Source organism: Heloderma suspectum, chromosome 4, assembly GCF_057233095.1.
Source record: "Heloderma suspectum isolate Gila_16-S chromosome 4, 16-S_ref, whole genome shotgun sequence".
Classification (NCBI taxonomy): domain Eukaryota; kingdom Metazoa; phylum Chordata; class Lepidosauria; order Squamata; family Helodermatidae; genus Heloderma; species Heloderma suspectum.
Window position 1 is genome coordinate 67750797 of NC_139461.1, and position 140385 is coordinate 67891181.

The following is a 140385-nucleotide window of genomic DNA, read 5'->3' on the forward strand; positions in this document are numbered from 1 at the left end:
GATTTGTCTGCTAACACCAGAAATCATTGCTGCCAGTCAAAATTAGCTTCTACACATTCCAAATTTTAATTCTCTTTATGTTGCAAAGAAAAGAAAAAAAAAAGGATGCTACCCAAATGATTTTGTTGATTCTTATGTTGTGTGGGATGGGAGGACTATACTAGAAAAAGGTTACCCATAGGAGAATATAGATGAAAGGCTGGGCAGGACGGGCTTTTTCAGTCTTCCTGTAAACACCAGGGAAATAGTCTTTATATTTGGGACTGTTACAGAGTAAAGCAAAAGAAAAAAGTTTTTAAAAATGCTAAGTAAATTGTATATTCCATATTATAATCTTAAAATACATAACTTATTTAGGAGTCTTTGGTGAGGGGGTTAGAATGCTGGACTAGGATTAAGGAGATACAAGTCCAAATCCCCATTTAGCCATGAAAATTACTGGGTGACTGTGGCCTTGTCACACTCTCTCAGCCTAATCTACCTCACAAGATGGTTGTGCAGATCAAATGGGCACAAGGAAAGGAAAAATCACATACCCCCACACACCTCTTCCTCACTTATTCTTCCTGAGTGTAACATGTCCATGTGGAGTTCAGGGACAGAAGCTCTGCTAACTACAAATCCCTAAACTAGGTATTCCCTGCAAATCTTGAGTTTTGTATCACCACCCACAAGTGAGTAACTGACATATCCACTTGTGGTCCCTAGTTAATGTCTCAAAACACAACATTGTCATTTTCACTCCAAGCATATGCCAAAGTTTGAAGTAGTGTTGTAAAATTTTGCACCACTGCCCACAATTGTGTAATTGACATAACCTACTGAGCACCCCAAACCAAAATTATCTTTTTCACTCAAAACCTATGCCAAAGTTTTGAAGTCATTTTGTAGTGTTTTGCACTGCAAACCCTGAGTTTTGCATGACCACCAAATGTGTAACTGACATACTTTTGCCAGCATGGTAGAGGAAATAAAGCAGACTTTCACCATGAAAGGTGTTGATAGAACCGGGGGCAGCCAGCAAATGCTTCCAAACCTTGTAGATGACATTATTCAAGTCTCACCTTTGTTTCCTCTGTGGATAGCTGTGATGGTACCACCCTATGGGTATGGTGGCAATACAGCTAGCAGCTCTCCCAGCTGACAATAAGGAGAAGGTGAGCTGAGGAGGCCTGAGTATCGACGATGTACCACACAGTCCAAACTGCAACACTTCATATACAGCCAAAAACGGTCATGGGACAATCCCAGCAGAAGATGGATTGCACAACAGAGATGAAGGAAAATGAGAATGGAGGGGAGAGCTTAAGGAAGAGAGGAAGATGTAAAAATGTGTTCCCTACCTATGAGCTCAGCCAGAGTTGCTGCGCATGAACCTCACCCAAGCCAAACCTGCACTGTCTATCGGTCTCCTGAAAAATCAAACCAGCTCTAATGAACAAGACATTAACCACAGCTGACAACACATGCACTTTTGATTTATTTGTACAAATAATCTGTGTAGGATACTGTGACAGTAAAAAGTACAAACGGTTTGTTGACTAAACTGATGGATTTATGCTAGGCAAGTTAGCAGCAGACATCAGAAGGAAGGGAGTGTCAGCTCATAAATATAAAGAAGGGTAAATGTTTTTGTTGAATATGTTCCAATGCAAAACACTCCCAGGTGGTATTGTTAAGGTCAGCTGTGAAACTCCAGTGTGCAGCTTACTGCCAATAGTATGGCAAGATTTCAGAAGTGTGAAAAGAAACAGCAAGCGTTCGGAAGCTGATTGTTCTGAGCAACAAAGGGCAGAGTACAACTGAGCCGTGCTCACTGTGCATCTGCCAGGCCATGAACTGGCAGGACTGGAGATACTGCTGGTAAAGGTCACAAGGGAAAAACATAGCCCCTGCTATCATCAGAGGTCTGCTGGAAGGAAGTCCTACATTGTGATGATATCAGAACCAGGACTACAACCATGAGTGGAACCCATCTGTGTGTAGAGGCTGTCTAACCAAACAGAGTCTGCTTCAGTGTGTTGTGTAGATTGGAAAGATACCAACCCAGTGGTGAGGTAGCTTACATTCTTAGAAATTGAGTTCTTGCGGGACAAATCTATCAGCATGAATGCCGTGGGACATTATGTGGCACATTGCCAGAGACATGATGACACATGGGAGGAATACAATAACCTAAGCCACAAGAAATCGTTATCCAATGAAAGCAAATAAATCATTTGCTACCTGCCAATGTACAGTGCATACAAAACATGCAAGTTTGGCATTAAGGTTCCTCTAACCATTCTGAGGGTGAAACATTGAAATATTTAGTCTACCCATCCAACAAATATTTTCATTGGTTCTCCTAGTCAATATTATATTCTTGGTAAGCATGGCATCTTCCTGGAACTGAGGTGTACTATACATTGTAAAGTCTTAATGTCATCTTGATTTTCTTACTTATAAAATATGGTATTTGTGGACATAAAACTCTTGTCTTCCATCTTCTAACTTAACATGACTAGCAGCACTATATTAACGCACTCTTCACATGTTGGACTCTCCAGTTCTTAGTGATGACAAGTTTACCTGCTAACAATAAGTTGGTAATAATTGATCAGTGTCTATATATAAGAATGTTCATATCTATATTTATATGGATGTACGTATCAATGTTTATTTTCATTATCAATTTCTAGAAGCATTCTTTTTGGGTTCCAGTAAGAATTCATAATGGTGCAATTATCAGCCATATTCTGTGGGAAAATATAACCTCCCTTCCTCCCTTGCCTATGCATATGAGTAGTCCTGGTTTCTTACAGAGATATGTGTGTACCTGATTTTAACACCATGTAAAGTAGTTACTAGAGAGCAAATTTAAGTATTTATGCTGATTTATATAAAAATAACAATGGCTGCACCTGTTTTAATCATATTATTTGGCCTACATTATAAAGAAACAGCAAAGCTAATACATGCAAAAAAACAAACAAAAACCAGCATACAGCATAGGTTTACAGGTCATGCTTTAATGTGTCAAGGGAATTTTAAATGGCAACAAAATAGAAACAAGAAGAAACAGCTAATTATCCAAGATGATCACCAGGGTGCCCTATAACTATATAACTTTTGGCTATTAATTAAGTCCAAAACAAAACAAACATATATTAAAATATTTATTATACTTAGTTACATCCTGCTCTTATACAGGCTCCCAGAGGTCTAACAACCCAGGGAATACACACACACATACACACAAACATACGTATACACATATACACATACATACATACACACACATCATAGATAGAATCATAGAATTGTAGAATCATAGAATAGTAGGGTTGGAAGGGGCCTACAAGACCTTCAAGTCCAACCCCCTGTTCAATGCAGGAATCCAAGTCAAAGCATCTCTGACCAGGGGCTGTCCAGCCTCATCTTGAATGCTTGAATGCAAGATGAGAGCCCACCACCTCTCTAGGTAATTGGTTCCATTGTCATATTGCTCTTACAGTCAGGAAGTTTTTCCTGATGTTCAGCCGGAATCTGGCTTCCTGTAACTTGAGCCCATTATTCCGTGTGCTGCATTCTGGGATGATCAAGAAGAGATCCTGGCCTTCCTCTCTGGGACAACCTTTCAAGTACTTGAACAGTGCTATCGTATCTCCCCTCAGTCTTCTCTTCTCAAGGCTAAACATGCCCAGTTCTTTCAGTCTCTCCTCATAGGGCTTTGTTTCCAGTCCCCTGATCATCTTTGTTGCCCTCCTCTGAACCCTCTCCAGCTTGTCTGCATCCTTCTTAAAGTATGGTGCTCAGAACTGGACAAAATACTCCAGATGAGGCTTTACCAGTGCTGAGTAGAGGGGAACTAGTACTTCACGGGATTTGGAAGCTATACTTCTATGAATGCAGCCCAAAATAGCATTTGCCTGTTTTGTAGCCCCATCACATTGTTGGCTCATATTCAGCTTGTGATCTACAAGAATTCCAAGATCCTTCTTGCTTGTAGTATTGTTGAGCCAAGTATTCCCCATCTTGTAACTGTGCATTTGGTTTCTTTTTCCTAGGTGCAGAACTTGGCATTTATCCCTATTAATTTCATTCTATTGTTTTCAGCCCAGAGCTCCAGCCTATCAAGATCACTTTGAAATTTGTTTCTGTCTTCCAGGGCATTAGCTATCCCACCCAATTTTGTGTCATCTGCAAATTTGATCAGCATCCCCCACCTCCTCATCTAAGTCATTAATAAAAATGTTGAAGAGCATTGGGCCCAAGACTGAGCCCTGCAGGACCCCACTCGTTACCTCTCCCCAGTTTCAGAAGATCCCATTGATAAGCACTCTTTGAGTCTGATTCTGTAGCCAATTGGGGATCCACTGGATCGTTGTTTCATCTAGCCCACTTTGAGCTAGTTTGCTCATCAGGAGATCATGGGGCACTTTGTCGAAAGCTTTGCTGAAGTCGAGGTATATTATGTCCACAGCATTCCCACGGTCCACAAGGGAGGTGACCTGATCAGAAAATGAGATCAGATGTGTCTGGCAGGATTTGTTCTTGACAAATCCATGTTGGCTTTGAGTAATCACTGCATTGTTTTCAAGGTGCTTACAGGTTGATTGCTTTATAATCTGCTCCAGATACACATGCGCGTGCGCACACACACACGCACACACTCACACACACAGGCAATTACTACATGTATTCCTTATATCCTATAGGGCAAGGATAGCAACATGCCATCTGTGGGCCATACCCTTGGCCTTAAGTGTGGCCCCTGCCGCCCCCACTGTCTCTAAATGTGCTGCTACAACAGCAGCAGTGACCAAACAATCAGTGGTTTGCTGTCAAAATTTGGCAGCAAACCATGACAGTAGCCTAATAAAGCCAAATTTAGCTTTAAAACAAGGTGTGCCCTTTGTTTTAAAGCTAAACTTGGCCTTTTCAGGCCCCTGTCGTGGTTTACTGCCAGATTTCAGTGACATAATACAGATCATTTTATCACTGCCAAAATGCGGCAGTATTTTGGCAGTGGTACAGTCCTCGGGGGCTTGGGGTGTGTGTGTGAAATTGGCCCCTGAGTTTGTTCACCTCTGCTATAGAGTGTCTCTCAGTCATCACTTTACATTCTTGGGAGCGTGTTTTGCTGGCATACAGCTGCAAGGAACTTCAGTCATTGCATGTGTCGCCACTGAAAGGGTTCTAAATATAAACACACAATTTCCATACATGCTGAAATCAGGATGATTGCTCATGTGTATAAACATATCCTATGGTTAGTTGACATTGGAAAATGGCCTCCATGTGATTCCTCCATGCCACTGCAGTCATGGAGCTCTTGGCAGAAGTGTACCTCTGAGGGATCAGTTCATATAATATATATCTTAATAAATTCCTGAACTTGGAGACAATATGGAGGGCTAGCATGGAGACTGCTTGCCAATGAGAACTGGCCTTCAAAGTCTTTTAAATTTGTGTCAAATAAGGGCAGTAGCCAACATAAAACTACAGTTAATGTAAATTACATTGTGCTAGCATAACTTGGCATTTATCCAAGTTATAACTAGCGTAACTTGGCATTTATCCAACTTGGCATTGTTACCTCTAGGACAACATCAATAGCATTTGCTGGCACAATGGATTTTCCTTGGAACCCCATCATGCCAGCAAATGCTATTGGTATTGTGCCAATAGCAAATAATTGGTCATTAATTCTAGCACAACATAATTTATGTTTGTGGTAGTGTCACACTGGATACTGCCCTTAATTTTCTACACTATCTTCTAAAGTAAATGAGCCTAACTATAGAATGGTGGCACTGGGGTAGAGTGAATTTGATAACAAACTAAGGCTACAAGCATATATGTAATTACCTGGGAATGAACACCACTCAACTCAATGGGGCTTAGGGCAGAATCCAACAGGGCCCTTACACCCTCGACGATTCCTTTCCACCCTGCTGATTCCCTTCCACAAGTGGTGGGTCCCACCAATTCCATTGTGTAAACTATGAGTTCTGCTTGTGCAAGGGAGATTTAGCACTTCCTAGGGGAAGCCCCAAATCAAGCAGAAAAGCTTGTTTCTGGAACAAGGCAGGTCAGCAGACCTTCCTTATGTGAGGTGACTAGGGCATCAGGCTGGGGAAGGCTACTCTAAGAAAAGAGAGAAGTAGGTGGTCCCTCACTGTTTGTCACAAGTTTTCCACAACCCCACAGTTTACCTCCACATATCATATTCTCCATCCTGTCCACATGTCTATCTGCTGTGGGAGAATGAAAATTTCACTTGCACTTTCTGCCTCCTTAGGGAGGATGTGGTGTTAAGGCTTATACGCTTTGCTCACAATTTCCCTGTGTTTCAGTGCTTGGTTGAAAGCTATATAGCCTTACCATTTTATGTCTTTATTTATTTTGGGGTAAACTGTAGAGCTTTTGTTTATTGAATTTCATGGCTTTGTGCCATGGATGAATTGATATTATACGGTTGACAACCAAGCCGGTGGCAGCCAGGATGTTACACCGCATTAGTATCTAGTATAAAATCAAATGAGTTCAAACCCATTTTTAAACTAATAAATGAAACCCAGAAGTTATGGTCTCTCTGACTTGCAAGTTGATTACATGCATCTGAATGTCTGATGGGCTGTTTTTTCAAGTTCTGTTTGGTGGGGGCAGGTGAAACCAATACTGCCTTCTAGCACTGGTAAAATTTCAGCACTAGTCAAGCTGTTCCAATTAGATGAAGGTTAGAATGACCCCCCCCCCCATCACCTCTTGTAAGGATAGAACACTCATTTTATCGACCACTTCAACTATGTGTCACAAATCCCTTGGGCCCCTCTTACCTTAAGCACTCATGCACACTCACAAATAGAGAGGCTTCGGTCTCACGCCTTTAATTCATTAAAGGTTCATTACAGATGCAAATCCTCGAAGACTCTCTGGCTGCAAAGGAATGCCTCTGGGGGAATCAAATGTGATCACCAAAAGTTGCCCGGGGTTTGAAAGGGAGGCTATCTGGCTAGGCTAAATTAGGGAGGGAGGTCCTGCCCCTCACATGATGCTTCCCTGCATCTCACGCATCACTAACCAGTCCAGCCATCTGAGCTCTGCCGCTGACGTTTTCCTCTTAGCTCTGCGCCGCTGCCTCATGTCCCTTAGGTCAGTCCTCAAGCCCCTCCTCCTCCTGCTCGCTGCTTCTCACAGAGGCGGCAAGGAGGAAGTTTCATGCCCAGCCATCTGGGAATTGGTAAACTGAGAAGCATGTCTACCCCTATCTGAACTGGCCTGTGAAAAAATCTCCCCCACTTCTGGCTGCTTCTCTTCTGAATCTGAGCGGCTAACTATCTCCCTGCACTCAGAATCAATCCTGACACTATAGCTGACACAACAGTGGTGGCAATAATCTAACCACTGTACATTGCTTCCTTCAGTAGAACTCAAGGAATCCTCTCAGTTTTTATCAAGCTGTGTTTGGTGGGGGGTGGTCAAATCTGCTGGGAAGTCAGAGTGTGAGGAGTGTCCTCCTCATATGCTAGTATCTGAACAGAATTGGGGCTCCCCTCCCCACCACCCCACCTTTCTCAGCAGATCCAGCCACCTCACCAGCCTGCCAAACAGCATCATATTCCCCACTCTCAATATTCTAAATCACCTGTGGTGCGTATGTGTGTGCGTGTGTGTGTGTGTGTGAGAAAGTACTACCGAGCATGCCTGTGCTTATAGTTAGTCCCACTATCTTTACATGTAAAAGAGCTTATTTTAAATTAAATGGAACTTCCAAAAAATAGTTTCCCATTTACTCTAATACAGGAAGAATATAAAGCCTTCATTGTTTCTGGTTAAAACTTTCTGGTCAATTCAGGCATTGTTACTACAAAATGGTCACAAGTGCTTTGAACTGTTTTTTCAAAGTCATTTTTGACAAAGGAAGGCGTATGTGTTTTGTTTTTACTTTTTGTCTTTAAACTGTTCTTTCTCCCTCAAAATTTCACGAATCATCCTGAAATTTTCACAGTATATACAGCCACAAATTTCTGGCACCAGAGAATCTCAGAAAGATTGGTTGAATAGTTTTGAGTTTATAAAGGTCAAAACAACCCACCCTGATAATCATTTAACAGTGTGGGATGCTCAATTTACTGATGGGCCTTAATATAACTGCTGTGATGGTAGTAATGTATATTGATAGTTATTCCCATAAATATTTCAGTGAATGGATTTATAGGCAGGAATGTTTTATTTCGAAGCCAACATTTTCATAAGAATATAAGAACATATGTGTCAGCTTCAGATCAGAGCAAAACATGTATGTGGCTGCCTACATTTATGGAAATCTTGTCAAGCTGCAAAACTCAGGAAAGAGAGAAATATTACCATCAGATTCCTTGTAGTTAAAAAACACTAAGAACAGCTTAAAGGTGCAGACAGAGGCCAGCACATCTATCTCATCAGGCAGAAAAGAATTCCAAATGGTAGCTGGGTTAGGCTCATATAGCAAAAGTGAAGAGTCCTATGAGATTTATCGAGATTTAACTTTCATTGACAACATGCAAAGGCAGAAATGGTAACAACTCCAGATTGTGCTGGAATGAGTGCAGAGGATGAAGATAAACTTGCTATTATGAGCAAATCAATTGGATATGATTCACCATGTCCTTTGCTGTCCATTCACATTTAATCAGCACATCCCATTGTAGGTTTTTCTGGTCTGGTGGAGAAGATCACTACAGATGTATCCCAGCTCTTCAGTGTTCCCCCCCCCCCCACACACACACTTTGGTTTTGTTCAGTTTCCATTTCCTATTGCAGGAGCAAGCAAATGCCAAGACAAGTTAATTTTTGTAAGAGCCAATGTAGGATAATGGTGAGCGTATTGGACTAGGCCTGGGGAGACCTTAATTGAAATCCACACTCAGCCACAAAGCTTCCTAAGTAACTTTGGGCCAGTCATATTCTTTCTCAGCTTGATCTACTTCATAATGATGTTGTGAGGAGGAGGAGGAGGAGGAGGAGGAGGAGGAGGAGGAGGAGGAGGAGGAGGAGAAGAGAAGAGATGTACACTGTCCTGAGGTCCTTCAAAGAAGACCAGGATTTAAATGTAATAATCAAATAATAGATAATTTCAACCCAAAGCTATACATTTAGATGTGTGTATGGACTTGATTATGAGAATAAAGAAAGTATGTCTTTTTGTGGATAGTTCAGCAGACAGATTCAAATTTCTATAGGAAATTGGTTTGTGTATAATGATCAACATATAAAATAAACAAAACAAAGGTTTTAAAAAATCCAGGTAGGGCACATTGGATCTCTTCTAAGTGACGAAAACATGGATATTTGGGGGTGTTCAAAACTGCCCAGCCATTTAATGTAATGATGGATGGATTGCTCCAGTTTATCACTTATGTCATCTGCTCTGGGGCTTTGGGCTAGATTCGTTGTGGTAAAATTTGGAAGAACAATCCAGATAATTTCAAAACCTTGTATTAGCTGGTAATTTATGTCTAACATGAAGAACTAGCAGTGACCAGATTTCATAACAGCAATAAAAATATATATTCTGTGATTCACTTGCTTCCTGGAAGTCTTTGACTAATTGTTAAAGTATGTGCTTTCCAGTTGCTTTCTATCTGTTCAGTCTTCACATCTAACATTCCTTATATGCTCATGGTACATACCTAATAGTTGCATGGTGATTTGTGAGTCTCTTTTTACAGTGTACTTGTTAAAATGTATCTTCTTTTCTATCCTCTCACTTGGGCTCCACTGCTTCCGCAGGCTTTTCTCTTCCTGAATTGGACAAACTGCTTTCACTGACCCTGGGCTGCTCCAACAGATCCTTTTTATACTTTCTCAGTCAGGACCCTCTGACCAATAACATTCTACCACATTGTTAGCTGTCAGCCCATTGACCTATATTTATTAGTTGACAACAGTAAATTCAGTTTACAAAAAGCTTTTCGGTTTCACATGTTGTGATATGATTTTTCCAAACACCAAAATGGTGGGAAATCACAGCTCTTAAGGGCCACACCCTTAACAGATGTATTATTTAGGCAATATGGATATGGTGTGGTATCCTATGTTGTGGCTAGTTCCAGTTTCACCACTATCTTGGAGTTGGATGGCTATCAGTGGCAGAGTGGTGGATCTAAGTCCCAGATTTGTCTGTTCACTGGAGCAGACACATGAGTTTATGCCACAGACTATCAAGCAACTGAAGCTACTATTTCACATTACAGGTACCCAACTAGTAACCAATACCAAATAGAATTATAGAGTTGGAAGGGGCTGAACTCATTAGCCCCTTCCCTTTATGATATTGATATCTAAGGCTGGAGGGTTGGTAAAAGCCAAATAGCAGCACTGAGGCCTAGCAGTTTTGAGGTAAAAATGAAGCTAAATGAAGGAGGCTACTTCCAGATAGAAGCTGTGCCCCTATAATACACATGCACACATAGCACAGAGAAAAGGAACTGTGATGATAGTCACTAGCTTAGATATTAGTTGTTGTTGTTGTTGTTGTTTAAACCTGTTAAATTCAAAGTACAATTAATGCTGCAGGTCCTATTTTTCCCCAACCCCAAACCTCATCATTCTCTCCTGAAACCTTAACTGACCTAATAACTCTGTCCTCTCCTGCTCTCTTTCTATTCCATGTTACTGCTACCTTTCATAGGATAAAATGGGTAGAAAATGGCATTTAAAAAAAAATTTTTTTACAAATGCTGTGCTACTGCTAGGGTATAGCACATATTAGAAATTCTCCATGAATGAACCAATGGTTTCCTGAAAAATGCTGTACAAGTGAAGAAATCAGCCCAGAAAACTAATACCTATCAAACTGCTGGAGGTCACTTGTCAAATTTTAAACCTCTATAAATAAACAATTTCTTCCCGTTTCTATCTCAAAATTGGCATGAAGCATCTTCAGATTGACCTCTCTTACACTGACAGATCAGATCGATCTGTTCAGCCATTGTCTGAATATAAAATGTAGAACGTACTCCCCCATCCTAATTTCTGGTTATAACGGCAGAATACAATTTGTCTGACTTGCCCTTAAGAGAGGGCCACAACTATGGTTTAGTGGTTAGAGTGTTGGACTGGGACTCAGGAGATCTGAGCTCTAATCCCCATTTGGCCATGAAGCTCAGTGGGTGTCTTTGGGCCAGTCACTTGCTCAGTCTAACCTACCTCACAGGGTTGTTGTGAGAATCAAATGGAGAGAAGAAGAAGGCGAAACATGTAAGTTGCCTTGAGTTCTGTGCAAGAGGAAAAAGGTGGAATATAAATGTAAAAAGGAAATATAAATGTAATAATTTTAAAAACAACAACTGTGGCCTTATAACAGAATGTCTGGCTTATCAAAACCTGCCCTTTTTATTCTCTTGTTGAGTATATAAACACTTGGACCAACTATAAACCTATTATGGTTATAACCTGTTTTTTCACGCGATAGGCTACGCAAATATTTGCGCAGACTATCGCGTGGAAAAAAAGCCAGAACGCAAATGGCATCCACTATGTCATTTGTGGCTGTAAAGGTCTCAGTTTAAGCTAAATGCAGCCATTTACGTAGGGATGTCAGAGAATTCATCCACGGACTCCAGTGAGGCCAGATTCCTTAGAATCCGGCCCCCTGGAATCCGTGGCAGAAGGGCCTCCCCCCACCCCATGGAATCCCCCCGGGACGGACCCTACCTGGTGGTGGATGTGGCGGCTCTGGCGGCGGCGGTTCTGGCAGTGGTGGATGCAGCGGCAGCTCCGGCTGGTCTCCTGGCTGTTGCCGGGCTGCTGCGGCTGCAAATGGCAGCCGTCGTAGTGGCCACCATTTGTGTCCCTGCATTTTGCCATGATAGGCTATATAAATACTATCCCGGCTTACTATGTAAATACTATCCCGGCTTACTGCAAGGATGCAAGTGGCAGCCGCTACGACAGCCGCCATTTGTGGGCGGCTGCAGCAGCTCGGCAGTGGCTGGAACTCTGGCTGCGGCTGGCCCTGGCCGGTGGCTCCACGGAGCCACTGCAGAGCGGAGCTGGCCAGGGAGGATTCCGGGGGGAGGGACGGAGCGCCTCCCCCCACCGCAGATGCCCCTCAATGGAACCAGGTAGGGGTTTTGTACATCCCTACATTTATGGCTGCATTTCCCTTAAACTAAGACCTTTACGGCTGCAAATGGTGTACTGGATGCCATTTGCATCTGCAGTTAATCCCCCTCAGCCAGTGATATGGCATGGCGGCCGTATCGTTGGCGCTCTGGAGCCAGAGAATCCGGCCAAAGAGGATTCCGTAGGGAGGCGGAGGTAAGTGCTCGCCATGGACTCGGGGGGGGGGGATCCTTTAGAATCCGGCCTCATTGGGGTCCGTGGCAGAATTCTCCTCCATCCCTATTCCTTGGTAGCAACAGATTCACTTTAATGGCAGTTGGCAGGGTGCCAACAACAGGCCTCAAATACAATGTAACTGTTTTGTTAGAGGAAAACTGCCAACCTTTTACCCACATTCCATAGAGACTTCAGTTACTTTTTTTTTTTAATAACGTAACAATATTCTTCTTTATAAATTTATATAACATTTATATAACATTTACCTCATATTTCACTGTTCCTGCATAGACCTCTAGAATGTCACCCAGGCACCTTTGCCAAGTCCAGTGCTAACATAGTCTCAAGACAGATGGAACAGACAGCCCCTTTGCTCATTTGCTTGAACTATGTATTTTTTCTCTGTTCACAGCAGAAGAACATAAGAAGCTGCCTTGTAGACATAGTGATGAATAAGGAGATGAGATGCAAGTATTGGAATGAAACAGGACCATAACTTTATTTAATACTTAATCAGACCTGCAACAAGCAGCAACTTTTCCTAACTAGTAGAACAGTGTGAGCTATCCCATTAAGGGATCACAATTTATTGGGCAAGCTGAGATGGACCCTGGCTCTGACCAGGAAGCAGTTAATTCACTGCTCCCATGTCATCCTCACTTTATGGTGTGTTGGGGAGGCTCTGTCTGAGTCAGAGCCTCCCCAACACCTTTTGCTGATGAACTCTGTATGTGTGAGTCAGGCATGCCCCACGGGTGCTCCTGTTCCCCTCTCCTGGTCCTGTTACCTCTGAGGAACCCCATTCACCTAAACTGGATGCGTAAGTATGCACACCAACCTCTCCCATTCTGCACTGTCCCAGGCTGTTATGACCAAACACAGTGCATAAGACTTACTACCTAACTAAACTCTCCTGACTGTGTCAGTGCAGAGGAGGCAAAAATCCCACCCACCCACCACCCACTCACAAGGCCAATGCAAGTTGTAGGAGGACAGGAGAATCCTACTTGGTCCTCTTGTGACTGGCTAATACTGATGGAGATGAGTAAAACCCAATGAAAATTCTCACTATATCTTCAGAGAAAGGGTTTTTTTAAGGCCATACCAGCTTTATTTACTTACTTATTTTGATATATACCTCACATTTTAGGACAATGTCCTCCCAAGGCAGCTTACAAAGATAAGCATTAAAAGTCACAACACCCCCCCCCCCCAGCTAAAACATACTAAGAATAATATTATTCAGAAAAGGCTTTATAATTTTTTTAAATGGAGGATCCTGCAGAGAGTTGGTGTAATGATGGGACCAGTATGCATCTTATGTATGAGTTTGGGCTGCTGTCGATAACAAACTTTAATCTTAGCAAAGGTTTGCAAAGATCACTGGACCCTGCAGCAAATGTCAAGTATCTGATTGCATGATTCCCAGTCTGAACAAATATTTAATCTGCTTGAGAACATTACTTTCCTTCCCAGATCAAGTGTGGAAAGAGCCATAATATTTCAAATAGTCCTGTTTAGAACATAAAGGGATGGAGAAAACTTTGGAATGTCTATTGATAAGGCATGAGGCTTTTTATGCAATGGCAAAGTCTTTCCTAACCAATCCTAGGAGGTTTCCAGTGACCTACTGAAGCACTGGAAGAGGGGGTGGCAGAGGGCAAGGCTGACATATGTGGCCTGCAGATCCTACACATTCTTTCAAATTGTGGAGGGGGGTCATCTGAACCTCCTCTTGCTGAGAACACTTTTTCCCATGTTCTCATTCAACTGCCACTGCTGCCCTCCATGAGTTTTGGAAATGAAAATAGCATCTTAAATTTAACTGAGAAATTAGTAAGTAGATTGAGAAGAAGTATAATTTGATGTTTTCTTGGTGCATCATCTTGCACAACTGACAGCTGTGCTTGTAACGTCACAGATTTATATTTTTAAAAATAAAAAATAAACAATGAGATCATATATTTGCAATACTGACATTGATGATATTTCTTTTGTTTTCTCTCTTAATAAGTTTATGTTATTTGAATCTATATATAACTCTGACATGGTAGACGCATGTTGCTGACAGCAGCAAATGATTTTGCATGTGACGGAATAATTAAAATGAGTCACCCACAGTTAAGTCCTGTCCATGGGCAATACAATGGTATTTGAAATAACCAAGTTAATCCCTCCTGCCTGTCATCTTTGAGTGTTCCATTACAACTCAGGTTGCAGTCTGCATGATCATTTCGAGTGCTGCTGGATGAGTATTCATCTATAACTCGACTCGATGCACTTCATACATACTAGTGGAAAATTTGTGAGCAATGAAATGAGATCACTGTATCAAGGGCTCAAAATTTGACAAATATATTATATCCTACCTAGCATCTTTAAGCAGCCTTATTCTCTAAAGCCACTGATTCAGTGGTTTTTCATTTCATTTATTATTTTTTCTATACCGCCCCATAGCTGAAGCTTTCTGGGCAGTTCACACAAAAAACAAAACCCCATTAAAATACGTTATATAAAGTATAAAACCATTCACATACGGACATAAAACAGCACAAACAACAACAACATGTATCTAAAACAATTTAAAAACAACCAGTCAGAGACTATCCAGGACCTGATCAAAAGACTCCTTATATGCTGCCAAATGCCTGAGAGAAGAGAGAAGTTTTAATCTGGCTCCAAAAAGATGATAATGTTGGCACCAGGCGGGCCTTGTCAGGGAGATAAATGGGGGCCCTCTCCTTTGTTGCCACCCTCCAAGGCTCCCTGAGATGAGGCTCTCAGAGGAGGGCCTTGAAAGCAGAGCTAGTTCATGGCAGGAGAGGTGTTCCATCAGGTTCTGTGGTCCCGAGCCATGTAAGGCTTTATAGGTCAAAGCCAGCACCTTGGATTGGGCTTGGACCCAATTTGGATCTGCACTGGTACAGGCAGCCAGTGCAAGCAGGCCAGAATTGGTGTTAGATGGTTGGACTGTCTTGTCCCTGTTATCAGTCTGGCCACTGCATTTTGCACAAGCTGCAGCTTTAGAACAGTCTTCAAAGGCAGCCCCATGTAGAGCGCATTGCAGTAATCTAACTTGGAAGTTACCAGAGCATAGACAACTGAAGTCAGGTTGTCCCTGTCCAGATAGGGGCGTAGCTGGGCCAGCAGCTAAAGTTGGTAGAAGGCACTCTGTGCCACTGAGGCTACTTGAGTCTATGGTTCTTTTTAATATACAGGTATATAGGGGAAAGGATTCAATAACATTCTGAACCTCTGGAGAAAACTTACGTCTGAGATAAATAGTACATTTATTATTGTCCTATGGGACCTTTGGGTTTGTTTGGGCTTTTTTTCTTTTTCTTTTCCTAGCAACAACATGGAAAAGATGTTAGATCTGGATACATACAGCATGATATAGATAACCATACAGTGTGTTCCTGAGTAGGGATGCTTGAAGAATTCATTCTTTGAGAATTCTGATATGAACTGATCTGCTCTGCATCTCTTGGCCTAATGTGCAGATCCAAATTCAATTCTTGGTTAAAATAATGCACCAAAATGTGTATAAAATGCATATTTTTGGATAAAATCCATTTAGAAATGCATACTTTGGGATAAAATATGTTTAGAAATGTGTAGTTATGCGGACATATGTTAAACTGGTTTTTTTTTTTAATACATGTAAAGATGAATTTTCATGCAGTTCTTAAAAATAGCAGATTAATACAGAAATGGGATGGAATGAATGCATGAGAAACTGACATGGACTGGAAAGAGACTGATCCATCCCTGAATGTCAGGAAAATGTTGACTCCCCCAGCCGGGCCAGCCCTCAAGCAAAAGCTTCCAAAGCTGTTTGCACTGTAGTCTAGGAAAGTTACCGGGGGGGGGGGGGGGGGATGAACATGGGCAATTTTTAAGAGAAGTTGGAAAGTGTTTTCCACTCAGAAATTTTAGCTGATTAACATATCCAAAATCTGCTAGAATCGAAAAATAGGAATGCCCTCACATTCGCATTTCAAAGTGGTGGCTGTATGTTAATTTACAGGTAAGTGTAATTTCTCCTTAAATGTTGATTTTTCAGTTTTGTAATGTCCCAGTGACTGGTAATTAATTGTAAAGGTCTAATAAATATTCAGGCCCAGGAACATGGTATTAGATTTCTTATACATGACCAAGCTACAGAGGAGCTATTATAGCTTGAGGCTGCATAGACTACCATGTTCCTTGTTGTTGTTGTTGTTCAGTCGTTCAGTCGTGTCCGACTCTTCGTGACCCCAACCATGTTCCTGGGGCTGCATATTTCTCAGACATTTACAATTAATTGCTGGTCACTGGGACATTACAAAATTGAAACATAAAAGTTTAAGGAGTAATTACACTTACCAGCAGATTAGCACATGGCCACCATTCTGAAATGTAAATTTGAGGGTGTTCCTATGCTTCAATTTTGGCAGGTTTTGGATATGTTAATCAGAAATCATTTCTGTGTGGAAAACACTTTGAAACCCTTCTATTAAATTTTGCCCACATCAAACTGCATTTTTCCTAGACTAATGGAGAACAGAGTGTTGCTTTTTGAGAAGGAAAAAGTCATTGCTGTCCCAAAGATAAATATTCTCATAAAATAGCACACTCCAAGGAAAATAGCAGATCAAGGGCAGTGGTGAGTTTTGATGTGAAAATGTGGGGGTAGGGGTAAAATTCACCTCCCCATGCCATGGTTCTAATCCTGATTGCCCTACCCCTGTGGCTTTTTTTCCCCACTAAAGAAAGACATTTGCCACTGTTAATGTAACATGTAGTTTGACTGTGAGTGTGAGGTCTAAGTGTCCCACCATATGACTCATTTATAAATGCAGCATGTCATTTTGGAGGAATTCTTTGAACCCAGGAAAAAGGATTAGTGGTTGCCTTCTGAAGCACATCTTCAAAATGACTGAGAGCATTCTGTGAGCTTTCCCATGCTAGTGTCCCCAGATAGTACCAAAATAATAAAAAAAGAGTGAATTGGTTATTATTCTGAGGTGTATCCATAGCTGAAGGCCTTTTTCCAGTGCTGACCCTATTTGCCCTACCATGATGTTCAAGAGAACATTGACTGTGAAGAACTTGAATCTCCAGTCAAGAATAACTTCTGCAATTGTCCTATAGCGTTTCCAGTTTCCACATGTGGAATTCGGTGTTTTAAAAGACATTTGTACAGCTTATGTTGCAGAGATTGAAATAACCGCAGTGCACTGCACAAAGAACAAAAATTGGTTGAAAGTTCTGTCCTACTATATTACCTGACAACTGACTTGGTTCATGACCTAAACAGAACTCTGCTTTATGCAAACTCTGTCTCTCTTTCTCAGCAAGTGTCGGTTAGATGGGAGATAAAAGAAAGCAATACTGAAATCTAGGAGTGTCATGAAATGGGGTATGGCTACTCGCATAAATGAGCACCCCTGCTCTATTTCTGTGAGCAGAATTGGAGCAGGGAGCACATCACAGCTTGAGGCCATCCAATTCTGCTTGGATGTGATGTGCTCCCTGGGGTAGGGGTGGGGAAGGGACTACCTTTGATGGCAAGGCCCACATGATCCTTGCCTTCAAGGGCAGCCAGCCAGCCACCTCACCCCAAGTGCACATATCCTGTCCCAACAACAAGTGGGAGTCCATGGGGCAGACAGAGTCAGGCAGGGGCAGTTAGGGCCAATCTAGACTTGTAGCATCTTGAATAGCTCCAACCTGACAACTTGCTCCAACAAGATCTGGAGTTCAATTATGGCCTTTTATCCCTCCTGGACTAGATTAGCCCCACCCCAGACTCCTCCCCCTTCTTGAAGACAAGAAAGCCTCAATGGTGTAGTTCTCTGGTTAGGACCCTAGCACAGCATTAGCTTTCAGTCAGCCCCTGCTTTGTGGGTGGCATGCCCTAGTGAGAAGGCACTGGGGAGTGTAAGGCCCCAGTGTAAAGAAGATAGATTGTTCTGGGTAAGCTGTCTCATTCGGATGCTACTCAGGAGTCCCAGTCTGGAGGGCTCCTGGCTGACAGGCTCTGGCTTATACTTAGTGTCAGGGCCTTGGTTTTGGTTCAGTTCGTCTACTCCTTGAAGACACAAGAAGACCCATGCTGGATAAGACCAAGGATCTGTGTAGTCCCGCATTCTAAACACACAGTGGCCAACCAGCTGCCTGTGGGAAACCACATGTAGGGCAAGAGTACAATAGTACCCTCCCACTCATCCACTAATGGTCTTCCTGATCCAGCTGGTTCCTCCTCCTCTGCATCAGAGGCCTTGTTGCTTCTCAGGTCCTGCATCATGAGGTCATGCTACTTTTCCACACCCATTTTGCTCACCATCTGTATACAGAATGTCCAAACACATGCGTACAATCCAATGTGCATTGGTGAAGTTTGCATGGTTGACCTGCTACATTTAAAATAGTAATGTGTCTGCATCCTTCTTAAAGTGTGGTGCCCAGAACTGGACACAGTACTCAAGATGAGGCCTAATCAGTGCTGAGTAGAGGGGAACTAGTAGGTCACATGATTTGGAAGCTATACTTCTATTAATGCAGCCCAAAATAGCATTTGCCTTTTTTGCAACCACAGCACATTGTTGGTTAATATTTAGCTTGTGATCTATCACAATTCCAAGATCCTTCTCACTTGTAGTATTGTTGAGCCAAGTATCCCCCATCTTGTAACTGTGCATTTGGTTTCTTCTTCCTAGGTGCAGAACTTGGCATTTATCCCTATTAAATGTCATTCTGCTGTTTTCTGCCCACCCAGCGCTCCAGTCTGTCAAGATCACTTTGAATTCTGTTTCTGTCTTCCAAGGTATTAGCTATCCTACCCAATTTTGTGTCATCAGAAAATCTGATAAGCATTCCCTGTACCTCCTCATCTAAGTCATGAATAAAAATGAAGAGCACTGGGCCCAGGACTGAGCCCTGAAGTACCCTGCTCATTCCCTCTCCCCAGTTTGAGAAGATCCCATTGATAAGCACTCCTTGAGTCCGATTCTGTAGCCAACTAGGGATCCACTTGATTGTTGTTTTATCTAGCCCACTTTGAGCTAGTTTGCTAATCAGGATATCATGGGAGACTTTGTTGAAAGCTTTGCTGAAGTTGAGGTATATTATGTCCACAGCATTCCCATAGTGCACAAGGGAGGTTACCTGATCAAAAAAACAAGATCTGATTCGTCTGGCAGGATTTGTTCTTGACAAATCCATGTTGGCTTTGCATAATCACTGCATTGTTTTTATGGTGCTTGCAGACTGATTGCTTTATCATCTGCTCCAGAATTTTCCCAGGGATTGATGTCAGACTGACTGGTCTATAGTTCCCAGGTTCCTCCTTTTTGCCCTTTTTGAAGAGAGGGACAACATTAGCCCTCCTCCAGTCATCTGGCACTTCACCCATCCCCCATGATTTCTCAAAGATAATAGACAGTGGTTCTGAGAGCTCTTCTGCCAGTTCCTTTATTGCTCTAGGATGCAGTTCATCTGGCCCTGGAGATCTGAACTCATTCCAAGTAATTAGGTGTTCCTTGACTATATGTCTATCAATCTCAAGCTGCAATCCTGCCCCTTCAGCCTGTACTTAGCTTTTGCCAGGGGGGGTCATAGACCTTCTTTCAGGAGAAGACTGAGCCAAAGTAGGAATTGAACACTTCTGCCTTTTCTTTGTCATCTGTCATCATTTTGCCATTCTTACTTATTAGTTGAATCATCTTTTCTTTCCTCTGTTTTTTTACTACATACCTATATGAAGAATGCCTTTTTGTTGCTTTTAGCATGCCCCACTAACCTCAGCTCGTTCTCAGCTTTAGCCTTCCTGACGACATCCCTGCAATTCTGTGCTACCTGCCTGTACTCTTCCTTTGTAGCTTGGTGTTCCTTCCACTTCCTGTATCTGTCATTTTTTTGTTTTCAGCTCATCTCTAAGCTTTTTGTGAAGACACATTCACTTCTTCTGTTGTCTTTCACCCTTTTTTCTTGTTGGAATTGTTTGGAATTTCCTTTTTTAAAAGCTCCCACCCATCTTGGACTCCTTTTCCCATTAGAGCCACTTGCCATGAGACCTTACCTATCAGTGTCCTGAGTTTATTCAAAGTGGCTTTCCTAAAATCCAGGGTACATGTTTGGCTGCACTTGGCTTTCGCTTCCTTTAGAATCAAGAACTCAAGTATAACATGGCCACTTTTCCCCAGAGTTCCTGTAACTGCTACTTTATCCACTAGGTCATCTCTGTTGGTTAGGATCAAGTCAAAGATAGCCACTCCTCTAGTTCCTTCCTCCACTTTGTGTAGGAGGAAGTTATCTGCAACACAAGTCAGGAATTTATTGGAGGAGCCATGTTTTGCAGAAACATTGGCAATTTGCTTTTCAAAAGTTTCATCCTCGTCTTCTCCTTGATTGGGTGGCTGGTAGTAGACTCCGACCACCATGTTCCTTTTATTCTTTGCTCCATTTATTTAACCCAGATGCTCTCGATGGGGCTACCAAGCTCATCTTCCTGTATTTCTGTGCAGAGATATGTATTTTTAACATATAGTGCAACTCCACCTCCCCTTCTGTTCCTTCTGTTCTTTTTGAACAATGTATATCCTTCAGTTGCTGTATTCCAGTCATGGGAGTCATCCCACCAAGTTTCAGTTACACCTATCAAGTCATAATTTCCCTCCCATATTAAGAGTTCAAGTTTGTTCTGTTTGTTTCCCGTACTCAGGGCATTAGTATATAGACATTGAAGACCATCTGCTTTATAGTCTGGCGGCTTTTTTTTTTTAAAGACTATTATTGGGCACTATTAGAGCTGTTCTCTCCATTGTGTTGCATGAGCCTTCATCCATTGTTACCCCCAACTTTACATCTCTCTCCCCTGTAGGATTCAGTTTAAAGCCCTCCTGATTAAGTTCTTCAAGTTGTGACCAAACACACTCTTCCCAGCCCTCGTGAGGTGCCATCCATCTCTTGCCAACAGTCCATCTTCCAGGAAGTATAACCCATGGTCCAAGAATCCAAATCTCTCACATTGGCACCACCTTCATAGCCAGTCATTCACCTGGAGTATTTTCCTTTCCCTTTCTATCCTTCTTCTAACTACTGGAAGAATGGATGAGAAAACTATCTGGTCCCCAAAGTTCTTGAGTTTCCTTCCCAAAACTTCAAAGTCTGACATGATTTCTTTGTAGCTCTGCTGTTGGTATAATTTGTTCCCACATGGATGAGAAGAAAGAGGTACCTGTCAGTGGGCTTTATGAGTGCAGACTGATTTCCAGATATCTGACTAATCAACCATGCAGTTTATGCCTATGCCCATTTAATAGATTTGGAGGTTCCATGCCCGGATGTACAAATGGGGATGTCAGAAGCAGTTGTGATATACTGTGGGTGAGGAGAAGCTGTGCACACTCACTCTCCTCCATGTGTTGGGCCAGATCAGTAGAGAAGGGTTGCCAGGTCTGGGCCATATAAAATTCTACAAAAAAGAATTAACACCCAAACTGATCTAAGCCTATTCTTCCCTTTGTATCTTTGTGTTCCAGCTTATGCAAGAAATAGATATGCTGATGGAGTGAAACTCTAATGTTTGCTAATGCAAAGGCATGTTTAACATAGTGTGTGGCTTGGCCCTGAGCATTTTAAGGGATTAGTTGCTAATTGCCTGAGACTCAGAGGAAATACAAAGGAACAGCCTACCAGGGGTCTCTAAGGGTTAGGACGTCAGTTGGTCTCCGTTTGGAGAAAAGCGCAGCAACTCTCTGAACTTAAGGAGTAGGAGGGGAAATTCTCCCCCCTTCCCTTGGGTCTTGGGGCACAGCTGCTGACGTCGAGGCAAATGGGCTGAGCGCCTCAGCTTGGCTCCCGCAACCTCTCTCTTGTACCTGCGCCTGTGCCTCGCGTCTAAAAGCTCAAGTTGTCCCTCCCTTTCCATGCCTAGGTCAGTATCGCTCCCAGGAATGTGAGCAGGGGGGGCCTCCCCCTCCAGCTGTGCCTCTGAAACCTGAGAGGGTTCCTCTCCCATGGACTCTATCTCCTCCGCAGAATCAGAGCTACTTTGGGACTCTATGCGGCTCAGATCCAACCCTGACATTCCCTCATGAAAAGAGGAAATCCCACAATAAGAGGAGCTAGACCACAGTACTATCTATTCACTGTATAATGGAACACATAGAACAATGCAGATAAGGGGGAAAGGGGGGGAGTGCATGTAAAGGGAGCCCATCATGATCTTTCATTTAAAATAAAAGCAGAAAGCCCCAGTAAAGTTGCAGGATTTTAGCCTGCTGTAGAAATGTCCTATGAGTTGCAATATAAGTATGTTTCAAATTTCAGGACTAGTAATCCAATAGCAGATGTCTTCTTATAATCCAATGGTAGATGAGTTCTGATATTCACCAATCGGCAAGATCATCCAGAGTGTCTCTTCCTACTCTCCTGTTCTTTTAAAAACAAACAAACAAAGCAGTAGTACTTATCTCCTCAGCCCCAAAGAGTCAGCACTAAAAACAGCTTATTTTCCCTGCCCCCACCTCACCCCACTCCCCTGCCATTTGTCCATGAGAGCCATCTCTACCACTGGCATAGAGAGCCAATGACAGTTCCCCAAAATCTATTTCCGTGAGCGAGGAGTTACACAGACATATGCATTCAATATTTATTTTGTCGTGCCAAATCTCTAAGCAGGAATGAATTCCAAGCAAAAGAGAAGACACTTCCAAGCAGGGACATTACAACTTAGGAACTGTTCATATTTTTCAAGGAAAGAAGTTTTTTCCCCTCACTGTATTAGTAGTCTCTTTAAATAAAGAACAGCCCTCTTGCTAAATTATAAGATGTAGGGAGAACTACTCAATGCTAGGTATTTTATAAATAAAACAGGAGGGTGATTATCAGATTCCCTTTGTATTAAAATAGTATATCTAATTCTTCACTTGAGGGAATCCGGGTGACTCTTCTTTCCAGAGAGGCAAACAGTGATGGACAGATTTGAACAAACTTCTGGTTTTACAGATGTGTGTCTTGCTTAAATACTTAAGGAAGATGTGTATGCAGAACGTGACCTTTTAAACAGAAAAAAATCATTAGTAGTAGTACACGTACCTTACCTGTCTAGGACTTTCTGCCCAGTTGTGCTTTGGTTTTTTAAAAGCCAGCATATGGTATTTCCCATTTGTGGTACACAGTTAAGTTTTCAGAATAGTGTTTTTGGTATAAGTATAGAGAGATTTGCACAATATACTTTGGAAAATGTGATTCAGTATTTGGGTTGGATCCATACTTTGTCATACTTCAAGTAGACCCATTGAAATCAACATGACTTAATGATTTTAGTGGGTCTACTCTAAGTATGACTAATTTGGATCCACAAACCAAGTCAATAGAAGCCATAACAAATGGACAAAGTGAGTACTGTGATATTGGAAAAATTACAATACAACGTGTTACAATGATACATGAAAAACATGTAAAAATAGATACATATGCCGTAGTCAAAAATCACTATGGTAAACTGCACATAAACACAGCATCCCAAAGTGGGCTGGAACTGGGATGACAAGATCCCTGGATTATATCTTATTTCATTGCTTCATCAGAACCACTTAAGGAATCTTTCTCATGGAAGGCAGCTGAAAATAACACCGGGCACTTGAATATCTATTCCACAGACTCATTATCTGATATAAATAATCCAGAATGTCTTAATCAGGAGAACTCCCCTAAAGGGTTTTATTGTGCTATACAAATGTTGTAAATAAAATAAATTTAAATAAATCTATTATCTATTCCTGTGAAGAGAAAACTCCCTGGAAAAGACCCTGATGCTGGGAAAGACTGAAGGCAAAAGGAGAAGGGGACGGCAGAGGATGAGATGATAGCATCACCAATGCAATGAATATGGACTTGAGCACACTCCGGGAGAGAGCGCAGGACAGGAAGGCCTGGAATGCTATGGTCCATGGGGTCACAAAGAGTCGGACACGACTTAACGACCGAACAACAAATTATCTATGCCCCAATTATTGTTTCTGTTTAAAAGGCCATGCTCTGTGATTTCTCTTTCAAAATTAAGAATAAGAGTGAAACCATGGAGGTTAGAACAGTGAAAGACCTCCATGGCTTGTTTGTCTCTCACTGTAGCCCAGGAAGAAGTAGGAGATGCTAGGGGACACATTCAAGAAACTCATGGGCCACATGTGGCCCATGTGTGACAGGTTGCCCACCTCTGAGCTAACACACTGGAGAAGTGCATACGGTGCAGTGGTGAGGCATAAAAATTGGAAGCTGCCAAAATTTAACCTGGGGGCAGCAACTCATTTAGGAGATGGCATTAAGCTGGTCTCTCATATCTGAAAAAAGATGAAACTACGAATATGTGCAAAGACATAAAATCACAGGGAAGTACGCATGTGTGGTGCGGAGGTTAAGCATTTGGGCTGAAGATTTTTACATATACAGTAGACCACTTGAACATACTTGAGCTCTGTTGAGCTTGCAGCAAACTAGGGGATCATTGCCATCAGTTGGTAGGTAATAAACAGAATATTTCAGTACCTTCTCATCAATACAGTGTTGTAGAAACTGTGACATTTATCTAAGAAGTATCATGTGTCATCATAACAGTATTCCTGCCACACTTGTCCTAAGTGATCCTAAGCATTGTTACTTGGAAGTAAGTCCCATTTAAATAATGGGATTTGTATTTCCACGTGAACGTAGTTATGGTCAGGATGGAAGTACTCCTGACAATGTAGAAGACTACTACATGAAATAGTGGACTTAAAAAGAAGAAAAAGAATGACAAATAAATGAATGTGACGTTACCTGGATTACCTGGATATTACTTCTCTGAATCCACTGTATATGGAATCTTTCAGATCAAAATCCTTACATCTCACCATTTCAGGAGAGTCAGGCACTAACGTCATGCAAAGCTGTTAGGAAAAGACTGTGCACTCTTTGAATGGAAGTAAAATATCTTTTCATGGAGTAAAGTGGTTGCAGGAACAAGATGAAGTCTTCGCAACTCTTTTCATGTATTGCCTTGGGCTAGTTGTGTTTTTTATATGGGCCTGCTTTAGACTCCGATGTACGCTGTGGTGAACACTGGGCCTCCACGTGCAGGCTTCCTACATTCACATCATTGCAGAGGACAAGTCTGTGCCTACACCCCATTTCTCATGTAGGGCCATTCTCTCCTCCTAAACCAGAGGTACAAAAAGTGAGGCCTGCGGGCTGCATGGAAGCCTTTAATGGCGGCCCACCAGCCACCCTGCATCTACTGCCACAGTAAAAAATTGTGGCGGGACAGCCCAGGGTTTCCCTTGCTAGTGCTAGCGCTAGCAAGGGAAACTCTTTCCTTTCTTTTCATCTCCGACGAGGTAGCTCTAGCAAGAGAAACACCAGGCTTGTGCATGTGCATGCGAGCATGTGTATGTGCACACACATGCACATATGCCCCTGCCCCCCCCCCCGCACTGCATGTTGTGGTCCTTGGGGCAAGGTTGTGCACTGTGCACTAAACCATTTGGGGAAGCACCCACAAGCAATCCCTGGATCTGACAGTGTCTTGCTGTCAGGATCCTGCCTGACCCACACTCTTCAGAGGAAGAGGTTTGGGATTCTGCAGAAAACCTTGCTCCTATGGAAGACCTGGGAGCATCTGCAGCAGACCAAAGGCAACCTGAGGAGCTCAGTCAAAAGGATGCCTCACCAGGGCTTCCCAATCATAGGATCATAGAGTTGGAAGGGGCCTCAGAGATCCACTAATCCAACCCCCTGCTCAATGCAGCCTCTGCACTTCAGGGTGCAGCGACAGCATCCCTGACAGATGGCCATCCAGCCTCTGCTTAAATACTTCCAGTTAAGAAGAACCTACCACCTCCTGCGGCAATCTGTTCCACTGCTGAACAGCTCTCACTGTTTGGAAATTTCTCCTGATGTTAAGCCTTAAATCGGCTTCCCTGCAATTTCCACTCACTGGTTATAATTCCTTGTCTCTGTGTAATCTTCTCTTCTCCAAACACCTCTTTGAGACCTGTCTTGATCTCTTGATCATCCCCCCCAGGCCTCCAGAGCAAAGGTGGCAGCAATCCTGGTGACAAACTCAGAATCATTGGAAGAGCACCCATTTGGCTGGCAGAAGGCTCTATCATCAGGGGTCTACTTGGGAGGAGAGAGCTACTCAGCAGAAAGGGTCTACTGAGGAGGAGGAAAAAGACCAAGCTATGAGCAATGAGCTTCAGACGATCAGGAAGAGGAGGAACTGGCAGAGTGCATAAAAAGCCTTCAGCCTCCTCTTTGCTGGGTTAACAGCTCCCTTTGAGCCCATTAGTTCTGGCTTCCATAGGTCATGAACAGTCACCCATAAAAGGGCAAGGCTTGATGATGATATATCTTAAATGATGATGATCTTAGATCATGCCTATAATGTGTGGATCTTTTAGTGAGTTTTAATTCAGTTAAGCTGAAACTAGTTCTGCTGCACTCCTTACAGATGTAAAAAAGCAACAAGCACCACGAGTGAAGGAAAGGACAGCAGCCAACCCGTTCTTCCCCAGCGGCCATACAGGCTCACCCACCTTCAGCTCAGGGAAAAATCACAGAGAGTAGTTTGAGGAGATGAGGGAAGGGGGTGCTGCCCATCACTGCACTGCAGTGGCCCATGTTAAACATGCCAGAGCTTTCCCTACTCCTTGTGACAACTTTGGGGCAGCCTCCCATAAAGATCCACAACATCCCTCCCTGTTATCGCCATAAGTCCATTTCTCACTGAGGCAATATACCTGAGCCTGGGAAGTATCGCTTCAAGCTGCAGTTAAGGACTCATAGGGGTGAAATGTTCCTCCATAAAAATAATAATCCTTGCACATAGAAAGCTAGCATGTCAGGGAGGAAACTAGGCTAGAATCCTATTTCCTGACATCAAGCTTGTTTGTTTGTTGAATGGAACCTGTAGTCTGACATATAGCCTAGACACAAGTTTATCGGTATATTGCTAAGAGGCTTCCAAGAGTCCTAAGCAATCTCTCTTCCATTTCCCTTCAAAACTTCTCTACAGGGCTTTGTTAAAGAAGTGGAACTTCTTTAACAAAGAGTAGTAGACTAGAAAGAGTTGAACTCTTGACGTTTCCAGAATTCATCACAAAGTTATCAGCGTTGGCAATAGAAACTAAGGAACATGGAAAGTTATGAAACAGGGAGAATTGTGTGTCAAGAAGGATTTTCTGGAAGTTTAGCCTTTTACTCAGGCAAAAACAAAACCTGAAAAGAATCTGGAAAATGTGAACTGGATATAGTTGAGGTTACCATAAAAACTGAAATGCTGCATGTGAAACAGAACTGTAACCATAGCCAAAACAGTATGGAAGTTGCAATGTACCAAAAAAAAAACCCACCCCACATCAGTCATAATTATATTGATCAGCTTAATTATGCCCCAAGACTAGTAACGGTAAATGTATTTTGCACCACAGCTGTAATATTTGTTTCATCACTCCAGTCTAATGGATCCTGACATATTCAGGAGCTTTAACATGTACATGGAGATCTCCTGCAATCTTTGCATGTATAAAGGGATGTGTGCACAGACCTGTCCCATCGCTTGATGCATTTGTGGGCAGTGAAGCTTCAAGTGTGTATCAGAGCACACTGATGGTTCGGTTCAAGATCTGGGGCTTGGTTTCTAGCTGATTTCATATGCAGTGACTGCTAAAGTACACTGGTTCTGGAAAGAGGAAAAAATGCAGCACTAGCTTCTGACAGCCATGCTATGCAGTTTGTGGGCCCTTTGAAAGATACAACTGGACTATTCCAATGTATTCAGTAATATTTAAAGCTACTTTGGACATTATGAGCATTTCTGCACCAGGCAAAAATCCAGCAACTTTACTGCGGTTTTCTGCTTCTGTTTTAAATGCAGGATCACGACAGGGTCCCTTTACATGCACTTCCCTTCCCCCACTTCCCCCTGTATCTGCGTGTTCTATGTGTTTCATTATACAGATGGTGCTGTGGACTAGCTCCTCTTTTCGGGATTTCCTCTTTTCACGAGGAAAGTCAACGTGCTGTAATTTGATAGCTCATTGTCTCCGATCTTTAAAAAAATTAGATAAAGGTAATTTTGCGCAGGACAAGCCCTGGAGGTTGACGCCATCATGTAAAGGACCTGCAAACCTCTGTGAGTAACCAATCTCAATAGCATGATAAAAGCTCCATGTGGAGAAGCCCTATGACATGCACATAGGTGGGGAACCTGTTGCCCTCCAGAAGTTGCTGGACCTCAACTCCAATCAGCCCCAGTCAGCATGGCCAATGGTTAAGGAACGTGACTGTTGTAGTCCAACATCATCTGGAGAGCCACAGCTTCCTCCCCCTTTCAGAGAAGGAAGCCAACAAGAAAGCAAGAAGGAGACAGGTAGCAGTTTTATACTAATGCCAGGAATACTGGGGTGGGTAACTCCAGAAGCCCCACTGGTCCTACTCTTCTTCTGAGGAAAATGCCTCAGCAAGAGAGCAGCCAGCAAGGCTCTCCAGAGCAGCCACCCACCTTCTGTTTTGCTCTGATCAAAGCAGAGGATGGGCAGCTGCTCTCAGCCACCTGCCCTCTGTCACATGCTGAGAATCCTCTGTAGGGGTGGACGAAAGTCACTTACCTGTCGTCGAAGCTTGTTCGCGGTGGGGGGGAGGCGCTTCGCTGCTCCCCCTGCGAAGTTCAGGCCGGGGGGGGGAGGCTTCCCGCCTCGCCCGGCCGAAATTCAGGCCGGGGAGGAGGCTTCCCGCCTCGCCCGGCCGCGAACTCCAAAGTTTTTTTTTTTTTAAAAAAAACGCCCCCGTGATAGGCTACGTGACGATTAACGTAGCCTATCACGGCTAGATCTGCAAAGTCAGCCGTGATAGGCTACGTTAATCATCACGTAGCCTATCACGGGTGACTTTAAAAAAAAAAAAAGCACGTACGCTAATGGCAGCCCCCATAGGGAGCCGCCATTCGCGTTCCTTATTTGGTCGCTGTAGTCTATGTAAAGATTTACGTAGACTACGGTGAAAATAAGGGCAACGCAAATAGCATCTTGCAATGCAAATAGCATCAGGTACATCTTGTAATGCAGCAATTCTGCATGCACATCAAACAGCAAACCAGCCTCTGAATCAGGGCATTTTTATATCCTTTATCTCGTATTTTGACCACAGCTTGGATGATTATGTTTTATAATAAGAATTACTGGGTTGGATCCTGGGTAAGCTCAACAGAACTTAATTATGACAAGCTTAGTCTGGCTCCAACTCACTGAGTGTGCAGAACCGTAACGTTTTCCCATTAAAAGAAGGAAAACATTTGGCATCAATAGGAATATTCATTTTTTAAACTATATAATTTGTAGCTGGTACAAATATGACAGTGTACCACCAGTAAAATAAAACATAACAGTGGTCTTCACAGAATTCCCCCATCCCACACCGCTGACATCCATGTATTTGGTACAATATCTGAAAGGGGGAACCTGCACTTGTAGAGCTTTACACAAATAGGATCCCTTTTCAGACCTTCTGCCAAATTAGCAAAGGCTAGATGGTGTTGGGGGAGGGGCCTCCAATTCCCTTTCACATATTCATTGAACATGTGTGTGTGCGGCAGAGAGAGGGGGAGGCATCTATTAAGTTGCAATATTAAATTCAGTTTAGCATCATTTCCTATTTCAGAAGGGTTTTTTAGACAGGGGTGGACAACATTCAGGGGGATGCCATTTTTGAAAAATTAAAAATGGCAAACAAAATTGCACCCAGAGCTGCGCTAATTTTGACCTCTTTGGTGCTTCACCACCACTCTGGACTCCTATTTTCTTTTTAAATATTATTTTCGGTCCCATTTTCAGCACCTTCAGGATGGGGTATAGCCCACGGGACAGTATTTGGGGGACAGATATGGCCCCCAGACCTCCCAAAGTTCTCCACCTCTGATTTAGACTATCTTATACATACTTACCTGGGAGTAAGCTCCACTGAACTCAATGGGACCTACTTTTGAGTAGACATATATAGGATTGCACCTTTAATCTGGTAAATCACAAGAAAAAATGTTCTGGACATAACTTTAAAATTATTGAGCCACCTTCTCTTTGCTTCTTAATCTGGCTTCTGACTCATGGATTTACTAAAGATCTTAGGGTATCTTTTCACAATATAGAAAGCTGAATGTGCTACAAAGAACCAAGATGCCTAGACAAAGTTGAAAATGGGACATTTTATATACAGCGGCAGAAGCTGGGCAAACATGCACACAATAGCAGCCAGAACCCTAGTAGAAAAAAAAACCCAAATAATCTAAACCAGACAAGGATGGGTTTCCATGTGAGAGATGCACTTCACATGCTTGAACTAATCTTGGCTTGTAGGAGGGGGGTAGGAATTTGTAGTGGAAGCCAGAAATGTAGTTATGTTTTGGAATGGAGAGAGCTCCCACACCTTGGGTGGGAACACAGGAACGTAGGGAGCTGCCTTATCCTAAGTCAGACCATTGGTCCATCTAGCCTAGGGGTGGGCAACATGCAGCCCCCACCATGCTCCTGAATTTGGTGGCAGTGGCATACAAGGTGCCGCTGAACTGGCCATTTTGACACTACAGAGGTCAAATTTCAAATCAAGCATGAGAACAAGATAAATTCGACCCTGTCAATGCCCAGTCATGATTTACCACCAGTTTCAGCATCCTAAGTATTAGTATATTAGAGAGGATACTCTGAGGATATGGCTATGCATGAACTCATACTATGTCGGCAACATGGGGTTGGGGCCAGAGTTACCTTTCCATGAACAGAAGGGCTCCTTCCATCTGTGGAGGGAATGAGGATCCAGTGGAGGCTTCCCACCAAAGGAAGGGGGCCACAAGGTGATTTTTGCCAATTCCACTTCCCCCTGCAGCATTGCCCAGTACCACCTTCCAAGCTGTTCTGAGGTTACCCCAACCCTTCAAGTCAGCTTTATGGGGAGGGGAGGGGCTGCAGTGGAGAGGAGATATCAGCAAAAATGGCTGCCCCACCCCCTTCCTGCAGCAATACGCTGAATCTGAGCATAGCTCTGGATCCAACCCATGGCATCTTCTAATTCAATACACCTTCTCAAGCTCCCAGTCTAGTGATGTCAATGCACAACTGAGCACTATGGGAAAAGTGATGCTATTCGATAGGTACCTTTTCAGGCAAGGCAGTCCTATGCTAAAACAGGATGCTATTCGGGTGGACTGATGTGGTGCTGATGTGGCAGCTGGCTCTGCCAGCCATATAGATGGGCAGGTGACCACCATAGATTAAAGCCTTAGACTAGACAAAACATGTGATGGATTGGGTGTCTGGAACAGCAATGGCATATTTGATCTGCCAACCAAGTTATTTCGGATCTTTCCATAGAGGGCTGCTGTCATTCAATATAGAGACAGAATAACCTTTATATGCTGAAGCGAGCTCTCAAGCTTGTGTTGGATGACTTTTGTATACTGCCCTGGTGAAATGCTTGTTTCTTGAAAATGTAGGGATGTACAAATCCCTTACCTAGCTCCGTGCAGGGGCATCCGCGGTGGGGGGGAGGCGCTCCATCCCTTCCCCCGAAAACCTGCCTGGCCGGCTCCCCTCTGTGGCCAAGCTGCGGAGCTGCCCTCCGGCTCTGGCCACCCACAGCCAGACATCCGGCTGCTGGGCAGCTCTGCAGGGATGCAAATGGCGGCTGTCGTAGCCGCCGCCATTTGCGTCCCTGTAGTGAGCTGTGATAGGCTACGTAAATATTTACATAGCCTATCATGGCAGGGGGAAAAACCCCAGCATACGCAAATTTGCATTTGGACGCCATTTGCGTACGCTGGTTCCCCCCCCCCCCCTGCCGTGATAGGCTACGTAAATATTTAGGCTATGTAAATACGTGGTAAATACATGATAGGCTACGTAATACATGGTAAATATTTAGGCTACGTAAATACATGATAGGCTATGTAAATATGTGGTTTCCCGCAAATGGCGTCCTTGCGTTAGCCGTGATAGGCTACGTAAGTATTTACGTAGCCTATCATGGCTAGGAAGAGGAGGAAGTGAAGCAAAAGCAAAACAGCGTGGACGGGAGCAGGTAAGTGCTCCGTTTTGTGCACCTTTCGTGGGGTGGGGGTGGCGGGGACTTTGTCCTGCGCGCCTTTCGTGGGATGGGGGGGCTTCGTTCCACGATGGATTTCGGGGGGCCGAATGCACTGGCATTCGGCCTCACCGAGATCCGTCGCGGAATTCTCTGACATCCCTATGAAAATGTGGTATGTGCAAAAGTCAAAGATCTGCAAAAGTAGATGAGCTAGTGTGTGGCGCATGTACGGGGGAAAGCTCAGCATGACTTCCATTCCAGCTCAGCAGAGAAAACATGTGTAATTCCAGCAGGGCTTGTAGTGTATTCATGTTAGTAACTTTGGTGACTGATTGATTAATGGGGGAAACTGCACATGTTGTTCTGCTTTTCCTTTTAAAAATGTTGAACTAGTAGCACTTCTGCATCTAACATTATAGCTGCAGAGCCAACATTCAATGTGCCCCAACATTATCTGTAACTCATCTACCATAGCGGTATGGACAATTATTTACTTATTTCCTTTTTATTCTTCATTCTTTGCTCAATGTACGATTTGTGCATTGTTCTTTAATAAGAAAAATATACACTGTGTGTTTTTTTATTATACTGCGAGTCCTAGTATTAAGTTAGAGTATTAGGACTGCATTCCTAAACACACTGGTCCTGGTGCAGCTGAAGCATGCATGATCACAACTGTACCCTTATACAAATTTATTCAGAAGCAAGCCCCATCAGCTTCAATGGGGCTTACTCCCAGGTAAATGTGTAGGCTGCAATCCTACATACAACACTGTAATCCTATATACACTTACTAGGAGTAAACCCCATTGAACTCAATGGGGCTTATTTCTGAGTAGACAGGCATGGGATTGCACTGTAAATGTATTTAACAAAATAAAGAAAGGTTAAGAACTGGCAGATCTCACAGCGTCCTGCAGTGCACTTTTGACTCGTAGCTGTAAGGAGGTGGATTCTCAATAAAAGGCTTCCATCTGGTAAAGCAGAGATGGGCAGAAAGTAGATCTTTAGCTCCCAGTATTCTTGGCCACTGGCCATTCTGGTAGGGGCTTCTGAGAGTTAAAGTCCCAAATGTCTGGAGACCTACCTTCAGCCCACCCCTGTGGTAAAGGATGCTTAAGGCTTTACTTGATCCTCTGAGAGCCATGTTGGGATGGTTTGTTATTCCATAATTACTGCAAGCCACATCTTCAAATATCAAGATGAAACCACTGGAGAATTGAGGGATTCCTAGTGTTTAGCAAGTTTGGGTCAAGCCACTTTGAGCAAAAAGCATGGTATTTTTGAGTGAGATTTTTTCCCCACTGGATTTGCAAAAATATTCGGTAAAGATTCTGGCTGGTTTATTTGCTCTGTTGCTAGTGTCTTCAGTTCATCCCTTCCCAGCTCCCACCCAAAGTGTGCACAGTCTCACAGTGTCACTACATAAGGGAAAGGGTAATCATGGTATCAAAGCTCTTTAACATTTAGAATATGACCATTTATAGATACATATCACCTTCAAGGGCCTAAAGGGCCAATGACGTAAGACCTTTAAAACGGCTTTTTTTAGTTATGGTAGGATGATATACACAATGATATTCAAATAGGTTATCAGAACTCTTGAGTTATCATCAGTCAACTTAAGTTACAGTCCAAGTTTTGAAGCAGCAGGGTTGCCATGGGATAGTTTAATGTAACGTATAACTGGTAAAAAAAACCCCACCCCTCTTATTTTGAATAGAAATAGAAAGAAACGAACCCTCAGGTTCCACTAGGATATATGCTGCTCGTGATGAATAGTAGCATTAGAAGTAAAGTGGAATGCATGATGAATTTGAAATCATTTAGCTGGAGAATCGTTTGGTGTTCAAATTGCTGCTGTCCTATTAAAGCTTGACTATTGTCAATTTGTCAAATAGGCCCTTCTGTCTATAAAGTCCTTTGACTTCCTATGTGCAAATCAGGGGTGTTGCTAGGCACTTAAAAGATATGGGGCCCAACCCTATAGGAGACAGATCTGCGTAAAATCTACATATGCTACTTTATACCTATATATGCAAATTTAGAAATAATTACGTGGATTTATTTAAATTTCGCAGGAGGTAACACCACCAAATACTCTCAAATACAATAAGTTGCAACCTGCCCCAGATCATCTCAAACCAATTTAAAGGTTTTTTCCTAAGCTTAATTGCCATGCAAGGGAAAATTTTGTTGGGGGGTGTTGCAGCATGTGGGGAGGAGAATTAACTCTTTCCTCCCCAGCTGCAATTCCCCTTGGAAATTGCCCCACATGCTGCAACACTTTCTACTGTTCGTAATGGGCACACAGGGCTCTGTGGAGCAACACCCCTAATGCAGATGGTTGATAGTTTTCTTTATCAAAAGGATCAGTGAATGGTTTAGAAAGGGTAAGAAGAATGGAAAAATTGGGATGGGCAGGCTTTTGTGCCCCAAATTTTCATGCTCCATGCAAGCCTATGTAATCTCCACTGAACAAACTTGAGTAAACATGATTGCATGATAAGAGCAAGTTCTGTAAATGGATTGGGTTAGTGATAATGACCAAGTTATTAAGCAAAACCAATGACAGAAAAGGAATTGATAATTGTTGTTGTTTATTTGGTCAGTCGCTTCCGACTCTTCGTGACTTCATGGACCAGCCCACGCCAGAGCTTCCTGTCGGCCGTCGCCACCCCCAGCTCCCCCATGGTCGAACCCGTCACCTCCAGAATATCATCCATAATTGATAATAAAGGTTGACATTGTTGGCCTCATAATATTATGGGCACAAAATGCAGAGTTCAGATGATATGAAGTTAGTAAATTGGCTGCCTTAACTTCAAAGCATAAAAGAGCTTCAGCTATGAGGAGGTACCTAAATGCAGTAAGTCAGTCAGTAAATTTGCAATCTCCTTTCCATGGCAACCCCACCAGTCCCCCCCCAAATGCTATACAGAGAGCTAGGATGGGGTGAGCTGTGTGGGGCAGGATCCCAAAAATTGGGCAGAGGGACCTTCTGGAAGTGGAGCAGATTCTTGAGGAAGATTCTTGAAGAAGGCAGGTTCTGGATCCAATCCAATATTTTTATTTAACCTAGGCTTTCCTATATAGATAGATACTGATATAAATATAGATACACACACACACATGAAATTGTGTGCGGGGAAGCTCAGAGAAATATGTGTCAGGATAGTCTAGATAGAAAATTAAGTCTTGGAAGCACCAACGTTTTTTTTACAGAAGCAATTTTGCCAAAGTAAGTTAAATGTCTCCCATTCTTTATATCTAATTTAAGTTGCATCACTATGTCATTGAAGTTTACTTTTTAAAGTTGAGCAAATGATTTGGGAATACTAATGCTTAAATGTCACATTGTGATAAAAGTGAGATTTTGAATAGATACTTAAAATTTTAAAAATACAAATAATTTTACAAAAGATAATATTAATCTGAAACAACAGAAAAATATATAGAAAATATAAAAATTACTTAAAAGAATTTTCTGAGTATCATAGCTGTGAAATTTGATAAAGCTGAGAAATGTCATGCAGTTCTTCAACCACTAGCTTGCTCATGAACCATTTCTACATCTTTAATTAATATCAGTAGTAATTCCTTACAAACTCCACTTGCGTTTTCTTGGCTGCCATTTCCAAAATTAGAGAATCACATAGCATACCAAAAAGTTGATTTGAACAAGTCTGAAATATTATTGAAACTAAAATGCTCCTTGATCTCTTGTTGATATTTTAGTTGCAATAAATTGTTTTCCAAGTAAAATTTTACAAAATCTGCCATCTGAATTTTGGGAAGTATTCGAGGATTCAAAAACCATAATTTCAAAAGTGAATTCATACAAATGGGACTCCAAAAGTTGTGAAACCCAAGTTCAGGGTATGGGATGTAGAACATGAGTTTTCTGCATTTTTCTTTGTAATTTTTCAAAATGGTCATTTGATTAGGAATTCCGACAGGTTTTTCTATATGAATTCCAACTATATTAAGAACTATAAGAATATTATGTATTTTTTTTTCTATTGCTAGTCAGTAAATGGTATTTCTCCTTCATGGATCACTGCCTTGTTGTGGCGAAGGGGCTTGCATAACTCAGTGAAGCCATAAGCTATGCCGTGCAGGGCCACCCAAGACAGACAGGTCATGGCGGAGAGTTCTGACAAAATGTGGTCCACTGGAGAAGGAAATGGCAACTCACTCCAGTATACCTGCCAAGAAAACCCCATATCACAAGGCTAAAAGAGATGACGCCGGAAGCGGCTGGGCCAAAGCCAAAAGGACACTCAGCTGTGGATGTGTCTGGTGGTGAAAAGAAAATCTGATGCTGTAAAGAACAATATTGTTTAGGAACCTGGAATGTCAGATCAATGAATCAAGGTAAGCTGGAGGTGGTCAAACATGAGATGGCAACATTGAACATCGACACCTTGGGAATCAGTGAACTAAAATGGACAAGCATGGGCAAATTTAATTCAGGTGACCATCATATCTACTACTGTGGGCAAGAATCCCTTAGAAGAAATGGAGTAGCACTCATAGTCAACAAAAGGGTGGGAAAAGCAGTACTGGGGTACAATCTCAAAAACGATAGAATGATCTCAGTACGAATCCAAGGCAAACCATTCAACATCACATCATATTTTTACTGACTGTATAGAGCTTCTCCATCTTTGGCTGCAAAGGACATAATCAATCTGATTTCGATATTGACCATCTGGTGATGTCCATATGTAGAGTCGCCTCTGGTGCTGTTGGAAAAGAGTGTTTGCTATGATCAGCGTGTTCTCTTGGCAAAACTCTATTAGCCTTTGTCCTGCTTCATTTTGTACACCAAGGCCATGCTTGCCTGTTATCCCAGTGATTTCTTGACTTCCTACTTTAGCATTCCAATCCCCTATGATGAAGAGGACGTCTTTTTTTGGTGTTAGTTCTAGAAGGTGTTGTAGGTCTTCATAGAACCGATCAACCTCAGCTTCTTCGGCCTCAGTGGTTGGGGCATAGACTTGAATTACTGTGATGTTTCTGGGTTGTTGTTGTTTCTGGTTCTCTTCTAGAGTATCTCATTGATTTGCAACAGCTGATTTATGAAGACTGTGTCTATGTTCTTCACTTATTTCCTAACTACATCGTAGTGTCAGTTGGTGGGATTAAGCATCTGTCTCCACACTGCTCTTTCAGAGGTTTTTTTTTGCTGTGAAGTTCACCCTGGGATTCTTTTTGAGCAGATTAATAGGGGAGCCCTTTGCGGCTACTGCCAGATAGGGCCTGCAGCCTGGGCCTTAGGACAGGATTTCAACTCATCAAAAACTGTCTGGGATTAGGAAAACAGCCTCCTTCTCCCAAGTGCTGTCTGTGTGTCATTTTTTGAAATACATGCAGAAGACACATGGCTAAAAACTCTAAGCAGAGATAAGGCTTAGCACAATAACAGAAAATAAATCTCTAAAACCTCTTAGACTCTTGGACCCATTTTTTTAAAAAAATAGATAGGAAAAGGTATTTAAAGTGGCAGTTTAGGCTTTATACTTTTGTTAGCCAGTTCTTACTATATGATGGGCTGTGACTGCTACACTACCTAGCTTTTTTGGACCAGTCTTGAAGAGATGTTTCATCAAGTACTTAGTGCGCTGTTTTCATCCCATTGGCTTGACAGGGTATATGTAGCCAATATGAACAAGATTATGTAATTGCTGTCTAAATGGCAAGGGGAAAAAAGTCATTTTGAAGCCAATATGAACCAGGAAAAGGGGTGGGGGTAAATTAAGATTAAGATGAGATTAAGATTATCTTGTAAATTGCGTCACTATTTTCCTCAAGGAAAATCTGTGAACCCTGAATTCATTATATGGAGTGAATATTAGTTAAAGACAGTACATTATAAAGAAAATGGCATCCTTGAACAGTTGGTTTAGTTCACAGTGCACAAGACCCACAGAATCTAATACTTTACTCTGAAGAGTAAAGTATTAGATTGTTTCCCACCTCCTAGCTGAGCAGAGCAGAGCAGAGCAGAGCAGAGCAGAGGAAGCTGCTCCAGCTGGTCTAAGGACTATAGAAGCAAGCTAGCTCCCAGAGATCAAGTGATCAGAGTGAGCAAACAGGAGTTGGCCAGGGGAGTTGCAGTGGAAGATGAGACAAAGGAGACAAAGGCAAAGAGGTAAATGGGCTGGAGTAAGCCCAGGGGGCTGTTCTTTCCTTTCTGAGTGGCTGTGAGCTCACCAGGTGCTCCTGAGAGCTCCAATTGAATTGAAAGGGTATTGCCTGAGTACTCCCAGCAGCTGTGTAGGCAGGAAGTTTCAGTCTGTTTCCTGCCTCCTAGCAGAGCAGAGCAGAGGAAGCTGTTCTATAGAACTAGACTATAGAACTAGACTGGACTATAGAAGCAAGAAAGCTCCCAGAGAGCGAGTGATCAGAGCGAGCAAACAGGGACAGCAAACAGGAGTTGGCCAGGGAAGTTTGGCAGGGGAGGTCAAGGGGGAGGCCCGTGCGGAGGCCCCTAACATTTTTTAAAAAACATTTTTTATTTATTTTTCTTGTAGCACACACTTCCATACCAGTGGGACTCTGTTTTTAACCCCCGGTGAGTAGAGGACCAAGCACAGGCTACTCTAGAACAATCAGAAAGCTAGACACAAAAAGGGAAAAGAGACTATGGAAGGATAAGTGGTGCACTCCAGTGGTGGTGACCTGCATGGTGTGTGCAATGTTTGTTTTCTTGCCTGAGAACAATATGGCCTACACCTGCAACAAGTGCAAGTTGATCACACTGCTGGAAGAAAAAGTAAGAGGACTGGAGCAGCGACTGTTGACCTTCCAGGGAATAAAAGAACATGAAGAGTTCTTGGACAGAATGCCAGAACTACAGCCGCAAAGTGAAAAACAAAAGCTTGAAAAGCAACAGCAAGCTGAGGCAAGAAGAAACTGCTGAGGTGAGGAAAAATGCAGTAGAGGATACTCCTTGGAAAAGGGTGACAGGACCAGAAGAACTAGAAGCCACTCTGCACCAGTGGAAGCAGTGGAGCTGTGGAACTGTTTCCATGTTCTTGAGGATGAGACTGGAGGACAGCCTGCAGAGGAAGAATTACAGGGGAACCTGCATGAGGCTGAACATCAGTCAAGCAGAGGCGATGAAACCAAGGCCTACAACAAGAAGAGAAGAGTAGTAGTAGTGGGAGACTCCTTGCTACGTGGGATCGAAACCCAAGTATGTTGCGAAGACCCGTGGACTCGCCAAATCTGCTGTCTCCCGTGAGGATGGATTAGAGAGGTGACTGAAGGGTTGCCTGCACTCATAAAGCCCTCCTCCAGTCATCTGGCATTTCAGCCGTCCTCCATGATTTCTCAAAGAGAATCGACAACTCTGCAGAGCCACTGCCAATCAATGGTCTGACTCAATATAAGACAGCTTCCCATGTTCCTAAGAACATCAGAAGAGCCCTGCTGGATCAGAGCAGGGGTCCATCTAGTCCAGCATTCCGTTCGCACAGTGGCCAACCAGCTGTCGACCAGGAACCCACAAGCAGGTCACGAGTGCAACAGCACCCTCCCACCCATGTTCCCCAGCAATTGGTATACATAGGCTCACTACCTGTGGTATTGGAGGTAGCACATAGCCATCAGGAGTCAGGACTAGTAGCCTTTGATAGTCTTCTCCAATAACTTTTTTAGGTGTGGTGACCAGAACTAATGCACTCTACATGAGGGGACCACCTTTGAACACATTTCAGAAACTTCTGCTGGTTCAAAATGTAGCCAGTTTATGTATCTGGCATTATCCTGTATGAAGCCATCTTCACTCCAGGCTCAATTCAATTCTAGGATCAGGTTACCTCAAGAACTGTCATATGAACCTGCCTGAATGTTCAGATTGTTGGCAAAGCCTTGTCCTGTATTCTGCCACTTGCTGAAGGTGTGGTGGGAGCAGGAGAGAAGCAAAGTCTTACCTGTTACAACTCAAAGACTCTGGAATATCCTTTGAAAGGAGTTCCACCTGATCCCATCTTTACCCTGTCTTTAAGCATGGAGTGAAGATTTTATTTTAGCGATCTTTAGCTGATCTTATTTAAAGTGTCTTAACTGCTTGATGCATAGTTCTATTTTATTAGTACACAGGAAGCTGTCTTATCAGTATAAGGCAGTATCAGACGACTGGTCTATCAAGCTCACTATTGTCTACAGTAAAGGTGGCCAGATTCTGTATTCCCAGGGCTCACCCTGTTTTCCAGACAATCATCTAAAAACACATTTTTTCCACACAAAACTGACTTCCTCAAGGATGATTTGGCTCTAGGATAAGTGTGGTGCCACTCATATGTAAGAGCTCCACAGTTATGTTTATTTATTGATAACCATTTTTGCCCTGCTGCTCTTTGTAGAACACAATCAAAGCAAACTTGTATTTTTAATTCTTCATTTATGACATAACAACAAGTCAGGGGGCTGTAGCCCTGTGGTAAGGAACCTGCTTTCCATGCAGGTAGTCCCAGGTTCAATGCTGGGAGATGTAGGCCTTTTTCTGTTGAAACCTGCATATGATTGTGCCTTTAGTGCTTTTTAATTGACATTAGGATTACTCACACCCTTTCTTCTCCTTTCTAAAGTCTTTTGTTTAGATGTGGCAACTGTGGTAATCAATAGATGTGGCAACTATGGAGATTATTCTCAATATCTTCTTCAATAATCCTGTAGTCTGTCTGTCTTTCTGTCTGTCTGTCTCTCTCTGAATATGGGATATGGGTGGAACAGGTAAGAGGGCATTTGGGGGAATCTTAACAGTTTATGATGGGGCATGAAGGAGGAAGCATGCTGATGTTACATGTGGAGAATATGACAGTGTATTTTTTTACCAATCCTAACAATAAAATCCATGCAAATGCCTTCAATTTTCACTCTTCAAAGAGTGCAATCTAGTCCACACTTACTTGGGAATAGACCCTATCAGTCACTGTGGAAACTTACTCTCAAATAAATAAACATCTGTAGGATTAAGCTGTACAACGCTTTGATAAGCTTCAAATTGGTTTCTTATATTCCTCTTGACCGCAAGCCATACTGGAACAAGTACTTTTGCATCCTGAATAGAGAGCTGGGAAACTCATCTCCAATTACGGTTATATAGTAGGGATGTCAGAGGATTCTGCCACAGATCTCAGTGAGGCTGAATGCCAGTACATTCGGCCCCCCGAAATCCATGGCAGAACGAAGCCCCCCACCCCACCACCCCATGAAAGGCGCGCAAAACAGAGCACTTACCTGGTGCCATTCGTGCTGTTTTGCGAATGGCGGCCGCGTCTGCGGCCGCCATTCGCTTCAGCATTTTTGCATACTTACGTAGTACTTACGTACTTACGTAATACTTACGTAGCCTATCATGCCTAATGCAGGGATGCAAATGGCCATGATAGGCTACGTAAATATTTACATAGCCTAGAATGGCAAAAAAAGGGAACGCAGATGGCGGCAGGTACAGCGGCTGCCATTTGCGTTCCTGGTTTTTTTTGCCGTGATAGACTATGTAAATATTTATATAGCCTATCACGGCAAAAGGCAGGGGAGCAAATGGCGGCTGCTACGCCATTTGCACCCCTGTTTTTTTGCCGTGATAGGCTATGTAAATATTTACATAGCCTATCACGGCAAAAAAACAGGAACGCAAATGGCAGCCACTATAGCCACCACCATTTGCGTCCGCAGGCTCCGCATGCCTGTGAATGCACCCGGCCAGTGGCTCCATGGAGTTGCCGTGGAGCAGAGTCGGCCAGGTTAGGATTTCGGGGGGAGGTGCGGAGCGCCTCCCCCCCACTGTGAATCACCCCCTTCAAAAAGGTAAGTGACTTTCGCACATCCCTATTATCTGGGTCATCTTTCTTTACAATGGTGACGTCTTTCCCCACCCCAGGTTGTGTCTGCCTTTTTCATAACTCATGAAATATGAGTTCACCAAATTCATTTTTCATACCTTGCAGCATCATTCAATGCTTTTAGTATAATAATTGTATTTAGTAAATAAATATAATTATTTAATCCTCTCTGGCAGCTTTATTAGTCTTTATCTGCTCAATGACGTCTATGACTTTTGATGTTTCAATTAGGTTTGAGCCGGGGGGGGGGGGTCTTTTTGCATCTAGTTGCTTTAAAACACTGTCATCATCAGGGTCATCTCAAAACACAAGTTTTCTGTCCATGTTATGAATAGTTTTGTCACCTGCAATGGAAATTTCATACTATAGTTTATTTAAACATTTGTATTCCACCTTTATATCAAGATTTCAAAGTACCCTATAAATGAGAGCATTTAAAAACAACAATAAATTAGAGTGTTAGTCAATAGTCCTATAATATCCCACTTCTTTATTTGTAGCTACAACTTGAAGAGATCTTGAATAAACCCATACATTTCATTGTTTAGGGTGCAATCCTATGCATGTTTAGACAGGAAAAAAGTCCCACAACTCCCAGAATTCCCCAGCCATCATGGAGAAGGCATGGCTGGCTGGTGAATGCTGGGAGTTATAGGCCTTTTTCCTGTCTAAACATGCATAGGATTGCATCTTAGGGTGCAAGCCTATGGGGATAAGTGTCTGCCTCCAAACTCAGAGGCCACCACCTATCCAATGCAGGGCAAGAGAAGCACGGAGGGGATCATTCCCTCTGTGCTTCCCCTGCTCTGCATTTGCGGCTAGACAGCCGATTATGCTATCAAGATCTATTTGAATCACAACTATATTCTTTTTTTGTTTTGGAATCACATTAAGGCAGTGGAGGCTAGTGGTTCTGATATCAGTGGAGCACCTTGGATAGCTCCTTTAGAGTGCTGACTGGTTTTGACTGAAACCCAGAGCGGAATTAGAGCCCCACTGACATTGGAGCCACCAGCCTCCACTGCATTAAGGACTTTGCCCCATATTCTCTTGCAACAGTGGGCGTTTCCTGATGAAGGGCACCTAGCGCTGCCACTCAGAACCCACTGTGCACCTATTCCATCTTTCTCTCCTTAACAGATTTTCTGTGGTAAGGAAAAAGATGGAAGAAGCAGCAGGAAAATACAGGAAGGTTACAAGTGGAAGACAATGTCTCGTCCCCTGTGAAATCCCATAAATGAGGTAGGGTGATGGCATTACAAAGGCCTCATCTGGAACCACCCAGTGAGTACTTCTGAGTAGACATGCATAAGATTGTGCTAGAAGGATTTTTTTGGGGGGAGGATCATAACCATACTCCTTTGTGGAACCTCATTAGAGACTTTGGCTCCCAAGCTGTCTTGCAATAGTAAGGACAACAGTCTGAAAGCTATCCCCCCCCCCACGTGCACACACACACGCGCGCGCGCACACACACACACACTTCATTTTCAACATGGTGTGATGTCAGTTCATCCCATTCTGTACTTAAAAATATTTCAATTTCCTCTGGAAAACATGTCTAATTATATTTAAAGCCCTCTGAGTTTCAATGGGTTTAAAGTCCTCTTTATTCTCTGTTGAAGGGTGGCCATGTATGCCCCCCCCCCTTCTGTCTTTGTCCTACACCAAGCAAACTATCATGACTGTGGGAATAAATGATTATTGGTAGGATACAATACTGTTTTATTTGTCTTACCTGTGGAATCAGTTCCCACAGCCTTCCTCCAAACTTTTAACATGCTGTATCTTCTGTTTCACAGAGTTTAAGCCCCCCCCCCGCCCCCTTACGCCACCTCCCTCCCAAGATTAATTCCGTGGTGAGCAATTTAGACACAACCTGTTCTTTGAAGCGGAGGAGGTCTGTCTCCCTTCATTCGCTCCTAGGACCAGGAGAAAAACTAATTTTCTTGCGGTGCATCCCTCGCCCTCCCCCAGCCCCTCCACAAAGACATCAATACCAGGGAATCCCACTAACATAAGAAAGACAGAAAGAACGAAGAAAGAAAACCCGCAGATATACGAGCCTGGAACATCCCCCTAATCTGTGTGACAATCTAATTTCACAAGTAGCTGAGAGAGTCATCTCAATTGATGGCTCTGAATTGGCATCCTCGGGGGGACAAGTGGGGAGGAGGAAGTATGTCAGGGGGAGAAAGGGGGGGCGGGAAGACCCTCGTTGAGCCGCAGAAGAATGATTAAGAGAGGGCTTCGTCGCCTGCCACCCACCTAAGTCGATAACACTCCAACGGACGGGCGGAGGGGGGCTATATAAGCCAGGTGTATGGCTGCGGATTGCGCCGGCTGCTCCGCCTGCTCCGGGACCGGATTTTGACGGATTGCGGACCGATCTCCAGCGGAGAAGGCAGCACGAGACCTGCACGGAGAAGCAACTTTGGCTTGGCACGGTAAAACTAAAAAAAAATAATTAAAAAATCCTTTCCTCGCCATCCTCTGTTGGAAAGCGGACTATTATTGTTGTTGTTATTATTGCCTAGCCACTCTCTCGGTTCTATGAATGTCCGGCGGCTCTTTAAATGTTACAGCTGGGTAGGTGGGGGGGCGGCGGCGGGTTTTTGCTACTATTGCTTGTTTTGTTTTTATCTGTGTCATATTATTGCTTGGGATTAAGCAGGAAGCCCCCTTCGCGGAAATGAACGAACAGCCAGCTCTGATCCCAGTGTCTGCACGTGCCGAGGACAGAGATGGGTGTGGGGGAGTTTTAAATCTTTGGAGGCTCTGCAAGGCGCGTCGGTAGATCTTTCCCTACTAGATCCTCCTCCCACCGTTAACAACATCCACACAACTCTTTGGGCGAAAGGGCTTTGAAAGAGGTCCCGAAGTGGGTCTGCGAATAACCGCATTAATTTTCTTCCCCTCTCAATCCCAATTGTTCACAGTAGTTGGAGTAGTTTACTCAAGGGTATTATGTACCGAGTTTGGGAGCTCTTAGCCCATCGAGATTGGTTTTCAAACACCTTTTTTAAACGTGCGCTTCCCAATCTAAGCAGATGGGGGGGGGGGACATTAAAAAGAAAAAAAGAATTTCCCTGCTGGGCACCAAAAATGGGAAGAACGCAGAAGATTTTAGTGAGGTGTGTGGGGGGGTGTGACTTTGGCCTCAACACAATTCTGGAGAGAGGCTGTTATTTTATTTTATTTTTTTTAAAGATCTGAAAAGAGATTACAAAATAAAAAATAGAAGGGCAGGTCGCCTCCAGACCCTGGCACCAAATTTTAAATGACATCCTACAAAACAATCTAAAAAAATAAAATAAAAAATCCCCACCTGCTGGGCTTGAGGACTTAACCCGGCGGTGATGTAAACTTCGAAATCCTGTGCGTCCCGCAAACAAACTGTTCCAATTGGTTTTTATTATAACATATTGTGATAGGAAAGCCTTGCGTTTAAATGCACGAAACTCCGCTAGCGGGAAATGTCGCGGTGTGCGCGCAGCATGAACAACTGCACGCCCCCCCCCCCCCCCGGAAACTGAAGCAACGAGTAGAGATCCCGGTCTGGTCCTTTCCATACACACTTCTGAGCAGCATCCGGGTTGTGTAGTATATATCCTCCTGTCCTCCTTTGGGGGAGAGCGAGCGGGAGAGGGACACCCCCGCCTCGCCCCGCGAATTGATGTCCAGCTCGAAGTGAAAGGTTGTCCGTCGAGCGCCGTAAAGCCGGGAGCGCTTGGGAAAGAAAGCCAGGCGGATCCCCGCCCCCCGCCGCCGCCCCTGGATTGTAATGTGCGCTGCCCGCTTAATACCCTTCCCGGAAGACGCGCCCACAGACGCGCCCTCGAGGGGTCTGGGGTCCCGGGGCGAAGCTGCCGCGGCGGCCGGGGGGCGGGGTCGCCGCGCGCCCTCGCTCCCTCGCCCTTCACTCCCTCGCTCCGGGCACGGGCGGAAAGCGCCGCCTCGCCAGCCCCCGAGCTGCGGGCACGTTGGCACCACGCGCGCCTGCCGAAGGGGCCGCCGCAGCCGGCCAGGCGGAGCCGGGCGCGCCGCTGCCGACGGACGCGCGGCGCAGGCGGCGGCCCAGCGCCCCGCTTTCGTCCGGGCGGCGGCGGCGGCGGCAGCGGCACGTGCCTTCGCCGCCCGGCAGCGGCCAGTCCCGCGCGGGGCGCCGAGGTCCGCGAGCGGCCGAGCGGCGCCCCGTCTTCGGGCGCCGTCCGCCGCGTCGCCGCCCTCCTCGGCTCGGCGGCCCGGCTGCGGGGCGAGGCCCGGCCTCGGCATGAGGAGAGCGCCGCGGGCGGGCAGGGGCTGACCGCCGCCCCCTTCCTCTTCTCCCAGGAGGCCGAGAGATGCGAGGGGCCGAGAGATGCCGCCGCCGCCGCCGCGCGCTGCCCGCCCTCCTCTTCTTCCTGCTCTGCACTTCGGCGCGGCCCGCCCGGGCCGCCGGCGCCGCCGCCGGGAGCGCGGCCGGAGACCTCGAGATCTCGGCGGGGGACAGGAAGGCGCTGCTCGACCTCTTGCTCAGAGTCCTCGGGGACGGCGGCGGCAGCAGCCGCCGCCGCCAGGAGCCTCCCCGCCTCGTGGGGGCGGAACGGGTCGTCGCGCGGCGCTACACCCTCGGCGGCGCCCCGCACCCCTCGCCGGCTGTGGATCAAGAGGCCAGAATGGCCTCCTCTTCTTCCACGGAGCGAGTTGCTGGGCCCGGGCCCAGGGTCTTCACCTCTGCCAGGCACTCAGGTAAGGAGACAACAGCCTCCCCCTTTTCTATCCCTTTCCCCCCGTTTCCTCTCCCGCCCCGGTTGCAGCCAGATCTCTGAAAGGCAAAACCCAGCAGAGCCTCGAGTCCTCGTGGACCTCCTCAGATGCGTGGAGTGTTATGGCCACCTGCTGGGGTGGGAACCCTGTGGCCCTTGTTGGACTCCAACTCGCATCATCCCTCACCTTTGGGGCCGGTGCAGCTGGAGTCCAACAACATCTGGAGGACCAGAGGTCCCAGCCCTGCCCCAAAGTCTGGATTTCAGGCAGATTTGAGCCTCAGGAGGGCTCGAGTCAGTTCCCTGTCCGTCAGGATGCTCACCTCCTGGAAGCAACGGTGGCGGTTTCACTTGCCCTCCTGATCCCCCTTAGCTCTGCCTAAGGAGGAGGATTTACAATGCTGCCTCCGCCACCAACCCTTAAATCATCACGGCGATCCTCTTCGCCTTTTTCGTCAGAACTCCGGAGGAAGGTTTTACATGCCGCTTGACTTTGATATCGGAGGCATCTTGAGAAGTGGAGCGCTTCAAGCTGCGCCGTAGGCTAATGACTTGGATGCGAGTTCCACTGAAATCAATCATGTTTCCTAACTTACTTCCAAACGATTGTTTATTATAAGTAGGATCTGGATGTTAAAAAATGCTGCGCTTCCAAAGTGTTTGTCTACAAACTCAAGCAGCTGGCTTTTAAGCCCTTTAAAAGCAAGCTAACCTGTTGCTTTGACATTTGCTTGCTGTACCCTCTTGCTTAGGCGCATGCTGTTGCTGTGGTGTGGCTGCTCCTCGTTGCACAATCCAGGCAATGCGCTAGGGATGAAACTGACCAGCCTTACTTCTCTGGCTGCTCTCCACCTTCCAGGTTTCGTTGTGTCTAGAATCAGGCACGGTGTTGATCGTCAGCAGATCGTCTCCCTGCCTTTCCCTGCCTTGGTCATCGTGTTCTGGATAAACAAGCCTCATTCACTTTCAGGTCCTCCTGTCTCAGCCTTTAATTGCTACAGGTTTCCTGAGGGTAAGAGCCTCAAGCCACCCACATCCCAGGCATTATGTGTATGTAAAGCAAAGCAGTCTGAAGAGGTGGCAGTCAGACACTTTTAAAATCCTGTTGCAGTTGAAAGCAAAGGGGAAATCTTCACATTTTTTGTTCTCTACGGCTCTGTTTTACATGTCTTTTTGTGGAGGAGTCTAGATCTTATTTTAAGAGGAGAAAGGGAAGAAGTCTGGTAGTTAGTCTGCTATCTGATTTTGACACCCTCGTGACCCTCCCCCATTTTTGAAGGCTTGGCAAAATATTAACATATCACCCCCATTTTGCTTCTGGCAGCACATCAGTCGGGAAGAGACAATCTGTTGTCCAGAAAGGGGCTGCTCATACCAGACCACTCTGGTTGCTCATTTCTGTATATGTATAGTTATTTAGAAAGGGGGAAAGCCCTTTCTAAACAACTGTAGAAAATTAGTAACTGCTTTGAAGACCAGATGAAGGTTACACTAACCCACCAGTGTGCCATCATGATTAAAGGGAGTGCCCCTTTAGTTAAGGTGAGTCTCAGAAAGTCGCACCATTATAAGCCTCAAATTTCTACTGCTTATAAAAGTGACACCATTTAGCTAATAATATGAAACTTGACATCCATGATCTACCCAATGAGGTCTACAGTTGTGCAAAGTTTCAAAGTGATCTGATAAACCTGCCACAAGTGCTGCAATTTAAAAAGTGCTGAAAATTGACATGTGTACTTTTTACTCCAAACTGCAGCTTGGCATATCATGTATTTATTTCACTTTTTTGTAGAAACTACTGATGTATTTTATCCAGCTTTGTCAAAGAGATGTGCCTTTCATTGGTTTGATGAAGTTTTGAGCAGTGGTTCAAAAGTTACCAAGTTTTTTATGCCCCATAGCAACAACTGCTGGCAAAGTTATGTCGGGGATGCTCATTTTCACTCTGAAGCTAGAATGCTGCCAGTACTCCAGAGTTTTGAGAGGAACTTCAGTGTTCCTGTCAGCATTCTGATAGTGGGGGAGGAACTCAGCAGGAACTGAGACCAGAGTGAGGTAATTTTGAAGGCTAAGGTAATCATACTCACTGATTGATAGATCACTGGTGAAGAGGGAATAGGGAGGAAAAGGAAAAGGGTATGCTGGAATCCTTTGCAGGCTTACTCAGAAGTAAGCCTTTCTGAACATAGAGGGGCATATCCATTTACACACATGTGCCCAGCTAACGATGTGTGTGTATGTTTCAGAATCATTCCATATGTTGGAAATAGTGCAAGGCAATTGTATTAGTATTATGCCACTGCTAATAATTTTGATAAAGTGCAAGAAGGAGATGCTGGTGAATGAAGAGTTATATTCATAGGAGGGGCCATCTGCCTCTTAAAGGCAGTGTGGGAAGAAGAACCCTTTGTTGTTGCTCTCTGTTACTGTTAGGATGGCCGATTGAAGTCAAGAGACTCTAGGAATGAATTTAATCTCCACTGTTTCATACTCAAATAGGTAGCTTAAATTCATTCCTATCACACTGTGCCTATTCTGAGTGGAAGTCAAGTACCACTTCTGAATCTCTGTTTCATCAGGATCCTGAATTCTAAGAGTGACATGGGAGAGATGTCCAAACACGGAGGGATCATCTTGATTTTTTTAGCCTGGGTTCCATTTGACTTATCTATACTTCTCAAGGGAAGGGGTGCAAGGGATGGAATTCTGCCTGCTGAGCTTCTGCCTCATTATGTGGTGGTACATGCCACACAACCTGGCAACAAGGTTTATATTACACTTGCCTAATCAAAAAAATCTTTTGTGAGACAGAAGATCAGAAGATGTTTAGATAGTCAGACAGGTGGCAAGTGGCACCTGCTGACTGGCCTGGCAGACTAAACACTGGAGGGAGGAGAAGGGAAAGGAAACTAAAATCTTGATGTAGGCCATAGAATCATAGAATAGTAGGGTTGGAAGGGGCCTACAAGACCATCGAGTCCAACCCCCTGCTCAATGCAGGAATCTGACAGATGGCTGTCCAGCTTCATCTTGAATGCCTCCAGTGTGGGAGAGCCCCCCACCTCCCTAGGTAATTGGTTCCATTGTCATATTGCTCTAAAAGGGAGTTTTTCCTGATGTTCAGCCAGAATCTGGCTTCCTGTCACTTGAGCCCATTATTCTGTGTCCTGCACTCTGGGATGATCGAGAAGAGATGCTGGCCTTCCTCTCTGTGACAACCTTTCAAGTACTTGAAGAGCGCTATCATATCTCCCCTCAATCTTTCTTCTCAAGGCTAAACATGCCCTGTTGTTTCAGTCTCTCTTCACAGGGCTTTGTTTCCAGTTCCCTGATCATCTTCGTTGCCCTCCTCTGAACCCTCTCCAGTTTGTCTGCATCCTTCTTAAAATGGGCCATACTTGGAAGTCCTATGCCTCTGGAAATAGGGAGGGGAGGCTGGAACTACAGCTGCTATAAACTGTAGTCCTGTGCAGGTTACTCTGAAGTAAGCTTTATTGACAGGGCTGGACAAGTTCCCAGAGCTTCCTGGAGCCAACTCCCATCCCATATTTTCTTACTCTAATATAAGTTGGATTTCATTTAATGGGATAAATGAAATAGGATAAAAGTGAAGCCTCACCCTTGATTAGTGAAACAGTAAGGCTCAGATGAGTCATAAGGCAATATAGGAGTACGACAAGGTGGGACATCTTTGCTGGTCCCAGGCACTCCATTCTCCCCATCTGGATTTGGGCCTGAAAGACCAAGGAAAAGTGTGGGTGCATGGAGAGTAAGCTGTAAGCAAGCACAATTTGTGACATTGCATAACATTATCACTGATCATGAGGCACAACAGTTAAAGCATTAGCCTTAGCTTCCAATTTCCTGACTTTGTGGAACTTGAGCCAACATGAGATAGTCTTAACTCTGGTCTTAAACCAGCAGGTGTTTTTTTTAAAAAAATAATGAAATATATTTATCTCCTCTTTGTTTTCATGTAAATGTTGCTGGGAGTAGAGGGTGATGGCTAGCAAATAAAAGAGGCACAGTGTTCAGAAAGTTAGATGTATCTAACTTTCACCAGCAGAGAGGGAATGATTCTAACTCAAGAAGAAGGTAGGGCCCAGCCAGCTCAGTCCCCTAAAATGATATAAGGCAACCGTGCCCTATCAATCAGCCATACTTTAGATTAGTGCCAGAGGCACAAAATGTGCCACAGACATAAAACAAGAACTTGAAATACACACAGAACCAATAACTAAAGCACATAATGTCATCCACATGCAAGTAACCGCCTCCATACAATATGCATGTGCGTAGCATATTATTAGGGAATTAATTAAACCTTTGTTAAAGGGCTAATTTTTCTGTCCTGCAAAAATTATCCCTTTTACAAATGTAGTATGCTAGTGAGAATGAGATTAGATCCAAGGACAGTGAGTGAATAATTGACAGAGAATTGAGTAAAAAAAGATATAGAACAGAAGATCAGTCAAGAAAAGTAAACTAAGGAGCCACAAGCTACAGGTCACTTTCACACACAAGCATTTGATCAAGGAATTAAGCATGTAAATCTAGAGGCAGGATTCTTAGAGCCTAGTGAATCTGCCTGAACGTTTCATTTCATTACCTGAACATTTTAACAGAGGTCTCACCAACTAAATTTTGTCTCCTTCAACCCATGCAAAAACACTAGCACTCAACTACAATATTCCTGTAAAAATAATGAAGCCAGGAATGATTTAAAATGCAAACACATGCTTTATTACCAGTAATATTGAGGAAGATCCATAGAAACTAGGGAAGGGAAAGTTAATGTTTTTAAAACTGTCTAATGTGATCCTTAATTAATCTGCCCTGATACTGTCAGTTTATAGAGTGGCTGACGCATCCAAGCCACGTGATTTTACCAAAAAAAGGTAAACAAATGTCCTTCAATCCAGGCTTTTAAAGCTCTAACTCAGGGGTGGGCAACTTGTGACCCTCCAGGTGTTTTGGCCTACAACTACCAGCATACCTCCCATTGGCTACGCTGATTAGGGTGGATGGGAGTTGTAGGCCAAACCATCTGGAGGGCCACAAGTTGCCCACCCCTGCCTGGGGATTCCAAAAGAGCATCAGGCTATCCTAAGCCAGAACCTTCTTCCATTCAGGCCCTCAAACTTCCATTTGCTTCTCCGACCCCCCTACCCAGGACATCTGGGAAAGGGGAAGAATCCCAGCAGGGCAGGCTAATGGGAAATGGAGTCCCTGACTCACATTTCCATTAGAGCCTCCTTCTATCCTCTAGAAACAACAGTTATAATTAACAAAATGCGTACAAATTGATTTTTTTTTTCAAGAATGGCACCCCTCTCTAACAGAGAAAGTATGGAGTTAATTTTTCTAAATATTTTATTGTTTTTCTATTAACCTAACACAAGTAAAAGGTTAAATACTGAGACTCCTACAATAATAAAAAACAAAGTAGGCTTATCCTTCAAAATAATATCATTTTACACACAGTTATTGTGAATGGGAGCTGCGAAAAGGGCAGGGTGGAGGGAGCCTAGGTCACATTTAGAAGGACTCGCTGGAGACTCAGGGATGTGTGGAATGGAAGCAGAGAACCCACGAATGTCAGTTCAGCACTTAAAACCCTGAGGATCACCTTGTTAAGTGGGCAGTATTGTCCCCTTTTTCCGACCCGTCACTGTCAAATGGTTCACAAATTAGCCTATATGCAGTCTCATCTCATCAATGTCCTTGTATTGAGAGCTTCAGCTATTGGGAGGGATAGAAATGAAATCAACCAATCAGTAAAATTGGGAGGGATAGAAATGAAATCAATCAATCAATAAAATTGCATGTTTCATACTGCAGTTTGTGCCCCTTGACAGCTGAAACATACAAGGATATTGACAAGGCAAGGCTACACATATCTGACAGCAGCACATATGCACTCGTGCAATTGTGAAAAACTTGGGGGGAAATGAATACATTTGTGCACATTTCTGCCCCCCCCCCCAATAATTAAAAATATATATTACAGCCCCATTTGTGCAAATGTAAAGGGCTGTAAGATAAAAAAGGCATTGGCGAATGAGTGACAGCTCCTCCAGAGTGCTGTTTGGGCATTGGTGGAGGGGCTGTCACTGTTGAGGGAGGCTTGAGGGTGGGTGCAGTCAGGAAGAGTGGCTCTGAACCCGGTCACCACAACCCATTATGTCTTTGCCAGGATGGGATGACACGCCAACCCATTGTGGGTGAAATAATACCTAGAACAAGCCATCGTTGCCAGGGTGGCTTCTTGGGCAAAAGTGGTCCAGGTACTGATGACATGACAACCCACTGTGGCTTGTTACCCACAGTGGATTGGGGTGTCATGTGAACCCAGTCTTTGTGTTCTTTCTGTCTTTTTTCTGAGATAGGGCTGCATTTAGCGGGTTGTAGCAATATTAGTCTAAATTAAGTTCCATTCATTTCAGTGGGTTTACTCTAAGTGGGACCAACATTGGATGCAACATATAGCACCTCAGACAGTAACAAACTGTCTTTTTTTTTTTTAGCACATTCACTGAATGAGCATGGCATAAAGAAACACTGAATTTTGACTAGTATATGTGAGTTATTACAATTGAGATCAGAAGCAATTATTTTATAGCAATGTACTTATTTTGTATGTAGAGATTTCTGGCTGGATGCTGAACTATGATTTAGAGCAATTTGGTATGATGTTGACTAAGTCATTAAACCATTGGGCCTTTCAGAGTCTTTTGTCTATGAAAAACTGAGTATATTGTTGCAATCTGCATCCTTTTCCAAACAAACAAAAGACTTTGAAAATAGTTTATTTGTTATGGTAATAGCTCATAGTTATTGTGCTCTTCTCTGCTGACAGTGGAGCTTGGAACACATTAGAATGAATTTGGATTTGGAGCAGTCAATCCAAGTGGCATTTTCATATTATATTTATATGTTTTTTACATGATCCATGTGAGTCAAGGTTCAAGAAATGCTGTGAGTGCAGTCTATGTTCTAAGAACCAATAATATCTGTTAACCAAAAGAGAGAACTCTATGGCCCAGTATCAGTAGAAGAATATTGAATAGTGTACAGGACAATTAGGCCACTGGTACCACCTTTCAAGTAAATTCCATTATAAACAGTTTATCATGCTTTAAAGATGGTGGAAGGGCACAGTGGATTTTTCTTCAGGATTTCAAATTCCATTAATACGTTACTTTATTATGCTTTGTTATATATGTATTACACTAGATTTCTAATTTTATTGAATTTAACTTCAGGATTCTTCTGGGATTTTATTGATCTCATGCCTTCATTTTAAACATTAAAATCCACTGGACCCCTTTGCAATATAGTACAGATTAGAAGAGCCTATAGTAAAATATTATGAGTTCCATAAACCTCAAACTACTATTGGCTCTTGAATAGTCATCACAAGTTTATCTTGAAGTTTCAAGGTAAATTCTGTGATGATTATTCAAGAGTAGGGATGCTGGAGAAATCCTCATTCAAATGAGTTCAGATTTCTATTAATCCGACCTGCGAATTCCACGGCAGACCAGCTTTTCCCAAATCATGTGGATTCTGTGGACTTGCAGACTGTTGTTTACTTTTGGAGGGATTTGCACAAATTCACACTTGCACTAATGTGCACTTGCGCATGTGAAACAAAATTCTCATGCATCCCTTAAAAAAAAATCTGATTCTGTCAATAAGCAGATGACGGAATGAAAGTCACCCAACAATCCATGAAACACAGACGGAATGGATTTAACAAAATCCACATATACCTATTAAAGAGTCAGTAGTTTAAAGATAAACTCCAGTCAAACCCATAACCTGTAATTTATGTGCTATAGCTATGTTCTCCCAACTAATTCTCTGTGAAAGAATGAAAGGGAAAGCTTTTCTGATCTCTTAGATTTAGTGGTGTTCACTGTGGATGGTTTGCTGATAAATCTTTACACAGGGCCAATGCAGACAAACCCCACTGTGTGACAAAGTATTACATTCCATACTGCTGCAGCTACACAGTCATCAAAAATTGATTATTTTTCCTACCATGGCATGAATGCATGTTTACGGACGATTGACATGCAAGCACTTTTTTTTCAGCGCCTTATGTCCATTGCATGGGCCACCAAAACATGGGAGCCTTTGTATAATGGAATTTTTAAAAAGCTGTGATGCACGAAAGGTTTGTCATATCAGCCCCTGGAGAAGAAAAACCCCATCTTAACAACAGCAGCAATACTTTATAAAGCAGAATGAATATCACTGGAGAACACAGTTTTTCTCTGTAATAATAAAAGAGGATTTGTGTCTGTCTGTCCATCACCTCCATAGCTCCAAGACTGTGAAACCTTGACACTTGAAACTTGCATGCATACTAAGGGGACTCTAAGGGTGTTCATCTTGAAGATATTTTGTTTTTAAAATACATTAATTAAATTTAATTACTTTAAATATGTCCATGTAGTTGAAGCCTGCAGTACATTTTCAGCTACTAGGGCCAGGCATCCCTAACCAGTGCATAGTTTTGTAGTCACTTCAGTTTGAAGCAAGGGGGAGATTAGTAGGCCAAGGTACACAGTTACAGCCCTGTCCTCTCTGCCTGCTTTGGGGCAGCCCCTCCTCAGGGGAATGGTGTGGACAGATCCCACCTAAAGGGGTCACGGGGTGCACCTGGCAGGGACCATGCTTAAGGGTGTCAGTAGGCATAGCTTCACTCACACTGGGCGGGCACAATGTGTCCAGCTCTCTGACTACTGCATAGGTTTGCTTGAAGACTTTGCTGTATCAAACTAAGGGCTATTTAGTAGGCCAAGGCACAGAGGTACATGCCTCCTCCCTCCCCCCTGCTCTGAGGCAACCTCCTACTTCAGGAGAATAGATTGGGAAGACCGCTCGGGGGCCTATGGGGGTGCACTGTGGCAGGGGATATGTACAATATCATGTACTCTGTGGCTTTACTCAGACAGGGTGGGCACAATGTGACAGCTGCATACGTTTGCTTGCAGCTTTCGCTATATCACATATAGGGATGTACGAAAGTTCCGCCACGGATCTCGGGAAGGCCAAATCCCAGAGCATTTGGCCCCCTGAAATCAGTGGCAGAACGGCTCTCCCCCCCGCCCCCCCCCCGGGACGGGACTTACCTTGGGCGGATCTTCCTGGTGGCGGCGGCGGCTCCAGCGGCGGCTCCGGCGGTGGTTCGGCGGCGGCGGCCAGTCTTCCGACCAGCTGCCACAGCCGCCATTTCCAGGTTAAAAAAAAAAAAAAACATGTGATAGGCTACGGAAAGATTTACAGAGCCTATCATGGCTAGATTTTAAAAAAACACCGTGAAAGGCTACGTAAATCTTTACATAGCCTATCGTGGCTGACTTAAAACAACAACAACAACGCACGTACGCAAATGGCGGCGGCCATGGCTGCCGCCATTTGCTTTCCTTATTTTCACTGTCTTAGTCTACGTAAATGTTTACGTAGACTAAGACGTGCCAAATGAGGAACGCAAATGGCGGTGCCATTTGTGTACACACGGGGTTTTTTGGTTTTTTTGTTTGAATCAGCCGTGATAGGCTACATAAACATTTACGTAGCCTATCACAGCTGACTGCAGGGACGCAAATGGCGGCGGCTACGGCCGCCGCCATTTGTGTCCCTGCTAGCCAGTGGCCTGATGTCCGGCTGCTGGTGGAGCTGGCCGGCGGCTCCGCAGAATCGCTGCGGAGCACAGCCGGCTGGCCAGGATTCCGGGAGGGGGGGAGGAATGGAGCACCTCCCCCCCCCAGCCAGGATTCCGGGGGGAGGGACGGAACGCCTTCCCCCCAACCATAAACATAATCTGCGAAAGGTTAGTGATTTTCATACATCCCTAATCACGTAAGGGCTATTCCCACTGGTGTGAAGCTGAGTCTGTTTCCTCATAGGAAATAAAAGTAAAACATGGTAAGCTAGCTGTTCCCTCACAAGCTCATATTGGCCAACATACTCTTACCTAAACAATGGCTTTTGCTTGCACAATTCACTTGTTGCTCCTGCTGTCCTCTGATTGTATAAGAATTTAGGGATGTCAGAGAATTTTGCCACGAATCTCGGGGAGGCCGAACGCCAGCGCATTCGGCCCCCCGAAATCGGTGGCGAAATGGTCTGCCCCCCCCGCCCGCCCCCGGGATGGGACTTACCTTGTGCGAATGTCCCTTGTGGCTGCCGTTTGGCGGCGGCGGCTGCGGCGGCCGGCTTCCGACCAGCTGCCGCCGCCGCCATTTCCAAGTTAAAAAACAAAAAACAAAAAAGTGTGATAGGCTACGTAAAGATTTACGTAGCCTATCACGGCTAGATTTTTAAAAAATACTGTGATAGGCTACATAAATGTTTACGTAGCCTATCATGGCTGAGTTAAAACAAAAACAAAAAACGCGCGTACGCAAATGGCGGCGCCCATGGGCGCCACCATTTGCGTCCCTTATTTTGGCACGTCTAGTCTACGTAAACATTTACATAGACTACGGCGAAAATAAGGGGAACGCAAATAGCGTAGACGCTACGCTATTTGCGTTCCCCTTATTTTCGCCGTAGTCTACGTAAATGTTTACGTAGACTAGACGTGCCAAAATAAGGAACACAAATGGCGGCGCCCATAGGCGCCGCCATATGTGTATGCGCGGTGTTTTTTTAAAAAACTCAGCCATGATAGGCTACATAAACATTTACGTAGCCTATCACGGCTGACTGCAGGGAAGCAAACGGCGGCGGCTACAGCCGCCACCATTTGCAGTCCCGTCAGGACAAGATTCGCGGCAGGAGGGACGGGGCACCTCCCCCGGCCAGAATTTCGGGGGGGAGGGACGGGGCGCCTCCCCCCCTGGCCAGAATTTCGGGGGGAGGGATGTAGCGCCTCCCCCCCCCCCACGAATCAACTTTCGTAAAAGGTAAGGGACTTTAGTACATCCCTATAAAATATTCTAATAGCCACATGTAACAAAATCCTTGGTTCTCAATAAAAAGAGTGTCTTGTGGCACTTTTAAGACTAACAATGTTAGTCTTAGTCGAGAGCCAGCGTGATGTAAAGGTGAGAGTGTTGGACTGGGAGTTGGGAGATCCAGATTCTAGTCCCCACTCGGCCATGGAAGCTCACTGGATGACTTTGGGCCAGTCACAGACTCTCAGCCCAACCTACCTCACAGGGTTGTTGATGTGAGGCTAAAATGGAGAGGAGGAGGAGGAGGATAATGTAAATTGTCTTAGGTTCCTTGCAAGAGGAAAAAAGGTGGGATATAAATGCAATAAATAAATAAAATAAATACATTATCAGATACACATTTGTGGATGAGAGCCCAGTTCATCAGATACAACATTTCATCATGCAACTTTTGGTGGACTGTAGTGCATAAAATCTTGTGCTGTGATCCCATATAAGTCTACTTAGAAGTAAGTTCCATAAAGTTCAATGGGCCTTACTCCCTAGTAAGTGGATACAGGATTGCAGTCTTTATGCTTTAGTCTTTAATGTGCCATTTCACCAAATTGTCTCCTCTCACCACTTACAATATTTACATTTTGAATAATTTCCTTTTCATAGCATGAGTTTGGTGTTCATGGAGTCCTCTGAACCTGATGTTTCAGCATCATTATGAGACTTTGCACTGGTGAGATGCTGTTTTCAGTGACTGGTTCATAGACCATGCAGAATACATTACTGACAACTTCTTATCTGCTGCATTAATTATGTTCATAATTTTGGTTTACTTTGTCACAGTCAGCCCTCAGGCTATGCCATATTCTTTACCTTTCTTGTATCCACTCTTTAATGGAGAGGCAAGAGAGCATCTACATTAAAATATTGTGTCTGTACAGTGGGAACATTATTTCAAGAGGCTGGTCTGCAACTGAAATTATAGATAGTGCTCTGCTCTCAGTTATTGAATTATTGAAAATATACAGTGTAAAGTCAAAAAGACAGTTCATTTTGGGGGGCACATGACTATGAACAGCGTTATGTTTGGTTGTTTTACCACATGGAGCAGCAGTGTTAATGATTCAGGGATTTCCAGTTTTAGCCCTTGCCGCTCCTGACATATTCTGTATTACTTCTGCTAGGAAGTGCAAAGTGATAGACGATAATGTAATTGTACATTTCAAGGAAAGGATCCTTAGCTTAGTGTTAGAGCATGTGTTTTTTTCATGTAGAAGGCCCTGGTTTTAACCTGTGGAATCTCCAATTTAAGAGAATAATATTTAGCAGAGTCTTTAGCTGAACCTAGCAGCATAGGTCCATTGGTCAGACTGAGTATAAGGCAGCTTTGTATGTTCACAGTAAGACCATAAGCTGTTCACACTTGGTGTATGTGAAGCATATGAGCAGCTTTCCCCAACCTGGTGCCCTCCACTTGCATTGGACTACAACACCCATAAGTGGCTGGGGAATTCTGGGAGTTGTAGTCCAACACATCTGGAGGGTGCCAGGTTGGGTAAGGCTGCATAAAACGTTTAGACATTGCTTTGGAAAGGGACAAAGTAGAACAATGGCAATATACTCACCATGTGCAAAGGTTAGATGCTGTAAAGGTCTCAAAGTCACTTTGGTTGAAGGTTACTTCAAGCTGTGAATGAAAGGAAATCCTGTAAATGTATGATAGATAATAAACTGAGTGAAGTGATGTGTTCATTTACAGAAGTTGCTGGCCCACATCATTTTTCACTGGCTTGGCTGGCTGGCTGGCTGAATTTGTGGCCTAAAGCGGGGCAAGGAGGGAAAACCAACTTTTATAAATTGTCTTAGTTACCTGGAGCAGATTCTTACTCGCCACCATTTGTATGTCTGAAATAACCGCATCTCGTATATAACAATTATCTATTATGCGTAGACTGGTTAATGGCATATTGTCATTCAGACAGTGGGATACGGTCATCTCTGGATATAAACTCTATAGAAAGGACAGGGAAGGTGTACTTCCCTGGGGAAGTACTCCCCGTTCTGGGGGAGGTGTTGCCTTGTACGTCAAAGAGGGCATAGTGTTGAGTGGACTTGAACACCTAAAAGGGATAGGCTTTTCCACAGAAGCACTGTGGGTGACAATACCAGGCTCCAAAACTAATTTAGTGCTAGAAACATGCTATCATCCCCCAGACCAGAATGCTCAGAGTGACCTTGAGATGGAAAACCAAATCAAGGAGGCCTCCAAACAACGAAGTGTATAATAATGGGCAACTTCAATTACCGCCACATTGATTGGATAAATGCATGTTCCATCCACAACAAAGAGGTTAAATTTCTCAATGACCTAAACGATTGTGCCCTAGAACAGTTGGTCATGGAACCCACCAGAGGGGAAGCAACCTTGGATTTAATCCTAAATGGTATTTCCCAGGACCTAGTATGAGAAGTCAATGTTGATGAACCACTTCGAAACAGTGATCACAGTGCTATAAGATTTAATATATATCTAAGTGGAAAATTGCCCAGGAAGTCCAACACAGTCACATTTGACTTCAAAAGAGGAAACTTCTCTAAAATGAGGGAACTGGTAAAAAGGAAGTTAAAAGGGGGAGTCAAGTGGATTAAATCCCTTCAGAATGCTTGGGGATTACTCAAAACCACAATAATAGAAACCCAGCTAAAATGTATAGCACAGGTTAGGAAAGGTAGCACCAAGTCCAAGAGGTCACAGGCATGGTTAATGAGCAGTGTTAAGGGAGCTATTAGAGAAAAGAGAGCTTCCTTCAGAAAATGGAAATCTTGGCCAGGTGAGGAAAACAAAAGGGAGCACAAGCTTTCACAAAGGCAATGCAAGCAGACAATAAAAGATGCAGAAAAACATTTTGAAGAGCATATTGTTAACAACATCAAGGCCAACAATAAAGAATTCTTTAACTATATCAGAAGCAAAAAACCAGCTAGGGAGGCAGTTGGACCACTGGATGACAATGGAATTAAAAGAGTACTGAAGGAGGACGAGGAGATTGCAGAGAAGCTGAATGAATTCTTTTCATTTGTCTTCACTGCAGAAGATATAGGACAGATACCTGTGCCTGAACTGATGTTTTCAGGAAGGGAGTCTGAGGAACCAAGGCAAATAGTGGTGACAAAGTATGAAGTTCTCAACCTTACTGATAAATTGAAAGCAAATAATCACTGGGCCCAGATAGTAACCATCCTAGAGTTCCCAAAGAACTCAAATATAAAATTGCTGATCTTCTAACCAAAATATGCAACATGTCCCTAAGATCAGTCTCTATGCCAGAGGATTGAAAGATGGCCAATGTGACACCAATTTTCAAAAAGGGATCCAGGGGGGATCTGGGAAATTAATGTCTGTTCTGGGTAAATTGGTTGAAGGCATTATTAAAGATAAAATTAGTAAGCATATAAAAGGAGAAGCCCTGCTGAAAAAGAATCAACACGGCTTCTGCAAAGGTAAGTCCCATCTCACTAACCTTTTAGAGTTCTTTGAGAGTGTCAATAAACATGTAGACAGGGGTCATCCGGTAGACATTGTTTACTTGGACTTCCAAAGGCTTTTGACAAAGTCCCTCACCAAAGGTTCCTGAGCAAACTCAGCAGTCATGGAATCAGAGGACAGGTCCTCTTATGGATCAGTAACTGGTTAAAGAACAGAAAGCAAAGAGTAGGAATAAATGGTAAATTCTCCAGATGGAGGGAAGTAAATAGTGGGGTCTCACAGGGATCTATTTTAGGACCAGTGCTTTTCAACTTGTTCATAAATGATCTGGAACTAGGAGTGAGCAGTGAAGTGGCCAAGTTTGCAGATGACACCAAATTATTTAGGGTGGTTAAAACAAAAAGAGATTGGGAAGAGCTCCAAAAGGATCTCTCCAAACTGGGAGAATAGGCATCTAAATTGTAAATGCTGTTCAATGTAAGCAAATGTAAAGTGATGCACATAAGATTTCATGTTATGAAATCTTCATAAGAAGAGCCATGCGGGATCAGACTACGGGCCCATCTAGTCCAACATTCTGTTTATACAGTGGCTAACTAGCAGCCTGTGGGAAACCCACAAGTAGGACATGACTGCAATAGCACCCTCCCTCCCACTTGTGTTCCCCAGCAACTTGTGTACATATGCATACCATGTCTAGCACTGGAGGTAGCATATAGCCATCATGACTAGTAGCCTTCTCCTCCATGAATTTGTCTAATCCCCTTTTAAACCCATCCAAATTAGTGACTATCACTACATCCTGTGGTAGCGAATTCCAGAGTTTATCTATGTACTCTGTGAATAAGTACTTCCTTTTATCTGTCCTGAATCTCACCAGTCAGAATCATGGGATGAGCCTGTGTTCTAGTATTATGAGAGACGGAATACATGTCTCTGAATCCACATACTCCACACCATGCATAATTTTGTACACCTCTATCTTGTCTCCTCTCACTTGTTTTTTTTCCTAAGCTAAAGAGTCCCAGATGTTGTAACCTTTGCTCATAGAGGAGATGCTCCAGCCCCTTGATGCTATTCAGTTTGGTTGCCCTTGCCTGCACCTTTCCAACTCTACAATGTCCTTTTTGAAGTGCAATAACCAGACCTTACATAGTATTCCAGTTGTGGTTGCACAGTAAATTTGTATAAAGGCAGTATAAAATTGCAGTTTTATTTTCTATTTCTTTCTTAATAGTAGCACATAGTTATACATTTTTAGATCCCCTAATCAATCATGCTCCTTGATAACATCAGTGGTGTAAGGACTGCTAATTTAAAACATGTAACTACTTGACAGAAAATTAGAGTTTCAAAAAAGGTATCACATGTTTTAGAATGGCATCACAACATTCACATCTTTTTGATGTCTGAATAGGGATGTCAGAGAATTCCGCCACGGAAATCCATGGCAGAACAAAGCCCCCTGCCCCCCCACCCTGCGAAAGGCACGCGAAACGGAGCACTTACCTGCTGCCGTTCGCCCTGCTTTGCGAATGGCGGCCACGTCTGCGGCCGCCATTCACTTCTTCATTATATTAATTTATTTATTTATTTATTTATTTATTTATTTCATTTCTATACCGCCCAATAGCCGAAGCTCTCTGGGCGGTTCACAAAAACTAAAACCAAACAACACACAATAAAACAATTTAAAATATATAGAACATTAAAACCACAATATAACAATACAACCACAATAAAACCTAGCAGCAGTACAGGAGTTTAAAATACAGATTTAAAACAGCAAAGATAAAAATTTAGAAAGCTAAAATGCCTGGGAAAATAAAAAGGTCTTCACCTGGCGCCGAAAGGAGTACAATGTAGGCGCCAGGCGAACCTCACTAGGGAGCTCATTCCAGAGCCGGGGTGCCACAACAGAAAAAGCCCTCCTCCTAGTAGCCACCCGCCTCACTTCCTTTGGCAGGGGCTCACGGAGAAGGGCCGCTGATGATGATCTTAAGGTCCGGGCAGGCACATATGGGGGGAGGCGATCCTTCAGGTAACCTGGCCCCAAGCCGTTAAGGGCTTTGAATGTTAACACCAGCACTTTGAATCGGTCCCGGAAATGGACCGGCAGCCAGTGCAGCTGGAAAAGTACTGGCGTAATATGAGCTCGCAGGCCAGTCCCTGTTAACAATCTTGCTGCCCTATTTTGGACCAGCTGAAGTTTCCGGACCGTTTTCAAAGGCAGCCCCACGTATAACGCATTGCAGTAATCCAGATGAGAAGTTATCAGAGCATGGATAACTGTAGCTAGGCTATCTCTGTCCAGATAAGGGCGTAGTTAGTATACCAGCCTAAGCTGATAAAAAGTGCTCCGTGCCACTGAGTTCACCTGTGCCTCAAGTGACAGTTCTGGATCCAAGAGCACCCCCAAACTATGAACCTGATCCTTTAGGGGGAGTGCAACCCCTTCCAGAACAGGTTGAATATCACCTAGCTGGGCAGACGAACCACCCACTAACAGTACCTCCGTCTTGTCTGGATTGAGTTTCAGTTTATTGGCCCTCATCCAGTCCATTACCGTGCCCAGGCACTGGTTCAGAACAGCCACTGCCTCACCTGGTTTTGATGAGAAAGAGAGGTAGAGCTGGGTGTCATCTGCATATTGATGGCACCTCAGCCCACACCTCCGGATAACCTCCCCCAGCGGTTTCATGTAGATGTTAAACAGCATGGGGGATAGAATAGAGCCCTGTGGAACCCCATGGCACAATTGCCATGGCACAGAGCAATAATCCCCCAGCACCACCTTCTGGAATCGGCCATCCAAGTAGGAGCGGAACCACTGTAGTGCAGTGCCTCCAACTCCCAACCCAGACAACCTATCCAGAAAGATACCATGGTCGATGGTATCGAAAGCCGCTGAGAGGTCCAGGAGAATCAACAGGGTCGCACTCCCCCTGTCCCTCTCCCGGCAGAGGTCATCCCACAGGGCGACCAAGGCAGTTTCCGTTCCAAAACCAGGCCTGAAGCCCGATTGAAATGGATCTAGATAATCCGTTTCATTCAAGAGTGCCTGGAGCTGTCCTACAACCACCCGCTCAAGCACCTTGCCCAGGAAGGGGATGTTGGCCACTGGCCTATAATTGTTAACATCCTCTGGGTCCAGGTTAGGCTTTTTCAGGAGTGGTCTAATTACTGCCTCTTTTAAAGCGGCAGGCACCACTCCCTCTCTCAAGGAGGAATTTACAACCTCCTGGACCCAGCCGGACAACCCCTCCTTGTTTGATTTAATAAGCCATGAAGGGCAAGGGTCAAGCACACAAGTGGTCAATCGGACTTGGCCAAGCACCTTGTCCGCATCCTCAGGCCTCAGTAACTGAAACTCATCCAATAAAACTGGACCAGACGGTGCTCTGAACGCCTCTACCAATGGAACTGCATTAATGGTGGTGTCCAATTCATGACGAATCTGAGCGACTTTATCCTCAAAGTGCCGCGCAAACTCGTCACAGCGTGCTACCGAGGGTTCCACCGTCTCTCTCCCTGGCCCAGAATGTAACAGGCCGCGAACCACTCGGAAAAGCTCTGCCGGGCGACACTGAGAAGATGCAATGCTGGTGGAAAAGAACTACCTCTTTGCCACCCTCACCGCCACAGAGTAGGCTCGATAGTGGGCTCTTACCTGTGTTCGGTCAGACTCAGCACAAGTTTTCCTCCACCTGCGTTCTAGCCGTCTCCCCTCTTGCTTCATTGCCCTCAGCTCAGGTGTATACCAAGGAGCTGGCCGGGCTCTGCTCAGAGGGAGAGGGCGCTTGGGTGCGATCGTGTCAACCGCCCGAGTCATCTCTGCATTCCACAGAGCGACCTGGGCTTCGACAGGAGCACCAGCCATACCAGCAGGAAAATCCCCCAGAGCCCTCTGGAATCCATCGGAATCCATTAATCTCCGGGGGTGGACCATTTTAATAGGTCCCCCACCCTTGCAGAGGGGAAAGGCTGCCAGAAGTCTAAACCTCAGCAGGAAGTGATCTGACCATGACAAAGGGACAGATGTTAATTCCTCTACTTTCAGATCACCATCCTCCTGCCCAGTCAAGAAAACCAGATCAAGCGTGTGTCCTTTTATATGCGTTGGGCCGATGACATGTTGGGACAGCCCCATGGTTGTCATGGCGGCCATGAAGTCCTGAGCCGCCCCGGATACAGCGGCCTCGGCATGGAAGTTGAGATCCCCCAGGACCATCATCCTGGGGGTCCTCAACACCAAGTCCGAGACCACCTCCGTCAGCTCAGGCAGGGAGTCCGATGGGCAGCGGGGTGGGCGGTACACCAACAGAATCCCTAATCTGTCCCGGGTACCCAACACAAGGTACAGACACTCAAGATCTGCACTCGAATGAGCAGGAAGCCTGGAGAGGGAGATTGAATTCCTATAGACCACGGCAACCCCCCCTCCCCGACCCTCAAGTCGGTGTTGGTGCTGCACCGAGTAACCAGGAGGGCACAGCTGGGAGAGAGTGACCCCTCCCAGTTCCCCCACCCAGGTCTCAGTAATACATGCCAGGTCAGCCCCCTCATCCACAATCAAATCATGGATGAGGGAGGTCTTATTTTGGGCCGACCTGGCATTCAGCAGCAGCACCACCAGACCCGAGGGCAGACTGGTAAGGCTGCCAGGAACCATCAGGTTGGGGGAAGAACCAGAAGAGGGGACAGCTGTAAGGTGTCTAGCCCCTCTTCTCCTCAGCTGGCCTGTTAATCCCCCAACGCCATACATAAATACTTACGTAGCCTATCACGGCTAACGCAGGGACACCATTTGCGTCCCTGTGGAGGCCGTGATAGGCTATGTAAGTATTAACGTAGCCTATCATGGCAAAAAAAAAAGAGGAAAGCAAACGGTGGCGGCTACAGCGGCCACCATTTGCGTTCCTTTTTTTTTTTTTGCCATGATAGGCTATGTAAATATTTACATAGCGGCCGCCATTTGCGTCCCTTTGCAGGCTGCCCAGTGGCTGGATGTCTGGCTGTGGGCAGCCCCGGCCGGCAGCTCCGTGGAGTCGCTGCGGAGCGGAGCCGGCCGGGGAGAATTTCGGGGGGAGGGACGGAGCGCCTCCCTCCCACCGCGAATGTCACCCTTTGAAAAGGTAAGTGACTTTCATACATCCCTATGTCTGAACCACAGCAACAGTTTTCTTTCTTAAACTCCCATAGTTTGAATTTTATTAAATAGTTATTGCATCTAATTTTGATTTCCTGTCACTCTGACAAAAGCCTAATTTATTCACCCTAGTTTCTAAATGTCAGTTTTGACCTGCGGGGATGACATCCTATCACTCACTTCATTGGAGTATAAGGTCCAGTGCTTGAATTACAAGGGAGCTCGAGGGAACCAGGCAGTGATTATTATTATTAATAATAATAATTGCATGTCTGTCTATACTTTGACATAGCTGAAACTCTCTGGTTTAAAAACCATTAAAATACAAAGTGTAAAACAATTTACATAAAAACATATAAACAGTCATGGGAGGAGCTCCACTTTGAATTGGGCCCAGAAATGGACTTGCAGCCAGTGCAGATCACAGAGCACTGATATAATGTGGTCATACTGTGCAGCCCTAGTTAGCTGTCTTGCTGCCAGTGGTGCAGTGGGGCTCACAGGGATGCCGCACCAACACTTTTTTATTAGCAGGGATGCTCATATCCTCTGCCACCGCCCTCAGACTTCCCTGTTGCCTCTGAGCTTAGTTGCAATCCTCACAGTAGCTGGCGGGAAATGAATTTTCCCATAAACAATATGTTGCTCCCTGTTGTAATGCAAAGTATTCTGGGGTGGCTTTGTCTTGAATGGGCAATTCAGACCCATTCGCTTTGCAAAAGACCTGCTGCTGGGAGAGATGGAAACTGGTTTGTTGATAGGGATCTACACAGCTGCCTGCAGTTTTTGGACTCTCCTTGGAGGCGTGACTATGAGGACAGGCAAAATGGGCACCTGCACGTCAGAATTTACCACCACACCACCGCTTGCTGCCCTCTTTTGGAGTTAACTGAAGTTTCTAAACCACACATATAACACATACTAATCCAAATAGGAGGTTATCAGGGTGTGTATAATTCTAGCGAGCCCACCTCTGTCCAGATAGGGCCACAGCTGGTATACTGGCTGATACAAGCTGATAAAAGGCTCTCTGAGTCACTGAGGCCACCTCAACACTCCAGAGACAGTGCTGGATCGAAGAGCACCCCAGACCACAAGCCGGATTCTTTAGGGGTGTGCAGTCCCTCCAAACCAAGTTGAACACCACTCAGCTAGGCAAACATACCACCCCCTAGCAGTGCCTTCATCTTACCTGAATTGAGTCTCAATTTATTGGTGTTCATCCAGTCCATTACCATACCCAGACACTGGTTCAGAACACCCATTGATTTGCCTGAATTAGACAAAAAGAAGAGGTAGAGTTGGGTGTCATCCACATGATGATACCTCAGTCCACATCCCTGGACAACCTAGGGTCCATGTAAAATCAAACTTTCTAGTAATCTAGTCATCAAAGCATGAACTACAGTGGCTCTCTCTTCCAGTTAGGGATGTCGGAGAATTCCACCACGGATCTCAGTGAGGCCGAATGCCAGTGCATTCGGCCACCTGAAATCTGTGGCGGAACGGCCTGCCCCCCCGCCCCCCCGCGGATCCCCCCCCAGACAAGACTTACCTGGGGTGGATCTTCCGGGCGTCAGCGGCTCTGGCGGCGGCGGCTGGTCTTCCGACCGGCTACCGCTGCCGCCATTTGCAGTCTTGTCGTTTTTTGTGTTTTTTTTACCACCGTTTGCGTCCCTGTAGTCAGCCGTGATAGGCTATGTAAAGACTTACGTAGCCTATCACGTCTGGCTTAAAAAACAAAACAAAAACGCGCATACGCAAATGGCGGCGGCTACGGCGTTCCTTATATTTGCGTTCCTTATTTTTGGCCGTCTTAGTCTATGTAAATATTTACGTAGACTAAGACAGCGAAAATAAGGGGAACGCAAATAGCATAGCGGACGCTATTTGTGTTCTCCCTTATTTTCGCCGTCTTAGTCTACATAAATATTTACGTAGACTAAGATGGCCAAAAATAAGGAATGCAAATAGCGGCGGCCATAGCTGCCGCCATTTGCATACATGCGTGTTTTTTTTTTTAAGCCAGACATGATAGGCTACGTAAGTCTTTACATAGCCTATCACGGCTGACTACAGGGATGCAAACGGTGGCAGCTACGGCCGCTGCCATTTGTGTCCCTGTTACCCAGCGGCCGGATGTCTGGCTGCTGGCGGAGCCGGCAGGCGGCTCTGCGGAATCCCCGCGGAGCGGAGCCGGCCGGCCAGGATCCCAGGGGGGAGGCGCAGAGTGCCTCCCCCCCAGTGAGGATTCCAGGGGGAGGGACAGAGTGCCTCCCCCCTCCAGCGGAACCCAGCGGAGCCAGGTAAGGGGAGTTTCGTACATCCCTACTTCCAGTAGTGGGCACCACTAGCACTTCAACCACAGCTGCTATTTAAGATCCAAGGAACCTAAAAGTACCCCAAGCTGCTGCAAATCCAATCCTTTTGGAAGAGCATAACTCTGTCCAGAACAGACATTTCCCTACCTAGCCAGTCCATTGAGTCCTCCAATTGAGGCCAGATATCAACTTTATCTTACCTGGATTATACACGTTCATCCACTCTCATCCAGTCCATCACTGATCTCAGACATGCATCCAGGGGTGCTATTGCCTTGCCTGGACATGATGAAAATCTTGGGGTTATTAGTATATGGATGGCACCAACTTTCATGCTCCCAGATAGCTAGGGATGGCAGAGAATTCCGCCACGGATCTCGGTGAGGCCAAATGCCAGTGCATTCGGACCCCCAAAATCTGTGGAGGAACGGCCTGCCACTCCCCGCCCCCTGCGGATCCCCCCCGGGACAAGACTTACCTGGGACGGATCTTCCGGGTGGCGGCAGCTCCAGCGGCGGCTTCGGCAGCTGTGGCTGCGGCAGCCGGTCTTCCGACTGGCTGCCGCCGCCGCCATTTCCAGTGTTAAAAAAAAAAAAAGACGTGATAGGCTATGTAAATCTTTACATAGCCTATCACGTCTGACTTTAAAAAACAACAACAATGCGCATACACAAATGGCGGCAGCTATGGCCGCCGCCATTTGCGTTCGTTATTTTGGGCCTTCTTAGTCTACGTAAATATTTACGTAGACTAAGACGGCCCAAAATTAGGAACGCAAATGGCAGTGGCTACGGCTATATATTTGCGTATGCGCGTTTTTGTTTTGTTTTTAAAGTCAGATGTGATAGGCTACGTAAAGATTTACATAGCCTATCACGGCTGACTACAGGGACGCAAACGGCGGTGGCTACAGCCGCCGCCATTTGCGTCCCCGCTAGCCAGCGGCCGGATGTCTGGTGGCTCCGTGGAATCCCCGCGGAGCGGAGCCGGCCGGACAGGATTCCGGGGGGAGGGACGGAGCGCCTCCCCCGCCCAGCGGAACCCGGCGGAGCCAGGTAAGGCCAATTTCATACATCCCTACAGATAGCCTATGCCATTGGTTGCACATAAAAGTTAAAAAGCATGGGCATCAAAGTTAAACCTTGAGAAGCCTGCAGGACAATTCCCAAGGAGAGGAACAAAAGGCCTCCAGTAGTCCTTCTGAAACTGTGAGTAAAACCGATAGAACAGGTGTAAGATCTGGATTATACAATATTATATCTTAAACCGTACATTGGATTCTGAAATGGATAGTGGGTATGGATGACTTCAAAACCCTTCATAGAGATGTCTTATCATTAAGAAAGAAACAGACTGATATGAGCATATGATGGTTGGTCCACAGCCCACAGTATTGTTCAAATTCTGTGACTATTTCCCTACTAACCATGTGAATTGTTTTCAATTGAAGTGGTATGGATTTCCAAAAGATGTAAATTACTGAAGGCCGTAAAGAGATGGACTTCCTTTTAATTTTAACAATTATCATCATCATCGCCATCATCACTATTACTATTACTATTATTATATTTATTTATACCCCACATTTTTCCCAGTACCGGGACACAAGGCAGCTTACAAACATTAAAACATATACAATTAAAACATATGAAAATATACAAAAGTTAAAATATAATTGAACAATAATACAATTAAAATTATATTAAAAACTTTAAAACAGCATTTTAAAACAGCATTTTAGCACCTTCCCCCCAGGTTCCAACTATGTCCCAAAGGCCTGCTGGAATAAGAACGTTTTAGCCTGCCTCCGGAAACACATCAAGGAGGGAGCCATCCTAGTCTCCCTGGGAAGGGTGTTCCACAGCCGTGGGGCAGCTACTGAGAAGGCCCTCTCCTGGGTTCCCATCAAGCGTGCCTGTGACAGTGGTGGGACTGAGAGAAGAGCCTCCCCAGAGGATCTCAGAACATGGGCAGATTCATAAGGGAGAATGCGGTCTTTCAGATAACCTGGACCGGAGCTGAACAGGTCTCATATAGTAGGTCTTTATAGGTCATAGCCAGCATTTTGAATTGTGCTTGGAAACAGACTGGAAGCCAGTGAAGCTTAACAAGGGAGTTGTATGCTCCCTGTAACAAGCCCCAGTCAACAGTCTGGCAGCAGCTCTTTGGACCAACTGCAGTTTCTGAACACTCTTCATAGGCAGCCCAATGTAGAGCACATTGCAGTAATCCAAACGGGATGTAACTAAGGCATGTCTCACTGTGGCCAGATCAGACATCTCCAGGAATGGGCACAGTTGGCACACTAGTTTTAACTGTGCAAAAGCACTCCTGGCCACTGCTGAAACCTGAGCATCTAGGCTTAGGGCTGAATCCAGGAGCACCCCCAAACTGCAAACCTGTGTCTTCAGGGGGAGTTCAACCCCATCCAACACAGGCTGAATCCCTATTCCCTGATCTGCCTTTCGACTGACCCGGAGCACCTCTGTCTTGTCTGGATTAAGTTTCAATTTGTTCTCCCTCATCCAGTCCATTACTGATGCCAAACACTGGTTAAGGACAGAAACAGCTTCCTTGGAATCAGGTGGAAAGGAGTAGTAGAGCTGGGCGTCATTAGGACTGTGGCTACAATTTGTGTCCTCAGTAGTTTGGAAAAAAGTGCAGTGTAATATAATAATCCACCCTAGAAAATTAAGCAGATCCAATCAGTACCTAGGGAAATAAATGTCGGATGGATGAACAATTTCAGAATAGATTTGTAGTTGGAAACAGGCCCAGACAGTTGAACATTTGCCTCTAGGTCATCAGTTTGAATGGGCCTGTCTTAGAAGAATGCCTATGACCAAACTGTTGAATGAGCAAAATCAATACATTTATTATTTTACTCAGTGCTTTAGATATATATTGTAACAAACAAATAAGAGTGACAGGCCTCTGCCCTGAGGCCTTTTAATCTGGCTAATTAGAGGATGGCAGTAAACCAAAAAGAATAGATGATGATAAGACTGAATAAGAGTTGTACCAGTACAAGGTCATCCTCTGTGCTTACCATTATGTTTTGCGGTTAGTGTATGTGTGCATTTATTCTGTGTACCCATGCACATTTGTTAGTGACATCAGTTTTAAAATTTAACTTTAGTTATTTGATTAAGGGCACAATCCTATGCAGATAGGCAGGCGCCTCTGCCTCCGAACTTGGAGGCGACCGCCTCTCCAATGCAGGGCAGAAAAAGCACGGAGGGAATCATTTTTGTCAGGGATGCTCTGACTTGGATTCCTGCTATTAGCAGGGGGTTGGACTCGATGGCCTTGTAGGCCCCTTCCAACCCTACTATTCTATGATTCTATGATTCTATGATTCCCTCTGCACTTCTCCTGCCCTGCATTTTCAGATAGGCAGCTGATTTCATCTGTATAGCCGTGGGAGTGCAGAGCGGGGGAGGAGGCTGCCGGACGACACATTGGATGTGTCGTACAGGCATTTCCGCCCTCCCCGCCCCAGAACGCCCCCTGGAACAGCCCATTTTGGCCAGTCTATACTCCTCTTGTGAGCATGGAGTACAGGGCTTTTCCATGCTGCCTGTGAGGCAGCGCAGAAGGGGGTGAAGGTCTGTTCCTGGAAAACAAGATATCCTATGGCCATCGACAGTTGGCTACAGAATCGGACTCAAAGAATGCTTATCAATGGGATCTTCTCAAACTGGGGAGAGGTAACAAGCGGGGTACCTCAGGGCTCAGTCCTGGGCCCAGTGCTCTTCAACATTTTTATTAATGACTTGGAGGAGGGGGTGAAGGGAATGCTGATAAAATTTGCAGATGACACAAAATTGGGCGGGATAGCTAATTCTTTGGAAGACAGAAGCAAAATTCAAAGGGATCTTGATAGACTGGAGCGCTGGGCAGAAAACAACAGAATGAAATTTAATAGGGATAAATGCCAAGTTCTGCACCTAGGAAAAAGAAACCAAATGCACAGTTACAAGATGCGGGATACGTAGCTCAACAATACTACAAGCGAGAAGGATCTTGGAACTGTTGTAGATCACAAGCTGAATCTGAGCCAACAATGTGATGTGGCTGCAAAAAAGGCAAATCCTATTTTGAGTTGCATTAATAGAAGTATAGCTTCCAAATCCTGGGAAATACTAGTTCCCCTCTACTAATCACTGGTTAGGTCTCATCTGGAGTACTGTGTCCAGTTCTGGGCACCACATTTTAAGAAGGATGCAGACAAACTGGAGAGGGTTCAGACAGAGGAGGGCAACAAAGATGATCAGGGGACTGGAAACAAAGCCCTGTGAGGAGAGACTGAAAGAACTGGGCATGTTTAGCCTTGAGAAGAGAAGACTGAGGGGAGATATGATAGCACTGTTCAAGTACTTGAAAGGTTGTCACAGAGAGGAAGGCCAGGATCTCTTCTCAATCATCCCAGAGTGCAGGACACAGAATAATGGGCTCAAGTTACAGGAAGCCAGATTCCGGCTGAACATCAGGACAAACTTCCTGACTGTTAGAGCAATACGACAATGGAACCAATTACCTTGGGAGGTAGTGGGCTCTCCCACACTGAAGGCATTCAAGACGAGGCTGGAGTCTGGACAGGCATCTGTCAGGAATGCTCTGACTTAGATTTCTGCACTGAGCAGGGGGTTGGACTCAGTGGTCTTGTAGGCCCCTTCCAACCCTACTCTTCCATGATTCCATGATCTAGCCGCTGACTAGCAGCCATAGTATTGCTCCCTAATTTAGTTTTAAATGGAATCAGAATTATGTTAGAAAGCTTCCTAGAAAGAGGATGCTATAAGCAGTGGAGCTTGAAGGACAAAATTATTTTAACGGGTGATAAAGGCCTGTTTCAAATGTAACATATTCTTAAGTCATGGTATGCACATGCCTGTGCACTCCACTTTCATGCCACTCCTTCACTTTTCCCGTATCTGTGAGTATGTACTGATTTAAGACTTCTTGGATTAATTAACTATGGTTTCCCATTATGGTTTAGTGCAAACCCAGGAAAGTGTGTTTATCACTTTAAGAACAAACCAGGATCTGAAACCATCTTCAGACCACATTTTCAGATATTGGTTTGATCCAAACTTGGCCATAACAAGAAACTGTGGTCAGTTACCCCAGAAGTCTTAGACCATGGCATATGGAGGAGAGAAGAAGCTGAGATATATTTTGTAAAAACTGGGATATTGTGCAATTTGATATCTTTGCAGCTTGGTACTGCCATGCCTGGTGTCTTTTAAATGCATAGAATAATGGTACAAAGCACATAGCAAATAGCACAAAAATATGCAAAATACAAAGGCTCATATAATTTTATGAAAATATAGGTTCCCAGTTGAGACCAGAGAGTGAAAGATACAGATGGTAAAGATGGTATTTTTTGGACTAATTTGTATTTGTTCTAATGGTGTCCTGCAAATTTTTAAATGGCGGACAAGTCGTCATCAAGCATAGGTTTTCAGAGCTGAAATAAAATTGATTAGTATTCTTACATATTTATGCCTATTGGTTATTCATCTGTAAGCTCTTAGAACAAAGGACTTCTCTAGAAAAGCTATATTTATGTTATTTGGATATCGGTTCAGAGAATATGTTCAGAGAAGTCATAGCTTAGGCTTCAGGTTAGAATAATAGTAATAATAATAATAATAATAATAATAATAATAATAATAATAATGCACTAAATATAAAGCAACTCTTTAAACAGGCATTTCTAGTTGCCAAAGGTGTTGAATTCTTTATGCAAATCCATAAGAAATTATACAGTCAAGAAGACAGGAAGAACAATGTGTTAATAGTCAAGAAGTATTTGAAAAGGAACAGATTTTGTAAGAATGGGATTAAGAATGGGATTTCACTAAGAAAACTATGATAGCTGCTTCTGCCATTACATTTGCTTGATGTTTGGAAATGAACCAAACCACATATTTTTGAAATGCCATAGCAATCAAACATTATAATATGAGATGTGTAAACTCTGGAAGGGGTCCTGGAGCTCTGCAAGGAGTATGTCTCACATTAATGCCTTAGCGTTTTAAATTACAGACATTAATTTGTAGTCATTTTCTTCATGTACCTGTCCAGGCAGTGAATCTTACAGTTGAAGTACATAGTCAAGCTGAAGTTAGATACTTATTTCTATACCTCTTCAAACCACAGGTGGGGAAATCAACCATTTAAATGTACCTCCACATCCAGAATTTCTGGCACATCAACAACTAGAATGTCATGCAAAAGGTTCTAGCCTAGATTTTTCTCTGAAGATTGTATTGAATGGTGTTCTTCCAGCAGCAGAATGGACTGCTGACATCAAATTACCCATCCTCCCTACAGCTTACCCACAGTCTCCTCCAGAGGGTTGGGAGACCCCCTGGACCAGATTTGGGGCACTTGTGAGGCTACACAGGGGAGGAGGAGAAGGGAAACTGACATTGTGGGAGTCTGTTAATGCAGTGTTGGATGTAACCCTGAATGTTCCTTTTGTATATAAGGGAATTCAAACATTCAGTCCCCCACCTGCAATTCTCCTGGTTCATAATGTGCACCTGATCTCGGCAGCTAAGCAGGGTCAGCCCTGGTTAGTACTTGGATGGGAGACTGCCTGGGAATCAGGCTTCCTGCACTGAACAGGGGGTTGGACTTGTAGGTCTTGTAGGCCCCTTCCAACCCTATGAGTCTATGATTCTATAACTAGTTCGAATATCTGCTGATGCAGATGAACTGTAGAAGAAGTGGAACTGCAACAGATGACTTCCATCAGCAGGCATTTGTACTTAACGTAAGAAGCAACTCATTATCTGAATGAAAATGATAAAAGTGAATGGAGAGAATAGATCTTTATAATGGAGTGGAAAGAATGGGGGAAAGGACCATGTCTAGTGGGATCAGAAACAGAGATGTATTCAGGAATTATGTGATGTGGTAAGGAATGACTTTTTCTTTTTTAAAGGAGTAAGTTGTCATGAAGAGATGATTTGACAGAGAGATAAGAGAGAGGGAGCCTGTTCCAGACATAAAGAACAGCATAGTAGAAAGTGCAACAGGGAGAAAGAAAGTAAGGGAACAAATAGCAGAAAATCTTGTATGGAGCAGGAAAAATGAAAAGAATAATGGCTGCATAAAAGGAAATATTAAGGGTGCAATCCTATGCATGTTTAGACAGAAAAAAGTCCTACCACTCCTTTGCTGGATGGGGAATGCTGGGAGTTGCAGGACTTTTTTCTGTCTAAACATGCATAAGATTGCACCCTTAGCTAGGGATATACAAAAGTCACTTACCTGTGACGAAATTTGATTCGCAGTGGGGGGGAGGCGCTCCGTCCCTCCCCCCAAAATTCTGGCCGGGGAGGAGGCTCCCCGTCCCTCCTCCCCGAAATTCTGGCCAGGGGGGAGGCGCCCCGTCCCTCCCGCCGCGAATCCTGGCCGGCTGGGACTGCAAATGGCGGCGGCCGTAGCCGCCGCCGCCGTTTGCGTCCCTGCAGTCAGCTGTGATAGGCTACGTAAATGTTTACGTAGCCTATCACGGCTGAGTAAAAAAAAAATGCACGTACGCAAATGGCGCCCATGGGCACTGCCATTTGCGTTCCTTATTTTGGCACGTCTAGTCTACGTAAACATTTACGTAGACTACGGTGAAAATAAGGGGAACGCAAATAGCGTAGCGTCTACACTATTTGCGTTCCCCTTATTTTTGCCATAGTCTACGTAAATGTTTACGTAGACTAGACGTGCCAAAATAAGGAACGCAAATGGTGGCGCCCATGGGCGCCGCCATTTGTGTATGTGCATTTTGTTTTGTTTTAACTCAGCTGTGATAGGCTACGTAAACATTTACGTAGCCTATCATGGTATTTTTTTAAAAAATCTAGCCATGATAGGCTACGTAAATCTTTACATAGCCTATCATGGTTTTTTTTTAAACTTGGAAATGGCGGCGGTGGCAGCCGGTCAGAAGACCGGCCGCCGCTGCCGCCGCCGAACCACCGCCAGAGCCACCGCCGCCAGGGAGATTCGCCCAAGGTAAGTCCCGTCCCGGCGGGTGGGGTAAATTTTCCCCTTTAGCTCACTTTCCAAAAGATTGGAGATAAACTAGTAATAAAAGTTAATGGCACCATATTGGCAGTGTATAATGGCAGCTTGTGCCATGAACTTGCTGAGGAAAGACTTTCCTCAATACAAATGACCACTCTCTCAATCGCCAATCAGAGGGAGAAGAGAGTAAAAGGCCTCCTTGCAATGAACAGAGACAGATCTGATCCCCCACCCCACCAAGCTCAGAATCAGTGTCCTCTGTTGATTCAAAGCACCCCATTGAGTTCAGTGGGGCTTACTCCCAAGTAGGGTTGGCGGAGAATTTCTCCCTGAAACTTTGGGGGGCCGAGCGCCAACGTGTTCGGCCCCCCGAAGAAGTTTCGGGGAGAAATTCTCTGCACCCCCCCGCACCCCGCACCCCCCCCGGGACGGGACTTACCTTTCCCGAATGTCCCTCCCGGCGACGGGTCCCAGCGGCGGTTCGTCGGGTCTTCGTCAGGGGCGGGGGCGGCAGCCGATCTTTCGACCAGCTGCCGCCGCTGCCATTCCAATAAAACTAAAAAAAAACCACGCCCCTATGATAGGCTACGTGACGATTAACGTAGCCTATTACAGCTAGATTTGCAAAGTCAGCCTTGATAGGCTACGTAAATCGTCATGTAGCCTATCACGGGTGACTTAAAAAAAAAAAAAGTGCGTACGGCTAATAGCGGCCCCCATAGGGAGCCGCCATTCACGTTCCTTATTTGGTCGCTGTAGTCTACGTAAAGATTACGTAGACTATGGCGAAAATAAGGGCAACGCTATTTGCGTTGCCCTTATTTTCGCCGTAGTCTACGTAAAGATTACGTAGACTACAGCGACCAAATAAGGAACGCGAATGGCGGCTCCCTATGGGGGCCGCCATTTGCGTACGCGCTTTTTTTTTTTTTTAAGTCACCCGTGATAGGCTACGTGACGATTTACGTAGCCTATCACGGCTGACTTTGCAGATCTAGCCGTGATAGGCTACGTTAATCGTCACATAGCCTATCATGGGGGCGTTTTTGTTTTTTTTTTAACTTTTTATTTCGCGGCCGGGCGAGGCGAGGCGCCTCCTCTCCGTCCTGAATTTCGGCCGGGCGAGGCGGGAAGCCTCCCCCCCGGCCTGAACTTCGGGGGGAGAGCAGCGAAGCACCTCCCCCCCACCGCGAAAAGCTGCGAGACCAGGTAAGTGACTTTCGTGCACCCCTACTCCCAAGTAAGTGTGCTGAGGGTTGCAGACTTACAGCGTGATCTTATGTCTATTCAGAAGTCCCATTGACTTCACTGGGGCTTACTCCCAAGTAAGTGGCCTAGGGCTGTGAGGAAACAGTATAGCACAAGTTAAGTGTTGAAAGCAAGACTCCCCCCCAGCCCCCACTCCTTTGCACACATGCTAGGGAGGGAGGGAGGCGCTCCCTTGATTCAAACCATGTGTCTGCCGTGTAAAGAAGCCCATCCTAATTCCACAAAGAAAGCAAAAGCAGAAAGCCCTGGAAAGCATGCAGGGGGTTTTGCTTAATGTAGATACACCCAAGGTCTGGCAGAAAGGCATGATTCTGACACTTAGCCAGGTCCATTGGAGAAAAAGGACTGAATGTATACTGAAGTGGGCCATTTAGTCTTTGAAATATTTATTGCAAGTCTGAGTAATGATGGTTCTGCTGTGTTGTGTTCATTTTATAATGTTGCGGGTTAGAGTTTCCACTGCTGCCTGTCAAACTTTTTCACTCACAAACATGGCCACAATCCAACACTGAGTTAGTCAATGGCCTAAAAGGTAATTGAATGCAGAATGCTAAATATGTCCATTAGGACTGAACACACACACACCGATGTGCTTTTTAGTGCACAGTTTTGGCAAGCAACTGCCCTTTCAGTGATTTGGGAGATGTCTTTAAAAGGTGATGAATGTAATTGCATGGCAGTTGAAGAACTGACAGCCTACTTGATCTGAAAACAGAGCTGACAGTGGTGGAAGCACTGTAGGCATTCAGAGTGAGGACAATTTGAGGGAAATGGTCTTTGTTTGTCCTTTGTGACTTCTTCACATAATCAGGTCCATGGCAATGTGGCACAGTGATATCATCACAATCACGTCAAATTCCCTGACTGGCTGAGATCCAGAACTTTTTCTCCAGGGAGAAAGGGAAGGAACCCCTTTAAAAATGGAGCTGAAGCAGCAGAAGCTTTGAGGAAAAACATTGGTTACAGCTGTGAACAGGAGGACTGAAGAATTATAAAAGCCAAGGAACTTTGGAATATTTCAGCTCCCCCCCTCCAATCAGGCACAACTATTAACTTGAACATGTTTATGGTCGAGCATACGATACAGGCCTCATTTGCATAGGTTTGGCACCTTTTGTGCTAAGAAAATTATTAGTGTAATGCTATTATCAATGTCTCAGAACCAAAGTAGGGGGTTATTCCTATTTTTTTCACAGCTGAATATGCTGTTTTATTGGTCTGGTTGGTTAGTTCGTTAGTTAGTTATTGAACAGAGTGTTATTAAGTAACTTTATTTATTTATTACATTTATATCGCACCTTTTTTCCTCTTTGAGGAACCCAAGGTGGCGTACATAATCCTCCTCCTCTCCATTTTAGCCTCACAACAACAACCCTGTGAGGTAGGTTGGGCTGAGAGTCTGTGACTGGCCCAAAGTCACCCAGTGAGCTTCCATGGCTGAGTGGGGACTAGAACCCAGATCTCCTGGCTCCCAGTCCAACACTCTAACCACTATACCACACTGGCTGTCACTAATGATACACACAGCAGTATTATATAATATTTTAATACCAATGCTAAATGTGATAGATGACCATATTCATTAAATCCAATATTAATAGAGCAGAAGAGACCATGTTAGAGAACTTGATGAAATTCTCGATCACTTATATTTGCTGAGACCTATTTCACTACTCATTAGTGTCTTGTGTAGATCAGTAAGTGCTGTGATTTTGTATCTGCTTTCACAGCTCTTTTCCATATAGTGTAGGTTGGATCCAAACTTAGAGTAGACCCATTGAAATAAATGGGTCTGAAGTCCCACTGATTTCAATGAATTTCCTCTAACAATTAAATAAATCTTTATGGCTACAAAACTTAAGTATTTGTAAAGCTGCCATAGTTGCATCCTCTGGTTTTGGCTAATTTCTTGTCGAGCCTACAAGAAATCTGTTGTAAGGCCCTTCAGGAAACAATAGTATTATGTCTCCCAACAGGATAAACTGTCTGAATATAAATGCTGATCTTTCTCTGAACTTTGTACTACTGAAAAAATGTTGTGAACACCAGCTTAGTAATTTCTAATGTAAGCTTCCGATCACTGTGACTGCTCTACAACCCCCAATATGGATGGCTTAGGGCTGTAATTATCTACTTGAGCCTCCAGCTGGTTGTCCCACAATCAAGCAAATTAAATCATTACAAATCCAATCTACCTTACTATGCAGATCCTACTAAGTTACAGAGAACGTATATATAGCATTGTACAATGTTGTTCTCATCTTAAGCGGCATCTCCATATTCCTAAAAGTATTACAAAACAACAAAGTATTTTATTTCTCCTTTAGTTGTGCTTATTTCTGAATGTCATTCAAAACACGAAGCATCACACTGTAGCATTAAATATATTTTGCTTTATAATCTTTTTTCTTGTTTGACTTTCATACTTCAAAATATAAACATTTTAAATGTAACATTTTAATGATTATTACACATAGTAATTTGTAGCTATTTTGGAAGTAAATGAGCGCAACTGACCAAGATCTGCTGTTGAGCAAAGCCTAATGAAATTATTAGAACCTGTGCAAGAGTTCCAAACTTTATTCTGCCAAATATTACCGCCACAACTTCCAAGAAAAACAAGGGAAGATCTGCTGAATGCAGTAGATACAATATAAAGCTATTAATTATTTTCAGTTGTTCGGATTCATTCTCCAGTACTCAGTTGTTAGGATTCACTCTCCTGCGCTCCTCAAGTGAGGCACAGTTAAGATTCATTTCATTGCCTTCAAACAGACCTTGCAAAAAAGGAAGCAGGAAGAAAAAGATGTAGTATTTTCTGTACTGTATACTCTTTGATAATATTGTAAACATGTAATTTAAAACTCAATACAAATATATATATTTTTAAAGGAAGCAGGAAGAGGCTCCTGGCCTGGCCATCTGGTCCTCAGTTCTGTTGTAACATGTCCTCTCTGTATTCTGGCCTTAGCTTGTATTTGTCATTCTTCCCTGAGGTGGGCAGACATCAGCCTTGTAGGGCCTACTAGACTGCAGAATCTATCAACCAGAACCAGGTTTAAAAAGACATTCACATGACCCCCCCTAGTGTTTGGGGGGATAGGGGGCAATAACCCTTTGCCATCCCCACTGTGGTCCCAGTCCAGATTGGACCCCATACTGTAATTCTCATTGTCAAAAAGTGATCCATTAAAACAAAACAAATGAATCGCTTTTTGGCCATGAAAATTACAGGGAGAATACAAGAAAATTGCTCAGATCAGCCCCCCTGTGTTTGCAATATGGTAAGTAAGAAAGTAGCAGTTGCTAGCTATATCGTCAAAGTAACATGGAGCTTGGCCCTTAGAATTAAAGAACAGGGTTCCTCTGAATACATGCTGAGACTGGGGATTTGTTTTCGCTACCAGAATTGTATGTATGTTTGTATGTATGTATTTACAATATATATACCGCTTCACATCAAAGGTTTCAGAACAGTGAACAAGATAAAAGAATACAACACCATATTAAAACAATTAAAACATTTTAAAAGAAACAGATTCTGAACTTAATAAACCATGGCTGGACACTCAAGGAAGGCCTCTCAAAATAACGCAATGTGGGCACCTGCCTGACTTCCAAAGGCAGGGAGTTCCACAGGAAGGGGGCCAGCACACTGAAGGCTCATTTCCTGGTGGACTCCAGCCGGGCCATGGGTCCATGTGGAACCACCACCAGCAAGCCCTCCAATGACCTCAGTGACCAGGCAGGTTGGTAAAGAAGAAGGCACTCTCTCAGATATCCTGGTCCCAGGTTTTTTAGGGCTTTGGCTTAATGGTTAAGACGCTGAATTGCAGACCAGAAGGTCAGCAGGACAGCAGTTCGAGACTCGAGTGCCGCGTGACGGAATGAGCTCCTGTCTTCAGTCCCAGCTCCTTCCAACCTAGCAGTTCGAAAGCAAGAAATTGCAAGTAGATAAATAGGTACCGCTTTGGCGGGAAAGGTAACAGCGTTCCGTGCACCTCGGTGTTCAGTCATGCCGGCCACATGACCACGGAAGCGTCTTCAGACAGCGCTGGCTCTTCGGCTTAGAAACGGGGATGAGCACCGCACCCTAGAGTCGGACACGACTGGTTGGGGACACCTTTGCCTTTTTAATACCTTAAACCTGGCCTGGTAGCGAATAGGCAGCCAGTGCAGTTCCCTCAGCAAAGGAGTTACATGCTGAAAAGGGGCAGCTCCTGACAATAGCCGAGCTGCTGCATTCTTCACTAGCTCCAGCTTCCAGACCAGCCTCAAGGACAGCCCCAGAGAGAGCGCATTGTGATACTCTAGTCTTCAGGTTACTATTGCCTGTACCACTGTGGCTAAGCTATCCCTGTCTAGGGGAGGCCGTAGCTGGCAAACCGGCCAAAGCTGTTAAAAGGCACTCTGAGCTGCCATGACCACTTGGGTCTCCAACAACAATGATGGATCTAGGAGTACCCCCAGACTACGAACCTGATCTTCCAGAGGGAGTGCAACCCCATCCAGAACAGGCAATGAGCCTGTTTTGAGCTCATACTCCTTTCCCACAAAAGTCAATTCCCTCCTTCCTGAAAAAGGAGTAGAATGCAAGAATGATTAGAAAGGCACTAAGGATTAGGTGAAATCCATGGAGATTTGGTACCCGTGTGTGTGTGTGTGTGTGTGTGTGTGTACAGCTCCCTCTGACTACTAGCAAGGTTTCCATTTACGTTTGTAGTTTTGCATAGGTATTTTAAAGTGTGGAGGAAAAAAAGTTAAATGTCTCACGATATGGGTACTGAGTGGAGGAAGGTCAGATACTAGCTGCAAGCCACAGTTGCCTGTGCCACAGGAAATCTCCTGGGACTGCCATCTCCTCGAAAGCAGCTGCCCATCCTCTGTTAACTCTGGCTGCTGCAGAGGACAGGCAGCTGCTCCTGAGAAGAGGTCTCCTGGGATATTGCCCAAGGCACAGGCAATTTCCTGGGGCACCTCTCCAATCTCCACAGTGCCTGGCCCTGAGGAAGGGTGCCATCAGAGCTCAGCAGTTGGGTTTGGCTGGCTCTCTGGAGAGTTATACTGGACACTATTTTCTGCTGATGCGGCTCTCAAGAGGACAGGTAGCGGCAGTGGTGAGTAGGGGCCGGCAGGGTAAGCCCTTCTGTGCCTATGGGCCCTCAGAAGCTGCCCAGCCTTGTTTTGACCCAAAATGCTGGGCCTGGTTCAACAAAAATCTGCCTTCCTGTAACTTAAGCCCATTATTTCAGGTTTTCAGTCTTGGGTGACGGAGAATAGGTTGGTACCTTCTTCTGTTTGACAATTAGGGATGTACGAAAGTCACTTACCTTTTCGCAGGGGTGATTCGCGGTTGGGGGGAGGCACTTCGCTTCTCCCCCCGAAGTTCAGGTGAGGCGGGGGAGGCATCCTGCCTCGCCCGGCCGAAATTCAGGCCGGGGAGAAGCACCCCGTCTCCCCGGCCGTGAAAGAAAAAGTAAAAAAAAAACAACAACCCGTGATAGGCTACGTAACGATTAACGTAGCCTATCATGGCTAGATTTCCAAAGTCAGCCGTGATAGGCTACGTTAATCATGACATAGCCTATCACGGGTGACTTTGGGGAAAAAAAAGCACGTACACAAATGGCGGCGGCCCATGGGCGCCGCCATTTGCGTTCCTTATTTTGGCACGTCTAGTCTACGTAAAGATTTTTGCTATTTGCGTTGCCCTTATTTTTGCCGTAGTCTACGTAAATCTTTATGTAGACTAGACATGCCAAAATAAGGAATGCAAATGGCGGCGCCCATGGGCCGCCGCCATTTGCGTACGCACTTTTTTTTTCCCCCCAAAGTCACCCGTGATAGGCTACGTGACGATTTACGTAGCCTATCATGGCTGACTTTGGAAACCTAGCCATGATAGGCTACGTAAATCGTCATGTAGCCTATCACCGGGGGGGGGGGGGTTGTTTGTTTTTTTGTTTACTTTTTTATTTTGTAATGGCGGTGGCGGCAGCCGGTCGGGAGACCAGCCGCCGCCCCCGCCCCCACTGAAACACCGCCGAAACGCCACCAGGACCCGCCGCCGAGAGGGACATTCGCTGAAGGTAAGTCCCATCCCGGGGGGGGGAGCGGGGGGCCAGCGGAGAATTTCCCCAACACTTTCGGGGGGCCGAATGCCTCGGCGCTTGGCCTCCCGAAGATTCGGGGAGAAATTCTCCGCCATCCCTAGTGACAATGCTTTAGGTACTTGAAAAGTGCTGTATGTCAAAAAAGGAGAGTGTCAACAAAATAGAAACCTTAAATGGGGCAGATTCCTCCATAGAATTGCTGGGGGTGACAATATCAGGTTACAAAAGTAATTTAGTACAGGTGACATGCTAGCATCCCTCTGATCAGAATGTTCAGGGTGATCTTGAGATGTAGAATGAAATCAGGGAAACATCCAGATGAGAAATTGATGTTCATGACTTAAACTAATGCACTCCCCCCCACATGCACACACATTGACTAGATAAATGTGTGTTCCAGTCATGACAAAAAAGTTAAATATCTCAGTACCCTATGTGGCTGTGCCCTAGAACAGTTGGTCATGGAACTGAGCAGAGGGAAGGCTAAGACCTAAGTGGTGCCATCTAAGACCTAATGCAAGATGTGAGTGTTGTTGAAATAACTGGAAACACTGACTACAGTGCTATCCAATTTATTTTGAATTTAAGTGGAAAATTGCCAAGTGCAACACAGTCACATTTGACTTTGAAAGAGGAAACCTCTAAAATAAAGGAACTGGTAAAAAAATAAGTTGAAAGAGGGAGTCAAGAGGGTTAAAGCCATCCAAAATGCTTGGAGATTATTTGAACCACAATAATAGAAGCTCAGCTAGAATGTATATCGCAGGTCAGGAAAGGTAGCACCTAGTCACCAGCATAGATAATGGCAGCAGTGTCAAGAAAGCTGTTAGAAACACTTGGAATACTGCCTACAGTTTCGGTTACCACACCTGAAAAAAGAATGTAGTCGAGTTAAAAAAAGTGTAGAAAAGGGCAACAAAAATGATTAAGGAGTTGGAGGAACCTCCAGCTGGAGCTAGAGGTTACAATGTCTGGGACTGTTTAGCTTAGAAAAAAAATTGAGTAAAGGGAGCCATGGTAGAGGTGTGTAAAATTATGCATGGTGTGGAGAAAGTGAATAGGGAGACATTATTCACCCTCTCCCATAATACCTCCTATGAAGTTAATTGATGGGAGATTCAGGATTGATAAAAGGAAGTACTTGTCCACCCATAGTTAAGCTGTAGAATTCACTACCACAAGGTATAGTGATGGCCACCAATTTGGATGGTTTTAAAAGAAGATTAGACAGATTCATGGACGATACGGTTATCAGTGGCTACTAGTCATGATAACTATATCCTGCTTCCAATACCAGTTGCTGGGGAACATGAGCAGGGTGACGCTATTGCACTCATGTCCTACTTGTGGGTTTCCTGTGGGCAACTGGTTGGCCACTGTGTGAACAGAAAACTGGACTAGATACACCCTTGGTCTGACCTAGCACGGTTCTTCTTATGTTCATACGCATGTTTAGACAATCAATAAATTGTTTAAATGTTGCATACATTTATACAAGGAGCAATGTTTTCTATGTTATAAGTTTATTTAGTTTGTTAACAGTTAAATATATGACATTAAAAGGTTAGCAGTTTACCTCTGAGCCAAAAATTAGGGATGTACGAAAGTCACTTACCTTTTCAAAGGGTGACATTCGCGGTGGGGGGGGAGGCGCTCTGTCCCTCCCCCCAAAATTCTCCCAGGCCAGCTCCGCTCCACAGCAACTCCACGGAGCTGCCGGCCGGGGCTGCTCGCAGCCAGACATCTGGCCGCTGGGCTGCACAGGGACGCAAATGGTGGCCGCTGTAGCTGCTGCCATTTGCGTCCCTGTATTTTGCCATGATAGGCTACGTATATATTTACGTAGCCTATCATGGCAAAAAAAAAAAAAAGGGAACGCAAATGGCGGTGGCTACGGCGGCCGCCGTTTGCATTCCTGTTTTTTGCTGTGATAGGCTACGTAAATATTTGCGTAGCCTATTACGGCAAAAGACAGGGGCGCAAATGGCAGCCACTATGCCATTTGTGCCCCTGTCTTTTGCCGTGATAGGCTACGTAAATATTTACGTAGCCTATCGCTGCAAAAAAAGGGAATGCAAATGGTGACGGCTACGGTGGCTGCCATTTGCGTTCCCTTTTTTTGCCGTGATAGGCTATGTAAATATTTACTTAGCCTATCACGGCCTCCACAGGGACGCAAATGGCATCCCTGCATTAGCTGTGATAGGCTATGTAATTATTTATGTAGCCTATCACGTCTATAATGAAGAAGCGAATGGCGGCCACAGATGCAGCCGCCATTCGCAAAGCAGCGTGAACGGCAGCAGGTAAGTGCTCCATTTCACGTGCCTTTCGCGGGGTGGGGGGCGGGGGGCTTTGTTCCGCCACGGATTTTGGGGGGCCTAATGCCAGTGCATTCGGCCTCACTGAAATCCATGGTGGAATTCTCCGCCATTCCTACCAAAAATACATTCTATATGTGGCATACAGTTGGCATTCTTCCAAGAAACAGCAAAAGTGTTGCAGTGGTTGAGGAAGTGACTGTTTGCCTTGAGACATTTAGCTTTATGTCGCGTTGACATTAAAATCCCCTGATTTCATAAGGGACAATGGAATCAAAAGTCAGGCAAAGATAGGTCCATGGGGGAATATTCTATATTCATGCATTTGTCCTGAGCTGTCAAATCAATGAGCTGTCAAACTGCCAGGATGTAACTTTTGATTGGTTGGTGGGTTCTGGCCAGGGAGAATAAAAGGTCAGGCACAGCACTATCAGACTCAGTTGGAGTTCAAAGGTCCAGAATTGGAAGAGTATCATGAGGAAACCTCAGAAAAGGTCAGAGCGGAGAGTTGAAAGGTAGGAGGGGACAACAAAATGTCAGCAAGCAATGGCCGTATAGAGAAAAAGAAAGCAGAAGAAGGGCAACAGGGTTGAAATCACAGAAGGCAGAAGCTGAGGGGATCTGCAGAGGAGAAAAGGAAAACTTCAGTAGTAGTCCTCTGAGAGAGCACATTTGTCAGCTAGTTGCTCAGGAAGTTATGCGTCTCCTTCTGGATCTTAGCTTTACCGATGAGTTCTGATCAGAAGGAAGACTTCAGGCTTAGACCTCTAAAATTATCTATGGGTTGGGTGCTACCTGTGGAGGAATTAGGATAAGGGCAATTGATTAATGGTACTGGTTAGGGAAATTAACTTACCTGTGAAAATAGATATTTCCTTAAATATACAATAATTTGTAAGCAAGCCATGAATGATGTCTAGTTCTAATATCCAACCTGCTAAGTAATTATTTAGTGTTGGGAATTGATTTATTTTTTGGTTCAACTTTAAAATAAATCTCCTTGTCTGTCTGTGTGATGCCTAGAATCTAACTTGACTACTGTGTAATAAGGAAATAAGGGATTGTATCAGAAATTGTTGGTGGCACTGAAAGTTAAGAGATAATGTAATTTAAACCATTGATAATCGGGACCATGCTGGAGTGAGTGAGCATGCATGCTGCCCCCTGAGGTTTCACCACTTCCACTTTGTGTCTGCTTTGGAAAACAATCCAGGGATGTCCCGTTCCTGGGTTGTGTTCTGTGACATTTGAACTTGGCACTCTAGTTTGTTGAGGGAGAAACAACCCAGAATTTTAATCCATGATTTGTTGTTGGGTTAAAATCAGAAACTTATTGAAAACATAATAAATGTTGAGATTGGTTTATATGCTTTCTGGTTCCAAACTTTTCAGAATGGCCGCTAGCACATTTTAATTTATATTTTTTGCAGCCCTAGATGCTAGAAACTGACTGGAAAGAAAATGAAAGTCGTAGGGCAGTGATAGACCGAGGCAATTGCCTTTGAGGGCCACGTGTAGCTCATTAACCTTATGTTGCCCATTCCAGATTGCTTACATTTAAGAATAGCAAGGGTGCCTGTGTGTCAGTGACAAATTCAGCTTACTATGTAGTTGTCAGTATTCAAGGGTTGTGAAATCTAGCCACAGCATGTTAAATAATGGATGGCCCTTTCCCCCATAAGAAACATATTAGAGTTTATGAAACAGGCATGAACTATGGAACCTTCATATCAAGTGGCATGAAATTGGGGTATGGTGCATTGTGAAGCTCAAAACAGTGGGGTTTTGTTTGCTTGCTTGTTTTGGTTCTTTTGGCCTGCTGGATGCATCAGAAATTAATCAGCATCATTTTGTTTTGAAGGTAATATTGTATGAGGAGAGTCCCCGTCTGTTTTATAACCCCTAAACCTCTTTATCCTGGTGAAGGTTGCTGCTGAAACTTGAGTGATGGAATGCATTATTCCCATCCCTTTCAACGGCCCTTTTAAACTGGTCTGCTAGCAAAATTGTTTGTAGTTAGAACCTTGAGTTACTAAGCATAAAGGGAAATGCGGTAATCCTATGGGAGTTCTGCAAAATTCCTTTCCCCTTAGAACTGGTTTGGGGACTTGAAAATGGAATTTTAGAGTGTGTGACTCTGGCAGTGAAACTTGGGTTTTGCATTACAAAATCAATGACTGATTTTCACTGTTCGTTGGCACATTTGTGATCAGTGGCTTTTGAATCTGTAGAAATACCTCACTGCTTTAAATAAGGTCGGTGGGATGGTATTTTCCATTTGCCAGCAATAAGGACACTGAGCCTCATGGCTGGCTGGCTTCAAGTTTTATCCACACAACCATTTCAGCACACAAATTATACAATCAGTTTCTGTGGGGGATCAAAATATCAATCTTAAAGATAACTCACTTGTTTGGAACCCAGAAACAGAGTAACATCTTTTCAAGATGGCGCAAGAGCAGGGAAATCACATTTTCCCATAATCAAGCCACAATATGTTGTTACTTGGAAAATGTATTTTATCCCCATGCCACACACATGCACACACTTCCGTTGTCAGCTTGAACGCTGTGTGCTCTGCATTTGTATGATTGCTGGGGCATCCTGTAAAGTCCCCAAGACATTGCTGGCGATTACCTCTTCCTGTGCCCTCAACTCTTTTAATCATTTAATTTTTTTTAAAAAAAAATCTTTAAGAGTTGAGCACTTTCCACTTAAATATGGTAACACTGGACTGCCTCCTTTAAGCAAAAATAAAATGATGAACTAAGTTGCTAAATCTCCTATGCAACAGTTCCTCCACTGTTTCTCCCCCTCTCCATTTTTCAAAATTAATTTTAGAAGGTCATGAGTTGTCTCTCTTCAGTTGCCTGTTTTCATTGCTACAGCACATGTCTCCTGAATATATTAAAAAGAGACGAGTCTTCCTAATGTCACTGTCCTGCTGTCAAGGGTGTAAAACCGGGGACCAAACTAGATGTGAATTGTGTGATGCTAAATGCTTCTTTGCATTTAGTGTGCACATTTTACAAAATGCAAATAGCTGCTGGGGGCTGATAATTATGGGATCACAGTAGATGGGGAAGGGAGTTTAACGTATTTTCCCCTTCTGCAGTTCAGACAAAAATCACTCCTCTGAAACTACTATTTGTGTTGGGAGGAAATTATGCATTGGCACCAATGGGGAGTGCTGTTCAGATGTGCCTGAGTAGGGAACAGGAGTGCACATAAGAGGCACAAAGCCATTGTTCCACCCTATAAGACTCTTAAATTGAGCAGGAAGGTCTGAAGGAACTTAGGTTGAGCAGGGAGGACTGTGCCTAAAAGTCACAGTCCCTTGATCATAACTGGAACCTTTTTAAAAAGTGCATGTTAAATGCAAAGACACATTTAACGTCATGTCTACTTTGGCCCTAACATAGCTCTGAGCAAGGTTTTCATATATGTATAATCTGCCCCAAGGGATGGGAACACCTTCCATATCAGGAAAGCTAATGTGTTTGGGGCTTTTTTAATTTAGAAAAAAGAGGCAACTAATGAGGAACATAGTCTTTTATAAAATTGTTAAGGGAGGGAGAAACTGGGTAGAAATGTTTCTCCCGCTCTCATAGTAAAATGCAGTATCATTCAATGAAGTTTATTGGTAGTTAGATTCCAGATAAAGAAAAGGAAGTACTTCTTCATGCAGCACATAATTCATCATTAACTGGTTTATTTATTTATGCTACTTTCATACCACAATATCCTAAAATCTCTTAAGTGGTTCACAATACACACACGCACACACACACACACACACACACATGTGCACACAATATGGTATAAAACCAATATAAAAACAGTGAAACAATAAAAACAATAAATAGTTTAAAACATTACAACAAGACAATAATAAAACAGAGCAGTGTCATAATCCATTACAAGTCAGAGAAAGAGTGTACAAACAAATATATATTCAAGAGGTGTTTAAAGTTCATCACAGTTTCTGCCTTTCAAACAATGCATGGGAGTGTGTTCCAGAAGGTGGGTGCCATTACTAATAAGGATTGCTTACATACTGGCTAGATCTACAGTACTGCTTTATAGCAGTATTGAAGTGCACTGATAACTGTTGGGGCACGTTACATATTCAATATACCACTCTTGTAGTGTTATTTCCTGCTTTTTCATAGAATCATAGGATTGGAAGGGGCCTATAAGACCATCGAGTCCAACCCCCTGCTCAATGCAGGAAGCCTGATTCCCAGGCAGTCTCCCATCCAAGTACTAACCAGGAATGACCCTGCTTAGCTTCCGAGATCAGACGAGATTTTTATTCCACATTATCCAATATCCCACAACAAATGCCACTGTGTGTCCTATGAAGTATACAAGCACAAAAGGGATATACCGTTAACCATGATGGGATCATAATGATATGACACAAGGTGAAGATCTGGCCACTGTTACTTGATGACATTCTGTTGATCACGGAATGACCAATAAGGTCTCCTAAAAGATCTCAGGGGTCAACTGGGTGTAAATAGGGTAAGGTGATCAGGTAGGTATCCTGGTCCCAAGTTGTTTAGAGGTTTGTATACAAACAACAAAACCTTGAATGTGGCTCGGTAGCTAATAGGCAACCAGTGCAGTTCTTTTAACACAGATGTAATATGTGTCTATCTCGGTGTCTGAGCATCCTGCTGTTCTGTTCTGCTCTAGCTGCAGCTTCCAAACCATGTGCAAGGGCAGTCCCTTATGAAACACAGGGTAGTATCCAATGTTAGTCCTATGTAGAATAGACCCATTGAAATGAGTGGAATGTAAGTTAGTTGCGACTAACTTAAGTCTCATTCATTTCAGTGGTCTGCTCTATGTAGGACTAACATTGGATACTACCCACATTACCACAAACTTTGGTGATAGCCACTAGATAGATCTTTTTAAAAAGATTCAATAAATTAATGGAGCTCTGTCAACTATTAAAGATAGCATTAGATTTCCCAGAATTTGAGTCTATTTGAGAGGAATTTCTTGAGTGTGTTTTTACCTACTGAATCTAAATCTGTTTGTAAATCCAACTACTTAAGAGCCACATTATTTAACCAGTTTTCAAGAAATGTTGAGAGCAAGGTAACATTAGTCCTATAATTTATCCAAAGAGTTTCAGAAAGCCTCCTAAATTGAAAAATTACAAAATGGTGACCAATTGAAATTTATTTTGGGCAATAATGCAAAATCTGTACAAAATATTTTAAGAAACCACATGTGCCAAAGAACATCAAGTGATGCATAGTTTGGTGTATAAATCATCCTTCCATGACACCACAATGCTTAGAAGATGGAGATTTCAAAATCCAAAATGGCTGCCAAAATCACTACACTTTAATTAAAACTGAAATCTATGCATCATTTTGCACTGCATGCTGTCCCTGGAACTGGATGCTGTCCCTGGAAGGTTACCAATGAGAAAATGTGGTCCTTGGGCTAAAAAGGTTCTGTATAAAATATGGTTTAGTGTTATGTGTGAACAATGTCAATGAACTTATATAGTTCAAATAAGCCTTATTCAGAAGCTCAACTGAACACATGGGGGCAGGGCAGGAACAAACCATTACACTTTCAGGTGAAGATCTGTATAAAGCCTTCACAGATACAGCACTCCCCACAATCAGGGGTTCTGATTGGATGGAAACAGCCCTATGCACATATAGTTGTTCACACACAGGCTTTATTTATGAGGCAACTGAAGGACCAACCACCACCTTCTCCAATACAAGCCTGCCCATGCTTTAAAATCTGCAAGGGAGATTCTTCTTTACATCCCATCAGTGGTTGAGATGCAACTGGCTAGGATATTCATTCATTTTATATCCTCCCTTTCTTCCCCAAAGCAGCAGTCAAGGCGGTTCATAACAATGAAATCCAGGCTAAAAGCAAAGTCTTAATTAAAGTATAACATAAAAACAAAAAGATTAAACACACAATTTAAAACACAGTAGTGAAAGAAATAACCAGCCCCAGACAATTTCAAACCCCTTTGAAGCCACAAATCAGCCTAAACGCCAAAAGCCTGCCTAAATAAAAACATCTGTACCTGCTGATGGAAGGACAACGGAGAAGGGGCAGACCAAGGGTGTCTCTACATTAAGCAAAAAACCCCACATCCTTTCTGGGGCTTTCTGCTTTCACTTTCTTTGTGGGATTAGGATGGGTTTCTTTACACAGCAGACACGTGGTTTGAATCGAGGGAACACCTCCCTCCCTCCCTGGCATGTGTGCAAAGCAGCGGGGTGTATTTGTGTCTTGCTTTCATTGCTTAACTTGTGCTGTACTGCTTCCTTGCATCCCTAGGCACACTTACTTGGGAGTAAGCCCCATTGAACTTAATGGGGTGCTCTGAATCAACGGAGGATGCTGACTCTGAGCTGGGTGGGGTGGGGTGGGGTGGGGGATCAGATCTTGCCTCCCTTTGTTGCAGGGAGGCATTTTACTCTCTTCTCCCTCTGATTGGCGAGTGAGAGTCACGTGGTCTGAATCGAAGCAAGTCCTTCCTCAGCAAGATAATGGTGCTAAGCAAGCATTACATACTGCTGATATGGCAACATTAACTTTTATTACTAGTTCATCTCCGATCTTTTTGAAAGTGCAATAAAGGGGAAAACTGTGCGTGAAATGTCCCAGAAGTTGATGATGTCATGTAAAGGACCCACAAAATTCCATGAGTGACTAATTACGAGCATGCAATAAATTGCTCGTGTAGAGACACCCCTAGCCTCCCTCAGCAGGGAGTTCTAGAGCCTGGGAGTAGCCACAGAGAAGGCCCTCTCTCATGTCCCCACCAATGTGCTTCTGATGGCAGCAGGACCAAGAGGAGAGCTTCCCCCAAAAATCTTAAAATGCAAGCAGGTTGTATGGGAGAAAGTGGTCTTCCAGGTAGCCTGGTCCTACATTGTATAGGGCCATATAAGAAAATACCTTTTCTGTTGCTGTGGGCAGGGTGTGGAACTACCTACCCAGGAAAGTTTACTTGGTCCCTTCTCTTTTGGCTTTCTTTCTGCCTAGTCAAGACATTGATCTTTCAGCAAACATTTGGCTTGCCAGGCTGAAGAGGGGTTTTATAGTGGTGTCTGGTTTTTAGGCTTTTTATGTGATGTGATCTGTGTCTCTTTTGATATGCATTTATTTATTTGAAAATACTTTTTATTCTATTTTTATCTTTATAAATGAAATAAACAGTACCAACAACCTAATCAGTATCTACAGTTTCCCAACAATATAGTATTCTTAGGGTGACACAGCAATAATGAAAAAGAGAAAAACAGAAAACAGAAAACAGAAGAAGGAGAAGGAAGAAGAAAGCAAGAAAGCAAGAAAGAAAATGAAAAAATATAAAAAAGTTACTTAAAAGGATTAAATTTAAACTCCATTACACACAAACTTCAAATACCATTCTACTTAAAAGCTATACCTATAGCACTGGCAATATTACAATTCAGTACAGCATAGATAATCATCCTTACATTTCAATATCATATCATCAGTCTTATGGCAAGGGAAGGGAGCAGGCCTACCATTCGTTTCCAGTAACCATGTATTGCCCTTCAGTTAACATAGTAGAGCTTAACAATTTAACCAGCCAAAAATACTACTAACCAGTCTCATAATAATGATAGTAATAATAATAAAAAGGAAGGAAATTAGAAAGGATAAATAATAATAACAAATCACTAATAAATTTTATATTGTTGTATAATAATAAAACTTAACATCAACCTTACAACAATCACTAATATATTTTGTACTAGATATATAAATGAGTGTGCACATTTCTATACACCCTCAAACAGTAAATTTAAATACAGTATATCATATCCATTTAAAGAGAAAGGATTGAAAAGAAAAGGAAAAAAAGAAAGAAAAAGAGAGAGAAAAGACAAATATATATAAGCAATTATCTCTGGCCTAGCCTGGATCTTACAGACTAAACATAGCCAGTTAACAAAACATGCTTATAAATTGCAGTTCATGGGGCTGGAACAGAAGTCTTGTGCATTTTTCTGATTAGCCACACCTCCACCATTTCGTGATTTAGAAAGTTCTTCATCTGATCTTCAGAAAAAATGAAAAATGTAGCAGGATATTTTAAATAATATTGTAAGTTCATTTGTTTTGCCGGGTTTTTCACCTTGGTAAATTGCCTTCTTTTATCAGCAATTCCTTTGGTGTAATCTGGAAATAACATGACTTTATCTTGTTTTGATCTCCAAACAAGACTTCTGCCCCTTCTTGCCAGATGCAGGATATAATTTTTTGTGGCAATTCTTGCAAATTGGACTATAATCATATAACCAGTCCCTTTGGCATTTGGCACATGGAATGCCTGCTCAATATCAAGTAAATAATCAGGTGACACAGGAAGTATCTCATGCAGAAGTTTATCTGCAAAAGTAGACAAATTTACATCAGTAGGTAGATTTTTAATACCAATAATATGTACATTTGCCCTGCGCGTGACAGCCTCAAGTTGGGAGATTCTGACAGAAAAATTGTTGTAAAAAGCTTGTGATGCAGTCTTGTTCACTGCCACCTGATCTTGCAGCTCGTTAACCTTCGCCTCCATTTTTTGCCAAGAAGTGTTAATTACGTTCACAGCCCCTTGCAGGGCAGTGATGGAATTTTGAATTGTATCCAGTCTCTTAACCTGTTCAGCAAATTGCAAAGACAAAGTTTTTATCAGAGCACGCAATTCCTCTGTATTTTCGCTTCTCGGAGCCTTTGCCACGGGAGATATGGGGGGGGGTAGGTGGAGCTCCTTTTTTTCCTCCTCCATGTAGCCATCCTTCTCTTCAAACAAATCTTGCGGGTCCTCAAATATTGTTGGTATTTCGTAATCCATAAACTACATTGGAGCACGTCAGCCCTGATTTCTCCTAATTAGATAGGAGTTTCAAAACAACTTTGAGCGATGATTAATCTCTGGCAGGCTAGCCTTGGAGTCCAGCCCCTTTGCTGCTTCACAAAGAGGGCTATTCTTCCAAGACTTCATCCAAATGCTGCTCATGCCTCCCCTTTTCATTTCAGGGGAAGGTGAAAAGGTTTTTCAACCTTTTAAAAGCTGTTTGAGATAGCGTCCTGCGGCGGCTCCATGGAACACTGCCAGGGCGACATTGGTGCCGACCGGAAGTGTATTTATTTATTTATTTCATTTATATACTGCACGACAGCTTAGGCTCTCTGAGCAGTTCACAACAATTAAACCCATAAAATACAATATGATAAAACCTAATATAAGACTTTAAAAGTTTAAAAGCAGCATGTAAAAGCAGAGTACAACCCATCAACAGTTACAAACCAGAGAAAGCCTGGGTGAAAACATGCATTTTTAGGAGGTGCTTGAAAGACACCAGGTTTTCTGCCTCCCAAACTGCATGGGAAAGAATATTCCAGAGGTTGGGTGCCACTACAGAGAAGGCCTGCTGTTGGGGCTGGTCATATCAACATTGCTTTCATTTTGGGATGACCAGCAAGGCCTCCTCTCATGATCTTAGATGTCACCTGGGTATACAGTATAAGGGAAAGGCAGTCCACTAGGTATCCTGGTCTCAAGTTGTTTAGGGTTTTGTATGACATAACCTTGTATGTGGCTTGATAGCTAATAGGCATCCCAGTGGGCACCCTATCTGCGCATTCTGCACTAACTGCAGCTTCTGAAGCATGCATGAGGGCAACCCCACACAGAGCACATTGCAGTAGTCTAACTGTGAAGTTACCAATGCACGGATCACTGTGGCTAGGCTATCCCTATCCAGGAATGTGTGTAGTTGATGTACCAACCGGAGTTGGTAATGGGTGCTCCAGGCCACTGAGGCCACCTGGACCTCCAGTGGCAAAGATAGATCCAGGAGCACCCCCAAACTATAGACCTGCTCCTTCAGAGGGAGTGCAACCCCATCCAGAACAGGCAAACACTTCCTGGACCTGTGAACTGCTAACCCATACGGTCTCTGTCTTATGAGCATTCAGCTTCAGTTTATTGGCCCTCATCCAAGCCATAACTGTATCCAGGCAATGGGTCAGAACATGCACTGCCTATCCTGATTCAGATGTGACAGAGAAATAGAGCCGGGTGTTGTCAGCATACTGGTGACACCTTGCCCCAAATTGCCTGATGACCACTCTCAGCAGCTTCATGTAGATATTAAACAATGTTGGGGACAAGATGGTGTCCTGTGCTACCCCACAGTTCAGCTCTCATGGGTCTGAGGTGCAGTCACCCAATGCTGTTCTCTGAAACTGACCCCGCAAGTGCAAGTTGAACCATGGTAGAACAGTGCCTCCAACTCATGGAGGCAGTCCATGAGGATACCATGGACAACGGTATCAAAAGCCACTGAGAGATCAAGGGGAAGTAACAGGGTCGCACTTCCCCCACCTCTCTCCTGAATAACGTCATCCATCAGGGTGACCAAGGCCAATTCCATCCCAAACCCAGGCCTGAATCCAGACTAGGATGGATTCAGATAATCAGTTTCATTCAAGAGCACCTGCAACTGAGACACCACCACTCTCTCGAGCACCTTACTCAAGAACTGGGTATCTGTGACCAGGCAATAGTTAGCATAGTATCTGGATCAAGGGAGGGCTTTTTCCGGAGTGGCTGCACCACTGTCTCCTTCAAGGCAGTAGGGACCACTCCATTGTGCAGCGATGCATTCACCACTCCCCTGATCCATCCGGCCAGCCCCCCACGGCTAGCTCAAATAAGCCATGATGGGCAACGGTCGAGAGAACATGAGGTGGGGTGTGCTTTTTGTTGCTTTTAATGCATTGTAAGTCATTTTGAGGACTGTGTATACAGCAGAAAGGTGGCATATAAATATTTTCAATTAATTAATTAATTAATTAGACTTTTAGCTGGGCATGTGGAGCTCAGAGGTGGGTACAGCATTCATAATCTCATACATTTAAGTCAAATGCCTAAATAGTGCTATTGAGAGTGGGGGCTTCCAAATAGATATATAGAGCTTAAATCCAGCCCAGGTTTAAAGTCCCGCTGATAACAACTGGAAACTTAAGCACTTGCTTAATTTTTCCCCGTAGTGAATCAGTGAGACTTAAGTCTCCTTAACTTTGGCTGGATCATGCCCCCATGTTGATAAAAAATATGGAGGTGACAGATGTGGAAAAGCTATAAAAGTCTCCCTTCCCCTACAAGCATTGGATGGAGAGGGAGATAACTTTATTTGGTTTGAGTAATGATACCCCTCACCATGCCCACTCCTCTCCAGTAGTTAGCTCCCCTGTTGTTCCATTTTATTTGAGCCACAGGCAACATGATGGTAACAACAAAGCAAAGGGAAGGGAAGACTAATTTAATACCTTGATGGGTGAACACTAACATAGCATGGTAGAAAACTGGAAGCCAGTGTAGAGGTTAAGATTAAGTGCAATATTTCTCAGAGACACACACACATACACCCAAGAGTTATATAAAAAAGTAGGTGTCGACTATTGGCTTCTGACAAGTTTCCATTTCAAAGTCTGTGTGTGTTTCTGAATGAATCCAAAGGAATCATGCATGATTTTAAGTTCTGTCCAAATGTGTCTCTTTGTATTAAAAACCAGATGGCTTGAGAGGAACCACAAAATAAGAACCAGTTTTATTAGAGGCTACAATAGAGTGAATCAGAACAGCTGTCCAGAAAATAATTAGTGATTGTATAACTAGCATGAAATGTTCTTGATTTTGTGACAAAATTACTGTTTATATAATTCATTCAGTAGTGCATGCTCAGAAAAGGAAGGTTTGCCATTATGGTTATGGATTTATTTACCTGTTATATAGCACCATCCACATGTGTGCTGAAAATATATTTGAGTGTTATTGGTCACATAATGTTAGGAATATGAATTTCTCCAGTTAAAAATTCCTTAACCCCAAATGAGGCAAGTCCATACCCTTCCAAATTTGGACCTGAACTCATATTGTTTTATGTTGGAGCTCATACATTACAGCCACTTTCCCTCCCCCTCCCTTCTATTTCCTTCCCTTCTCTAAAATGTACCTGCAGTAAGGCTGAGGCAATGGCAGCAAGGTCTCCTTCTCTCCCCTCCCCCCGAAGTTCTCTGCCTCACACATTTGCTTGTTTGCGCCCTCTCTCTGGTTGTAGACTGCTACAACAACAGCATCCCATGGGCAAGGAATCCTGGGAAATGTAGTTCTTTAGGGCTCCTGAGTGAATATGGGGTGAATGTGGATAGGATGATTTGCATATCACTCCCTCCCCCCGCAGGTACTTGCAAGGACAGATGGTCCTTGCAAGTACTAAAAGTACTAAAAGTTAGTAAAAATCAAGGTGAGCCAAGGGGAGTTTACCATGTATTATGAGTGATAACATGATAAGCCATAATATTCTAACAGGCCAGGGAATGTGTCCCTTCATCTGATATAAGAAGCAAGGTGTTAAGGGTTAATGCACAGGGAAAACATAGTATATTATGGTTGGAGTGAGACAAATATTTTAATCCTAGAATTAATGAAAACAAGAGAAAGCAAGTTGAAGTATAGGTTTAAGTTATTATATTTCAGCCACTTGCTTGACACAGTTAAATAACCTTTATAAACTGATGCCAAAGGAGACATGGAATAAGGTTGCAATAATAGTGCTGAAATAGGCAGTCTGATTCTCAAAGATCTTCTCATGAAGGATTAAAGTACACTTAGTCATGTGAATGTTTCCCCTGAGGGGTTGGTTGTTGTTTTTTTAACCTAAACCAGTTGTAGGATTTATATTTTCAGTTCATATTTTTGTCATGAGCAAATAGTTTGGAGGGGGCAATTTTGATAAGAAAAATGGCCTATATGGAAAGACAACATTGTCCCTTCCTCTGTACAAACGTCCATTCCAGAACGTTTTCTAAAGCAGCTTTAGAAAGAAATCCAAAAACCTCATGGAAAACAATGGACATTCACATGTAGTTTGACCCTAAAAGCTATTCAGGTGACCCGCTGTCTAGGGATGGGTAAATCTGTCAAGTTCGGCTTCACTGAGATTCTTGTTTTTCCAATGCCAAGTTTGTTCTGTTTTGATTCTGCATTGGATTGCAATTTTTTTGGTCCATGAAAATTTGTACTTAGTTTTGTGCGCATTTTTTTTCAAAACATCTATACATTTTTTTTCAAATGTACACAACTTTTTCTTTTGAATAAAGCTCTTGCATGTTTTTTTTTCAAGTATACACATTTTTGTGCACACTGTTTCAAATGTAGGCATGAGGGGGAGAGAACTACATCACAAACTTCAGAAATATACGGATTGAATGGCAAACTGCTCCAGTTTGTGTTTAAGCTTGGGACGTGCAAATTTGGTAAGTTTGCATTGAAATGTGGACTTAATGAATTTTTCACCCATCCCTACCTCTGTCTCCCATAGATGTCATTCTGAAATCCAGTAGGCTAAGATTGTCTATATTGTTCAGATCAGATTTTTTCAAACCCTTTTTACTGTTTGGTTTGCCCTTTCTACATACTATTGGACTGAGGAAATAATGGACTTGATGTAGTATAGACAAAAAGGGTTGCAGTGTTTGATTTCTAATTGACTTGACTTGTTATGTTGTCTCAAGCAGTCATACTTCCATATATTTTGAATCAAAATCAAGCAGTAGTTCTGTTTTAATTCAAATAAGCAGCTTTCCAGCTTCTGCCAAGGGTCTGGATCAGATAGTACTACTCTCCTGATCCAATTCATTGCAATGAGGTGTATATGAGTACACATCACCCCTGCATATCCATACTGGGATGGAACATGCAAATAAAATCTAATATGTGCAGGCTAAAATCATTCAATTGATTTACAGATTTTATTCAAGAAATCAACTGCATGATTTTAGCCTATGGATGTTGGATTTTATGGATGTAGGCAGTATTTCAGGGATGCACAAACTTTTAGGCCCTGAGAGCTGTGCGTGATGCTGGGTTTAGAGCCTGAGCCACACAAGTGTGCTCATGGGTGCATGCACACACACCCCAGGGATCCTGATACAGATCACTCTTTCCTCACTGCTAGCAGCAGTGAGGAAAGACCCATCTATATAAGGATCTCTATCTAAGGAGCCTTCTCTCCAGCCCCTCTATATGGTGAAATGGGGAACTGTTGTTTTTACTAAAGTTCAGCAGATAGTAATCCTATTCAGGCATTATAACTCAAATGTGTGATCAAAGTAGATCAAATGTGTGAGTAGATCAAATGTGTGAGAAGGGGGAGCAGCTAGCCCTATCCCTCCTCATGCATTTCTATCACCTTCTATTCCTGGAGGTGACTTTCTAAAGAGGAGAACCTCCTATATCTGTGCAGTCTTTTCATGCAGTTGAGAAACCTCCTTTTTCCAGCATTCTCAGTCATGTGGAGAGCCTCCAGAGATATAGGAGGCTCTCCTCTTCAGAAAATCACACTGTACAAGTAGAGAGTGATGGAAACATGTGCGGAGGGGCTGGGGCTTCCTTGCTTCCACTTCTCACATGTTTACTCAGATTTATAATGTCTGAACTATTTATTGCTATGATTAGCTGGACTACAGGTATAGTGTCATGGTGATGAGAATTTGTTTACTAAGTTGGGATTGGTCTGGTCTGTCTGTCAGGTGTCTTTTGTTCCATCGTCCCCTCATTGACAGAATTGGATTTTTTTTTTTAGTGATGTATGAGAATTTTGTTCCTTGTGCTAATGCACATTAGCGCTAATTCACATTCGCACTAATGCACATTAGCATAAGTGGAACAAAATTCTCATGCATCCCTAAAAATATCCGATTCCATCAATGAGTGAACAATGGAATGAAAGACATCTGACAGTCTGTGAAACACAGGCAGAACAGATTTAAGAAAATCTGTACATCCCTAGTTACAGCACACACAGAGTGGAGAGCTAACTCTTCCACAGCTGTGACTCCCTCGAAAATGCCCCCTACATGGCAATTTGGCTTTTTTTTTTTTTAAAGCCTTACTGGGGAATTAAGGTGGGGGATGGGGCCAGATGGGAAAGCCATGGGGCCAGATGCATCTGGTCCATGGGCTGGAAGTTCTCCATCCCTTCACTAGTTGCTTGATGTTTCTGTAGTATTAGTAGTAGAAATGCCAGCAAAGTTTGCAAGGTCAGGCCCAGAAACAACTTTTCGGAACACAGTTAACACACATTTCAAGGGAGAGGCGATCATTAGGAGCCCCCTAATTATTCTCTGGGTGCATCCAGAAAACTCAAGACAAGGAGGCAGAAGCCCACTCCCCGTTTGGAACCCTTGGGGCAAGAGGGTGGCACCCAGGTGATGGGCTTTTGCTTCCTACCAGCCATTTCCCTGGGAGCAGCCTCTCAATGTATGGTGTAAACTCATGCCTAGTGCTCCAACATGTACAGTGCACCAGCAATAGCCTAGTATGCATGCAGCAAATATTTAGTTTATATATTGAATTGATGTTTAATGTACCAATAGTGGAGATCTTATTGCATTCCTGTTACTTCTTCTCAATTTATCCTACAAATCACTTCAGCCTAATTATACACATTCATGCCAGACACACACAAGATTTTAGGACAGCTTCATGAATCTCAGTGTATAGGAGTTTGCTTAGTATAGCTCATGCCTCAATAATTCTGTTACACCCCCAAATCTATGCGAAGTAATTAAAAAATATGTCCATTTATTTCAATGAAATTTATTCCTAAGTAAGTGTGCAGAGGACTGCAGGCTTAGTCTCTAGTGTGCTGTAGCAATGTTTGTCTTTTCACACACCATGCTAACTCCAGTTATCACTTGTTAGCTTGGTGTTTAACATGTGTATCACAGATGGAGATTTAAAACGTGTGTCATAACAAGTGGTAACAGCCCGTGGTGACTTGGCCTTATGAACATAGTACTAGTCAGCATGGTGATAAGATTAACACCTCGATAAGATTATCACTTGAATATTACTACTTCAACTGATCATGTGAACTGGCTGTGATAAGTGTGATCATAATTCTGTTTCCACAGATGATGCTACATCAACATTAGCAAAGCTAATGTAGGATAAATTGAGGAGATGATAAAGCTAAGCACATGATAGCTAAATCCATGGTAGCTTCTTCACACAAGTTTGCATTTCCTAGTTGCAGTTATTATGTGGTAAATACAGTTTTGTGAGCAGGTGACAGAGGCAGGTTTTTGAAGAGATAGACATCATCACCCGAAATCTGCCTGTTTTGCTGATCTTATATATTGGCTCCAAGAGGGAGCCAGATCCAGTGATTACCAGAGAAATTATTATTCACTATGTAACTAAGAATATGCTGCGGCTGCTTCGTCTTCTTCTTCGTTTTGAAGATAAAAATTAAACTAAAAGGGAGAGCGTCCTTGAGCTATTTACCATGGAGTAATCCATGTTTAAGACATTTTCCTCCAAAGGGACTTCAGGAATGAAGCAGAAAAACAAATTGCATTTGTACAAGGTCACTCAGGAGGTCCTCTGTGGCATTGTGCAGCTGGACCTAGCTAATCTTGGGACCCCACCTGGTGCCTACAACAACAATATCCGAAGAATCAGAGAATTAGATCAGTTCTAGGGCCACTCCCCCAGCTTTTCATAGCTGCTGACACCTGTGGAGTGAGGGCTAGGATTTGTTCTATAATGCTTAATTATCTAAAGAAGACTAGGCATACAAGTTGAAAATCCTGCTGGAAATAAGAAAGAAATCCCTGATAAAGGAGATTACTTATGATTATTAACTGGGATCATGCTAGGGATTGAACTCATGCTTATATAATGCAAATCTCTCTCAACTTTTCTTATGACTGTGAGGACATAGGTCCATAAAGCCTATGCAAATAATGGTGCATGCGTTATTTGAGAACATCAAGTCATATATCTAGTCTGTGTTGTATAAAAATAATGTATGGCTTCCCTTGGCATTTTTTTGTGGGAGGGTGGGGCAGATAATAAAAAACAATAGTGAATCACTCTTGAAGATTGTTCTGTCAATGTTGTTTTACACATAACGTTTTGTTTTATGGTATAAATGCATCATGAACTTGAGCACACTCCGGGAGAGAGCGGAGGACAGGAAAGCCTGGCGTGCTATGGTCCATGGGGTCACGAAGAGTCGGACACGACTTAACGACTGAACAACAACAATAAATGCATCATGTAGATCCATTTAAAGAATATTGAAGTAATACTGTGTTTGGATATTATGCAAATAAATTTATACAGATGCCCTGAGGCTGTTGCGAAAGCAAAGCTTAAAAATACCAAACAGTGGTTTTGTTATTTCATTGAATGTACTCGTCAGAATTGATTCCCAACCCTTTATAAATACCTCTCTTGTCCAGGTGTTTTTGCTTTGCTTTGCTTTGCTCTTGGCTGCCACAATGACTTGCTATTGTCCCAGTGTACAGTTCATAAAAATGAAAGCTGTTTTTGCAAAACAAAATTGAAGTTCATAAAGGTTACATCATCCTCTTTTCATTTCTTTTCACCTTTTATTCGTAGTAGAATTTCCTGTTATTTGATACTTTCATGTATGAGAATCCTAACACTAAAATAATAGTATATTAGGCAACTGGGTTCTTGGAATGTTCTGGTAGTGGGGAGTAATTGAAGTGAGAATTGCAAAAAGCTCCATGCATACAGCACTCCACTTACTGGAGTGCTGTATACATGTAGGCACTGCTTTGGAGTTAAACAAAACTTCACTGCCCCTTACCAATTTCCTTCCTGTATGGGATCATCATTGCTGTCCTGAGTATGTTGTTTAGGAAAGAGAGGTTTAGCATTTGCAGGAAGGTTGCGTGTTTAGGCTGATACTTAAATGATTGCTGAAACTTATTTTTCTATATAAGTTCTGCCTATGTAAATACTATACTTGGATTTCATATATATGTTCTGCCTATGTAAATACTATACTTGGATTTCATTTTGTATCGATTTTAGTTTTGGCATGGCTTGTGGACAAGTACAATTTGTTACTAATAAAGCAAATTTATGTAAATATTTTATAAGTGCACATATTTTATATACAGTTATCTTTAATTAAATATCTATTTTTTCCACAGAAGTATTTCCAAGAGATTCCAATTTAAAAGACAAGTTCATAAAACACTTTACAGGTAGGAACAATTTTTCTGAATTTTGGTCTAACCTCTGTCCAGATGCTGTCTACATCAAGGAGATGTTTGTCTTCCTCCCTCGCATTGGAAGGGAGCCCGTACTGTAAATGATCTGCTCCAAATTTTGAAAGGCTGCCATTTCCCCACCAGCACTCCAAAAATTAATACTCCTCACTCAAGGGCCCAGAGGTGCAAGGAAGAAATAATAAGTCCTGTCCAAAAATTTAGACTCATCATTTGGCAACCAATTGGCATCTGTTGAATGTATGGGCAATCTACGATCCTTGGTCACCCTCTGTGTGGCCCGCAGAACCCTAGGGTTCCCTGCTGCTAAAAGCAGTTGGGAAACAGTGGGCTTGTTTGCAAGATCCCAGAGAGGGAAATAAGCCACGGTGGCTTATTTCCCCTTCTGCATGTGCCGGTGGCATGCCAGCAGGTTTTGCATCACTGGTGTGGCTTGCAGTGTCAAATATGACCAGCCCACGGGTTCTGAATAGCTTGTTAACCATGGCAACATGCCACCCTTGCCAGGTTCACATGACATGGCAAGCCATGCCAGCCAGGGTAATTATGCAAATCCCCTGGCATGTGACCAGCACATGGAGGCGGGGGGGGGGGAATAAGCCACTGTGGTTTATGTCCCCCTCCGTGGTCATGCGAAACTGGTCATTGATCTTCACTGGGATTGCTAGGGGTGCTGGGAGGCTTTCACCTTCTCATCCCTGTGATTCTAGTGCAGAGTTTGCTTTTTCCTCACTGTTAATAGTAAGCTTGATTGGAATTGCTGGGCAGGGGAGGCTTTTACTTTGCCAGACAACCTGATGCAGAGATTGCTGTTTCCTCATCGCTAATAGCAATGATCAGAGTCAGGATTGCTGTGGGGTAGGATGAGGTTTTAAATTCCCCTGATCTCAGCAGGTAGGGAGGGGGAGAGTTTTAAACCTCGCCTTTGCTGCTAGCAGATGTATGTGTAGGTGGTGTGCTTGTGTACATATACTTCTGCAGTCGTCAACCCACCACTCAGCACCTCATGGCTAAAACGATTGCCTACCACTGATCTGTTGAACTTCCCTGAACATTTTTGGATGGTTTTCTACCAATAGATTAGAGAAAACTCAGTAGAGTAGAAGTCCCAGTTGAAACATGTTGGTGATGTGATAGATAGATAGATCTGTCTGTCTGTCTGTCTATCTATCTATATCCCCTTTATGTTTCAATTCAGCATCAGCTCTTCCCTTTCTTTTCATTATTTCATTAGCTTTTATTAAAATAATGAAATTATGTATAGCTGTGTCAGAAGATTAAGTACAGTTGTATTGTGAATACATATGTGAGGTGGATAGTTTTTAAACATATTGAGTTGAATCCAGTTTTTGTCATACTTGGACTAGTCACCCTGAAATCAATGGGTTTTAAGTCAGTTGTGACTAACATAAGTCCCACTGATTTCATATACATGAAGGAAATGTAGACGATTAAACAAAGGTAAATTTACTCATGTGAGCTGATTTACAACAGCATTAGAAATACCATCAAACTGCAGTATTTGATTAATTATTTTATCCTATCAAATAGGTCCAGTCACATTTTCAGCTGAATGTAGTAAGCATTTCCACCGACTATATCACAATACACGGGATTGCTCAACACCAGCCTGTAAGTTATAGTTAAGACTCATTGCCTGTCTGTTTTGTCTTAAACTAGGGACGAGCAAGTTCTTAGCACCAGGCTATTTTCCCTGGCCCTCCTTGAGAATGGGGTACAAGTTTGTCCACAACTGTGTCTTGTAGCACCACCATTTGGCTGCACATCACACCTGTAATGGTAGTGTCCCAGCACAGCATGTTACTAAGCTTATTGTTTCAATGGATGGAGCTAGGGCAGGGGTACCCACATAGTAAGTTGAGTATGTAATGTTATTCAGAAATTACACTGTGACAAATAAAATGGGTCTTGGGGAGGGATACACACAGCACATGTGTATCTCTAGTTTTCTCTAGTTTTGACTTTCCTAGCGCCAGCTGTCCCTGTCAATGTGCTGTTCATTGGGGAACAGGTGTTAACCCAGTCGTTCTTTACCTTTAATCTACTATCTCCCAACAAGTATGCAACATTATCATCAAATGCACCTGCCCCCCATCACAAGTAAAAAAAATAGAACATAAAAATGGTACTTCAGACAAGGCAACTTAATTTGGATTTATTTAAATAAATGAATAGATACATAGGTCTCAGACACACATTCAATGAAACCCTTGTGCCTGATGGCCGTTAACCTTCTCCGTAATGATTTATATAAGCTTGACTGGTACTTCTTGAGAACCAGTGCCTTTTGGTTTATTCCAACATGGCTTTTGTTGTGCAATTGCCATGCCTTATTCACAGAATTTTAGGAGCACTCCACACATTGTCATCTTCTATTTGTAACTCTCCCTTGTTTTGCCATTGCTTTTCCCATTTTTTTTTTTTTTTACCATAGAAAATCCATAAAGGAGGGAAAGATAGAATAACTGTACAATGTCTTTTGACTGGTAGCACTAAGAACCATCCATCTGAAAGCACCCTTTGTTGCTATTACAATGACCCTTCTTGTTTTCTTTCTGGGAGCTCATCAAACATACTTAGTCTCATTGTAAATGGAAGAAGTATTACTTTTGATTGATTTTTTTCCCCAAGTGGGAAGTGGACATTCTTGTTTGATTCCCCTTTCTTGTGTGCCACTTCTTAAAAGCCTGGGGGAGAAATCTAGCAACCAGGATTTTATCCTGAAGGCAAGGTGAGCAGTATACAGAAACTCTCTTCCATTTGTTGTCAGAATCTATTGCAGAAGAGGGGCAGGGGTTGCCTAAAATCCCCAAATCCTCATTGGTCATTTGCTCCCCCCCCGCAAGTTTTGAATGTCTCCCAAGATTAGTAGATTACCTCCCCCTGGGGTGGGGGCGGTATGGACCTGGTTAAAGATCAGAGTTTAATCCACTGTTCCCATTTATATTAACCTCCACTTACATTAAGTTCAAAGAAACTCTTTTTTATTGGGAAACAAAGAATGTTGCATGTGATATATATTCGGGGGATATTATATTTCTGCCTTAGAAGTTGGATGACTAGTTTTTGACAAAATATTTTGGCAGGGAGACATAATTCAAGGCCAGAAATGATCTTTTGTATCATTAAAATGTAGCAGTACATGTTCTGGATGTTTTACTTAGACACAAATCCCATTTGAGTTCAGTGGATACAGGACAAGGTGCTTACTTAATTAAAATTTAATTTAAGAGCAACATTTTCTATTAAAGCAATAAATGAAAAACTTTGATCTTTAAATAGAAGTTGTCTGATGAATTCTATTGGAACAGCCAACCTAGGAAAGAAAATGTAGCATCTAATCACCAAAGTACAAACTACTGATGATGCATCACCATGTGTTACATGGATGAATGTTTTTCTAATGCTTCAAGTCTTGAGATTAAGATTATTTTCAATGGGTCGGTTCCATTACCTGTAATTGTTTCTGAAAGGCAAGGAGTTCTCCTTGGGAAGTGTTGAGAGCCTTCTTCCACTTACTTTGAAGCTAAAGTCCAAAGAGTAAATCATTCAAGAGTAAAAGCAACTATCCAACTGGTCTGAATTATGATGGAGTTGGATGAAAATATGTTTCTACCATTCAGTGACTTATGAAATCACTGAACAGCAGAATCCTAGAGGCTTGCATCCAGTGCTTGAGGATCCATGTGCAATGGTTTCAGCAGGTTATAGGAAGCTTTCCAAAACTGTGATAGACTCAAAGGTCCATCACATTTTGGATCCCTTTTAACAATCTAGTTTCATATTGATCTCACTGTGAACCATTAAAAACATTACAGGACAATGAAAGTAACTGGAAGTCTGAATTCATCTTTAATAATACTGGATAACAGAGAGCCAGTGTGGTGTAATGGTTAGAGTGTTTGACTGTCATTTGGGAGATCCAGGTTCTAGTCCTCACTCAGACATGAAGCTCACTGGTCGACTTTGGGCCATGTCACTGTCTCTCAGCCTAACCTACCTTGTTGTGAGAATAAAATGAGAAGAAAAAGATCATGTACACTGCCTTGGGTTCCTTGGAGGGAAGGCGGGATATAAATGAAACCAATAATAAAATAAATAAAATTTCAATACTTATAATGGGATTCAGGCCTGATCCTGTAAAAGGGGTAGTTTAATTGAATCCATGATAGTGTACAGAAAGTTGACCTATGCAACATAGACTGGAAGCTATGAAGGGTTTAACCTACACTTCACACAATCCTAAAAGGAGGTTAAAATTTTGAGTGAGGCCGTATGAGCCCCCCTAAACTAGGCATATGATTGCTTCAGTATGAACCCTAGTCCCAGTTCTTCCGTACAGAAATGTTACTGTAATATTACTCACCAGCTCCTGAAAGCCTTTGCGATGATGGAGTAAAGAATCTACCCACATTAAAAGACAGGAACTTGGGCACACAATAAAACAATTGCATGACCTCCACTGAATGGTGAAGCTCAACCCACATTTCAACCCAGGGCCATGGAAATCAAGCCTCAAGGTGCTTTTATATTACTTTATAATGCTAAAACGCCTCAGGCTGTTCTAGTCTTCATAGTCAATAGGCATAAGCATACCTAACTATGTGCTGAATTATGCCTGAGTAGTTGCCAGAGTAGTTCTGTCGCAGTAGTTCTGTTCTGTTCTGTATTTCTTACTCAACTGCCTCTTAATCTTTAATACTGCAGTGATAAGCACTTAGATCTGTGTACTGGAAAGCAGAGATAAAACAAGCTATTGTAGTCACATTGCAATCCACCCAGAGCCAGCCTTAGGGGTGGGCAAGCTGGGCAATCACCTGGGGCACTGAGCTGAGGGGGGCGCCAAGCTGAGCTCAGTGGCTGTGTTTTTTAATGTACTGTCTGCAGTGAGCTAGGGTGGCAAAAAGCAAGTGTCTGTACCTTTCTTTCAGGGTCCTACAGGTTGTTTGGGTACTAACTTCAAAAATGATCTTCCTTCAGTTAGCTTTAAAGTATGTTTCTTCTTCAGTGTCCTCTTTGATGTCATTTGCGCTAGGTAAAAATCAATGGAATACATTTTTACTTTGAGGGAACGTTACCGAGCACTTAGCATTTCAAATACTGTAAACACTATAAGCACTATGTAAATAATAATAACAACAACAACAACAACAACAATAATAATAATAAAAACCCTAAGCTGTAAGCTGGATACCTTTCTATTTATAACTTTTCTTTATTATTTTTAAAGTTAAAATAATGGATATTCTAAAATAATGAATGCTTACCAAAAGATAGAAATGGCTACAAAACAAAAAATATTATAAGAAAACCTGTGATAGTTCTGCTGTGTTGCATAGTGCACTGCCAGTGCTCAGAATGTTGCTTTTCAAACTTTGGCTTGTGCAACCTGTAGCACAGTGGCTGAGAGATCAAGGTTTGAGCAATGTCATTCTCGATGAACATCACACCTTGCACCAGGCCCCATAAATCCTCTGAATGGCCCTGCAAAACTGACTACCGGGTATGTGTGTGTGGGTACTCCTTTCCCAGGGCACTGTTTATCCTCAGGCTGGCCCTGAATCCACCAGAGGAGGATTGCACCTTGGATAGCTCCTTTAGAGTTCTGACTGGTTCTGACTGAAACCCGGAGCGGATTCACCACCCCACTGACATTGGAGCCACCAGCCTCCACTACAACCCACCTATAGAATTATTTAATGCATTTTAAAAATAAACATCTACATTTTCCCACTGATGAAAAATGAAACCAAATTTCCTCTCTAGGAATTATTTACATGTCCTTTAATAATCATAATTAACAACTTTGTTTTGTGGATTTCTATAGATTATAAAAGATGTGCAAGATTGCTGACAAGGTTAGCAATGAGTCCACTGTGTACCCAGCCTTAGAAGGCCTCTTATGTAAGTATTTGTGTTAACTTTTTATAACCGAATGACTGGCTTGACCCTTATTAGCTTAATTTATAAGAAGCCTAAGAATAACAAAATAGTATATAAGCTTTGTCTCAGCTTTCTGCATCTTGTAGGCTCCCATTTCTTTCCAATGGGTTCCAAAATGTTCCCAGATTAATTATTTGTATGTCTTCTCTTGCTAGAGAAAAACAACCAATTATATACACATGACACATAAATGTTTCAGTTGTGTGATTCCCGCACAAATAGCAAATAACCTATTTGGCTTCAGACGGCGAGGTGAGGGAAGAGAGGGTCTGACTGTCTGCTGTGGTCGCAAATAAAATAGCTCTCCCCCACCTGCTATTTTCATCAGGAGTGAAGCTCCCATTAGCACCAATGGGAGCTTCTCTGCCAATGCCAATAGACGCTTCGGGGAGCTGATTTTTCCAAGACCAAGGCAGCGGGGGAAACAGTTAAAGTTCCCCTCCCCTCCCTGTTCCAAGGTTGTGATTGCTATTTGCATGGCTAAAAGGATTCAGGCAACTTAAAGGGATGTGTTTAATGGGTCGCATGTAGTTTTGCTATAAAAAAAGAAGAAAAGTATCCATGTTGCTCCACGGTTTCAGCTAAAAATATGGGAAAGGAGCACATCTGGTAAAGTATATGTTTGCCCAGTTCAGTCCTCAAGATTTCAAATTAGAAAGAATTTCAAATAACAGGGCTGGGAAAGACTACTGCTTGACCTTGGAAAACTGGTTGCAGCACCAACCCACTGGGCCAATGGTTATATCCATATGTTCTCCAGTAGGCTGACATGGAGCACATTGAATGAGCAGTTTAAGTAGATCTGGTTTCCCACCTCCTTTCCCACTGTTTCTCCTTTCAGGTTAAAAGCCTGGTTCCATGCTCTGTTGTACTGAAAACACAGAGCCTAGAATTTGGTGCTAACTCATAATGTAAAGACACAAGTCATCCCATATCTATGACCCTGCTCTGTTTTCCGTGCTGTAGTACAGTCACTGAAAGGATGATTCCCCCTTCACCCCCGTGTTGGGATTGGCAGCTGCTATCATGCTGCGCTCTATTTCCATGAAGTATTGCTAATACCACAACTCCCACCTCTCCTTCAAAAAGTTAGAAAGTGGGTGGGATGGGCAGCCACTATAGCAGTGTCCAGTAAAAACACACCACCAGTGCTAAGGTGGCTGTGCTCAAGCGTCCTGCCCTGACTTGTGGCTTTAAAATGGAGCTGTGAGACATGTCACATTGGCTGTGTGCTAGCATGCCTTGATGGCAGCTGTCATGTCCAGTGGGAGTGGTGGTACTGAAGGGCAAGATAGGGAGAGACAGAACAGGTGTAGGCAATACTAGCCCTGGTCTTTCTTGCTTCATCTTTTACCCATGGCGTAAGGTTTGAAGCTGTTTTGAAAGTCACAACAGCTCACGAGCCTTTATTGAATAGGGATGGTCACAAACTCCAGTTGGGGGCTTAAGCTTGGTGGATTACCACCAGCTCGGCCCTCCCAGACTGGAGTCCGTGGACCGCTGCACTTGCCTGACTTGGCGTGTTGGGCAAGCACAGCGGGCACCGCTGTTCTGCTGAGTTGTCATTCGGTGTGAAATGGCAGTTCAGCCTTTTCCGTAAAGCCCGATTTTACATAAATGGTGGCCATAAAGAGGCCCATTTATGCCTGTAATGTTGTGTAAATGGGCCTCTTTACGGCCACCATTTATGCAAAATTGGCCTTTATGGAAAACGCTGAGCCACCATTTTGCAGAGAACAGCAGCCCAGTAGAGGAGTGGGATGCCACATGGGTCCTGTGAGTGGCGCACGGCACAGACCAAAGGGGTTCGTTCATCCCTGCTATTGAAAGAAGCTCCTTCAGGTGACTGAAGCATATTTGCATCCTGTCAGATGCTTGTTCCTGTGGCTGTCTTTGGCATTCATTTCAGGACCATGGAGAAGTCTACTGATACAATAGGGTAGGCCCAGTTTCAGTTTTAAAAACAACAGCAAATGATTAAAATGGCACAACAGGTTGTCAACACCATTTTCCGACCATGACAGTGCAGAGACTTAGGAAACCATGTGAAAAACATTCATTTTTTGTTTAGGTCAGGAAATATTTATTAGCACCTGAAGTATGCAAGTTCACAAACGTTTAAAATGCTGGGCTTGTATTTACAAAGAAGAAGGATCATAACAACAGGCCCTGTCCCTAATCTACAGATTAGGGACTAATCTGTCCCTAATCTGTATCCTAATCTAGATACATGTAGAATCTACATGCATACAACTATATGTGCAAAAAGCTTTCCATACAATCTGCAACCTGCTTTCTTAGGTTCTCAAATGTCTGGAGAAAGTTGAATATGCATACAGTTGTACATGCATTAATTAATTCTTCTGATCTTCAATTGAATGTGTGGAGGCTTGGGTTGGGACCAGCAGGTGTGATCCCATTCCCCCTCCATGTATTCACTGAACGTTGGCTATCATCTCAAAAGCATTATAGTCTAAATTGTTCGGTGTGTGTTTTATTTCAGTAAGCATGTTCCAATAAATAACTTTGATTTCTACTGACAGTATCATTATTGAACCTCTGTGAAACTAGGTGAACAACAATATGATGACTGATCTTGCAGACTTTCCTGCTAAGACTGAGCTCTGGCTTGCCAAGAAAGTGCCTTGAAATCTATCCCAAGACAATAGAGAAGACATTTTGTCCATGTTAATTTACAACATTGTTTTGTTACTAGATGCATTTTATTTTCATATATGTTGGACATTCCATGTTTGTGTGAAAAGAACATATTTTATTTGAATTTGTAAATATGCTGCCTACAGCTCAAATAAGCCAATTTATTTAAATATGTTGTATATAAAGACTACTAATAATATACTAATTAAATGTTATAATTATATGCAGGGAGTTGGTTAGTGTCTGCTGTTCTCTTGTTTCATTGTATGTACACCAAATTTTGCTCAGGCTCCTACTTTCATTATTTGCACTAACTTGAAATGCAGAAGTCTCTGTAACTGAAATCTGAATAAGCTGCAAGAGGGATGTTTTAGTTTCAGTGGAAAATATTTTATATTATGAAGCTTTGGTAATATATATGCCTACATAGTATATATATTATTGCACATCAGAACAAAATACTCAGAAATGCACATTGCTTTGGGGAACATTTGTAAAGCTGTTCTGGATTATCATCAGTTACATTCATACTGGCACTTAGGGAAAGAGTTGCAAATAATGTAAATATAAAAGACTGGAAGACTGCAATGCAGTTTTGGTGGAATAAAGAAATGTAAAGATACCAACATTTTCATGTTTTTATTGACATCTTGGATGAATTGGGGATTATTAATCATTATAGTTTTAAAAAACTTGTGTAGGGGGGTGCAAATCAGCAAAAATGCTTGTGTAGAGTGTGCTAAAAATGCTTGTGTGCGTTTGTGTGTGTTGGGGGCGGGGGTGAGTCAGCAAAACCCAAGCTTCGGAATTCCATCTCAAAGTTTGTTCCAACTCAAGTCTGTATCTGATTGTGAGCTTTGTTTTTTTCTTTTCACATGAAAATCCATGCATATTTCCATGCCTATTTTTCCAAATATACATATCAATTGTGCACATTTTTTAAAATGTATTAATTTTGAAATGTATGCATTTTTAAATGTCCGCATGCTGTCAAACACATTTTTAACTTTTGCTCTGTGAACCACATTGCGAGCTTGGAAATGTACAGACTTCAGCTGCAGATTGCACCCCAGTCTTTCAGTCTGGAAGGCACGAACTCGGTAAAATCTTGATGAAAAATTAAACAAATTTCTCATACATCCCTACACTTGTGTAGATAAGTATATTGTAGAAGCACAACATTAACGTAATGGTTTAATGCTTGAATGTATATTTCCACAAACACACACATACAGGTTGTCTTCATTTTGTCCATAGCTTCAATCCACAGGCAAACAAGGACAAGGGTGAAAGTGCACAGCTGTAGTGCATAGACAGCAGGATGTCAGATGCAAACTAGAGAGAGCAAGTTCATGGAGCAAGTCCACAAGGCAGCTTCCTCTGTTTTTTGATTGAGCTTTAGTGCTACAATGAAGTGAAAATCATCCTGGAAAAGCAGGTACCTTTTCTTCTGAAGTGTTCCTGTGTGACACCATGAAGACAACCGTGCTCATGCTAATTCTGCAGCTGCCTCTGTTGCAGAACCCAGAGTCAGAGAGACCACGGAGTGAAGGAAAAGGAGATTCTTTATTTAACACGCGGGCTTAAGGCTGGAATCATTTCCAAAGAGCCAGAAGCCCCGAAATACATCAGCACATTGGTTTTATAGACATTGTGACACATATGAAATGGCTCCTCCTCCCCCTCCCGCGTGGGGTTGCAGTCCTCAACATTTCTTCTCCTAGCACTATTGTTTATAATACAAGAACTGGGTTATAGGGTAGCCATGATAAGGAGAGAACAGAAGAGAACAGCAGAGAACAAGATATACAATTGTATGACCTTTGACAAGATAAGGAATTCCTGTGTCTCGTCAGCTTACAACAATATATTCAAGGGAGAAAGAGCTCAGCAAGAACATGAAGCATGAGACTGCATGAGGCTACTTAGTCTGACCCCCGATATGGCTGCTACATTCCCCCCTTAAATGCATAATTTCATTACAATTATAGCATTTTTGATAACCATACAAAGCTTTTTGTGACATACATATTACTTAGCCTCTTGTTGGGCTATTAGAGCGTAGAGGGCAGCAGTTTTACTAGCTGAGACATAAAACAGATTGGTTAAACAGCGCATAAGACAAGGAATGCAGAGACATAACAGAACTTTTATGAACAACACTGGTAGAATTAGGATGAACAATGCTTCAAGACAGCTAAGATCTGGAAGCCAAGGGGTTAACTAATTGAGCTAATTGTTTTGTCTTATTGTTTTGTTAGCTACTATATTGTGCAGCTTGTTGATCTGTTCATCTACAGCATTGCCATTATCAGTTAAGTTAAAACAACAGAGCTTTTGGTGTGTCTCACAACTTAAATGATGAAGAAGGAAGAGGTAATCTATACCAGCTTTATTTTCTAGAACTGCACCTCTTAGATCACGCAACTCTTTATTTAACAATGACAATGCTCGTGAGGTGGCATTTATGCTTTTGGCTAAGCTGCAAGCTAACCGGTTGATCTCCAGACTATTAGCCAAGGCTAAACCTGGAACCCCAACCAGTGACATTGTTAAGGCCATTTTTTTTGAGTCAGAATATAACTGCACATGACTATTACAATTTTTAGTTAGTTGGAGTGCTCGAGGCTGCCGTCGACGGATTTTCTCGGGCCACAGGGGAAGAATTGGCACCAGTTCAATTGGCGGCTGAGGCAACATGGGTGGTTATTAGACAAGTTGGCAGGAATGAATGACCAAGTGCGGGAACTACATGTCTAAAACCATCCATGAGGCAAAAGTATGTGGGCATCATTAAAATATATGTTTTGAATTTTATTACAGTGGAAGGGGGCCAGGGATAGCTTTGTATTTTCTGGAAAATTTTTGACAATTAAGCATTTGTGCACACGTAGCATTTGTTTCAGCAACGATGGGGGTGCGTAGAGTGAACTCTGTAGGGGGTAGGATCTTTGCAACTACGCCCGAATTAGCATTTGGGGAATAAGTTAAACTTACACCATAAACTCTTAACATGGTATCTTTTTGAATTTTCCCAGGATGTCTACAGACAGGTATTAGGCAAGAGCTAATAAGCCTGTTTGCAGGTATACCTCTTGGCAAACAAAAATGTTTTACTCTCGTGATGTTAGCCAGGTGAAGCCAGTAATTATCAGCAAATCACTGGGACAAACTTTTCCTTTCAGGGGCTGGCCCCCCTTTTTGCACCTTATTAAGGAAACACAATGCAACACTACTAACACTACAACACGCATGTTTGATCTTCTTTGGGATCTGACCGTACGCTGGGCAGCTATTCACCTGGCAAGCTGCAGTAGGGTCTAGTCCCCTTCTTCAATTCTCCAGTTGCAGGTCTGACCGTACGCAGGGGGACAGTTTCCCGGTGTGTCCACAGTAAGGTCTAGCCTGAGTCTTCTTACTGCTTTTTCAGAATGATTTTTAAAGGATTTTCAGGATTTCTGTTTATGGTCTACTTTCCCCCTCTCGCTCTCTTGACTCGTGTCCAATGTATCCAGGGTTTAATTCTAGCTGCTTTCATAGCTGCGGGGGTGGAAAGTATGACAGTTCTGAGTTCTTTCCATCTGGGAGTCAAAGGGTTATTTTTCCCTCTTTAACTCATACTTTAACTCTTGGTTGGAAAGGATGAGCTTCTGTGATGGGAATGGCTTATTTTTTTAAGACAAAGCAACGCTGGGCTTGAAGAACTTTGCTCAGTGTTTGGACTTCTTGTTTAAGGCTAACGTTTGCTTGCTCTTGATACCACTCCAGTGTCAATCATGAAGTTAATGTCACGGCCCCTCACAGTCAATGTTACAGCCCCTCTCAAGCTGTCTCCCTCTTCGCCCATTCTGGCCCCTTTGGTTTTCTCCTTTGTGTATTTGATTTATTTTATTTGGGCATTCATGCCACTAATGTCCATCTTGTCCACACTGGGCACACTGGTTCTTTTTTAAGAATCTTCTGCCTCTGCCGGGTCTTCTTCTTTTCTTCTTTCATCCACGTCTTCTTGGGCCTCTGGGTTGAGGGAGGTATACTGGCGATAGGCATTTGAAAGACGCTCCAAGTGCGCTCTGGGGCCTCGGTGGCACCTTGCAGCACTTTAGACACTTTGGTCATATTAATTGACTTCTTTATACCTGCCTTTATGGCTTTTAACAGCAGGGTTTGATACTGGGTGAGGCGCTCTAGCCCCACTTGTGTTTTGGGATTCCAGCGGGGGGGGGGGGGTTACTTACAAGGAGACTTTATTGGGTAACTTACAGCACACAGGCGTACTTAATGGTTGGATCAGACAGCTTCTCTGAACCACGAGCTATTGGGCTAAATGGGTTTTTATACCATACATGTTACCCATGAGGCAGCACAACACTAGCAAGCATTTTCAGCATAGGCTAGAAGTGTTTGGTTCTCAGGCACAGCTTCCTGTAAACAACTTCGCTTCCCAAAGTGCTTGATAACACTTTTATTCATTAGCATGGGAAGACAAATTTTTTCTCTTTCTTTTGCTTTCTTTTTCTTTGCTGATCTGCCTGTATTGCAGATCATGTTTCAAACTTTTTATATAAAACTTTCTGCTCCATGCACCAGCCTTGTCTCTTTATTTGTCTTTTTTAAGTTAAACTCACTTACTTAAACCTTTCTGCCTTACACTAGTCCCAATGACACACATTTGGGATAGGCTCTTCTTCTCCTTCTAGTTACATTTTTTCCATCTTAAAGAACTATTACATTATTGTGGCTACTTTACCCCAGGTAATAAGCTCCAGGCACAATCAGCTGCTTTTAATTTACCCTGGGGGCAACTATGGCCACGCTTCTTTTCTACAAATGTTTTTTTTCTTTGCCTCTTGCCTTTTCTTTCTTCTTTTTTTCCCCCCTTATCTATCTGTCTTCTACTTTCTCTATTTCCTTCTTTTTTTACTTGCCTTTGTCTTTTCTCCTTGTCATCCATCGGGAACCACACTTAGTATCATTTGGAGTTGCAACTAACACTAATCTGCAAATATCACGTATATTTTATGATATCTAAGAAATCATAAAATATATACAACAAACTTTTTCCGCAATTTAACACAATGAATGGAAAACACTTTTTGCATGGTAAGGCATGATGGAGCAGATCCAGCAATCATACTGCTCTTCTGGCTGAAAGCTCAGGGCCCATTAAAATTAAGGGACGGGCATACCCACACACGCAAAGAGTTCTAGGTCACCATTTTTGCATCAGCAACTCTATGCTGCATGAGTTCTAGCAGAAGGAAATCTAAAAGTCATAGATCAAACTCAGCCTGCTATACACTGAGCTAATTACAAACACAGACACATGGTCCATAGCGATGAGAGTTCAAGTTTATCAAAAGCTTCACAGCACTGTCCATGGCAAGTCTTTGACAATTTAAAATTTTAGTTCATGTGCAGAGTGTCTCTAAAAAGCCCAGATGATGATGGAGGCAAACAGAGAAGGCTCTGGGCAATGAAGATGCGATGTTTCCAGCAAAGGCTCTCCACTTTTGCATCAGTTTAAAAAGGGAAAGTGTGGCCCTACACCCCTTCTGACAGACAAGGGCCTTTAACTTTTTAGCAAGGCCTCTGTCTAAACAGAGCGGCACAGCTCAGCTCTCTAGCCGTGACACTTTAACCTGGGCAACTCCTCTGTAAATTTTATTTTACTTCTGTCAGGTTCTCTCACAGACATTTTAAAAACTTACTTTTTTTTTTCTTTTAACCTGGTACACAAAAGCACTGAAACACTGAGTGCTGAAACTCAGGACGCTGGGGGGTGATGGGCATCGCCTTATACTTGCATTTTTCAGGCAGCCATTAATCTTCGGGGAGGCGGTGGGGTGATTTGCAGGACTTCAAAGGCAAGCTTCTCAAGTTTGTCTGTATTTGTAAATCCCAAGCTTAAAACAGGACACGATGAGGTACAGGGCAGCCAAATTCTTGCTTTGGCACGGGCAACAAATAACTCGGGTCAGCTTTCTTCGCTGGGGTCTCAAACAGGAAAACAGTCTTAATTTAAAGTTGTAACATCACTGACAGCGTCAGCCAGCCAGCTACACAGATCTCATTGTTTTTTAAGACAGTTGCTCCAATATCTTCTTTTCTTTTCAATCAGGTTGGGTCTCCTAGCTTACACAGTTTATTGCAGCTTTTAGGAGCATGGTAGTAGCGTGATTTTGGCTTGGCCAGGAACATGCTGTCTGGTTTCTCGGTCTCTTCAGCACACACACTTAGGCAGTGTAACACTGGACACTCAAATCAGTGAGATTTCTTCATTGCAGGGAATCCCACGGCAAAAGCTTAATGGTTACGCTCTTTAGAAATCATATAGCCAGTATGTCTAATGTCTAAGAGCGTAATGGTTACGCTCTTTAGAAATCATATAGAAATCATATGTCAGTAGCTACAGGCTCTATGCAATTTTAACAAAGTTCAAAGCTAAACACGGTTACCTTGACAGAGATCGTCAACATGGTCTTTCCGCTTCATTCTGCTTTGGGACAGTCTTATGGCACACTTTTCACTCGAACAGGGGTCTAGCCTGTGCTCTGGGGGCTGATTCTTCACCTTTATTTTCTATTTTGTCTTCATCTTCTGGGTCTTCATTTTCAGTTTCCATTTCTTAGGGATTTCATCTCAATTAGGCGAGGTGATGATGTTGCACAACTCAGAACGTTGTGGGCAATTTTCCTGCCCCCCCTCTCTCGGCGCGCTAGGCTAACAGCTACTTCTTCGGCCTTACATTCTCACGCTCCCACGCTTTGTTAAAAGCCAGACTGTCCTGCAACATTTCTCTAATTAACAGCCTCAGATCTTGTTTTTTTTTTTCCTCTCAGCTCGACCTTGAGCTTTTTGCTGTTTTCTCTCTCTATTCTGAATCTTTTTTAAAAAAATCCTTTTTCCTTCTTTGTTTGACATACATCTCAAGGGGGTGCAAGGTTTGCTTCCCCCACCACCCATAGCCTCCCTCCTAAATTGAAGACAGACACAATTAGGGAATGGGAATTGGTCAGTGAGTAAGGGGTCTCACTGGCCGACACAAGAGGATTTTACACACCACGCACTTTGCTACTGGCCTGGGCACCCGGACGGTCAACGGTGTGCTTCAGAAACCGCAGTAGCCACTCACACAATCATCATTCTCTCCACTGCATCCATATGACCCTGCCACCCACTTTTCCCACTTTTTACCAGAGCGGAAAACGGCTTCCCCAGCTTCCTACTGAGTACTGGCGTGCTGGGTACTGGCGCCCACTCGGGGGTGTGATCAGGCCCCCCTTCTACCCGCAAGGAGTAGGTTCTTTTTGTATACGTATACCACCAACACTGACCTTCTTCATAAGGCGGGGCCCTCTTTTTTTCTGCCCAGTGGCCTTTCTCCCTAAAGGCGGGGCCCTCTTTTTCCCATATACTTGCCTTTCTCCTGAAGGCTTCCAATGTGGGTTTCAACTCAATTGCAGCTGTGATACAGGCAGGGCTCAAGTTCCTTCCTCCGCTTCCCAAGGTTCTCTTGCCGCTCGCTGCCGTTTGGGCGATCCCGGTGCAGGCTTTCTCCCATTCACTCGACAAAAAGGTTGGTGGCGCCAAGAAAGGGAGGCATGCACCGAGCTTGTCTTCCCAGTGCGGCGATCAAGAGCAGGCAACTGCCACCTGTCTGGCTCAGAGCCTGCCACATCCGAGTCACGGCACCATTTATGTTGCAGAACCCAGAGTCAGAGAGACCACGGAGTGAAGGAAAAAGAGATTCTTTATTTAACACACGGGCTTAAGGCTGGAATCATTTCCAAAGAGCCAGAAGCCCCGAAATACATCAGCACATTGGTTTTATAGACATTGTGACACATATGAAACTGCTCCTCCTCCCCCTCCCGCGTGGGGTTGCAGTCCTCAACATTTCTTCTCTTAGCACCATTGTTTATAATACAAGAACTGGGTTATAGGGTAGCCATGATAAGGAGAGAACAGAAGAGAACAGCAGAGAACAAGATATACAATTGTATGACCTTTGACAAGATAAGGAATTCCTGTGTCTCGTCAGCTTACAACAATATATTCAAGGGAGAAAGAGCTCAGCAAGAACATGAAGCATGAGACTGCATGAGGCTACTTAGTCTGACCCCCGATATGGCTGTTACACCCCCATTAATTTTGCAAAATGTAGGTGTGACATTAAACTGTCAGCCCAGGTTGAAATAAAACTAAGTATGCTCCTAAAACCACTTGGAGAATCTGGGTTCTATCCGAGTTTTCAAAGTGAACTTAGGAGTGTTTCCTTATAACTTGTTACGGGAGATTGTCTCTCCAGCTCTACCACTACTTATGGAGAAACTGCTCTTTCACTGGGCAATCCCACCTGTGGGGTTTCTTATCTGTAGCAAGTGCTTATATTTTAGGGCCTAAGAAACTCTCTGCCACTATAACTCAGAGTTCCTCAAGCTGACCCTTTTCTGCCACCAGTTCTCTGAGAATACTTTAAAACCTCCTAGTAGCTTGGTATAAGAGGCCTAAGCATGAGATGGTCACCAGCACTAGAGACAAGATGAACTACTAAACAAGTTGGTTTATTAAAGGGATATTTTGGACATAAAGGAATACTAATATTTACTTTGGGCATTTCAAAAGAATGCTTGCTGACACTGACTCAAGAGATACTGTTGCTAATACAAGACTCTTAATTACTTCTTTTACTTCAGGCCAAATTCCCTGAACGTCCCCGTAGCCAAATACACTAAAACAGGTCCAGCAGTTGGGTACACTCCCAGCACTTCCACTCATTCCCAAAGCTCCTCCTGTTGTATTTCTGGCTGCTTGGTCCATTTATCTGTTTTTTAATGCTGGCCTGTATAACCTTCTTCTGGCAAGATCTTAAGGCAGCCTCCTGGCATAACAGAGCCACCTGCTCACTACTCCTTCCCAGTCACATATGGTTATCCCATAGAGAAAGAATAGCTTAATATTCAGGCCTTAGTTATTCACATTGTCCTAGTCCTTCTATTGCACCAACTAGCTGACTTTCTCTCTCACTCTCCACCGACTGACTCTATCCCTAACTGTCAGCTCCTTAACTGTCCTTTTCCACCTAGCTAGAATCCCCAGCCAATCGGACTCAAATTTACCTGATCCATCTATAAATATTCAATCAATCATCTCTCTCCCCCTCCACCACTTTAGAACATCAGTAAGCAAGTACTACACAGGCCTTTGACAGTAACAAAGCAAGGCCTCAGGCCTGCTCAGCCTCAGATACGTTATAGTCTCTCAGAGGCCACACAAACTAAACGTTACAGAACAACAATAGAAATGGCATTTCTTCACACCTGTTTTGGCAGTTCTCTTCTGTAATTTACACGGACAATTAGTATACCAACAAGGGCATTTTGACCCAGGCTTGTGGAGATCGCACATAATGCCAAACACAAGTAGAGAGGGGCAAGCGGGGTTTGCACATGAGAAGGTAAGGACATACATCACCCAACCAAAAGTGACAACTAAAGATATTTTAGGATAGAATCATAGAATCATAGAATAGTAGGGTTGGAAGGGGCCTACAAGGCCATCGAGTTCAACCCCCTGCTCAATGCAGGAATCCAAGTCGGAGCATCCCTGACAGATGGCTGTCCAGCCTCGTCTTGAATGCCTCCAGTGTGGGACAGCCCACTACCTCCCTAGGTAATTGGTTCCATTGTCGTATTGCTCTAACAGTCAGGAAGTTTGTCCTGATGTTCAGCCGGAATCTGGCTTCCTGTAATTTGAGCCCATGATTCTGTGTCCTGCACTCTGGGATGATCGAGAAGAGATCCTGGCCTTCCTCTCTGTGACAACCTTTTAAGTACTTGACCAGCACTATAATATCTCCCCTCAGTCTTCTCTTCTCAAGGCTAAACATGCCCAGTTCTTTCAGTCTCTCTTCATAGGGCTTTGTTTCCAGTCCCCTGATCATCTTTGTTGCCCTCCTCTGAACCCTCTCCAGTTTGTCTGCATTCTTCTTAGGGATGTATGAAAATACCGCCACGGATCTCGGGGAGGCCGAATGCCAGTGCATTCGGCCCCCCGAAATTGGTGGCGGAACGGCCTGCCCCCCCCCCCGCCTCTCCTGGGACGAGACTTACCTTGGGCGGATCTTCCTGGCGGTGGCGGCTCCGGCAGCGGTTCGGCGGTGGTGGCTGCCGCGGCCGGTCTTCTGACCGTCAGCCGCCGCCGCCATTTCCAGTTTCAAAAAAAACACAACGTGATAGGCTATGTAAAGATTTATCACGGCTAGGTTTTAAAAAAAACACGTGATAGGCTACGTAAATGTTTACATAGCCTATCACGGCTGACTTTAAAACCGTCTACGCTATTTGTGTTCCCCTTATTTTCACTGTCTTAGTCTACGTAAATGTTTACGTAGACTAAGATGTGCCAAAATTAGGAACGCAAATGGTGGCGGCCGTGGCCGCCGCCATTTGCGTATGTGTGTTGTTGTTGTTTTAAAGTCAGCCATGATAGGCTATGTAAACATTTACGTAGCCTATCACGGCTGACTGCAGGGACGCAAACGGCGGTGGTTACAGCCGCCGCCATTTGCGTCCCTGCTAGCCAGCGGCCAGATGTCCGGCTGCTGGCAGAGGTGGCCGGCGGCTTCGCATAATCCCTGAGGAGCACAGCCGGCCGGCCAGGATTCTGCAGGGGGAGGATGGAGCACATCCCCCCCGGCGAGGATTCTGGGGGGAGGGACAGAACGCCTCTCCCCCAACCATAAACATAATCCGCGAAAGGTAAGTGCCTTTCGTACATCCCTAATCCTTCTTAAAGTGTGGTGCCCAGAACTGGACACAGTACTCCAGATGAGGCCTAACCAGTGCTGAGTAGAGAGGAACTAGTACTTCCTGGGATTTGGAAGCTATGCTTCTGTTAATGCAGCCCAAAATAGCATTGGCCTTTTTTGCAGCCACATCCCATTGTTGGCTCATATTCAGTTTGTGATCTACAACAATTCCAAGATCCTTCACGCTTGTCGTGTTGTTGAGCCACGTATTCCCCATCTTGTAACTGTGCATTTGGTTTCTTTTTCCTAGGTGCAGAACTTGGCATTTATCCCTATTTAATGTCATTCTGTTGTTTTCTACCCAGCGCTCCAGGCTATCCAGATCACCTTGAATTTTGTTTCTGTCTTCCAAAGTATTAGCTATCCCGCCCAATTTGGTGTCATCTGCAAATGCCTGCACCTCCTCCTCCAAGTCATTAATAAAAATGTTGAAGAGCACTGGGCCCAGGACTGAGCCCTGCGGTACCCCGCTCATTACCTCTCCCCAGTTTGAGAAGGTCCCACTGATAAGCACTCTTTGAGTCCGATTCTGTAGCCAACTGTGGATCCACCGGATCGTTGTTTCATCTAGCCCACAATCCTATGCATGTTTAAACATGGCTGGCTGGGGAATTCTGGGAGTTGTAGGACCTTTTTCTGTCGGAACATACATAGGATTGCGCCCTAACTGGATCTTGTTCTTATGCTGACCCATATTATTTCTATGAAACTATGCATGTATTTCCTCCTGTACTATTTCCTTCATTTGAAAGATGATTGGATAAACAATTGTCAAATCAACAGAAGTGGATCATCACATTATGCTAAAATATATTTTAGGCTATTTTTGTATCAAAATACAAAATATAATTTGGCAATCAGTTTAACATATATTGCCATCTGTGCTAAAGATGAAAAGATCCCTCATGGGGATGAAAGCAAGCAAAGTGGATACCTAATGTGTAGGACCATATTGGCTTTTGCACAGAAACTTGGCACAAACATATATGCATCCACATGTGTCTAACTTTGAAAACAACTATCAAATGCTTGATGTGATTTACTCTGAATAGGCATATTATATGCATCTAGCTGAAATGTATGTGGAACACTTTGAGCAGTTTAAATGTGATATAAAATGTGTTGTTGTTGTTGGTAGACTACTAGTAGTAGCAAGAATGCCAAACTTATCTCAAGATCTTTTATGCTGATTCCTGTTACTTTCTCCTTTGCAGTCTCAGGAAGAAATACACACTGGTAGATCTTTGAGTGATTTGCAGTAGATCACCAAGGATTTCTGACTCCCAATTGTTTAACAATAGTAATCACCCCATGCACACAAACAAATTAGGCTGCTGAAACAAAGCTTGGGGGGAAATTTGGAATGGATTTTTGCATGAAAAGATTGGGTGCTGATTGGGTTTCCGTTCTGGTACTGAAACAAATCTCTGCACTGAGATGCACTGTGATGTATTCTGTTCCTGAATTCTAAGTGTACATCTTGTCCACCCCTTTTTCTAAGCCCCTTTTCTATTTTTCACTTGGCTTCAGCTGGAAGGTCTCAGGGTTCTATGGAAAAAAGTAGATCCCACCAGTAACTCCTTCATTTGGAGGTGAAAGTTCTCTAAAGAGAACTTTTGGCTCAGGTTTAGAATATTCTTTGGTAAAACAGCTCAATTTGTTTAGCTGAATCATGAAAGAAACTTCAGGAAGGGGGAAGCTTGTCCACCCCCACTTCAGAGATAAGCAGTAGTATGAAAAAAGATTCTGGCATGAAACATTGGGATCCTCAGATTACAATAACAAGAAAAACATTAAAATACAACTACCACAGGGCGTGGTTAGAATTCCTATTCAGTGATTCGGAAAGCAGCCCAATTTGTCTCGGACCAATTTGGAGACTGCCCAATTTGACTTGGGCTGAATGTGAATCTCCTGTTGACTACCACTGGAATTCAACAAATGCTGTTTGACAGAATTGGATGTCACTTGGAGGCATAGTAGCTCCTTGTGAGAGGATCAAACATGCCAAATTGCAGACAAATAGGTGCAGGGGGGGTTGTGCTAGGTGCTTTTTTTTTTAAGAACTGCTAATAACTTTCTTATTTCTTTGCAGAACTGAATGAACTTTGCCAACATAGTTGCCTCTTCTGAGGTGATCATGCCTGCCAACTTTCAGATGAGTGCGTGCGTGCGTGCGTTTGCAAAAGCAGCATTTAAAGTGTGAGGTTTCCCCAAAATGACGCATTTATCTTCCTATTTTTTTGTGGGCAATTGTTATGAAAAGGACATACAGCACAGAGGTGGCCTAGCTAAGAAACCAGCAAAATTTCAGAAGGACAGATGCAGTGATTTATGTGGAAGGAGAGTCTTCACATTTGGGGGGAGAGGGAAGTGATTCATTTCCCTTGTCTTGTGGGGGAAAAATACCCCCCTCTGGGTTTGTTCTTGTTTTGTTCTTTGCAATTGGTATGGCGTATGTCATAGAGGTGTCCCTAGGCAAGAAGCCGGCAAAATATCAGAAGGGTAGGCACAAGAGACAGGGAGTTAAAATGAGAGAAATAGTTAAGACTGCTTCGTTTTCTGCCCACCTTAGTGTTTTCATTATACAGGGAACTTGGGGGAAAATGTATCAATATTTGTAGACAACTGTTTGGATCTCTGAGTCCCTCCAAACCTGAATTGGTAATGAGGCTTCAGCAGAGTTCAGATTCGGTCTACTTCAGAAAACCCCTGCTTTGGTCTGGACATCTCCTGAATCTGTCCAAATCAGCACAATTAATTTCAGGATATGGCCAAATTCAAAACACACCCCTAACAAGTATAAATGATAAAATGGCAAATGTGATACAGCACACAAACTCCATCAGCAGAGAATAAAAGTATAACAGAACTCTTAAGCAATGCCAGAAAATGTTTTAAACAGATTTAAATTTTTTAAAGCCCTGCAGATTTAAAAGGCTTGGTAAAGCTTAAACAGCTGGATGGCGATAGCTTGGCCTCAATTAGCCATACTCTGGGAACCTGCCTTTTACACTATTGCAATGCATTATACATAGGCCTGCCTTTTAAAATGGTTTACAAATATGTCCAACATAGGACTGCAAGATTATTAACTGAGACTGTGCCATATGACTGTTTATGACAGCTGCACTGTGGTTTCTAGGCCTAATTTAAAGTGCTGGTTTTAACCTTTAAAACTTTAAAGCTGTAAGCTGCTTGGGGCCACATTACCTGAAATACCAGCTTCTCCTATATGTACCTACCCAAACCTTAAGTTCTTCTTCGGAGACCCTTCACTGAATCCTCCCACCAAGTGGAATGAAGCAGAGGGGGAGGGGGAACCATGGAGAGGGCCTTTTCACTAGTGGCACCTCCAGTTAACAGCCTTCCCAAGAGAGGTTTGCCTGGTGCCATCCTTGTGGTCTTTTTGGTGCCAAGTGACGACCTTCTTCAACCAGTCATTTTAAATCACTTATGCAGTCTTGGCTGCTCAATTTTAAAAACTATGTTTTTAACACAGGAGTTGGTATCAGTTTTTTTTCAGTTGTATTTATGCTCATTTGTTTGTATTTTATTTAACTTGTTTTATACATATTTACTGGAATCACCCAGAGAACATTAGGTTATGGAACAGCATACAAATGTATTTAATAAACAAGTAATAAATCCATAAAATAAAATAGTCTTCACCTGGCACTGAAAAGACCACAAAGTCAGTGTCGGGCAAACCTCTATAGGGAGGCCATCCCAAAGCCAGGGTGCCACCATTGGAAAGGCCTTTTCCCCAGTTGCCATCTGCAGCAATTCAGTTGGCAGGGGCACCTGGAGGAAGGCCTCCTAGGATGGTCTCACATATGGAAAGAGGCAGCCCTTCAAGTGATCTGATCTCAAGTCTCCTTGACTGGCCGACAGCCTTCCCTCATCCTTGCCCACCCCCCGATGACAGTTAGCTTTTTTTTTTTTTTAAGCTTCCATTGGTTTATATATCCCTTGCCCCTGACAATTGCCCCTGCATTGCCTTTAGGCCTTTAAAAAGCTTCCAGTGGTAGCAGTTTATAATGGTAAAGTGTATGATGAGTCTGGACCCAGACCTAGTTACTTGGGATTACCCATTGACCTCTAGGGGCCAGGGCCTTGTGGAGGACCCCAATAACATCCCAGGGAGCAACAAGGGGAGAGGGCTAGTGGGCTACTGCCTTCATGCCCTGCTTGTGGGTTTCCTAGCGGTATGGTTGGTTACTCTGGGGAGCAGGGTGCCAGGCTAGATGGAGCTTACTTACATCTTCGTCAGATTAAATGTATAGCAGAGAGAGGGAGTTCTGGGCTTCAACAGATCTGGGCCTGCATGGTGCAATGGTTAGAGTGTTGGACTGGGACTTGTGAGATCCAAGTTCTAGTCTCCACTTGACCATGAAGCTCACTGGGTGACTTTGGTATTGACTCTCAGCCTAACCTACCTCACAGGGTTGTTGTGAGGATAAATGGAGAGGAAGAGGGCCATTTTAGCCATCCATTTCAAGAGGTAAAAAGGCAGGCTATAAATGTAATAAACAGATAAACATCTGAAGTTTTGACAACCATTATCGCAAAAGTGTCCAAGTGTGGAGGTTATTGCTGAGAGAATGCACGTAGGGTCTGGCTGGAATCAGCAAGGATCTCAGGAGAGTCCCACCAGTAAGGAACCCTTATTAGTGGTGGTGCTGATGATGGTTACAGTCGCTCCATGTTGTGAGAGGTTATCTTATGCAGGAGGAAGGCCCTTTCAACCCTTCCTGGGGGTGGTCTTTTTAAGCATACAGTATGCTCTGGCTGCAAGCTAAATTACTTCAGACTGCTTTGTTCTGTCTTAAGTATATTTGGATATTTCAGTAAGACAATTCCATAGTTAGAAAGCCCAGGATTACAGTCAGAGAATACAAGTGGGAGTGGTCTTTTGTGACCACCAGACTATATACTCCCAGAGGCTTTGAAAGGGCTAAGCTAGGGGTCAGATAGATCATATGTACAAGGACCATATGTGTCCAGAAACAATACAACTGAACCTAACCCCATCTTAGCCTCTTCAAAACCAGTAGGACATGGTTCTGGGAATCAGAACACCCCTGGTAAGGTCTACAACCCCCAGCATGTGAAAGATACACAGTGTGCCATGACTGAGGTGGAGATTCTCCAGGTAATGTTGACCACTAATTACATGGTAACATTTTGAATGTTACCACTAACTCACCATAGGGATAACATTTTTTGGCGGTGGTGAGCATACAGTGTGCTCTGGCTGTAAGGCTAAATGACCTTAGTCTGCTTTGTTCTGTCTTAAGTATCTCTGGATATTTCAGTAAGACAATTCCATATTAAGAAAACCTAGGATTACAGTCAGAGAATACAAGTCATCATTTACATTATTTACATTATGAAAAGGGACAACTACAACTACAACTACAAGTGGTGATTGAGTTGACCTTCTAAATATTAGTTTAACATATGCTATTTCTCTTCACCTAAGAAGTACCTGTTTCAAGCTGTTTCTGTTTTAAATAAAATGGATAAATATTACAGTTTTTACCAGCTGTGTTTATCTTTAGATCACAGTAATCACAATGGGTCTTGAACTCATATAGCGATCTGTATAGTATAGGGCACCCATGGATTCTACAGCTGATTGGTATTGAACAGACATTTTCTAAAATGTGTACAGCCAGCCCAGGATTTAAGAGTAGAAGTCCGTGATACTATAAGTGTCTCACCAAAGAATGTTTGGAAGAAACTGAATGGTCTTGGTCCATTCAGTTTTTCATATTTTTAAAAACGAAATATTTTGGGGATATTTAGATATTGGATACTGATTCCATTGATTATTGTTGCATGTATAGAGGTATAATGCTGTAAAATAAAATAAAATAAAAGATCAAGCTGATATGTCAGTTCAATAACCATAGGCATGATCCACAGAGATCCCTCTGTGTCAGGGCTGGGGAACCTGAGGTCCTCCGCCCAAGTCCATGTGACTCTTGGTCTAATTTCAAAAGCCCTCTTCATGCAATCAGTTCAGACTAGAGGTGTGTGCAGATAGCCTCTTGAAATTCTCCACTCTATTTGTGGGCAGAGAAATTGGGGAGACAATTTCACCTAATTTTTCTGGGGGAGGAGAATTCTCAATAATTTCTTACAGGGAGGGCTCACCATTGACAGGGGCTGTGGTTCAGCAACTTTTTGTAAGCGTTTTTGGCTTTTTTGTGTTGCCACTGCAAGCAGCAACAGCAGCAACTGTGTTGGCAGGCTGGCCCCCATTTTGCATCCACCACAATGCGGGGGGGGGGGCAGTGTTGTGTCTAGCTCCAGGGAAGAGGTGGAGCTTGTGCTGTGCCCAAATCTTTCCCCCAATTTTTCATCCCCCATTAGACAGTATTCCATTGTTCCGCTTCATTCTCAGAGCATTTTATAATTTGTTTTTGTAATGTTTTTGAGCTTATCTGATTACTGCAAGGTGGCCAAGGGTCCTGTGCATGTGTGTTTGTGTTCTTTCTGTCACACATCTTTCCATTGCTCCTCAGCCTCCCAAACTGCCTGTGGTTCCTGATCTGAAAAAAGCCCCATGGGAGGAATTACCTCATGATGCCTTCCCCTGGGCTTTAACTGAAGTGTGGGAAGCCAAAGAGGCTACAGCCTGCCAGAGAGACGACTGTACAGTGGAAGACAGGACACTCATACATATTCCTCAACCTCACATTCCTCATATTCCTAAGTAAGGTGAGCATGAGAAACCCAACCCCAGTCCATGAGAAATTCTCTGAAATTTTCTGCACTGTTGAATTTATATTCGAAAGCAATTTCTGTTCCATCAAATTGAATGAGAATGACCGAAAGAAATGTGGGAGAAATTTTCAGTACAGCACTAGTTCAGGCCTCTAGCAAGGTCTGCCTGTTGGTTGGGAAGAATGATGGGGAGAAAGGCAGTGGCAGAAAGAGAGAGACAAGGAGATGGCAGAAAGAGAAAAGGGGTAATCTTTTTATTTTTTATTCTCTAATTGTTATGTTTTTATTGTATTTATTGCATTTTATTGTTTTAATCCATTTTAATCATGCTCGTAAGCTTCCATTGTGCACCATTTTTTGGGTAGAAAGGCGAGATACAAATGAATTAATTAAATAAACAAACAAACAAACAAATAAATAATATTTTCAATCATTTACTGTTATGGTCATTGACAAGCATATAATAAATAAACAATAAACCAACTAACTTTTGGCTCTGGCCCCACCCACCACTGTGTGGCCCCTGACAGATTGCCCACAAGGGAATATTGCCCTCAATAGAAGAAAGCTGGCCCACCTCTGCTCTTCATCACAGAGCCCTGTTCCCGCCTCACCCACTCAGTTTACCTGGGCATAGGGATGGCAGAGAATTCCACAACGGATCTTGGGGAGGCCGAATGCCAGTGCATTCAGCCCCCTGAAATCTGTGGCGGAACGGCCTGCCCCCCCCGCCGCCCCCCGTGGATCCCCCCTGGACGAGACTTACCTGGGGCAGATCTTCCGGGCGGCAGTGGCTCCAGTGGTGGCTTCAGCGGCGGCACCTACTGCCGCCGCCGCCATTTGCAGGTGTGTTTTTTTTTTAACCCAGACGTTTTAGGCTACATAAAAACTTACGTAGCCTAAAACGACTGGGTTAAAAAAAAAAAAAAAAAAGCTCAGCAGCCGGCCAGGTCCAGCCAGGCCAGAGCCATCTGCAGCCGGATTTCCGGCCGCAGAGGGCTCTGGGAAAAAAAAACAAAACCCCCCCCCACGTACGCAAATGGCGGCGGCTATGGCCACCGCCATTTACGTTCCTTATTTTGGGCCATCTTAGTCTACATAAATAATTACATAGACTAAGACGGCGAAAATAAGGGGAATGCAAATAGTGTCCACTACGCTATTTGTGTTCCCCTTATTTTCACCGTCTTAGTCTACGTAAATATTTACGTAGATTAAGAAGTCAAAAATAAGGAAAGTAAATGGCGGTGGCCATAGCCGCCGCCATTTGCGTACGTGGGGTTTTTTTGTTTTTTTCCCCAGAGCCCTCCGCGGCTGGAAATCCGGCTGCAGATGGCTCTGGCCTGGCTGGACCTGGCCAGCTGCTGAGCCAGCCAAGGGGGATTCCGGGGGGGGGAGGAACGGAGTGCCTCCCCCCCCGTCCAGGATTCCGGGGGGAGGGACAGAACGCCTCCCCTCCCCGTCCAGGATTCCGGGGGGAGGGACAGAGCGCCTCCCCCCGTCCAGGATTCTGGGGGGAGGGACAGAGCGCCTCCCCCCCATCCAGGATTCCGGGGGGAGGGACAGAGCGCCTCCCCTCCCTGTCCAGGATTCCGGGGGGAGGGACAGAGCGCCTCCCCCCCGTCCAGGATTCCGGGGGGAGGGACAGAGCGCCTCCCCCCTGTCAAGGATTTCGGGGGGAGGGACAGAGCGCCTCCCCCCCATCATCAGCATAATTCGCGAACAGGTAAGTGATTTTCGTACATCCCTACCTGGGCACTTACCCACAGAGACGGTGTGCCAGCCAGGGCAGTTCAGCGAATGGGAGGTTTGAGTGCATCTCCAGTCCCCATCCAGGCCTCTCCTTCCTCTCAGTCAAGTTACACATGTTCTGGAGCAGTGCTTGATTTAGCAGAGCTGACCAAAGGGAACTATAGGAGGTATGAACAGAAGTGCCATTCCTTTCCCTGTAATGGCCTCTGAAGATGATCTTGATATCGAAGCAGGTATATATGGGGGAGACACTCAGGTAGCCTGGTCCCAAGCCATTTAAGCCATCTTAAGCACATATGGTAGATAAAAACAGACTTTAAAGAAATAGAATAAATCACTGGGTGGATAGGAACAGGGACTTTGCTACTCTGGCCCCCAAGCTGTGGAACAATCTGCCAGAAAGAATCAGGAGGCAGTCTTCTTTCCCCACTTTTTGGAAGAGTGGCAAAATGTTCTTCTTCAGTTCATGTTATTTGTTTGTTTGTTTGTTTGTGCACAAATGCTATTTCTATCAGCTATCTAATAACATAGTTTTCTAGGCGGTTCACAAAGATAAGCTAATAAAGTACAGTATCAAAAATATCATATGAAACATTTATTTGGGTGATTGCTTTTGAATGCACAAAGACAACTTGTGTTACACATAAAAGGTTAATGGAAAGGTAGGTAAACTCTCCCTTCACCTACCTCTCTGATGAACACACACACACACACACACACACAATATATACATGATTAGTGGTAGATGATGAAAAGGTGGGAAAACTCTCCCTCCCTTGGCCATCCTGCTCCAACCCCTCCTCTGCCTTTCTCATGTTCACAGAGGTACATCTCTGCAAGGTCCTGCTGAAACCAACCCAGGCTTTCCTCAGATGAACCTAAACCTCACTTGAACGTTGTTGACCTGCCTCCCTAGCCTGGCTGAGCCCATTGGAAGTGTGCATGAACTTCTTAGAGACAAAGAATTGTAGGGAGGGTTTGTGAAGGAATAGGGCTCAGTTTGACTGGCCTTTATTTTTTCGGAAAGGGCACAGGGTTCTTCTGTCAGTAGAAAACATCTCCTGCCCTTTCCAATGCCCTCCCCCCATACCCAACCCACACATTTACATTCTTGGGGGGGGGTGCTTATGGGTAGACTGAGCTCAGAAATGTGATATAGAGCAGTGTACAGCATTTATATTAGCTCAAGCATTTATCACATGTGTTCGCCATACATGCTGTCCTGCTGATACGTTTATTTAAATGTTGAAGTCATACAAAGGTTGATACGCATACTCATTTAACGTCATCCTCTGTCAGCAGGATATTTTTTATGGATCATCACTTACTAATGCTTACTACAGCATCCATCATTTCTGTCACACTGATGTTATGCACAGTTACTTTAGGGGTGCCATACATAATATTTGTATTAGCGGTATGCAAAAGTGTTTCAGGAAAGCCACATGCTGAACTGCTTAGCCTTACCATGCTCTCTTGTCGAGCTCTCTTATCCCAGCAGTAAACGCTCCCTTTTCAACTGATACCAGGATATCTGACTTAATGTACTGTTAAAGTCCTCTGTCATGCTTTTTTTTGTGGGGGTGGGGTGAAATAAATAAACCAACTTCAGATTTCTAAGAGCTTTTCTGCACGAGGCTGTTAAACTAGCTATTAATCCACTGTATCTACTTTTGGTTTTGTCACAGAATTGAGAACAGAGCACTACATGAGAGTTTTTTTCCCTGGTTTTCCACTACATAACCTCTAGGGGGCACTGTGGTATAGTGGAATAGTGCAAGTATGCAAGAGGAAATCGCACATGCTTTCACTTTCATAATTAAATTTTCCCTGTGGTGAAACAACGCGACGGAAGTGCTGGTTAGACACAAAAGCAAAACTGGAGGGTCACAACATCATCTAACGCACCCATGAACAACCATGAGTAGGGAATGAGGAGCGCACAATAAATGCCTCATGTAGAAAAGCCCTAAGATTCAGTACTTCAGGCCCTAGATATTATCTGTTGCTGCTTTTGTGTAGTTACAGAATTGGAAAAAAGTCCGTAATTATTCTCATGGCCTTTGATTGGGGCTCTCTTTTTTTTCTAAAATTAGTTACAGCCACAAAGGACAAGCCTATCAAACCCTGGAACATTTGGGGGGCATGGTGTAAAAGCCAGAATGGGATAGAATGGAACAGGATGGAATGGCCCCTTTAGTAAAACAAAAAACAAAAAATTCATGCCCAAAACAAAGGCATGTGCTAGAGACACTTGAGAACAATATTTTAGGACTGAAACATTTGCAATATTATATTATTAAGCCCTCAATGCCCAGAACCCATCTGGAACAGAATGGAATGGCCTGGAAGGCCAACATCTAAGTGAGCCAAGCCAACCAAATTTACCAGCCATACCTATAACTTCATGGGAGGGATGCAATGCGCTACAAAACCTCCACAGAAAATACATTTGGGGGCTCACTTGGAAGTTGCTGTTCTGGGCCATTTTCCAGAATATGGACTATTGCTTGGAACGAGTATCGGAACATGGTTTGTGTGGAAGTTTTGTGGCTCATTGCACCCCTATCATCCAGTTATGTGTGACAGGTGAATTTGGGTGATTTGGCTCACATGGAAGTTGCCATTCTGAGTCGTTTTCTAGAATACACACTATTGCCTGGAATGCATATTGGAACATGGTTTTTGTAGACATTTTGTGGCTCATTCCAAAGTTTGTGATGCAGTTTGCAAAAAAAAAAAAAAGGTGTACAAAAATGCACACAAAAATGCATATATTTCAAAAAATGTGCACAAAAATGTGTATATTTGCAAAAAGTCACACAAAAGTACGTTATACAATGAGGGAAAACATGCATTTCCAAAAGTGCATACAAGAATGTGTACATTTTGGAAAATGCTTACAAAAATGTGGATTATTTTTTTTTAAGTATACAAAATGAATATACATTTTCATCTGGACTAGAAATAATACATAATCCGATTCCGGACGGAATGAATTTAGTATTGGAAAAATGAGATCCTGAGTGAAAGCAAGCATGACAGTTTTGCCTATCCCTATTCTATACCTTATAACAGAGAAGCCTTGCTGGACTGAGACTGTTTACTGTGAATAGTTTTTGGTTTCTTTCAAAGGGATTCAGAGCTGCTTCTTGCAATATATTCTGTACTTGGCTTCTGTTCACTAAACTTTCTGATGCCCTGTCTAGGACAGATGACTGGTGTTACTTCCTTACACTTCAGCCCCTTTGTAAGCTGTGGGGTCTATTTGATCCATATCAGGCAGTTCTGTCTACACCCAGTGCTTTTTCTTAAGGTGTGCCAGATTGTCCTGAAATTCCTAATGCTAGCACACACTTGTGCTTGCTGACACTTACAGTAAGAGGATTCCCCGTTACATTATATAGCTGCAGAAAACGTCACTGTAGCTGTTCCAGTGCAACCATCTGCTCATAGCGCAATGGCTATCACAGGGGATGGGATCAGGCCAATCATTTCACTGAGATCCAATGCATAGCATCAGCTGAAGTTCACAGTAGAATATTGCAGTGGTTAGAGGAGGAGTGGGCAGAAAATAGATCTCCAGATGTTTGGGACTTCAACTCCCAGCATTCCTTACCATTGACCATGCTGGCAGGGGCTTCTATTCATTTTCTGGAACAAAACATCTGGAGATCTACCTTCTGCTCACCTCTGGGTTAGAGTATTGGGACAAAGGCTGGGGAAACCCAGGCTCAAATCCCCATTTATCCATGGAGGTCTCAGTAGGTGACCTGGGACCAGTCAGTCTCTCTCAGCTTTTACCTTCACAAAACAGAGTTGTTGTGAAGATAAAATGTCATTGGGAAGCACCATATACAATGCCCTAAGCTCACTGGAAGAAAGGTACATGCAATACATAATAACGCAGGCATAAATTGGCATGTGCATCAGGATTTAACTGATATCGTAATGCTTGGTCCAGTCCGTGTGTGTCTGAATGCAAGACATCTAACAGAAATGATCCAATCATGACTGAAAATGAACGGAGCTCCAGTTTCTATAAAAATAGCAGGCTTACTGGCCATTATCCAGTTCAATCCTTGAAGAGTTTTGCATCTTAACTATAGGAGATAGATAGTTCTCCATTCATTCAGAATGCCAGGCCTTTATTTGTGTCAACAGCTTGAGAATTTTTTGCCTGATTTACGGCACTTGACAGGTTGTCACCAGAAACAATTAAGATCTTTGAATTAGACATTCTCCAGGCCAGTTCTCAATTTTCACTGAGAGTACTGCTGGCAAGGCAATCAGATTGTATAATGGATGATAAGTGGGAGAGAGAGCATCTGGAAAACAATCAAGACCAACATCAATAACCCTGGAAATATGGAATGAAATGATAACATTTATTCTTAGAATATGTACGATATGCAGACAGAGAAGAGCTGTGAAGGACAGGAAAATCCCTCTTGTCATGTGGTCACTTGTGAAGCTTTCAGATGGTTACACAATCCCCTCTTCCAAGTGGTGAGAAGTTCCGGGGGCAGCTTTGTCTTCCTTTGGACGAATGAGCCCCGGAGACTTATGGTGTCATCACAATATTTGATTCATTTACAAACATCAAAGCACGGCACAGTGGAGACACAGACATTCCTTCAGCAGGAGGCACATGCCCAGAGGACAACTTGTGCAGTTACCCAAATGTTGGCCCTGTCCCCAGTTTCCAGCTTACTCCAGCTAAAAAGCCTCAGTTCTCTCTGTTCCTGTTTCAGACCACAGACTGCCTGTCCTCAGTCCTCCCCACCCACCACATACTGCCAAACACCGGTCTAAGAATAGCTTCTGCAGCTGAATTGTCCATGCAGGGAATCAAGTAGGATGGCATGAGTGTCAGTGGTTGGGGCTCGCCAGTTCATCCCCCCCGATGCCAGTTCATGGACCTGACTCGCCGTGTGCTGAGTGAGTTGGGCAACAGCGCGGGTGCTCGGTGCCTCAGCAAGCAAGCCGCCTATTGCAGAGAGGGGAAGAAGGCAGCGCCTCTCCTCCTCCCATCCTTGCTAGAGCAGCAGTGGTGCAGGACAGGCTGGTCACTTTCCGTAAGTCTCTTACACTTGCATAAAATGACCAGCCTGTCCCTCGCTGTTGCCACTGTAGCAAGGATGGGGGAAGGAGGAGAGGCGCTGCCTTCTTCCCCTCTCATTCCTATGTCAGCAGCGATGAGGGACATGCTGGTCATTTTACATAAGTGTAATAGCCTTACAGAAAATGACCAGCTTGTCCCATGCTGTAGCAGGTGGGGGCAGAGGGAAGAAGGAGGCACCTATCCTCTCCTCCCCCCAGAACCCGCTACAGTGATGGCAGCGGCTGGTTGATTTACATAAGTATCTTACACTGATGTAAAACTACCAGCCTGCCCCTCACCATGGCTTTTGCGCGAGGAAGAAGGGTGATGGCGGCACCCCAGCGCTCTCGCTGGAAGCTAGGGCTAGAGTGTGGGGGCTTCTTCCCTTCTTCCCCACACCCAGCCCTTCACAGCTGGCACAAGGAAGAAGGGCTCCCGCCCTGGCCTCCTCTAGAGTATGCCAGGCTTGAGGCTGGGGGCTGGCTGCTCCAGGGACTCTGCAATGGAGTCCTTGGCATGGAGAGAAGGGGCAGCTCGTGCAGCTCGTGGATGGTCGGGGCAAGCTGGGAGGCTCGCTGAGCAGGTCCAGGCCACGTGAGCTGACCTGGACGGGGATGGGCTCATCCAGCCCTAGAATCAAGCACAGCCATGAAAGGAATGCACAGCCATGAAAGGCTCTTGGGAACCTTTAGCACAGCCATTAAAGGTTCTTAGGAAAATCCGACACAAAATGAATTTGAAAAACCCCCGGATTTAGGGCAAGAAACGCCGGGCTAGCTATGGAGAGCAGCGTACGTCATCTGACACTATCAATTCGGGGGTGGAGTAGAACCAGAGTAAAAGCCCCATGTAGATTAGGGATGGCTGGATTCCCTACCTGCTGGTCTGGGTGGGAATCCGCCCTTGGGGGGAGGCGATCCATCCCTCCCCCCGGAACCCATTCGGGCCAGCTCCACTCTGCGGCAATCCTGCGGAGCCAGCCACCAAGTCCGCAGCACTGGCGATACAGCCAGCTGCCATTGCCGTGCTGTATCGCTGGGCTAACTCTGGATGCAAATGGCGTCCACTACGCCATTTGAGGCCATAAAGCTGTTAAGTTAACCTAAATGCAGCCATTTACAGCTGCATTTAGGTTAATCTAACAGCTCTGCAGCCGCAAATGGCGTCCACTATGCCACTTGCATCCCTGTTTTTTTATGTGATAGGCTATGCAAATATCTACGTAAATATAATTTGCGTAGCCTATCGCGTGAAAAAACAAGGACGCAAATGGCATAGTGGACACCATTTGCAGCCGTAAAGCTGTTAGATTAACCTAAATGTAGCCGTCAATGGCTGCATTTAGGTTAACCTAACAGCTTTACGGCCACAAATGGCGTAGTGGATGCCATTTGCAGCAGAGTTAGCCCAGCAATACGGCACAGCAATGGCGGCCGGCCTTATCACCAGCAATGCGGACCCGGCAGCCAGCTCTGCAGGATCGCTGCATGGAGGAGCAAGCCCAGATGCCCCATTCTGCCACAGACTCCGGATTCTTTGGAATCCAGCCTCATTGGGGTCCGTGGCGGTATTCTCCGCCATCCCTAATGTAGATGGGGCCCAATTCTCACATAAGCCAAAGCCACAGCAAAACTCATTCACAGTCAAAAGACAGCCTGAGGGCCAAACTAAAAGTTCTTCTAATAACGCATAGTGCCATTTTGCAAATTGTCATAGGCTAAACAAGCCATGGTGGCTTCTTTAAGCCACAGCAAGTGCTGGTACATGCCGGGCATGATTTCCATAATCACCCGCTTGTCATGTCATCCCAACCAGGCGGAGGGGGTCATGGCTTGTTGCAGGGGGAAACAACTTTCAAATAACTTGTGGTTTGTTACTGGGTTATTTGTTGTTTCCCCCTCCAACAAGCCATGCCCCGCAGGTTGATCAGCCTCAGCTAGGCAAGTGATTATGCAAATTGCACATGGCACACGTTGCAGCTGAGAAATAAGCCACTGTGGCCTGTTTTGTCTATGATGATCATGCAAACCAGGTCATTGTGCCACTAAGCGTGATCGTAGCTACTGGCTACTTCTGTAATGTGTGGTTTGGCCCTAACTGGTAATCAGAGCTTCAAGTCTGAAGGGGATCCTCCCATGATGGGCCCTTTCCTATACTGATGAGACCCCAGGAGTGGACCGACCTGGTGACAATGGCATGCAGTTGCGAGCCACTACTTTTAAGTTTTTCACAAGTTTAAATTTATGGTAAATTTTGAATGGAACCCCAGATACCCAGCTGCCTGGCACAAGATGGAGCCAGGGCAGGCATGAATGCCATGGACCCTGCCAGGGTGCTGGGGCCCTGGCAGCTGCCTGAGGATTCCAGGTACAGATGCCAAGTCTGCTCACAATAATAGTCTTCAGCATCTGACAAGGCACTTCAGAGCTTCCTTAAATTAATGAGAAATCACCAAGACCCCTTATATTCTGAACCAAGAACCAATTGGGGGGGGGGGTATCTTGTCTTACCTGTACTGTAATACTGCTCCAGAGAAGATTTTTTAAAAAAATCTTTTGTCTGATATAGACACCATTGTAACT

The 140385-nt window shown here is 43.7% G+C and overlaps 1 protein-coding gene across 3 annotated transcripts; it reads left to right on the forward strand.

Moving 5' to 3' along the window:
* Nucleotides 1-45844: 45844 nt before the first annotated feature.
* On the forward strand, nucleotides 45845-114026 carry ALKAL1 (ALK and LTK ligand 1). Of its 3 annotated transcripts, none has more exons than XM_084848079.1 (6): nucleotides 45845-46058; nucleotides 46605-47003; nucleotides 104703-104756; nucleotides 106332-106412; nucleotides 110629-110705; nucleotides 113316-114026. In XM_084848079.1, exons 2-5 carry the CDS (start codon nucleotides 46616-46618, stop codon nucleotides 110691-110693), a joined length of 588 nt encoding a protein of 195 aa, XP_084704205.1. In that variant the 5' UTR covers nucleotides 45845-46058; nucleotides 46605-46615; the 3' UTR covers nucleotides 110694-110705; nucleotides 113316-114026. The 3 variants fall into 3 exon arrangements, with proteins under 3 accessions (XP_084704205.1, XP_084704207.1, XP_084704204.1); XM_084848081.1 differs by lacking the exon at nucleotides 45845-46058 and adding an exon at nucleotides 46179-46250; XM_084848078.1 differs by lacking the exon at nucleotides 45845-46058 and having other exon boundaries at nucleotides 46318-47003.
* The last annotated feature ends 26359 nt before the right edge of the window (nucleotides 114027-140385 follow it).

Coding starts and splice junctions, on each gene's coding strand:
- ALKAL1 (XM_084848079.1), top strand. CDS start 46,616: ATGCGAGGGGCCGAGAGATGCCGCCGCCGCCGCCGCGCGCTGCCCGCC. Junction 47,004..104,702: donor CACCTCTGCCAGGCACTCAG/GTAAGGAGACAA, acceptor TTTTTTCCACAG/AAGTATTTCCAAGAGATTCC. Junction 104,757..106,331: donor GTTCATAAAACACTTTACAG/GTAGGAACAATT, acceptor CCTATCAAATAG/GTCCAGTCACATTTTCAGCT.